Source organism: Furipterus horrens, unplaced genomic scaffold, assembly GCF_987537825.1.
Source record: "Furipterus horrens unplaced genomic scaffold, mFurHor1.1.pri manual_scaffold_3, whole genome shotgun sequence".
NCBI lineage: Eukaryota > Metazoa > Chordata > Mammalia > Chiroptera > Furipteridae > Furipterus > Furipterus horrens.
In genome coordinates, this window is record NW_028327173.1 from 1,806,479 (window position 1) to 1,940,771 (window position 134,293).

A 134,293-nucleotide genomic window follows, 5' to 3' on the forward strand; every position below is an offset into this window, starting at 1 on the left:
ACTCTCGAAGCATTCACCTGGCAGGGTGGGGCCGCCAGCCGTCAGCGGTGAGCGATGCTGGGCGTTTCTTTGTTTCATTGGGCTGAGTGCTTGGCTCTTTACCGGAGAGCTGGTCTGTGGCAGCCACTTCCACGGGCATCGGGCAGTCGCCAATGTGTCCCCAAGACTCTGCTCAGCCCTGCGCCTCTCCCAGCAGAGGCCCTCATAGCCCCCTCAGCCCCTGAAGGTTTCTTTAACCCTCGTTTCCTTCCAGAAGGGCATGAAGCTCACATGGGCTCTAAGCCAACTGTTGGGTTGAAACAGAAACCGCTGGGCAACTTCAGAGATTAGACAGGACTCACCCTGAGGCCAGATGGGCTGCCTGCCTGCCCAGGCCTGGCTGTGACGTTGGTCCCCTTCTGGAGGCAGAGCCCGGGGTGAGAGGCTGGGGCTGGGGTCAGAGGCGGGGCCCCAGGGTGAGAGGCGGGGCCTCAGGATGAGAGGCTGGGGCCGGGGTCAGAGGCGGGGGCCCAAGTGAGAGACTGGATTCTGGGGTGAGAGGCAGCCGGGTGAGTAGCAGCTGGCCTGCGGGGTCCCTGCAGCTGCTCCAGGTGCCCCCACTCCGATGGGCCCGGGCCCAGGAGGGAGAGAGGGCAGCTTAATTGGGCGCCCGCAGCTGTTTTCACATCCACAGTGGCACCCTGCCGCAGGGCGGGGAGGCTAAATTTGTCCCTCGTCGCCAGCGCTCGGTCCCCCGGGAGCAGGGCACAGGGGCTCGGGGTGCCATCTCAGGGTGCCGGGCAGCCTCGGCCGCACGCAGGCCCCAGTCTCGTCCCAGGAGGCGCAGGGTGCTGTTGTGGCCGCCCTGGCCCAGCGTCTGGCCCCCACCCTGCCCTTCCCCGCCCTACCCAGCTGGCGGGAACGAGGCCGCCCAGCCCTCCAGTGGCCACGTGGCTGTGCACAGGCAGGAGGGGAACTTCCCTCCCCTTCCCCCTGAGGAAGGAGGCTGCCCGCCTTTGCCGTTGTCCCTGGCCGGGCCCCACCCCACGGGCAAGAGCCACCCCCTGCGCCGGGGGCCAGAGCAGCAGGGTCCCCTCAGCAGCGAGGCCCCGAGGCTCGGCTCTGGGCGTCCTGACGGCACTGGGCTGGGCACCATCCCCGAAAGGTGGCCACTGTGCAGGGTGGCCACCCAACCTGCCCACCCAGGTAGGGGACATTCTGCAGCCCCCTCAAGACAGGGCCACAGGGGTGACAGGAAGGAGCCCAGGAAGGCCATGGGGTCCCCTGTTCTGATGGTCCGGTTTACTTGCCACCTCAGCTTTCAGACCCCCTGGGTTTCACTGAAACAAAAGCCAAGTGAAGGGTGGGCCAGGGTGTGGGCATGATGGTCACATGGCTCAGAACCACCCCGATGGGTGGTTGGGGGTGGGGGGCCAGGGTGGATGTCTTTGGGTCTTTCCTCTGCTGAACTGAGCAGAGCTGCCCCTCCCCGGAAACAGACACCCGATGACCAGGGTGGAGGGGTGCGCCCCCACCATGTCCCTCCGTGTGCTCAGGCCGCACATCTACCCTCTGTCTCAGGGTTCACGGGAGGAGCCGCTGCGACCAAGGTCAGAGGACTGCTCGGGCAGAGCAGGGGCGAGGGGTCGTCCGCCTGGATGGGGTGTCTCTTTGGAGCCCTGGGCAGGGACCGACGCAGGGGACAGGGAAACAGGGGGGCCCGCAATCCCACCCTGTGGGTCACATAGCTGAAGGGGTGTCAGTGATGGGAGCAGCACAGGACACCCTCATTCTGAGTCAGGAAGCACAGGGCATCCTAGAGGAGGCTGAGTCCTGGCCTGGCCTGGAAGGATGAGGGTGAGGCCGTCCCCAGCTGAGGAGCATGGACAGGCAGGGGAGCCACATGGGACAGGTGAGGACAGAGAGGCTACATGGGGACAGGGCAGAGGTACGGTGAGGGGACATGTGGGGACAGGGTCGGGGTTCCCAGGAGGTGGTGGCTCTGGCGGGGAAACTGTGTAGGACAGACTCAGAGGGCTGGGCAGAGCTGGGAAGGAAGGCCCTCAGGTCCGCTAGGCCTCCGGCTCCCACCCGGAGCCTCTAGGGTCCCTTGGGGGTGAGTGGAGGGGTGAGTAGCATCCCCTCCCCCACCCAGTGGTTGAAATGGAAGGTGACTGTCAGACAACTGTTGGGCTGGGACTTCCTCTCAGAGACACCATGAGTCTGTGACCGGAGAGATGAGTGGCGTGTGAAGCCGCCTGCCCCAGCTCGCTGGGGCTACGGCTTTGGGCAGCCCCATCCGTGTACCCTGAGCCCCACCCACGCATCCCCCCCCCCCCCCCCCGCCGGGCAGCCCGGCACACCCCAGCCCTGCCGGAGCTCCGTGGGTCCTGGGTCAGGGCAGCAGCTGGGCAGGGAGGACCCCCGGGCTGCTGGCCCCAGGACTCTCCCCAGCTCACAGCGTTCCTGAAGGCACCAGCCCACAAGCCTTGGGGACAGGCTGGGCAGGGTCAGAGCTGCAGTGACTCCGGAGGCCCATGAGTCCTGAGCTTGGGGACGGACTTGGGGGCAGAAGCCACGGGATCTGTGGACGCAGTCTGGTGACTGCAGACCACCCCCTCCTCCCCACGCTCCCCAAAGCCCCAGGGACCCGGTGTCACGTCAGTGCCTGCTCCGGGCACCGCTCTGTCTGCCCTCCCCTGCTTCCCCGGCCTGGGCACCTGCAGGTGTCCCCCACCCCAAGCTTGGAGTGTGGAAGGTGGACATGCTGGTGTGTCTGCAGCCAGGGCTCCCACGTGCGCCCTCCTGGGGCCCTGGTGGGGGTGGGGGGCGCGGCTGCAGCGTGAGAGTGGGCAGGGGCCCAGGTCCCGCCGATGTCCCAGAGCTGGTGGCAGAGGCAGCTGAGAGCTCAGGCAGGGCCGGGGACACGCAGGCATGGAATTACCTTAAGCTGGCTGAGGAAGTGCCCCGGGAATGCGCTCTGCCACTGAGGCTCCCCCGACGCTCTCCCAGGCTCTTTTCTCTTTAATATTTTTCTTGAGGTAAAAGTCACATAACATAAAATTGGCCCTTCTCAGGTGACCAATGCGGTGGTGCCAGCAACACCTCTGTCCAGTTCCAGAACATTCTCACCGCCCCAAAGGAGGCCCCACACCCATGAGCAGTCCCTCCCCTGCCCCCTGCCCTCTGGCCACCATCAGTCTGCTCCTTGTTTCTGTGACTCTGGTCCTATTTTGTTGTTCCTTAGTCTCCTGTATCAGGTGAGATCACATGGTATTTGTCTTTCGCTGCCTGGCTTACTTCGCTAAGCATAATTCTCTCCGGTTCCGTCCATGTTGTTGCAAATGGCAGGAGTTCCTTCTTTCTCTCTGCTGCGTAGCGCTCCACCGTGTAAACGGACCCCAGGTTCTGATCCACTCACCGCTGACGGGCACTGAGCCTGTTTCGGGCACGTGGCTGTTGTAAACAGGGCTGCTATGAACACAGGGGTGCAGAGGTTCCTCTGAATCGGGGTTTCGGGATTCTTAGAGTATAGTCCCAGCAGTGGAATCACTGGTCCAAAAGGCAGTTAGTTCCATTTTTTGTGTTTTGAGGAATTTCCACACTGTTTTCCACAGCGGCTGCACAGTCTGCATTCCCACCAGCAGGGCACTGGGGTTCCCGTTTCTCCGCATCCTCACCAGCACGTGGTGTTTGTTGATGTGTTGATGATGGCTGTTCTGACCGGTGTGAGGTGGTGTCTCGTTGTGGTTTTTATTTGCATCTCTCTGATGGCTAGTGATGCTGCGCATCCTTTCGTGTGCCTACGGGTCCTCTGTGTGTCCTCCGTGGAGAAGGGTCTGTTCAGGCCCTTTGCCCATTTTTTAACTGGATTGCCTGTCTTCTTGGTGTTGAGACGTGTAAGTTCTTTATATATTTTGGAGCTCAATCCCTTGTTTGAGGTGTCATTGGCAAATACGTTTCCCCATAAGGTTGGTTCCCTTCTCATTTTGCTGATGTTTTCTTCTGCTGAGCAGAAACTCTTCAGGGTGATGTAGCCCCATTTGTTTATTCTTTCCTTTATGTCCCTTGTCCTAGGAGATGTATTGGCAAAAATATTGCTGTGTGGGATGTCTGAGATTTTCCTGCCCGTTTCCTCTAGGACTTTATGGTGCCACGGCTTACATTTAAGTCTGTGATCCATCTTGAGTTGAGTCCGGTGTGTGGTGTAAGTGGGTGGTCTGGTTTCAGGTTTTTGCACATCCCTGTCCAGTTGTTTGGCATCCCTGGGATTGGATGGTCCATCGGCAAGATACAGAGGCAGGCCACACGGCCCAGGCCAGGGTGCCCACCCCGGGAGGCTGTCCTCACCAACGCCTGCTCCCCCCGGAGGGCCAGCCCGCTTCCCTGCCTCCCAGGTCCACGCCACTGTGGATTGCCCGGCGGCCTGCTCACTGCCCCACACTCAGCTCCACGGGTTCTGGGCAGCTCAGCCTAGCATGGGGGTGACCGCCCGGCGAAGGCGTGCCTGTCAGTGCTGACCAGCCCCTGGGGAAGCCTGGGCAGGGGGCAGGTGCTGCGGGGTGATTGGTGTGGGGGGGAGACATGATTACATTCATTTCCAACTCCAAGAACACTGCTTGGCTGTTTCTGTACTTGCTGTGGCTCTGCCGTGTGGCCTCAGCAGGTCATCCACCTCTCCGAGACTGCAGGAGAGTGGGTTTGTGCCCGCCCCGTCCAAGCCGCGGTCCCGGGCCTCCTCGCACGGCCCTGAGTCAGTCCTGGGGCCTCCCCTCACCTGTGCCCGCCTGGTCCCCGTGGTGACCCTCAGGGCTCACACCACGGCTCCAGGGACTGGCCGCCCAGCACATGGAGGCCCCGGGGGCAAGCCACAGGCCTCCATCAGTACCGTGAGGACAAAGTGACGGGTCGTGGGGGCCCTCCCCCTCTCCCAGTGGCCATGGGCAGGTCTGGGCCTGCCCGCTTGGGCACTGCGAGGCTGCGGCGGGACGTATTCCCATGGCCCTGCACCAAGGACCTGGAGACGTCACTTCAGCCTGGGTGGGGGGGGGTGGTCTCCTGCCCCCACCCCACCTCCGGGGCAAGGGGCCCCAGCTGAGCCCAGCCTGGTCCCTGGGTGGCAGAAACAACTTCGAGGTGGGAATAGGCATGGACGATCCCAGGAGAGGCCCCCGTGGGGACAGATGAGAGCAGGGCCCCAGGTCAGGGCCCAGCCCCTGGTGCCCCCTGGGACGGGCACCACCGTGGGCTCTGGCCTTGGCCTTGGCCTTCTTGGGGACCGGCGCTGCTTTTGTGTCTGGGATGCAGGGTGCACCCTCCTCAGAGGGGAAAGGCCACCTGTAATAGGGAACAGCAAGGCTCAATGCTGTCCCCAGAGAGGGTGATGCTCGATCTGAGCCATCCCCACATCCTGGGGCATTGGGGGCCCCCAAGCCTGGCTCAAGACCTGGGCTAAACCTGGGCGCAAGTTCCCAGTGGCAGTGACCACATGTCTCCAAGTGTTCGTGATGACTGGGCACCAGCCAGGCAGAGGGCCCCTCCGCAGCCCCACACGGGGGTGCCGTTGTCACCTCACCTCATAGGTGGCGCTCTGAGAAGCCTCTGCCACCCTGGGTACCCCGGCTGCCTCTGAAGCCTGGCCTGCCCTCTGCAAGGCTGAGCTCCCGCCCACTTGCCCGAAACAGGGACGGGGGGCAGGGGGGGGGTGAGTGCAGGGCTCGAATAGTGTCCTCGAGTGTCACCCGTGACCCTGCCTGCCCGCCCCTGAGGATGCTGGGAGAGGAGCACACAGGGCGCTCACTGTCCCCTTTCTGCCCCCAGAGCCAGCAGCTCTCGCGGCCAGGTGTGGGGAAGATGTCCCGGTCCGCCGCCACCGACGACGGAGCCACGTTTGAGAACCTCTGGAGCTCCCTGTGAGTGCTTCTTCCCAGTGGCCTCTGGCTGGCTCGGGGCAGGGCTGGGCCAGGGGGCAGGCGGGGCAGCTGCGCCTTGGGCCTTCTTCTGGGGACACAGGGTCACACTGCCCTGGAGAGGCGGGCACAGGAGGGGAAGAGACGGGGCTGGAGAGCTGAGGCTGCCAAGGGCATGGACTGAAGACTCCCTGGGGGCAGGCTCCCCACAGAGGCCTGAGACTGGTCCCGAGCTCCCGCCGGTCGGGGGCTGACAGCTCTGGTCTCTCTTCCAGGGAGCCTGACAGCACCTACTTTGAGCTTCCCCAGTCGAGCCGGGGGAGCCATGAGGAGGTGGGCGGCGTGGAGGCCGGCATGGATGTGTTCCACATGCAGGGCATGACCACCTCGTCTGTCATGGTGAGTGGGGTGCCCTCTGTGGAGGATTCAGGGTGGGGGCAGTAAACGTGGACTGTCCTGTCCTGGGGCCCCGTGGAACCAGGAACCAGGCTCTCGGTGTACAGCTTCCTCTGCAGGTTTGTCAGGGCACTTCAGCTGCGAAGGAGAAAATGCATCAGCTCATGAACTGTCAGCCCAGTGGTAGGAAGGGATTCAGGCATGGCTGGATCCAGGTGTTTGAATAGCTGCCTCTCTTGCCCTGCCTCCCCCATGGTGGCTTTGCCCTAAGGCAGCCTCCTCTCCTGGTGAAGGGTACAGACTCCTCCAGCACCCCCTCCCCATGGGGGAGGACCCCTCTTGGCCTTTTAGCCAGCAGACCTGCCTCTCTTTGGTCTGAACATGGTCATGTGCCCATCTCTGAGCACCCCTGTGTCTCTGATGGGCCTGGGGCCCCTGGAAGGGGTCCGAATGGAATGGTGTGGCATGGGCTGCTCCCACCATGGGGACTGAGTTTGGGGATGAGGAAGGGAGCAGGTGGGGGCTGCAGGGGCACGAGACCCCACACCCTGCTGGCCCCGCAGAGGTTCAGGCCCCACCGTGCTGGCCTGTCCTCTTCATGACACGCCAGAGCCGTGGCGATGTGGTTATGGCCTCCTCTCTGCCTCTGTTCCCGGCCACCCACTGCCCGGAGGTGGGAAGATGAGACTCATGGACGTGGTGTGAAGACCCCTGGCCCCAGGGAGGCCCTGTGATGCCGGCTGTCCCCAGGGTCCCCTGAGGCTGCTTTTGGAGGACAGCTCAGTCCTGCTCAGGAGGCGTGGCTCTGCGGCTTCCTCAGGGATTGTCGAGGGAACATCACTAAGTACACGAGGAAACCCGCAGGACCCAGGAGCACCTGGCCCTGGGCGGCAGCTGTCCTGGCCTCTGGCCTCCCGTGGCCGAGCGTGTCTGTCTCGGGGCACTGGCAGCAGACCAAGGGCTGGGGCGCAGGAGGGCGGCGGTGCTGGGAACTTGGGCCAGGAGGACACTGAGCCAGGCTCCCCTCCGTAAAGCCCCCCTTCCAGAATTGGAGCCCCTCCTGCAACACACACCCTTCCGATGCACCTTGGGCATCTGGTGACCAGTGGGGGCCATGGCGGCTCCAGTCGTGGGACGAGCCGGGGTGGAGCAGCGCTGGGAGGAGGCAGGAGGGGCTGTGTCCTCCGTCTGTGTGTCTGTCTCAAGAAGGGGTACCAGCAGAGGGCTGCTGCAGGGGCTGGCAGGCCCAGGCTGGCGTGGGGTCTGGTGGGCAGCGAGCCCCACGGTGTCCGCTCTGACCACCTGGCCCAGCGCCGTGGAAGGAGCTCGTCAGAGCAGAGCTCCCGCTGCCTTTGCGCTTTACAGCCGAGGCAGCTGAGGCAGACGCCGGGCAAAGGCAGGCCTCGTGTCTCCTAGAGCAGGCTGAGAAGGCGGAAGTGGCGTCCTCTCCCTTGGGGACATTCTCTGCACCCATGACTGCTTCCCAGCAGCCCAGGGTCCCCAGGCTCCCTGCCCGCTTCCTGCACATCAGTGTCCCCGGTGCTCTGCTGGCCTCAGCCTGCTGGTAGTGACGCTGTCGGCTGCAGACCGTGCGCAGACCTCCCCCGTTCTGAGCCGGGGTGGCTGCTGGGCCTGCCCCTGGGGTCTTATCATGTCGCCGTGAAACCGCCAGCAAACTCAGAAGAACAAGGTTCATTCCTTGCAGGACCTGAAGGGGTTCAGGGGTTCGCTCTGTTCTGACTTGTCTGACACATAAGGCCTGGAGGGGACAAGCAGGGCCACCCAAGTGGTCAGGCCTCTCGGTGGCCCAGGGTGTCTGGAAAGGGGACCCTGTGGAAGGCGTGGCCTGGCTGTCTCCTTGTGTAGCCAGCAATGTGTTTACTGGGGACGGAGGCCTTTGAAATGGGCGCCTGGCAGTCACGGGCTTAAAGTTGGGCACTTCCGTTATAATCAAAAGAGCAAATTGTCAGACACTCACATGGTGTCCCCTCTATGGTGTCCCCTTTACAGGACAGTCTATGGGACAGGAGCTGCCACGGAGTTCTGGGGAGGGGGGACCCCCGAGTGCAGCCACCTGCGAGGTCTGTCTCCAGGGTTGTGGAAGCTGCTCCCACCCAGCTGGCCGGCCCACAGCCTGGTGGGCCGAGGGATGGGGGTGACCCGGAGCCAGGAGGGGCCCTGCGTCTGGGGAGGCAGACAGCCCAGTTCCAGGGCCCAGGGGGTGGGATGTGCTCCCCCAGGAGGGGGAGCCAGAGGGAGGCCACACCTCTCCTCAGCCTGGGGGGGGGGGCACGCTGGTCACCCCCTGAGCTTGCTACCCTCACCCCATGTGGCCCCACATGTCAAGCCAGAGGCTCGCCCAGCATGGGCAGCTGGGGGCAGCAGCCCGGGACCCGGCTGCTCTGCTCAAGGGCCTGTGTCCAGGGTGGGGGTGGGCAGGGCTTAGGCAGACTTAGTCCCGCGTGGGGGACATCGGGCCTCTGGGGCGGTGCCTGCCCCAGTCTGGGGAGCCACGGGCTCCTTCCTGGCTCTGTGGCTGCACGGGCCCCGGAGCCGCAGGTGCTGGGCGAGGCTCCCCCAGCCTCAGGGCTCCCTGCCCCGCCCACTCCTCACGAGTCCCCTGCCTCCTGGGCCCCTTCCCGCCACTCCTGGCGCCTTCCTCTGGCGACAGCTGGTGTGGGCAGGTGGGCCGCTCTGGGGGCGGGGCTGCAGCCAGCAGGGGCTGTCCCCACCGCTCCTCAGGTGCCAACTGCAAGCTGCTGCCAGAGAACAGTCCTTTGGGACTCGGAGACGCCAGCAGTGGGTCACCCAGGGCGGCCTTTCTGGCTAAGGTGGGGGCATTTCTGGGCCAGCCCCCAGCAGGAGACAGGGGGCAGAGGGAAGGAAAGGACTCCCTCTTCAAGCAGAGTCAGCTGGCGAGCAAGGGTGCTGCGCCCTCTGCAGTTCAGCCAGGACCCCCGCCCCCGCCCCCCTGCAGTGAGCCCTTCCTTCAACAGGCTTTTGTGGAAAAGGCCTCAGGGTTCACAGAGCAGAGTCCCAGGCAGCCGCCTGGTCACAGCCACCTGCCTGCGGTTGGCCACGGGGCACCCATGGGTGCTGAGGAAGTGGGTAGTGCCGCCACTGGCGAGTCCCTGGTGAGAAAGAACAAGAACCGCAGGTGTCTGGGGCCAAGCGGGTGGCCGGCAGGAGGAAGCAGCGGGAGGAGGCCAGTCCCTGGGAGCAGAGGCCCCCATTCTGCATCGCTGTCCCCAGGGCGCCAGGACTTTGGCGTGCACGGGAGGTGGGTGCTGCCCTGGGTGCTGCCCTGGTGGAGCTGGACACGTGCTCAGTGACCTTGGGATCCCAGCCTGGCCTGGGCTCTCTGTGGGGACAGTGCTGGTGCTCGGGTCCTGGTGACCCAGCCCTGTCCCCTCTGCTGTGCGGGTGGCTGCAGCCCCTCTGCTCTCCCCAGGAGAGGCCTTTCCAGCCCAACACCACCTCCCGCCAGGCGGCCGGCCAGTCCAGCTCCTCCTGGGACCCAGCCTCGGCCCCTGTCCCCAGCAGGCCTGAGCCCCAGAGCACAAGGAGGCTCCCTCTGCCCAGGGTCTGGCCTGACTGCTCACTGTCCCAGTGTATGAGTCAGCTATTGCTGCGTAACAAGTCGCCACGTGAAACAGCGCCGTCGATGAGCTCAGTCTCATGCAGTCAGACATCCTCTGTGGGGGTCCCTGCTCAGGGTCTCACCAGGCTGCCGTCAAAGTGTCGGCCAGGACGGCTCCCATCTTCTCTGAGCCTGGCAGACCTCTGCCAGGCTGGCTGTTGGCAGAATTCAGGTCCTTGCGGCTGGAGAAAGGAGGTCCCTGCTCTCTTGCTGGCTGCGGAGTGAGGGCTACCATTCTCAGCTGTTAGAGGTTGCCCGCTGTCCCTGGCCGTGAGGACCCTTCACAACCTGCCCATTTGTTCCTCGAGGCCACCAGGGGGTGTCTGCTGGCCCTTTTGAGGGGCTCACCTGATTAGGCCTGGCCCACCTGCTGACTTCATTTTTTATCAGCTCCACATTGATGGGTCTGTGACCTAAGCAGAGGTGACATCATCACCTTCGCAGTCCCCGGCGGTTGCAGCCGTGGGGGCGGGGCTTGTGGGCGAGTAGCTGGGCAGAATCTCGGAGGCCACCTTGGGATTTACCCCTCACCGGGGTCTCCCCTGTACCACCGGCCCCCATTCCTGGTGTCTTTCACCTTGAATTCTCCTTCCTTAGGTTGTCCCCCTTCCGCCATTGATAACACCTGCTTGGTTAGGAGAGCTTTGCCCGCCCTCCCAGCTGCCCCCATGCATAGAGCCCACACAGAGTCTCTTTTCCAGTCCCGTGTTCCACTGTCAGGCAATGACACCAGCTCTGAAGTGTCTGGGAATTTGCCCAACTTTGCATAATGCCCTCTGGGGGGCATGGGCCCAGGGCCCCTCCTGCTCTCCTGCCTGGATATGTGTTCGCCCCCCCAACCTGTCTACGCGGCACTGTCCCACAAGGACCTCAGTGAAGGACAGGCCCCCCGCCCAGGGCTATTCGAGGAGATCCCCACCCTCGGCTTTCCCGTCTGTGAACATCTGGGAGTCCCCACCTGGGCCCCGCTGCAGACGACTTCCCGAACCCCTGTCTACCACACAGACCTCTATTCTCCCCGAATGTCGTGTGGCTGGCAGACACCTGAGTGTCGGGAGCTGACAGCCATGGCCACACGGGCAGGGCATCAGTGCCTGGGGGCTTGTCCCCTGCCCAGCTCTCTCTCTCGTTGGCCCAGCCTGGGCATGACAGGTGGTCAGGGGCGTGGCAAGGACAGGCCTGAGGACAAGGGCCTCGATCTATCTTTCCAGCTAGTTTTTAAGCTCTTGTTGGGGACGGGGCAGAAGCGGCTGTGCTTTGGGGCCTGGAGCCCCGAGGCTGGCAGTCCACTTCCCGGTCATCTGTGGTGTCTAACTGACGCCCTGTCTGACCCCAGCGAGGACCCTGGCCCCTGCGCCAAGGGCCACCTTGTGCCAACGATGGTTCATTACAATGGAAATGGACACTCTCCACGAAGGGCGTGGTGGTGACCCCCTAGAAGTGCCCACTAGGCGGGCCACCATTGTGGGATGCCTTGTCCATGCTGAGGGTCACACATTTGTCTCACTGCCATGGGCAGGGCTGCAGGGGACACCCTGCTGGGCCTCCCGCCTCTGTTTCAGGGCTTGGCATCCGCAGGGACCAGGCCAGAGGCAGCCGGCAGCCTGCAGTGCATAAGCTCCGGGTTCTCTTGTTCATCCTGCTCGTGCCTTCACCGGGCTCCCTGGGGCTCCCAGGCGGGGTGCACCGTCTCCCTGAGTGTCTCTCCTCTCCCTCCAGCCCTCAGGGGGGCCCCAGCGGACCACCCCATTCCCTGGGTAGGCGGGAGATGGCTCTGCCCAGGGCGCCCAGGCCAGGGCACCTTGTCCTCCCTTAGGGGTGGCCCCGTCTGGCCTACCGAGTCTCCAGGGCCCGGGCTGGCTCCCCGGTGCTCAAGGGCGGAGGCCCCCGGCCCCCGGCACCTCCGGGGGGCAGCACCTCAGAGGGAGCGGACGTGGCTTCAGTGTGGAGCCGGCCGCGGGCCCGCCTGCGCCCCCGCCCCGGCTGCCTTCTTGGTGCGGTCCAGCGCCAGTGGGCAAGCTGGGGCTTGCCTGGGCTCGGATGAATAGTCATGAGGAGTGGGGGGTGGGCACCCGTCTTGTTGTTGGATGCAGTGAGTTGACAGAACTCAGGGAGCTGGAGAGACGGAAGATGCCCACCAGCTGCCCACATGCCCCGCGCCCCGGGCTCCTGCCCCCGTAGCCCCGGAGCCTCAGTGCCAGGCCCAGCCTGCTGGGCGGCCGCCACTCCGCCCCTGGCCCTCTGGCCCCGCAGACCCATGCCCCGCCCAGCCGCGCGCCAGCTCCCCGGCGTGTGCGGACCCCCTCGCGCCCACCATGCTGTGCGTCAGTGACTCTGTGCAGCAGCTGGTCACGGTAGGTGTGCCGCGTGCGCCCACAGATCTGTGCGGAGACCCCGTCTCCATCCTTCTCGGGGGGTCATGGGGTTTCCGCCAAGGTAGGGGGCTCAGAGGGGTGTTCTCTTTCTGTGCTCTGCCCGGCACCTGCTGCTAGGTGGGTGCCACTCTCCAGGGTGAGCAGAGGCTGGTGGGAGGTGCTGAGGGGCTGGGCAGGCCCTCGGCATGGAGGCAGATACCTGCCCACCCTGGGGACCAACGCACACGGGCGGGGCAGGACCAGCCTCCAGGGAGGAGGGGTCTGGTCAGGGCTGGGCAGCTGCCTCCTGGTGCAGGGGGTTCCCCACCCTCCGCAGCTCGGGGCGGCCGCTCTGTCCCAGGCTGAAGGTCTGGGAGCCGCCCTGCCCAGCGTCCCCAGTTGCCTGTTGCTCACCGTCCTCTGAAGCCCTGGAGGTCATCGTCTTCCCAGGGCGTGGGCTGGAGGCTGCCACGCCTGTCCCCCGGCCCAGAGCATCCTCCCCGGGGAATCTGCTCCCCTAACCGCCCAGGCAGCAGAGCCCTCGCTGGCCGAGGGCTGGCGAGGTGGGGGTCCAAGCTCCAGGCCACGGCCCTGCAGCAAGCTGGCGTCACGGAGGGAGAGGAAGGGACTGCGGCTTGCCTGGGGCCGCTGGGGCCCAATGTGGCTTGAGCTCATTTCCAGACTTGCCAGGTCCCTGGGGCCAGGCAGGCACCGGCTGCTAATTGAGCAGGTGGAGGGCAGGGACCGGCTGCTCCACTGGGGCCGGTTTCCCCACCAGGGAGGTGGGTAGAGTGGGGGCCGCAGGTTCCGAGGCCGTGGGGGCACGGACTCTGGTGTAACCTTTCCCCCCAGTGAAGTGGTCGTCACGGTGCAAGCCAGGCGGTGCCTCCTGGGCGGGGGTGGGAGGCAGGGACCTGGGCTCTGGGTCTTGGAGCATCGCCTCCTGCAGGAGCCGCGGGCCGCAGAGAGCTGCTGGAGTCCACCCTGCCGCCGCCGCCCATGTTTGGGGACCAGCAATGGCCCCGGAGCATCATGAGTCTTCCCTGTAGATTGGGGTTCCCTGATCATTCATTCCCCCTGCAAGTATCGGTGGAGCCCAGGTGGGGGCGGGGCGGGGGGCTGCGCCAGGCTGGCCTGATCGGAGCAGGTGCCCCCTTTCCTGTTTCTGTCCCAGATGGGGTGTGACCCTTCCCTAGTGAACATCTGCCCCAGGGAGGAAGCGGTATCTGGCCCCAAACACCTTAAGCCCCAAGTAAAGAAAGAGGCTGGACTTGAGACATTTCTCCATCACCCTTGTCACCGAGAGTCCGCAGGGCCAGCGGGCAGGAAGGAGGCAGGGAGCTGCAAGGTTCTGCTGCAGCCCCGCGGGGTTCCCGGTCCCTCCTCGCCTCATCCCCTCGTCCCCTTGGCTGGGGCAGTGGGAGGGGCAGGCGGGGAGGGCACCGCACTTTGCTCCCTGTGCAGGGTGGAGCGGGTCACCCTCTGCGCCCACAGATGGGTCTGACAGGTGCACAGCCCCGGCAGCGGCGCCTCAGGTGGGAAAGCCAGGGAACATTTACCAAGTGCCTCCTGCATCCAGGGCATCATCCAGGGGCAGCAGGGACAGCCCCGCTCGGCCCTAGCAGGACCCTCTGCTGCAGTGCTGAGAGCTGACCACAGGGGGGCAGGGCGGAGGCCGGGAGCGCAGGAGGGACGCTGCGGCACCTGGGACCAGGTGGGGGCGCGGGGGTGAGAGCCGACGCCTCTAGAGGGGCTGGCGAGGGTCAGGGTGACCGAGGTTTCGACCTAAGTGACCAGGCAAAGGGAGTCGACAGTTACTCAGATGAGAAGCTGCAGGGGGGGTTTGGGAGTAAAAGTAAGCATCCAGGATCAGCCGCGCCAGGGGTACAAAGAACAGCCCACGAAGGAGGGAGGACGAGGAGGAGAAGGGAGGGTGCGTCTGCAGCTGCTGCCCTGCAGGGCGACACAGACCTCAGGGCCTGGGGTGGGGGTGGGGGGGTGCTGCGGCCGAAGGAAGCAGGGAGCTTGGAGACCACATTCAGGTGGCGGGCGGAGAGGAATCAGGGGAACGTGGAGGCTTCTCGTCCGGAGCCTTGCAGGGCGGGGCAGGAGCTGGACGTGGGCAGCAGGTGTCTGCCTGGCAGGAGGGCTGGCCGAGGTCACCAGCCGGAGTCCCAGCATGGGGGGCGCTTACTGCCAGGGCTGGGAGGGGGCTGCCCGGAGGGAGAGACCAGAGAGAAGGGCAGCAAGCAGAGGAAGAGACCCCACAAAGGAGCCCCGAGAGGGGCAGGCGGGGCTGACCAGGAGGTCGCCGCTGGGGGGGGGGGCGTGGCAAGGCGAGGACAGCAAAGGGATGGGGCCTCTTGGGACCCTGCAGGAGTCCGTGCCAGGATGGGACAAAGCTGAGCTGGAGGCATCAGGGGGGCTGCGGGCTGAGGAGCGAGGCACAGCCATGGGGACATGAGGCTCTTGGGGGGCCGGAGAGGGCTTGACTGTTTTGGGAGAGAGAACCAGAGCCGATTCGGAGGGACGGAAGGTCGCCCCCCTTTTCGTTCTTTCTTCTCTGGGCCGAACTCTGGTGCTGTTCTTGACACCTGGTTCCTGAGCACCCGACCTCCAGTTCATTAGGAGCCTGTCAGTGTAGCCTCAGTGGGTGCAGGCCCCCACGTGGCCCCCGCATGACTCGCAAGTCCCCCACGGCTGCCCTCGGCACCGCCGCCAGCCTGAGGAGTCCTTGCATGAGCCACGCCACCCGCTCGGCACCCTGGCCTGTCCCAGCAGGGAGGGTGACCCTCTGCCAGTGCCCGCACTTGACCCTTCCCCTCAGCCCTCTCTCCAGCCACAGGCCCTCCAGCCTGGAATCTTCCCGGGGCCCATTCGGTACCCACGGCAGTACCCCTCACCTCAGGTGGGTCTCTGATGTCACCTTGAGAGCCCACTGCCCTGGGCGCCCTGCCCTGCCCTGGGCACCCACTGCCTTTGTCTCCCACTTGATCTGAAGTCCCTGCCCCTGCCCGCACGCTTGCTGGCCTCCTGCCTCAGAGGGTGGGCGCCGCTGCGTCTGTGTGTCCGGCCAGGTGGGAGGGGCTGGGGGGCCTGTCTGTCCACCCCAGAGCCCTGAATCGGGGGGGAAATGAGCAAAGCAGGGACTCAGCGCTCACTGGGGGCAGGGCCACCTCTCCAGCCACTGCCCTCGCGGCCTCTGCCTGCCGGCCACCCCCAGCTCTGAGCTGCTCCTCGGGTCCCACTCCCTTGCCCCCTCGGCACAGGGCCGTCGGCAGGGGCCGCCCATGACCCCCACCTCTCCCTCCTCATGCCCCCCACCCGCTTGCCACCACCCAGCTGCTCACTCGTTCTGTCCCCCAGTGAGAGGCACCACCCAGACCGCCGGGCCCCTCGGTGTCCTGATTCACGTGTGCAGGATGGACAGACTGAGGGACAGAGGGATGGACGGACGGAGGACGTCGGGCGGGCCCGGGGTCGGCTCTGGGGCGGCAGGTGGCTGACTGCGCGGGAGCTGGGCCCCTCTCCGTGGCGCGTCCCAGGGCGCCTACCTTCCTTCCTCTGCACCCTGAGGGGCAGGGCCTGGCCGGGGCCCATTGCCTGGTGGTGAAATCACATCTGTGCCTCCCGTGGGCCACGCCCGCTCACGGGCACCCGGAGCCTCCACCAGGACCCTGGGTGCTCTGGGTCCTCGCCGTCTCCGCGGCGCCGCCTGCAGGTGCAGGCGGGCAGAGCGGCTGTGGTTCAGCCTTGGCGTCCTGCAGACGCACGCCGGGGGCGGCCGGGGCACGGCTCTCCGGGGCGAGGTGTGGAAAGTTCCACGTGGCCCTGGCACGGGGTTGGGCAAGGCCCGCCGCAGCCCCGGGTGAGACGGGAGCGTGTGTGCGCATACCTTCCGGAGGAGAGGGTGCCTTCCCCCGGCGCAGGTCGAAGCTTGTCGGCATTTCCATCCGTTTAATCACAGACTCGGAGATGCTGGGGAAATACCGGCGGGACGGAGGTCCTGCTCCGAGTGGGATGGGTTATCTCCGCGCCGGGCCGGCTGCACGCCCGTCACTCACCTCTGGGTGGGGTCGAACCCAAGCCCAGACAGGCCTGCGGGAGAGGATCAGGGGGTTTGAAGTTTCTCTCTCTGTTTTGAAAAGTCTGGTCTTGGTGTTCTGCTGGGGGCGTGGGGGGCTGGGGGGTCAGAGCAACACCCGGGGAGGCCCTGGCTGACCCTCGCCGGGAGGCTCGGGCAAGCCCCTCGGATCAGACCCCTGGTACGCGCCCCAGGTGCACGTAGCCAACAGGGTGATGAGACAGACATGTGTCTGCCCCACTCAGAGCTCCTGCCCCGGCACGGGGAGCGGGGTGATGGGGAACACTTGGGGTGCGGAGCGCTGGGCTGGGGCCTCCCCACAGGAGCCCCCGCCAGAGCACCTAGCAGGAGGCATCCAGGCTTCCAGGGGCCATGCCACCCGAGGCCACTGTCCTCAGCCCCCTCCCCTTCGGAGCCACACTGATCCCCCAAGGGGGCCACGGCCGTCGCTCTTCACTGTGGTCTCCACAGAGAGTGGGAGGGACCACACGGCCAGGCCACGGCGCGGCGGGGGCCCGGACCCCATCTCCCGGCCTGTGGTTTATGGCGCAGGCTCACCTCCAGCCCTTGGCCCGGCCCCGAGGGGCCAGGCCGCGGAGGAGGCTCCCCCACCCGATCAGGGCCTGGATGGAGGCTGGGGGTAGAGCCCGGCGCAGGGAGTGAGGAGGGGCCGGGAAGCGCGGGGGCAGCAATGGCGAGGTTGGTGGGAGCAGAGCCAGGAGAGGCCTTAGCTGGGCCCCAAGGGGCAGCTCAAATGCGGGGTGCAGAGGGGCTGACCTCTGACCTTCGGCGGGAGCTGGGAGGACTGTCCATTCAGACTGTTGTCCCTCAGGGCTGCAATGGGGGTGTGATGGCAAGGTCCCCAAGGTCCCCAAGCAGCACTGGACACCCTTGGGTGCTGCAAGCTGGTGGAGCAGGGGACGGGGCAGGTGGCCCGCGGGGCCTGGCGCCAGGACCCGGCGGGGTTAGGAGGGGTTGGGGGAGCCTGCGACCGCCGGGTGGTGGGTCACTGGGGGGGTCAGGGCGGGTTTTGCTGGGCGTTGCCTGGGGGCCTCTTGGTTGTCTTTGCACTGGCTTTGAAGGCCCTCAGTCCGCTTTGTGGCTCTTTGGGGGAGCGCGGGGTCCTGGGGGTTCCCTGTGTAGCCCTCTGAGCCCGGCGGAGGCCCCAAAGCAAGAGGAGCCTGGCAGGAGCCCCGGGCCCTCACCTGCTGGTCGCAGAGCCTCGTGCCTCTGACACCAGAGATCCGCGGGGCCTGGAGTCGGGGCTGTGAAACCGCGTTCACTCCTCACCCGTGCAGGCGTCCCTCCCCCCACCCGCCCCCAGGATGCGGTTCTGGAATCCCGTGTCTGTCCTGGGTCCCCGGCCACGTGCTTGCCCGCTGCCTGCGTGGCCACAGGACAGGCTCCTGGCTGCTTGTTAGGGTTGGTTTCCCTCGTCTGTTCCGTACTGAGGCCCTTCCCGTCCTTTGTCCTTTGGGTGTGCAGGGGAGGCCACCGAGCGAGACCCACTAGAACATTCTCTGCGGAACTCAAGTAACCTTGCCGAGGGGTGGGGGGCCCCGCACACCCAGGTGCCAGCAGAGGTCAAGGTTCTCGTGGAGGGGAAGCTGCTGGACACCCGCTCAGAGCTGGCCGGGCCTTGGTGGGGTGTGTATGTGGCAGCGGCCTCTTCCACCCGCCTCTGGCCGATGACGCAGCCCCGGGGCTGTGGCCGCTGGGCTTGCACCCACCGGGGGTGGGGAGGGGAGTGGGAGCCAGCACCAGCCATGGCAGACGGGCTCTGCACGTGCGAGCTCGTGATGCTCTCCGCCCCTGAGCGGACTCACTGGACCCTCACAGAAGCCCCAGGCGCGGGCGTGGGCCCACAGAGGCTTGTGTGACAACAGTCACTGCTCCCCCCAGAGTGGCGGGAGCGGAAGCCCAGGAACTCGGGGATGGGTGGAGGGAGCCTGGGGGCTTCTAGGAGGAGGTGAGGAAGCACCAGCACGAGCCAGGGCCCTGTGGACCGGTAGTGCCCACGGGAGGCGAGGACTGGGGGCTCCCTGGGGGCCGTGATCATGGCCCAAAGGTGCAGGACTTCTGTCTCTGAACGTTTGCTCCTTGGGGCAGGACCACTCCAGGGCCTGAGCCCTGGGGTCCCCGCTGCTCCTGCTCTCTCCCCAAAAGTACCCTCCCGGGCGAGTCAACCTGAAAAGCCGAGCCTCTGGGGACATAACCAGAGTTGTGTTAAACTTCATGGGCAGGTGTTTCTGTGACCGTCACACACTGTTCCGCACCGAAGGGCCTGGGGCTTGTCCCTGAGCGGGTCCCCTGGGAGGTTGGACCCCAGAAGGACCTTGCCTTTTGCCAGCAGCTTGACCTGCTGGGGCCCACTAGAAATAGATTCTGCTGTGAGGGCGCCGTGGGGGGCACCCGAATAGACACGCGCTTTGTCACCGGCGGCGTGGTCAGAGCCCGTCTGCACGTCCACTGTCTGCCATTCGGGAGTTGCTGGCGGCGACGGTGGGTGCAGGGAAGCGGGGAGCGGGAGGGAGCCGGGGCGCAGATGTGAAATAATTACTTCTCCACCCAAATCCCTGGGGAGGAGTTACACATGTGAAACAGCCTCGCAGTAAAGGCAGACTTCCAGCACGCAGCTCACCGTGGAAGGACCGGCCTGGGGCGCAGGGAGGCCGTGTCCCCGAGAGCCCGCTGGTGGCTAGGACGGGGCAGCAGAGGGTGCAGGGAGGCGCCTGGTCCTCACAGGGAGGTGGCCTGCCCCTGGGGTGCCCAGAGCGGGAGTGGGCGTGGTGGGTCCTCATGACTTTTGGGGTCTGTTTCTTCAACCCCAAGTTTCTGAGCATCCAGTAGGGTGCTAACTGCAACGAGACAGGAAGGAAGTGACCGCCCTGGGGCTCGGGGGTCTCCCGCTCTCCCCATCCCTGTGCTTGGTGCAGAGCAGCCGTCCTCAGAGGGAGTGACTGGGGGTCTGGGTCTCCAACCTGCCCCTCTGCGTGGCCGGCCCAGCCTCAGTTTCCTCACCTGCCACCCTCATCAAGTTGGGGTGGGATGGGAGCTCGGATGGGTTCCCCAGGGTGGCACCCTTGGGTCTACCCCCACCCCCGCTGCTCTTAGGGCAGCTTCCTCATTTCCCTGGGACGGCATCCTTGCCAGAGGCCAGATCCCCCGCTTCCTAGAGATGGGGGCTCCCAGACATCCCTGCAGGGGCTGGTGCCTGTGCACCCTCCCATCCAGCAGCCTCCTCTCTCCAGCCCCATCCTGTCTGTGTCCTGCCCCACATGTGAGCATACATGTGCACGTGGCTCGGTCCTGCATGTGCCCTGCCCCATGTGTGAGCACATGTGTGCGCATGGCTCCATCCTGTGTGTGTCCTGCCCCGCGTGAGTGCACGTGTGCACGTGGCCACATCCTACGTGTGCCCTGCCCCATGTGTGAGCATGTGTGCATGTGGTTCCATCCTGTGTGTGTCCTGACCCATCTGTGAGCACATGCATGCACATGCCCCATCCTGTGTGTGTCCCGCCCCACGTGTGAGTACATGTGTGCATGTAGCCCCATCCTGTGTGTCCTGCCCATGTGTGAGCACACATGTACACACAGCCCCATCCTGTGTGTGTCCTTCCCAAGTGTGAGCACACGTGTACACATGCCTCTACCCTGTGTGTGTCCTGCCCCATGTGTGAGCACATGTGTGCGCATGGCCCCATCCTGTGTGTGTCCTGCCCCGCGTGTGAGTGCACGTGTGCACGTGGCCACATCCTACGTGTGCCCTGCCCGCGTGTGAGCATGTGTGCATGCCGCTCTGGGGAGAGGGCAGTGAGTGCCCTTGGCTGCTATGGACAGATGCGGGCCACCCTGGGATTTGGTTGAGAAGCTCTGACCCCGGCACAGGCCCGGGTGCCCTTCAGACCCCGTGCTCAGGCTGCCCACGCAGAGGGCAGGTCTGACCCCCTTTGCCCCCACCCGGTGTGATGCTCCTGGGTGGCACAGGGGACTGGGACGCAGGTCTGTGGAGCCGATGGGTGGGGCGGCTTGGAGGGGCCGCCTGGTCCTGAGGCAGGAGGTCTGGGCACCGTGCTGCTCTGGGGACACAGCGGGGACCTGCCTGGCCTGGCCCCTCCCAGGCGTCTGGCCTCGGAGGCGGGCCTGGTGCAGACCCTCTGCCCGGTCCCCGGGCGCTCACGGCCCTCCTGGGGCCGGCCCAGGAGCCCTGCACGCGCAAGCAGGCACATGTGGGTGCTGCCGGCCGGGCGTGTCCCGATTAGCCCACTCTCTTGGGAATTCTTATTGAAAACAAAACAAACCAGAAAAGTCCTGGTTTTGCCTGGGTTCCTGCCTCCTGCCAAGTGGGCATCGCCCGGGCTCCTGGGGCCTCTGATGCTGCAGGGCGCCCCCGTCTCACCCAGGCTCTCGTGCCACCGCGCTGGGCCTGCACCTGGGGTCCCGGCCCCCGGCTTCAGTCCTTGGTCCCCATCAGGGCTGGCCCGGCAAGGCCCCCCAGCCGCTAGGAAGAACGTGCAGGAAGCTCCCTGTGGACTGGGGAAGAAGGGCCTTTCAGGAGCCACGCGGGGCCGACACGCTTCCTAATAGGTGGGTTCCCTGCTGTGCTCAGAGCCTCAGCCACCGGGAGCAAACAGGACAGAACTCTGTGCCCCCTCGGGGGTGCGGGCAGAGGCGTCCCCCGGGGAGCAGGGCCCACAGAGGCAGCATGGTCCACCCGGATGGTACTCTCAGGGTGCTGTCACCTGGCTCCCTCCCAGGCACCAGAACCACAGGATGCCACTGGGTCTGCCACGCGGAAGGCCACGGCGGAGAGCCACCGGGAGGAGGGCCTACAGGGGAGTGCACGGAGGGGACCGAGGGCAGTGGGCTCCAGTGTGTGCGCAGAGCGGCTCTGCCCACCGCGCCAGGCCTGCCTGCTTCGGGCCGCTGGGCGCAGCGATCCTATCAGCCCCAGGTTTGGTGACTAATTCCCTGGCAGCCGACTCAGATCGTAAAGAATGTGGACAAGTTAAAATCTGAACAGTGTTGTCGTGGGGCTGCCTCCTGGTTTATTCTGAACAGAACGGCGGGGGCAGGGGCGCAGACCTGGAGTCCCTGCTGGGGTGTCCCCAGCCAGGGACACGTCTGAGGTTGGGATATAGGAAGGCTACCTGCAGCTCTCGGGCCACCCAGGGCCCGCCAAGCAGGGTCTCAGCTGTCACCTGGAGGAGAGACTCCACGGGGGATGAGGTGTAGCGCGTTTCTCATGAGAAACTGCAAGCGGACGGGGAGGGAGGGAGGAGGGAGGCAGGAGATGGGCGAGGACAGGACAGCTCCCTCCGTGTGCAGTCTCCCAGGACTGAGGGTCGAGGGTCGGATGGATGCTGGCTCCGCCCACTTGGACGAACCCGAGAGCCTGGTGGGTGCTGGGGTGCGGGGGGGGGGGTCCCAGCCTGCCTCTCCGGGAGGGGCGCATGGTCCCTGTCGCAGTGGCCGGGTCAGGAGAGGCAGGACCGTCCCTCCACGCTGTGTGGCACAGCGTCACTGAGTTCCAGTTCATGTCCTGCACCTATTTCAGGTGCACAGCTCAGTGGCTTTTAGTTCATTCACGGACCTGGGTGCCCATCCCGGCAGCTCAGCACCCCTAAAGGAAACCCTGCACCCCCTCAGCCACCAGCCCCAGCCCCGCCCAGCCTGTGGCCACCAGCACTGTGCGTCCGTCTGCGGGGACCTGCCCGCCCTGGACGCGGGGACTTCACAGGGCGTGACGGGCTCCTCGTGCCCTCAGGTTCAGCACATGCAGCTGTTCGTTTCGTTTCCATGGTGAAGGCGGAAGGCCCCACGGACACGCCGTCATAGTTTGTCCATCCGTCTGCCTGTTGGCGGGTGTGGGGCCTCCCTGTTTGACAGGTGAAGGCACGGGAAGCTGGGAGGGCTGTGGGGGCCGCCAGACCGAGGTCCCCCATCCCATTGCTAGATGGGTCCCCGGGTGTATGACACCAGGCCAAGATCAATGCCGGGGGGCAGCTGGCCCTCCGGGGAGCTGGGTCCTCAGGGGGCAACACCTGCCTGGCCTCCAGGAGGATGAGGTGGTGGCCTTGGGGAGAGGCTGTCACCTGTCACCTGTCACGTCCCTCCCCCTTGGTCATCCCCCGAGTTTCCTTCAGGCTGGGAAGACTCTGATGGAGCAATTCCCTTCCTGCCGGTCTCCCTCCCCGGCCAGCAGTGCGTGTGGGGGCTGCCTGGTGGACCCTTGGCAGGGACGCACGGGATGTGTGCCCCCGGGTGTGCTGGGCTGCACGGGGCTCGGGGTACGGAGCGCAGCCCCCCTTGGATGGAGACAAGGACTGGGGTGCAGAGGGCTGAGCCTGGCGGGAAGAGACTGGGGAAGGCTCCCCTGGGTTCTGCACTTGGAGGGGAGAGTGCCACCCGCCCTGCAGAGGGGGGCAGGTGCCACCCAGTCTGCCGCTGCTCCTGCCGCAGGGACCCCAGACCCTCTGCCTGCCTGACAATCGCCCCCCACTTCGCCGTCTCCATGGGCCCCCATGGTTCCGGCCCGCTGCCCCATGGACGGCTGGCTGGCCTCCCGTGCTGTCGACCAGGGCCACCACATCGCCCCGGGAAAGTCACTGCCATCGTGTGCCCCAGGGGCCTCATTTTTAAGACAGAGACATGGGCAGTGCCCACCCAGGCCTGGGGGCCGTGCAGGCACAGACAAGGAGCTATGGGAGCTGACGTGTCCCCAGTCCCTGGACCCCACAGAGGGTGACCCCGGGGACACACCCGCCTGGTGCAGCTCCTGTTCCTTCGGTGTGTGGCCTGGGGCAGGAGCTGGCACCAGTGTCGGGCCGGGCAGAGGGTGTGGTTAGACCACCAAGGACCTCGCGGCCGGAGAAACGGCCACAGAAGGAGGCAGCCCACCTGACAGATGCCCCTGAGCGTCAGCCCCCAGCCCGGCCCCACCCCCTGTGTGGCTGGACCTAGGAGCCAGGTCTGGTCCCCCAGAGCCGGGTGCATCTGCCCCGCATGGTTGGGGTGCCTTCTGCCCCCCACCCCGTGGCTCCCCCACCTGAGCTGTCACGGAGGGGCCGGAGGGGAGGATGCTGGGCAGGTGCTGCCCCCGGACAGTCCAGCCGGAGCCAGGAGGGTGCCCCCCGGTGCGCTCTGGGAGCCCCGGGCACCCTGGCCCCGGGAGGCTGATGGAGGGAGGGCGAGGTGAATATGTCAGTTCATCCCCACACAAGTAGTGACCTGTCGGGGGGGGGGTGCTGAGGAAGTATTTGGGATGACGGAGTGGCTGGCCCTTTAAGGCTCCTGTAACAGGACACCTGCCTGACAGCACAGGCCGGGGCCGGGCCTGGCTCCACGCTCCCCTCTGACGGTGGGCCTGGCGCCCCTCCCTCCTCCCACTTCCCGCCAGGCCCAGCTCCATCTGCTGAGCGGCACCATGGACCAGGTGAGCAGCCGGGCGGCCCCAGCCAGCCCCTACACCCCGGAGCACCCCGCCAGCGCGCTCACCCACTCGCCCTACGCGCAGCCCAGCTCCACCTTCGAGGCCATGTCACCCGCGCCGGTCATCCCCTCCAACGCCGACTACCCCGGCCCCCACCACTTCGATGTCACCTTCCAGCAGTCCAGCACCGCCAAATCGGCCACTTGGACGGTGAGTGGGGGCCCGCCCGCCGTTCCCACGGGCCCCTCTGCAGGGTGCAGGGCCGTGGGGAGCGGCGTCCTGGGCTGGAGGGAGGCCGGGTGCACCCGGCCGTCCGGCTGTCCACGCAGGGCTCCACCTGACCCGTGCCGCCCGCCAGGAGGAGCGTCAGGCAGGGGCGTGTCTTGGGGTTGGGCGGCCTGGGCGTGCCCACCCTCGGACATGTGGCTGGAGCTGGCCCGCCTCCCGCAGGGCCCCAGAGGGGATGGACTGGGCTCCCCAGCGAGGTCCGCGGGGCAGAGGCTCACCGCCCGCACCAACGTCATGGGGTCAGCACTTCCGCACGCGCGTGGGGGCTCTGGTGTGAATCCTACCTGGGCCGGGTGGGGGGCATGTGGCTCAGCCCCCTGGGAGCCCTCTGAGGCCAGGTCAGCGGAGGCCGGCAAGGAGCATCTGGAGGCTGGTGGGTGTGGGCTTTGCCCTCACGCGTGATCTCTGGGGTGTCATCTCACGCACAGGGTGAGGCAGGGAAGTCAGGGAGGACCGCAGCGCTGTGGGGTCGGGATCTGGCCCCGTGGGGCTCGTGCCGACTCGGATAGCACCCTGCCCTGGCTCCCATACTGTGGACACCGGCGGTCCCATGGGGCAGCGCCACCTCCTCCAGGAAGCAGCCCATGCTTACCCCCACTTGGAAAGGGGACCCTGAACAGAACACTCCACGTGGGATGATTGTGTCCCGCCCCCACGGGAGCAGTGAGAGGGTGGCCCCGATGCTCTGCCATTCTAAGAACCCACTGCCCTGCTGCCTGGGGGTGAGGCTTTCCCCACGTTCCCGGGAGGTGGGGAGATGGTGGAGGGGGTGGGGCCACAGGTGCCCTGGGTCAGGCTCTGCGGGGGGCCCATCCAGGGACTGGGCACCAGACCGTGGCCTCCCTGTGGCTGTTTCTGGTCCCCGCTTGGGCTGTAGCCTCCCCCAGGTGCTGGCCGCTGGCTCAGTTAGGGCTGCAGGGGGCAGGGACCCCTGCGGCCCCTGTCAGTGTCCCACCTTCCCTGTCTCCTTACGGGAGTGGCAGAAGGGCTTAAAGGAGATGGGGCTGTGCAGCACCCAGTGTGGGGGGGCATCATGCAGTCACACCAGAGCAGCCTTTGTCTCTTCCCTTGCCCAGGGGGCTGGTGATGGGGACCTCCCTAGGAAGCCTGGTCCTCCTGGGCCTGCCAGAGGGTTGGCTCGGTTCCCTATTGCCTGCGGGGTCCCGGTCCTCACACCCCAGCTCTGAGGTCTGGCTGGGTGATGGGTAGCCAGATCAGGAGGCCCTGCGGCACCCCCGCAGTTGCACACCTCTGGCAACAGCAGGCTCACTACCGCTCCGATTCCACATTCAGAGTTGTTCCCTAAGCCTTTCTCGCTCCCCTGTGAGGGGAAGGGTCGTGGCCCCTCCCGCACTGAGTTCTGTCACCGGGGAGGGTCCCGGCCCCCTTCCTGGCCTCTGCTTGGGGGTGCTGGTGGGGTCTCTGCAGTGTCTGGACAGCTCAGAGGGCCTTGGGTGGTCCGAGCTGCACCCCGGAGCATCAGGAGCTCCTCTCCGCAGGCTGCTCTGCCATCTGGGGCCCTCTGCCCTGGGGCTGGCGGGGACCACGGCTTGGTCACCGTTCTCATGGCCGTAAGTGTCCTCACAGGGGGGTCTGCCCAGAATGGGGGCAGCCCAGCCAGCCATGCCAGGGGCAGGGAGGCTCACCTGTGCCCATGGGTGCTGCCTCCAGGCATCACCCTGGCCCGACCCTGAGCAGGGACCACCGCCATCCCCCCACCGGGGCCCTGAGAGGCTCTGAGCCGCAGCAGCTGAGCTGCGGAGGAGGCTGCACCCCTGGGGCCACGGAGCCCCCCCAGCCCTCATCTGTGCAAGGGGGGGGGGGACAAACATCGATAATGAGAGTTTTGGCACCTTGGCTGCCAGGGAGTAGACCCCCCAGGAGGGGTGGGCAGACCCGCGTGCAGGACGGCAGTGCCAGGCCGCCGCCTGCTCACAGCTTTGGGGGCCTGGCTGCGCGGACGCTGCCCAGACTTGCTGCCCGGGCCTCCGCGCCATGCCAGCCGGCTGGTAACTGATAGGTAATTCATATTTTTCTCAAGTACAATTCCAAATCGACTGCTGCCTTCACTCCTCTTCCCGCTCAGGAAAAACACCCGCCCCGGTCCCCAGGGGACCGCAGCTGTTAATGGGGTCTTTGGCCTCCGCCCGGCCCGGGTCCCTGGGGGCTGCCCCCGCTGGGTGGTGCATCTGCCCTGAGCAGCTCCCTCAGACCGCACGCCTCACGCCTGTGTTTCTGGGCGCCCAAGATCTGGTGCCCTCGATCCACAGGCATGTGCATGTGTGCATATGTGCATGCACCACACACCACACAGAGACACACAGGGGCTCATGCATATGCATACACTGGCACCACCACCCAGTGCATGCACACACGTACACATGCACGCACACAGAGGTGCACAGCATGCACACATCTGTGCACACATGCAAACACGCACCGCCCACAGTACACCCATGCACACACGCCGACACGCATGTGCACACACGAGTGCACCCATGCAGACACATACACCTACACGCACGCGCGCGCACACCCGTGCAGGCCTCTGCAGGTCGCTGCCCAGCATTCTGACGCCGCCCCCAGAGGCAGAAGGAGGCGGGTCTCAGGCCACAGCAGCTGAGAAGGGGCCTGTGCTCCGGCTCAAGGGGACACTGACCAGGGCGAGGGCCAGCTCGGAGTTGGCGTCGAGGTGGCTGCACAGTGGGGAGGGCGTGGTGCACCCTGCGGTGAGCTGTCCTGGCTGTGGCTGGCCTGTTTTGGGGCTCACCTGGGCTTAGGGGGGACAGACCCGTGGAAGACTGTGGTTTCAGGTGAAGCCCTTGGGCACTGGTGTTTCCTAGACCCATGGACGGTGGAGCCAGGTGTCTCTGTCCCTGTTCCACACTCTCCCTGGGACCCCCCATGGTTGGCAGTGATGGGGACAACTGGTGATAGGGGTCCGAGGAGCAGAGAAGGAGCAGCACCCTTGACGGGCATCTGGATGCTGTCCAGCCCAGCTCAGCCTCCCCCTGCTCCCAGGGCTGAGCTTGCTGTTTGGGAGGTTTGGGGACAGGTGTCCGAGGTCAGGCAGGACGGCTTGGTGCGGTTGGAGTCCTAGCCCAGCCTTGGGGCACCTCTGGGGGCCCGAGTGGCTCTGTAAGGGCAGTCAGCCATGGGCACATGGCAAGGCTGTGCCCAGTACGATGGCCCAGCCTGGACATAGTCCCTGAGTGACCTCCAGCTGTCCCCAGGCCCCGCATGTGTACACACGTGTGCGCGTGCGTGGAGGGTGGCAGGACAGAGCGGCCGCGCGGGATTCCTGGGTGGAAGGTGGCTGAGTCAACCCTGATGGATCCAGGAGAGAACTTTCCAGCCGCTCGGAGGCTCGTGGGCAGGAGGCCCGTGGAGGTGTCCCAACATGACCATGGTGTCAGTTGTGTGACCCTGAAAGTTTAAGGAGCGCATCGGTGGAACAGATGCCGCTCACTGGCACCAGGAGCCGTTAGGGCAGCGTCCTCCTGGGGCTCATTGTGGAGACGAAACGTGCGTTACTGGGGGACGTGAACAGTCCTGGAGAAACTGCCGAAATCGCTTGCATTGTGCGAAGCTCTGGGGGCGGGACGAGCTTCCTGCGGGCGGGCCCCGGCTGGGATCTGGGCCCTGAGGTTCCTTGTGGCCTGAGCTTGGGGTCACCCCTTCTCTCTCCACCCTCTCCAACAGCTGGGGGAGCCCCTGGGCCTGGAAGTCACAGAACTTGGCCTTGGAGCCCTGAGTGGGGCCGGGAGGACCACACCTCAGTCCCAGGTGGGAGGCCCCACATTGCACCCCCAGTTCTTGTGGGGGACACAAGAGACAGGCCCTGGGAGGCAGGAGTCGATTCCACAGGCTTGGGGCTGTGGGCGGGGCGCCACCTATTCGCTGGCTCTTGTTTCTGAAGTGGAGCCGGCCCGCGGAGCCTGGATATGTGATCAGTAGCGCTGACGTCAGCACTGCAGAGGCCCTCCCCGGGCCCCCCCAGCGCAGACCACGCCCTAAGCACCCCGGGCGGGAGCTGTAGGCAGGTGAGTTCGCCTCCCTTTATGGAGGAGGAAACCGAGGTTCATAGAGGTCAAGTCCTTGCACAAGGTCACCCGTCGGCAGTGGTGGGGTCTGTAACCGGGTCCTGAACTGGGGACTTACCTGCAGCCTCCGTGGCAGGAAGGTCAGAAGCAGGAGAGGCCCCTGCCCAGGTGTCCCCTTGGGAGCCAACACGACAGCCTTCCAGAGAGACCCCCTGCGCATCTGCCGCCGCTGGCACCGTGGCCGGCCTCCCTCCCTCGTCTCCCCCAGATGCCATTTGCCAGTCCAGCGCCATCCCTGGCACTGCAGTGGCCGCCTGCGCTGGACCAGCGGCCGCGTCCCGGGCAGAGTGCCGCAGCCAGAGGCTCCCGGGGCTGTCCTTCGAGCAGAGGGTCCCACGGACCCCGGCCCCCTGCCCAGATGGGCTGGCCCCTGCTTTCACCATGGCAGACAAGGCCGGGCCAGCTCAGAGGACACGGGTGAGGTGCAGTGAGGGCTGCGGAGCGCAGAGCCTGGCTGGCCGCCAGCCCCGTGCGGGGCAGCTCCGCAGCCTGGCCCGCAGTCCAGCCTGCTGGGTTCTCACCAGAGCCCTTTCCCCACGACGCCTGCCGTCTCCAGGAGAGCCTGTGGGTCTCCGGCTGGCAAGGTCCAAAAAGCCGCGCGTGGGCCGAGTGACCCGCACGAGCACCTGGCTGAGGCTCAGGGACGCGCCACCATTTCTGCCCTTGGAGTGGCAGGGTGGCTGCTGGCAGGAGTTCTGGGGCTTCCTGCAAACCCAGCGCTGTCCCCAAGGACCCAGAACACATCCTGCTCTCCCCTCCACCCCCCTCGGGGCCCCGGGAAAGCCGGGTGACGGGCCTGGGTTACAGAGGCGTGGCTGGAGGCCCAGACCCCGCTGACCCACAGGGCCTCCGGCTTCCCGCCCCAGCCCGGGCCCTGCCCGCTCTCCCGGGCCAGGCTGTGCCCCACCGCCGAGGCTTCTGGAGTGGGCTTCGGCCTCACCCACGGTGTCCTAGGCCTTTGCCGGCTCCGTGGACTTGGGGCCCGTGAGCTCTCCCTGGGGCAGCTGGGTGCACACCTGCTTCCCCCCCCAGATCTGAGGCCAGGACGAAACCCCAGCAGGTGTCCTCTGTTGGCTGCAGCCCCGGGGCATGAGCAGGCCAAGGCCAGGAGCTGCAGGCCGTGGGGGTCCCTGTGGCTCTTACCTGTTTCGGGCCTGGCTGGAGGGACTCTTGGGGTGGGCTGCCTGGCTCCTAAGGGTGTCCCCCACCAGCCTCAGGCCTGCCTCTCCCCAGTGGGCAGCTCCTTGTCCATCGCCTCTGGGGACTCCCCTGGACAGTGGTCACAGTCACTCAGCCTCTGTTTCTGCTTTGTGTTCATTCTCCTCTGGGCTCTGGTCAGGGGACCCCCCAACCCTCAGCCTGTGTGGGGGTGTCAGCAGGTACACCCATCCTCTGCCCTAGTTAGGTGCTCCCGAGGAGTCATGGTGGCCTCTCGGGTCCTGCACGTCCGTTGTTGGGCCAGGCACCGTCTCGACAGGCATCCAGGGGGTCGCTGCAGCCCCCAGCCTTCGGGCCTGTGGCCGGTGTGGGGTGCTGCCTGTGGCCCTCTCGTGCGTGCTGTGAAGCAGGCTGTGGGGGGTTGTTGCTGGCGCCCCCACCTCCTCCCCAGGCTGTGATCCTGTCCTGGCCTCCCTGACACCTGACAGAACCCACCCATGTCCCCAGAAGCTCCTCACGGTGGGGGCGCATGATGTGGGGCACTGAGCATGGGCAGTGCAGAGCGGGAGCCCCCAGGAGGGGCTAGATTGAGCGGCTCATGGTGTATGTCACCTCGAGACCCCTCCTGACTGGGAAGGTGGAGAGGGTCCCTTCCCTGGGGGAACCGTGTGAGGGGCTGGCTTCTGGGCTCCGGGGGTCGTGGGTGGCTCTGTGAGCTCATGGAGTCTGTAGCCAGGGGTCCCGTAAGGCAGCCGTGGGGCTGCCTGGGACGAGAGGGTCCGTGGCCTCTGGGAGGTCCTCCAAGGGGCCTTGACCCGAAAGAGAGGAGAGCAACGTGGCTCTGAACACGCATGCACACGCACACACACACAAAAAGCAGATGAAAGTTGGCTCTCAAAAAAATCATTTAAAAATAAGCGCCCCCACCGCAGCCCCGTCTTCCAGAAGCTGTTGTGACAGATTCGCCCAAGCTGGTTAACGGTATTTGCGGTTTGCAAGATGCTACACGTCCCTAGAAAATGACAGACACGTTATTATCACCTCTCCTCTCTCCTCCTGCCCAAACCTGCCTGCACCACGCACCCAGCTGCTGAGCAGTGAGTGGGCGCGGGGAAATTAACAGCCACCGCGCCTCCCGCCACCCTCTCGCCCACAGCCCCCGCCAGCCCCACCAGACCCGGGGCTCCCAGCCAGGCCGGGCCCATCGTGAACCAGGAGGGTCGGGGGAGGGAAGGGGGCGGGCGAGGGCAGGGTGGGCATACCCCGGTGTGCGGCGGGGCAGGCAAGTCGAGACGGCTCTGTGTCAACAGCCGAAGATAAATAAGATTTTATCGGCTCAGAATCTGTTGAAACACATCCATCTAGCGGTTCCGGGGAAGGAGAGGCAGGATGGAGGGAGGGGGAGGGGGTGGCTCCACGTGACCTTTTCTCCAGAACAGGCGAGGACCCGGGAGTCCTTCCTGGCTGGCTTCTTCAGCACCCAGCCCAAGGCCCAGGAGCTCTGGGAGGGGGGCCCCTGGCGTGTGGGTGCGGTGCAGACCTGCCTCTCCTGGCTCCTACAGCTCACTCCCTGCCCCTACTCCGGGTTTGGAGCAGGCGGCCGGGGCAGCACCGGCCTGGGGACCCCCTGCGGGGAGCGAGCCAGGCCCGAGGCTGGCGGTGGCCTCACCCAGGATGCAGAGGGAGGGGTGCTGACCAGCAGTCACCCAGCGGCCTGTCCTCCTCGCAGCCCCACGCTTTCTGCGCTCAGACTCCTGTCGGCCGTGCAGGACCACGGACAGCTCCCCGCAGCTCCTCCCCGCATGGGGCCACCAGAGCGTGCCCCACTCCCCTGGGCCACCTGCGCTGCATGTCCTGCGTGTTCCCAGGACCTCGGGCGGGGAGTCCAGACCCCACAAGCACCGCTGGGGTCCCCCCCCCACCTGGGCTCAGCTGGGAGCTGCCCTGAGTCCCATCCTCGCCCTCCTCCCGTGTGTCTGTCTGCTGTTTCTGGGAAAGTGGGTCCCAGGCTTCTGAGGAGGCACCCGGCGGGCAAGAGGGGCTTCGCGGTGCTGCCCCCACTGTTCAGACCCCGGGGTCCATCGGGGAGCTGAGAGAAGGGACTCTGCTGCACCGGGCCCCTGCTCCATCCCTGTAGGAACTGGCAGATGAGGGAGGCGGCCTCCTGCTCTGGGCCGCCCTGCGAGCTGTTGGGCTGCCCCGGAAGGTGGCCGGCCAGGACGCCTGTCCCTCCCAGCCCGCCCACCCCAGCTCACCCGGGACCTGCCTTGATGGGCTTAGTGACCCCATCTCAGATCCACTCCCCCACACGGCGACAGGACCGATGGGAACCTGTGGGTAGTCGGCGAGAGGGGACTGCAGGCCCACGTGCCCTGGGGACCCACTAGGCTCCTGCCCCTCACTCTCAGCCAGGGTCCTCTGCCTGTCCCTTTCCCCGCGGAGGGGACCTCACTCACCGGACACCTTCCCAGGGGCAAGTCCCAAGGGCATCCAATGGATGGGGCATGTTTGGGTGCGATGGGGCTCGTCCTCAGCAGGGTCCCAGTTTCCCAAGGATGGGGAGACCCCAGCCCACTTGTCCCTAATCCCCATTGGACACCACCCCAGAGACAGGGCGGTATTTCCGGCGGGGAGAGACAACTCACGCTGCTCGGGCCCGAGGACAGTGCAGGCCTCGGGACCCCGTGCTCCCAGCTCAAGGTTGGCTCTGTCTCCCCGTGTCTCCCCGTGTCTCCCCAGCCCTTGCTTTCCCCGCACTTGGACGTGTAGAGGCTGAGGCCCTGCGGGTCCATTGTGTCTCCCGATGGCCAGAGAAGCAGCTCTGGAGGCCAGTGGGAGCCTGATGTCTCGGGGTCAGGGTGTCAGACCCCCAGCTTCCAAGCCACAGCCCATGGCCCTTCGGCCTCTGTGCTCCGGGCCTCCCTCTCAACGCTCAAGTGGGCAAGACCCCTGGTTTCTCTAAGAGTGACCTGTTTCCTCCTCAGTGCTGAGGCCACAGAAGCCTGACTCTGGGCTTTTTTTACCGAGACTCCACCCTGCAAGTCTCTGCGGTTGGGAGGAGTGGGGGTGCGGGCTGAGGTGCACAGCGAGGGGGGAAGCCAGACCTGGGCGGGCCTGGCTCCCAGCCCCTTCCCGGCCCCCGCCCTCCAACAGTGACTCCTTATTTCCCCGGCCTTTTGTGTCCTTGCCCAAAAGAGGGACGTAATGGTACCTCCGTCTCCACTGTGAGACCCACACAGAAAGCGTCCAGGCCTGGCTGCGGCGGGCACCCCGATGGTGGCTGTCACTGCGCGCAAACCAGCCAGCGGCTGCCCCCGACGGAGAGGTGCCTCGAGGGGCAGGCCCACGGGCGGCTTGGGGGAGGGCCCTCGGGCCGCATGGGCAGCCGGGGCCTCGCGAGGCTGCGGAGCTGGGCCTGCGCCTCATCCCCGCTCCCTCCCGTCCAGTACTCCCCGCTGCTGAAGAAGCTGTACTGCCAGATCGCCAAGACGTGCCCCATCCAGATCAAGGTGTCCGCCCCGCCGCCCCCGGGCACTGCCATCCGCGCGATGCCGGTCTACAAGAAGGCGGAGCACGTGACGGAGGTCGTGAAGCGCTGTCCCAACCACGAGCTTGGGCGGGACTTCAACGAGGGTGAGGCTCCCCAGCCTGGGCGCCAGCAGGGGCCGTGGGAGGGGCTGGCGGTGGGCTCAGCATCCCCCCGTCTCCCCCCAGCGTGGTCAGGGCCTCAAGTGCAGGTGTCCCAGCAGAGCCTCCGTCCAGCCTCGAGGAGGGGGGTGGGACAGCCTGCAGTCTCGAGGCCCCTGCCAGGCCCCGGCTCAGCGCGGCTCTGAGGCGCTGTCCCTCCCGGCAGGACAGTCGGCCCCGGCCAGCCACCTCATCCGCGTGGAGGGCAACAGCCTCTCGCAGTACGTGGACGACCCCGTCACCGGCAGGCAGAGCGTCATGGTGCCCTACGAGCCCCCACAGGTAGGCCTGGCCTGGGGGGCAGAGACCCCCGTGTCACCTGTCCAGTCCCCGGTTAAATCCTCCCTCACCCTCAAGGTCCCGCCCCGCCTCGCCCTTGCCCCCTGTCTGGGCACAGGCCCCCCATCTGCGGTGGGAGGGGGCTGACGACCTCTGAGCTCAGCGCTCATCTGTCCTCTCTCCCCGCCTGTCTGCTCCCGCTCATGAGATTCAAGAGGGGAGGGGTGGAGGCCTGGAGTTTGTGGGGTGCAGCGGGAGGTGAGGGGGGGGAGAGGCCGACGATCAGGGGATGCATGCGTAGAGCCTGGGGGCGAGGGGTGACTGACGGAATGGGGGGCTGCAAGAGGTGGGCGGGGTGGAGAAACCCTGGAGGTCAGACCTGGACCTGAGGCAGCACAGGTCTGGGAGACGTGGGGGCCCAGCTGGCTGAAAAGCTGGGGTGGAGAGAAGCAGGGGAGGGGCCAAGGCGTGATGGTGTCATGGGGCCAGGACAGGAGGGCCCCCGTGAGCCCTTGCCTCTCCTCTGCCTCGTTCTGAAACCACCCCCTAGACGCCCCCGAGCTGGGCCTGGCTCCCCAAGGTCTCCCCGGCCTAAGAGCAGCCTGATCTCGTGGGCCCGAGCCCAGGGTGGGGTGGGCCCGCCTGCCCTCTCCCCGCTTCACGCCCTCACCCGCGGGGACAGCCAAGAGAGCGGGGCCCTCCCGCCCCCTGCTGGCCGCTCTGTGCAAGGCTGGGTTTTCCGAGGCTCGTGACTGTCTAAATCCTGACTTGGGGAGTCCACGACAATCGCCCATTCTGCAGTCCCACATGGTCAGAAGTCCTCTACACACTCCCTGGGAAGCGGGGGGGCTGTGCTGGGGCTGGGGGTCCACTTGGACCGCTCTGGTCCCTCCCTCTGCCAGAGCAGTGCAGGGCACCCTTCTGCCCAGGAGAGCCCCCCCCGTGCACACACGCCTGTGCCCACTCACACCCGGCCTCCAGGATTTGCCCTCCAACCTGGGTTGGGGGAGATGGCCCAGGCAGCCAGACCACAGCACTCCGTGCCTCCCGGGAGCGCAGGCCAGGTCTGAGCTCGCTCCGCACCCCGAGCCAGCACACGGCTCAACATTCAGTGTGGACAGGTGCATGGGTGGGTGGGTGGACGGATACACAGATGGATGGACAGATGAATATATGGGTGGGTAAGTGGGTGAGCAGATAGCTGGTTGGGTAGATGGTTAGATAATGAATGGATGGATGGATGATGGGTGGATGATGGGTGGATGGAAGGATGGATGGATGGATGGATGATGGGTGGATGATGGGTGGATGGATGGGTGGGTGGATGGATAGTGGGTGTGTCAATGACAAAGGACCGCAGAGTGTGGCCCCACCCCCCAGGCCTACCCAGAAGCAGGACCGGATGTAAGGGACAGGTGCTTCGAAGGTCAGGAGCCCCCGCCTTAGTGGGCTGGGGCCCGCCGCGGTTCCCACAGCCCCCGACCCACGCCCCTGCGCAGGTGGGGACGGAGTTCACCACCATCCTGTACAACTTCATGTGCAACAGCAGCTGCGTGGGCGGCATGAACCGCCGGCCCATCCTCATCATCATCACCCTGGAGACCCGGGAGTGAGTCTGCGGCACGTGGGTGGGCGTGGGGACTCGGGGCCCCCGCTGCCAGCGGCACGGAGTGGGGCAGCCTGGGGAGTGGGGCGGGGCCTGCCGGTGTGCGGATAGAGGGCGGGGCCTGGTGCCCAGAGCAGCGGCCCTGGTCCCGACCGCTCAGCCCATCACAGCCCGCGGTGGGCGGGAGCAGGAGGGTGGGCAGGGCTGGGGCTGAAGCGCACCTTCCCGGACAGCGGCCAGGTGCTGGGCCGCCGGTCCTTCGAGGGCCGCATCTGTGCCTGTCCCGGCCGAGACCGCAAAGCCGACGAGGACCACTACCGCGAGCAGCAGGTCCTGAGCGACAGCACTGCCAAGAACGGGGCCGCCAGCAAGCGCGGTGAGCAGGGCTGCAGCCAGGGCGCGGCGTGGAGGGGCACCCCAGAGGGTTAGCGCCGGCCGCCCCTCAGGACGGAGCCTGCCCTGCCTCGGGGACTTGGGTGAAGTGCTGGCAGGGTGCATCGCCAGCCTCTGTCCAGGGTAGTGAGCCACCCCCGGGTCCAGCCCCATCCGGCATGGGTGACAGCCAGGTCTCGTGGGCTCACGTGGTGTGGCGGGTGTCCTGTTGGCTGTGTCTGCCTCGTCCCACTCCCTCCCTGCCGCTCACGCAGCCTTTCCCGCCTGGCCTTCCAGCCTTCAAGCAGAGCCCCCCTGCCGTCCCCGCCCTGGGCACCAACGTGAAGAAGAGACGACACGGGGACGAGGACATGTACTACATGCACGTGAGCGTCCCGGGTCTGCAGCGCCCAGGCCGGAACTGATGGGGGCGGGCAGCAGTCTCCTGTCACAGCCTGACCCCAGAGACCCCGGGCTCTGCAGGGGGCAGGTCCACAAAGGGGGAGCCGGGCCCTGCGGCAGGGGGGCCGGGGACTCTGCCCGAGGCAGCTTCGAGTGAATGCAGCGTGTTGGAGGCTGGGGATCCTGGGGCGGGGCACGGGGTGGGCATTGGGAACCCTACATTCTGGAGTCTGACAGGCCACATTACTGTCGCCCAAGCTGACACCACTGTCATGTGATGTGACCACTCCAGTCGGTGGATCAAACCACCGCATGCTTGGCTAGGACTGGTCTTCCATTATGTGAGCTTTTTATTTTTGAGTCAAGAAATGAGTCTTGTTCTAAAATCCCCTATTTGTTGAGTTTCTTGCCTCTGAACCCCGAGTGTGCTGAGTGCTGGGGAGGGGAGAGGGGAAGGTGGGTGGGGTTCAGGGGCAGGAAGGAGTGGGCGTGATTATACGGGCAGAGAACACCTGCCCACCCACAATGGGGAAGGAGGAAAGCAGGGGCCGGTGGGGTGCCAGGGAGCCCACGAAGCTACGAGCCCAGGGCCGGGGCTCTGGGGTTGAGAGGGGACCCACGTGCCCCTGGGCAGAGGTCTGCCTCCCTGTGTGCAGGTGCGGGGCCGCGAGAACTTTGAGATCCTGATGAAGGTCAAGGAGAGCCTGGAGCTGATGGAGCTGGTGCCCCAGCAGGTGGTCGACTCCTACCGGCAGCAGCAGCAGCAGCAGCTTCTCCAGAGGCCGTGAGTGCAGCCCCCATCCCTATTGGACAGGCGGTGAGGCCCCATGGGGCGTCCCCTCCTCCAGGAAGCCCTCCTTAACTGCAGTGGTCACAACCATTGTTATGATTTTCTCTCCCACCAAGGGGTCCCCTAAATGTCTACTGAGTGGAGGGCAAGGAGGGGGTGGTCAGAGCAACACCAACCCACCAGTACCGAGGGCGACAGCAGTGGCCCTAGTGCCCCCACCGCCCTCTCCAGTGGCCACGGCCTGGGCAGGGCGGCTGGGTGAGGAGGGCGGCGCTTCTGACACCTCAGCGGGGGGTCAGGGTCCCCACCGTTGCGGCACGGGCATCCATGCAGGTGACACACTCTCAACCTCACGCTGTCGCTGTCTGGGCAGGGGTCCCCTGCAGCCTCCGTCCTACGGGCCCGTCCTCTCGCCCATGAGCAAGGGGCACAGCGGTGTCAGCAAGCTGCCCTCGGTCAACCAGCTGGTGGGCCAGCCTCCCCCGCACAGCTCGGCGGCCGGGCCCAACCTGGGGCCCATCGGTGAGTTGCAGCGGTGGCCGGTGTGGGTGGCGAGGCCCGACGTCAGGCCTGGCTTGGCTCCAGGCGCACACGTGGGGCTCTTGCCCACTGCCTCCCCCTAGGTGGCACGGCCAGGGAGGGCCCCTCTGCCTCTGACTGTCCCCCCTGACTCTTGCCAGGCCCCGGGATACTGGCCAACCATGGCCACAGCCTGCCAGCCAACGGTGAGATGAACGGCAGCCACAGCTCCCAGCCCATGGTTGCGGGGTCGCACTGCACGCCCCCGCCCCCCTACCACGCCGACCCCAGCCTGGTCAGGTAGGTGGGCTGCTGCCGGGCCCTGCCCCTGACCCCTGACCTCCGCTGGCCCGAGCCTGGGCGCTGTCTCTGCAAGCTGCCTGCCCGCCCTGTGTCTCTGTCACTCACTCTGCTGCCACCCGGGGAACTAAGAGAGGCAAAGAGCATGGGGAGTGGGTGTCCACCCGGTGCTGGAAGGTGGGGGACACAAAAAGCCAGGGGCTCCTTGGAGGCTGCACCCGGTGAGCCCCTCCGTGACGCTGTGGCCACATGGGCAGGGGTGGCCAGGGGTCGCCCTTCAGGATGAAGCACCCGCCCAGCCAGGCCGCACGGCTGTTTTTTAGAAGTGAACGCTGTCATTTCGTGAATTCTCTCTGCAGCTTTTTAACAGGACTGGGGTGTCCCAACTGCATTGAGCATTTCACCTCCCAAGGGTTGCAGAGCATTTACCACCTGCAGAACCTGACAATGGAGGTACCGTTCCCACCCCGACCCTGCCCACCTGCTCCCAGCCTGCAAGGCAGAGCGCTCTCCCCTCTTGCTGGGGGGGTGCCCTAGCTGGTTCCTGTTCTCAGAGTTTGAGGAGGGGGCTGTGAAATACGGGAAACCCTTCTTCCTGAGCCCACTCCCGATCCTCACCTCTGGCTTCTGTCCTGAAGTCCCCTCCTGAACGCAGGCAAGTCCAGCTGTGCAGGCGGTGGGCTGGGTGGGGTGCTGCCCTGGCTGCAGGCCGCAGGACTGGCCCCATGCTCTGTGGCCCCAGTGGCCCGGCTGTCTTTGATTTGGGGGGACGGGCTGGCTCTAAGGCACACAGAGCTTCGGAAGGCAGGGGCCAGAGGGCCTTGGAGCTGGTCTAGTTCAGCGCCGCTCACACACCAGCTCCGGAAGGGCAGGGGACTGAAGGCCGCGGGTGTGAGCGTCCTGGCGCCAGCGCGGGCGAGGCTGCGTGAGGGCTGGACCTGCTCAGGGGCGTCCGGCGCCAGAAGGTGCTGTCAGCCTGAGGTGGCACAGGCAGGCGGAGGGCCCAGGGGACACGTCTGCAGCCCGGGTCCCGGCGGGGGTCTGGCTTGGGGGCACGGAGCCCCCCGCAGTGCCTGCTCCCAGCCCAGAGCCACAGGCCGGACTTGAAGGTTGTCAGAGGCAACGGGGCCATTTGCTCGGAGGGTGGCCGGTCAGTGTCTGTGTGTCCGCTAACGTCCCTGTGACCACCACTGGGCTCGCCTCAGCAGCGTGGTGTGCGCGCCTGGGGTGTGTCGGGGACGGGGCATGGGGATAGGACCCGGGTGGGTCATCAGCTCCGGCCTCAAAGGGCTGGGAGGCAGGCGGTCCCCCAGAGCTGGGTGTGAAGGGGCTCCACCGGTCGCCGTGACTGTGGACGGGTCCCGGGAGTGACCGCACACACACAGGTCACTTCTTAGCCTCTGTCAGTGCCACCAAAGCGGCTGTGCCCAGAGCCTCTGCTCAGGGTGGGTGCAGACTCTCCACCCCATAGGCCTCTCCAGTGCTCTACTTACTGCCCCCGCCATTAAGGTCCAGGACGGACCGTGGCCCCGCACACCAGGGGTCGCTGGCGTCCTTACTAGTCCTGGGGGCTCCGCGGGGGGCGGAGGCGGGGGGGGGGGGGGGCGGGGTCCCCGGGCGGAGGCCCGCGGTGGGGGGTAGGGGCGGGGCCTGCGGCTCCGCCTCTAACGCGGCTGGCGCCCCGCCCCCCGCAGGACCTCGGGGCCCTGAAGATCCCGGACCAGTACCGCATGACCATCTGGCGGGGCCTGCAGGACCTGAAGCAGGGCCACGACTGCGGCGCGCAGCAGCTGATCCGCTCCAGCAGCAACGCGGCCACCATCTCCATCGGCAGCTCGGGGGAGCTGCAGCGGCAGCGCGTCATGGAGGCCGTGCACTTCCGCGTGCGCCACACCATCACCATCCCCAACCGCGGCGGCCCCGGCGGCGCGGGCGCGGGCCCCGACGAGTGGGCGGACTTCGGCTTCGACCTGCCGGACTGCAAGTCCCGGAGACAGTCCATCAAGGAGGAGTTCTCGGAGGGGGAGGCCAACTGACGGCGGGAGGGCGCACGGACCGAGCGCTGCGCGCGGGCACCTGCGGGCTGGAGCCGAGGAGCCCGGCTGCGCCTCTTCCTTCTGGTCAGAAACAGCCCCGGGGCCGCTCCCGGGGCGAGGCCAAGTCCCACCTGGCGCCCGGGGAGGCCGCGCGGACGGTGCGCGCACGGCCAGCGCGCGGTGACCAGCCGGGCTCCCCCCTCCGTGCCCCATCTTCCCTGAGGACGCGCTGCTCCCAGGCGGGGGCCTGGGAAATACAAGGACGGCCTGGCCTCGCTGGTGGCCTGCCAAATAGTGTTCTCCGACGTCTTCTGATCTGGGTGGCAGCGGGCGGCCTGGGGACTGGTCTGGAACATTTCTTTTTCGGTCAGTGCTCCCGCCTGGCTGCGTCCACGGCTGGTCCCTGGGCTGGACTTGAGGGCCGGCCCATCCCTCGCACCCTTGACTGCTAGGTCAAACCCCAGGGCAGCTGCCCCCCAGCTCCTGGACTTGGAGGAGACTGGGAGGAGGGTATTGCCAAGTTCCCAGTCCCTCCTGGGGGCCTTCTGGGCAGTGGCCACCAGCCAAGGCCCCTGCCAGCACCACCGGCCGGTCGCCCCTCCGCGGTGACCGTCTCAGCAGACAGGGAAGGCGCGCTCCTCAAACTACAGGAAATTGTCCATATTTGATAAAATGATACCCTTTTCTACATGGTGGGTCAGCTTTTTTTTTTTTTTAAACATTCCCTTCAGGATTCAACCTAGGGGGTGCCCCAGGTCTACGGTAACCAGCTGGGCTAAGAAAGCTGAGGGGCAACCAGGTGGGGTGCTGGTGTGGCAGGGTGGGGGTGAAACCCCCAGGCCATCGTGGGAGGGCTCTGGGTTGGGCTGGGGAAACCCTCCTGTCCCCTTGGTGACCCTTGTAAGTTGGGGGCAGGAGCCACGGGAGAGCCCCTCCCGGTGGAGGGACCCATGGGCAGGAAGGCCCACTCCTGGGCCTCGGAGCGGGGCTCTGCGCTGGGAGAGGCCCTCCATCCCCACAGGGCTGCACTGAGGCGGGGGAGGGCTCTGGTCCTCTATGAGCAGCTGGCAGGGACAGCTGCTCGCCTGCCTGGTGGGCCATCGGGAGCCAGCTGCAGGCAGGAAACAAGACCACAGAGAGCTGGGTGTGGGGATGAAGGCAACCCCCCCTCCCCACCCCGTTCTAGGGACCCTGACCAGTGCACACACTGAGACGCCGCCCTGGGACGGGCCACCTGGTGCTTTCCAATCAGCCCGACTGTCCCTTTGCTGGTGCCCCTGTGTATTGATTCTTCTCTGTCACCCCAGAAGCAGGGAAGGCCCCCAGGCCAGGGAAGGTTGACAAAGGGCCCGGAGCACCCTTGGGGTTTGTCCTTTGCAGTAAACCCCCCAGCCCCCAGCCGTGGCCCTTGTTTGGAGCTGGGGGGGCGGGGCGGGAGCTTCAGGTGAGCTCGGGACGCAGCAGGTGGGCGCATGCGCTGAGCCCCAGCTGCCCCCTGTTGAAGGGAGAGTGGATGTTCCGCCAATCTGTTAGATTTCCGGGCTCTTGGGAAGGCTGCTGTGGGGGATACGAGGGGTTGATGGGGGAAGGGAGACCTCCAGGGCTCAAAACTGTCCTGACTGGAGTGACCTGGGCCAGAGCTACCTCTGTCAGGGTCGCCTGCAGACCGGGACTCCATCACAGGAAGTCGGGACCGCCAATGTCCCCACCTGCTTGTTTAAAAGCAGCGTCCTTGTGCGGCCGCTGGGGGCTGGGGCCTGAGCCCAGGGCTGCCAGAGCTCGGAGCGCCTCAGGGTAGTCGCAAGTGCCCAGCGGGGTGTGTGTGTGTGTGTGTGTGTGTGTGTGTGTGTGTGTGTGTGTGCTGTCTCCCCACACCTGAAGGTCATGGTCCCAACTGAAGACTCAGGCTCCAGGCTCCTGTGGTCTGGGTGCAGCATCTCCCCCCCTCGCACTCAGGGCCCAGGGCACCTGTTTCTGCCCTTTCACACGTGAGGACACTGAGGCACAGGAGGCTTCCCGGCTGCGGAGAGGCGGGAGGGACATGGCTCACTGGGCTGCGAGAGCGCCTGCCCGCTGACAGCCAGTCAAACACATGTCCTGGCCCACGCCACGAAGGTTTCTGTCACCGACCCAATTCTTGAGGCCCCCTCCCCCGCCGCTCATGATGGGCTTCGACTGGGTCCCAACTCGGCCCGGGGCTGCGCTGCTGAGAAGCCATCACTCCCATCAGCCACCCAGGTCCCCAGCAGGCACGGGTCCGGGCCCTCGTGAACCTCGTCTTAGAACATGTCACGCAAACACCTGCTTCCCTGTGAGCTGGTTAAGGCCCTTCAATGCTTCAAGGTTGGAGAAAACACACGTGTCACTGATGTGCTTCTTCAGGCCGCGTTACGGGGTGTCTACCAGCTATCGGGTAACGTCCTCTTGGGGAAACGTGGTATTTCTTAGCTGTGTTTTGGTGGGGATTTTCGTTCTTGTAACGTAATAAAGCACGTGTCCCAGTGACTGTCCCCTCTGAGTCAATCAGACACGAAGGCGGCTTTGGCCCCTAATAGGTGAGGGAGGCCGCAGCCCCCACCGGCCTGGGTCACCCCACTTGTGCTCCCATCTTCAGTGATGCGATGAACCCCGACACCCCCTCCCCTGCAGTGGGCGAGGGTCGCCCTGTCCAAGCAAAGCCGGCTGACCTCCCGGGACTGACCTTGGCCTTGGTGAGGCCATCCAGGCCTCTTGGGGTTCAGGCCCATGACCCTTCCAAGCCCACCAGGCCCCCTAGGAAGGCCCCGCGCGGCCTCTGTGGAGAGTGCAAAGCCCACGCCACTCAGGAAAGCTGGCGGGGGCGGGGAGCGCGTGCCTGCCCGGCTCGGGGGTGGGGCCCGGCGGCTCCCGCAGCTTCTCTCCGTCTCCCATTCCTGGCCTGCGGCGCTGTGCGTAAGGACGGGCCGTGCCCCAGCAAACACTGGGCTCTCAAAGTCCGTTTAAGTGCAGGGGGCCGGGGCTTTTTAGTCTCAGACCGAAGCTGAGCCCACGTCCCTTGGGTACTGGCTGAGGCGGGGAGCGCTGGGCGGGGCCCCAGCCTCCATCACTCACACTCTCCTCCATGCCAAACCTGCGCTCGCCCGTCCCCAGAGCTGCCACCTGTCCCTGGAACCCACCTCAGAGGGCTGAGCCAGACGTGCCCCCGTCACGGTGACAGGAACCCACATCACAAACGTGCCAACACCTCAGAACGGGGCAGAAGTCAAGGACATGGATGTTGAGCTAGAAAGACACCTCCATGTCCAGTCCAAAAACAGGGACCCTAAGAACACTGGCTGGGTGGCTCAGTGGATTGAGCGCCGGCCTGCGAAGCAAAGGGTCACCGGTTCGATTCCCAGTCAGGGCGCAGGCCTGGGCGGCAGGTCTGGTCCCCGGTTGGGGGCATGCAAGAGGCAACCACACATGGATGTTTCTCTCCCTCTCTTTCTTTCTCCCTTCCCGCATCTCTAAAAATGAATAAATAAAATCTTAAAAAAAGAAAAATGCCTCTAAATTGTGGGTTTTCACCGAGGACATCTAATTTCCCTATCAGAGCCACTGACCCAGGGTCAGGTTTTAGAGAAGGTGAAATACTGATGGTGGGGAAAAAAGAGAAAAAAGCCAGGAGAATGGCCAGCACTGCCTCGGGCCCCGTCTCTGTGCTGGGACCTTCCTGAGTCCCATGGAAGCAGCTTCTGGGGCCCCTGCCCCGTAGAAAACTAAGACAAGTCTCAGGAAATCAAGATGGACGTCCTGCTGTGTTTCCATGGAGACCTCTGTGATGCCGTCCACAGCTCCCAGCACCCCTAGGATGCGGAGCTTGGGAAGCGGTCTGATCCTGGCCTGGGCCCCCACTGAGGCCACGTCCCCTCCACGCCCGCAGGCGCCGTCTGCTAAGCTGTCACTTAAGTGGCAAAGCTGTTCCTCTGTCCCAGCTCCTGATACTGCCTCTGGGGGCCAGCGGGCCCCACGGGCCGCGTTTCCTGCCCTACTTGATGGAGAAGGGACTGATGGTCCTCCGGAGCATGGGTGGCCGGGACTGCCCAGTGCCCGAAAGGGAGCTTCGTCCAAACCAGCGCGCCCTCAGCACGTCGGCTCAGGCCGTCAGCTGGCACCACAGGAGGAAGGTACGGGGTGGGGGGAATTGGAGAGGACCTGCTCCCCCCAGCCGAGAAAGGCCCGGCGGAGGGGCACCGGGGGAGCCCCCCAAGTAAGTCTCGGTGGTGGAGAGGAGATGCAGTGTTTGCCTGAGCCTTCCTTAGGGGGGTCTTGAAAAGGGGTGAAGTGGGGAAGAGGGTGTGGGAGGGGAGCGCCCAGTGCCCGTGCATCTGCAGTGTGCTGGGGGAGACTGGGGAGCCCCGGGGGCTCTCTAAATGGAAGGCCACCCTGGGCTCGGCCGCTGAGGTTCTAGAGCTGGGTCCGGGCCGCATGGCTGTCCGCGAGCTTGCCGTCTGCGGGGGAGGGGCCCGACCTCTGCCATGGGCACAGGCGACCAGGCCCTGGCTGCGCCCCGTCTTTTCTCTCCGTGACTGTCTTCTTTCTCCCGCGGCTCCAGAGTGTGTCCACGCAGGACGGCAGCCGCGAGGACAGGAGCTTCGTGTCAGGAGCGGAGGAGCTGTGGAGGTTGTTTCTCGGGCGTCCCGGCGGCCCCCAGTTCTGCTCCCGGGCCACGTCCATGTCCATTTGTGGTGAGAGCGCCAGCCCGGCCCCCCAGAAAACCACCTCCCGCCCTATGGGGGGTGGGGCCTTCCTGGAAGTCAGCCTGCTTCTGGGATCACTGCATCCATCACTGCGCGTGGAACAGAGGGGGTGGGGGTGGGGGGGGCGCCTGTCCCCCTCTACTAACCATGCCTCTTGCTTCATGGTGTCTCCTTTCCCTGGGACTCAGTAGGGTTGGGGGTGGGAGAGAGGTGGAAGGTTCTGGAAGCTTCAGGAAGGCGGTCCATAGGGTCGAAGATAGCTCATTACGAGCCAACCCTTGTGAAATGCACCGCTGAGGGATCGGGACTGCAGGTGGCCTTGCCAGGAGCCACGAGCTCTGAGCCTCGTGGAGGGCAGTCGGGCAGAGACACGCAGTGTGGCCAGAGCACTGGTCAGGCCAGGCGCCACCCCGGACCCCGGGCCCCATTGCCCACACACGACACTCTCCTGAGGGATGGCGATGAAAACGGCGGCAGCCTCAGGCGGCACCGGGGTCCTGTGTGCGTGTCTCAGCCAGGACCCCCCGCCCCGCCCCCAGGCTCGGAGCTGGGCCCTGAGGACCAGGCCTCAGAGAGCGGCCAGCTCTCCAGCATCATGGCTGTGGGCAGGTCTCTGGGAGGGGCTGAGGGGCCGCGTCCTGGACGTCAGGTCTGTGCCCTCAAAGGCTCCCGGGGCTCAGCCCCTGCGCTCGGGGCTGCTCTGAAGCTTTGAGGAGGAGCCGTTTCTACAGAAGGGAACCCGGGGTGTGTCCTTCCCCGGTGGGCATGCGTTGATTGCAGAAGTTAAATTGCACCCAGTGTGTTTCGGGGGTCACGCTAGTGGGCGGTAATGGTCCCGGCCACCTATGCGTTGACTCCCGGGCTCCGTCCCCTGTGGCCACTGCGGAAGTCCTACCTGATGTTTGAAAATGGGGACAGGAATGAAAACACCTGCCCCGGAGGGCTTGGGAAGGCACAGCCCGTCTTCCACCGGCATCGCTAACCTCCTGCAGGCTCAGCGTCCACTGCCGCTTTGCCCGAGGGGCTGGGCCTGGGCTCCGAGGCCTGGAAGACCACCAAGGATGCCCTCTCCAGCCAGCAGGGCTCCGACGTGCGGGTGGATGGTGAGCGCAGTGCCCGCCACCCACTGGGGTCCCCTCCTTGGCACCCAAGCGCCGAGGGCCTCTGCCTGCACCTGCCAGGGCCCCTGCCCACAGGGCTACTTGCTCCTGCTCCACGGAACCCCCTTCCCGGGACTACCTGCCTGGCCCCGCGTCTGTTATGCATGGGCCCTGGGGTGCACCCCTCCCTGAGCCGAGAGACCCAAAGGCACCGCTCCTGCAGATAATGCACTGACCCGTGACCCAGGGCCACCCCAGCAGGACCAGGGCCACCTGTGCACGGGGCTCGGAGGCAGCTGGGCCTGGTGGGGGTGGGGTGCACAGCGGGGTGTGGCCTGGAGACCTGGGGGAGCCAGCTGGGTGAGGGAGGGTTTTTGAGGGGCTCTTGAAGGGAGGGGGGTATCAGGAAGATGCCAGGGCTGCTCAGCCAGGAAGAACTGATGCCCTTGCCTCTGGACAGGGCCCCTCCTTCCCTTCAGTAAGAGTGCCTGCGAGTTCCAGCACTTGCGGAAAAGGAGCGGGTCCCAGTCCCTGACCCCGGCCGCCGGCAGCCTCGTCCTGGGGCTGAGCCACCTGAGAAAGCGGATACCTTGGTACATCTCGGTCATCCACGAGAAGGTACCGCCGAGCGCAGGTCCTGGGTACAGACCCCGCCCTGACGCCCCAGCTCTGCCCCTACAGGAGGGGCAGCCCTTCCCCCGCCTGAGACTCTGTTCTAGAACCCCGTTATCAGGGCTCACAGGATGCCCACACGTGGTCTAAACTGACCTCCAGGCCCCTCCTTTGGCGTCTGCGAATCAGATGCTTTACAACCTCCTGTCCCTGTCCATCCTCAGCCCAGAGGCTGGCACCTGAAGCCTCAGTAGATGTCAAAACTTGTACGCAGCTCCCCAGCATGATCATGACCTTCAGCTGTCTGTACGACTTTGGGCCCAGTCATTCCACTTGGAAGAAGGTTTTGGTAGAAACAGTAGTGATCGGCTTGAAAGGCAACGCTTGACCCACGGGCCACTTCCTCGTGGCGCCACGTTTTCTCCTGGGTTTATGAGGGAGACCGGCCCCCTCACCGTCTGTCCTGGAGTCCCTGTGTTTGAGTTAAAGAGTCACAGTTACTCTGACCTGTAACCAAAAGAAGGCGGGATGCATGTCCCTCTTTTCTCTTCTGTCTCTCTGAAAGAGTTTGCATAGGGTTGGAGTTATTTCTTTGTTCAATTCTGAAGAATTCATCTTTGAAGCAATTCGTGTCTGGAGGTACCTTACAGGGTTGGATTTTACAACAGCAAATGTGATTCTTTTTAAGATACTCAGATTTCCTCTTTCCTTTTGCTGCAGTTTGGGCGAGCTACGTTTTTCTAGGAATGTGTCCATTTCATGTCACTTTTCAGATGCCTTAGCCTACGCCTGTGCCTAACAGGCTCTTATTAACCTCCCCACGCCTGCAGGAGGCCCTGCGGGAGCTGTCTCTCCTGCTGGCTGTGTTGCTAACTCACACCTCTCTTCCATCAGTTTCCCTAGAAGTTTGTCGCTATTCAAAGCCCTTTCTTAGGATCGGCTTCTGTTTTGGTTTTCTAAGGCAGTGAAGATTTAAGGACAATGACAAATGGTGGGTGGCAGGGGGCGGGGGGGTCCACAGTGCGCACTGACCAGGCCCGACAGTGTGGGTCTGCGAGCACCCATTTTACGTGGGTCCCCTAAACTCTGCCTCTCCATGTTACGACGGGCTGCATAATTTCCAAAGTGTGGCCACCCTTTGACTAAACACTCCCACTTGGGGACATACCCTGACGATGTAATTAGGGAGAGCCACACAGGTACAGTGAAAGGATGCTCTTTGCAGTCCTGTATTAATCCAAACAGCGAGAACGAAATTCTCAGCTCACACAGGTGAGCCCGCTAGGGGAAGGGCTGCAGGCGCGGCTGCCTCTAGGCGCTCAGACGGCAGCCGGGCGCTCTCCTTCCCCAGCTCTGCCTTCCTCTGGGCTGTCATAGGCAAGCATGTCTCCTCTGGCGGCAGACGGCCGCCTGCAGCAAGCTCAGCAGCTCCGGCAGGAATGAGCGCCTTTTCGTAGCCATCCCTGTCTGGTTCGGGACACACATGTATGTCCAAGTCACCATAGCCAGGTGAAGTCACATGATGACGGCATGATCATCTTTCTCTCTAACTGAATAGTACAAGTAATTCCACATACCCTTCAGGTTCTCCACATGCTAAAATGTTGCCAGATGGGCTGTATCCTCTCCTCCCCCTGTGACCCTCACTATGGCATTCACTCATGCCCTTATCTGGACTATTCTCTTCCCTCTTTGTCCTTTAAGTTTCATTTGCGGTCTTTTTCTGAATTCTAGAGGTGGGTACTTACATAATTGCTTTTCATTGTTTTCTCTTATAGATGCACTCTAAGGCTATGAATCTGTCCTTAGTCACAGCATTAGCTGCACCCTGCAAGTCTTAACATGTCCAATGGTTCATTATATTTCAGTTTAAAATATTCTCTAACTTCCTTTGTGATTTCTTCTTTGACTCATGGGTTGTGTCGAAGCTTATCACTTAATTTCCAAACATTGGAGGATTTTTTAGTTACCTTTCTTTCCAGAATTCTGTCTGGGACCATCTGCCTTCTGCCTGAAGAATTCTCTAGTTTCTCTAAGTTCAAATCTGCCAGGGACACAGCCTTTCTGTTCCCTGTGTGTCCAAAAAAAAATCCTGTCTGTATTGTGTCTCTAGTTTTGAAGAATCCAGGGCATTGAGATGTTGAGCGTGGAAGGCTGAGGGGCAAAAGGCCCCTGGGACAGCCCTCGTTGGGAGTCACTGTTAGGTGTGGGGGTGCACAGAAGACTGGGATCCTCAGTCAGAGCGCACAGCTGGCCTGCGGCTGGGCTGAAGGGGAGGCTGCTGGGAATCTCCCTGGACAAGGATTTCGGACCTGCCCTAAGTAGAATGTGGCTTAAGAAGCACCCGTCTTGGGCTCGGGACTTCAGGGTCCCTGGAGAGCGGGTCAGCTCCTCCTGGGCCCAGAGCTGCTGCCCTGCGGGTGGCAGGGGGTGAGGACGCATGTGGCTGTGTGGCACACGGGGCTGCCCCGCTTTCTGCCCAGGATCACTGCCTGTCCACACTGGGGGGGGAAGTGAAGCGCCTCTCCAAGCTGGAGGAGCAGGTTCGGGAGAAAGACAAGGAGATCTTGGCGCTGCAGGAGGAGAGAGAGGCCCTGAGGAAGCAGCTGAGAGACCTCCTCAGAGACAAAGCCCCCGAGACACCCGTGTTCCTGGGCACAAAGGTGAGCCAAGCGTGGGAGCAGCGGCCAGGGTGGCAAAAACGCAGACTCAGCTTGCAGAGCGTCTGCAGTTCCCGGTGACCCTCGGGACCCGAGCACCACCCCTCCCCCCACACCATCCCGGCCATCCTGGAAGGCTGCCAGGCCAGTGCAGGAGCTCGGGCTGGGTCCCAGGGTTTTGAGCAGCAGGTCAGGATCTGAAGAGGGCAGCTGGGCACACGATACAAGAAAAGAACGCAGCCCTGGCCCTGGCTGGGTAGAGTGTCGTCCTGCTATGCCAAGGTTGTGGGTTCGATCCCCGGTCACATACAAGAATCAACCCACAAATGCATAAATAAGTGGACTGACAAAGCGATCTCTCTCTCCCAAATCAGTACATAAAATTTTTCTGAAGAAGAGCCATGAACCGGGCAGCTAGTCCTGAGCTCTGCCGCCGGCTTGCTCGCTGCCCGGGACGGGCTGAGGCACTCTCTGGACTCAGTTTCCTTACCTATAAGAGGAGGGCCAGCTCCTCCGTCCCTGGAGGGAAGGCCTCTGCAGGTGGAGTCCCCAGACCCGGTATGGCTGTGTCCCGAGGGCAGCGGCGACTTGGGTCAGCCTGACCTGTTCTGTGGGATGTGGGACATCAGTGTCCTCGCCTGTCAGACGGGCTTGGCGGGGCTGCATCTCCCCAGGTGTGGTGTGGGCGGAGGGCTGAACCAGGCAGGTCCGGAGGGGCCCCGGGAAGCAGCCCCTGGTCTTTCTAAGACCCGAGTTCTTCATGCCTGAGGCTACAGCCCCTGATTTTACGCTGGGGACGCCCAGGAGTGTCGGGGGACAGTGCTTCAGACCATCGCTGAATCCCACGGATGTCTCTGAAGAAAAGTGCCCAGACGCCAGTGGTGGGGTGTCCAGCGGGCGGGGCAGCAGGTGTGGGAGCCCCGGCAGCGGTGTCCAGCCTCCGAGGGCTGCGAGTTAGCTGCGCATGGACGGAGAGCGGGGTGTGTGTGCGTGTGTGTGTGTGTGCATGCGTGCGTGCGTGTGTGATGTTCACGCCGGGTGGGTGCGTCCAGGGCTGGGCCCTCGACTCCTCCGAATGACCTTGCTTAGAGCTGCAAGGTCTCTGCTCCCGGGGCTGCCGCCTGCGGTCACTGACCCCACCTCCTGACACAGAGAGGCTGCTGTCCTCCTGGGGGACAGGTCGTGGAGGTGAATCTCCTGGGGGGCCGAGGGAGCAGCATGAAACCCGGAGGCCCGCGCGGGCTCTTCCAGGAGCAGCCCTCTGAGTCTGCGCTGAAGCCGCCGGGCAGACTGAGGTTCCTGAGACTCTGCGGCAGGCGGGGGTGGGGGTGGGGGTGGGGGGTGGGGGAGGCGGGAGCTGCAGCGCTGGAGGCAGGTGTGGGCGGGCCCCTCCCCTCCGGGGGCATGGGGTCCCACCTGCAGCCCTAACCTGGTGGGGCTCCCAGGTGCAGCCCGCAGCCCCCCTGTGAGGGAACAAGTGAAGGTGGTGGGGCAGCCCCCCCCCAAGAGAAGCAACTCCAACTGCCACCCTGGGGTGCTGGCCGCTAGCAGTGCCCCCAGACTGAGCTTCAGGGTCTGGGCAAGCAGCCAGCGTGCCCCCTGACCCCTCACTGCCCCGGCAGCACAGCCCAGTGTCCCCTCCCATCCCCAGATGCAGGAGGAATATGTCACGAGGGACAGAGCCAGGGACCTGCAGGCCGGTGGCGAGGAGGAAGGGGGCCTGGAAGGGGAGCCGGAGAGGGCTGCGGACGGCGGAGCCACGGAGGCTGTGCGTGCGGGGGGAGCTGAGGAGGAGGAGGAGCAGGCGGAGCTGGAACTGGACGAGGAAAGGGAGGCGCGGGAGGCCTGGGAGGGCAGCAGGCGGAGGACCTGCTCCCTGGATGAGGACTTCGAGGACGAGCTGATGGCCCAGCTGCAGGAGTACGAGCAGGTGATCCAGGAGCTCCAGTTCGAGCTCGAGGTGGCCAGGACCAGGCTGTCCCTGGCAGCAGGTAGGGCGCTGCAGGGCGCGGAGGCGGGGCCAGCCCTGCCCCAGGCTGGGCCGTGGGCGGCCAGGGCCACCCTGCTCCTCGGGAGCCCCCCGGGAGGGGCAGGGGTGCCGACAGAGCCGGAGGGCGGCTGGGGCAGGAGCCAGAGCCCTCTAGCTGGGCGGTGACCCGGCCGCTCCGGGCTTCGTCACCCCTGCGCCCTTCCCGCTGCTCACGCAGGAGCCTGCGTGTCTTTACAACAACAAGTGAACCACCAGGAGTCCCAGCTGCGGAAGGTCAACGCGGAGAACGAGCTGCTGCAACAGGATCTTCGAGGGCGGAAGCATCAGTTACAGGCCATGAGCGACAAGGTGGCCGCCCGCACTCACGCGGGCCCCGGCAGCTCCGCCGCTGGAGACGCTGAGCGCAGGGCGCAGAGGGGGCTCTCCCAGGGCCACACAGCGGGTGGGGGCGGTGTGGCCCGCACAGCACTCACCCTGCCCCCTGGGCCTCGTGGCTTCCGGCCACTGCTCAAGCCCCTCTTGGGCCCCGAGTCCCACGCATGCTCAGAGAGGTCGCCGCCCGGCCGAGCCCACTCCTTGTTAAGCATTTTAGTTCACATTTTTATAGGAGTTTTTTACCGCCACAGCTTAGAGACCAGAGGTCCACGGTCTCGTCATGCAAGCAGGAGTGTCCTCCCCGCCTCCTTCCCGTTGTCCCTTCCCAAGACAACCGCTGTCATTAGGGGTCACGCTTCCCTCTGTGCCCCCGCCCCTCCCAACACCAGCCCGTCCATGTCAGTGAGCTGACTCTGCATCTTCGCCCTGGGGACAGTATTGGTAGCACATGTGGAACTGACACATGTCTGTGAGACAGTGTCACCACTCCTAAACCACATGTTAAAACTGCTGTGTCCTCTTCGTCTCTCTTGATTTACACATATTTTCTCTGGAGCACATCCTGAAGTGGTTTTTGAGAAAGGACGGGTGGGGGTGAGTTTGGGGGCATGCCGCGTCTCCAGTCTTTCTTCCGTGCATTAGCAGTTTGGATGGATGCAGAACTCCAGTTTGGAAAGCCTTCCCTCTGCAGGGGGACGTCCCTGCTCCTGGGTCCCAGGGTCTGGGGTTGCTGGCGGGAAGCCCACAGTCACCCTTATTCCTGTGCATTCCTGTGATTTCTCGGTGGGGTGGCCTCTTCCTCCCCGGGAAGGTGTGAGATCCTGTCCTTGTCCCAGGCGTTCTGAAACCTCACAAAGTTGTGCCCTCACCGTCCTGGGTCCTTGGAGGCCACCTGGAAACGGTGTCCATCTGCTCGTCCTGGAATTTCCCCTGCTTACGCGGCCTCTTTCCCTCCTCGCTCCTCTCTGGCCCCTCGGCTGGCGCTCCCGTCATGGGCCAGCGGACCTCCTGCTCCGCTCCTCTTTTTTCCTCCCTGGGTCTCCCCCCTACTGTTCACGTCTTCATCTCTTTGCCCCCTTTTCAGGAGACCCCCTTGACTGACCCACAGCCCTCCTCCCAAGTTTGGATTTTGCAGTAACACGTGTGATGGCCGAGGTCTCTGTCTGTCCTCTGAACATCCCCCCACGGAAGCCCACTTTCTGCTCCCACTGCAGTCTCTTCCTTTACCCGAGAATGTTCGCGACCATCCCTGGTTTTAGCTTCTCGCATTGTTGCTATTTCCTGCAAGTTCTTGTTGCCAGTTTGTTTTGGTCTCTGTCCTTCACGGGGGAACTTGGCTCCCATGTCAGGGCACCTGGTGACCATTCTGTGCCTAGTGGCATGGCAACCAAGAGTTCAAAGGTAGAATTTGTGGGTCTTTCCTCTCGGTTGGGTCCGATTCCCCCGGAACCTGGGCAACTGGAAGAATTTCTTGCCTGGACGTGAAGGCCTCACTGCCTGTGATCTGGGCCCCCAGTAGGGGAGGAGGGTGTGGCTTTCACCTCCAGCACCTGTATCCCCCGTCTGAGATCTGGGGTCTCCACCCTCAACCAAGTCTGCATCTCCCAGGCCAGACACCCCCATGAGCCCCCCGACCTCCAGGCCCGGGCGGGTGGGAAAGGGGTGGGCTTCCGGCAGTGCAAGCTGGGGATGTGCCTGAGCCTTCACCCCTCTGAGCTTCTCCTGTGGGCCTCCAGGCCCAAGTCTGAGGCTTCAGGGGCTGCAGAGTGGGAAGGGCTTGTTCTCAGCTCCTCACTGCCACTGTAGGGACCTGAGCCCCGCTTTCCAGCGCCCCGGTGTTTGGCACTCCTTCTCCTCCTCCATCCTCGTCAGAAACACTGCTCAGGGCAGGAGGGGGCAGACGCTGCATCCCATCTGTGCCCGTGCCCCATCTGTGACCTTGCCTGGGGTCCCCTGAGCCACCCCCGTGCCTCTGCCTTTCAGTTCTCCAACCTCCGGGAAGAAAAGAAGCGGGAAGAGATGATGGGTCTCATCGAGAAGGACAACCTCCTCCTCCGACAGGTGACCGTGGGGGCAGTTAGCCGGAAGCTGGCCAACACCTCAGGGCAGGGTAGGGGGCCACTCACTTTAGGCAGCACCCTGTTTGACCAGCTCGGGGGAGCGAGGCCTCACCAAGGCCCTGTGCTGTCGCCGCTGGGTTCCGATTTGACTTGAGGAGCTCGGAGGGGGTTGGCCGTCTTCGGGGCGGGGAGAGGTGGGGTGGGGACAGGTCGGCCTACTCCCCTGTGGCCCCCGCTCCGCCCCCAGCAAGTGTGGGAGCTGGAGCGCGAACTCAGGGAGCGGGAACACACCCTCTCCGAGTCCAACGCCAAGGTCAGCCAGCTGCAGGCCGAGGTGAACCAGGGCCAGAACCACCTGCAGCGGTGGAAGCGGCTGTGGGAAGAGACGCAGAGCAAGATGGAGGCGGTGCAGCAGGCGGAGCAGCAGGCGCTCGTGGCCCTGGAGGAAGCACAGGCCCGGGTTCGCGCCTCCCCCGAGGGCCCCGGCCGGCCAGCAGCGGGCAGCCCCGAGCTCCGGAGCCCCTGCCCACCCCGAGTCCAGCCCAGACCACCAGGGGTTTCCTTAACCGCCCAGAGCGGGGGCTGGTGGAGCGGGCAGGGCACCAGCTGGGTCAGGGAGGGTCTCCCTGGGGTCAGGAGACAGCGCCCAAAGCTCCTTGGGGGAACAGAGGGTGGCCTGGGGGTTGCTTTGAGATTTTATGTTTATTTTTTATATTTTAAAAAAGATTTTATTCATTTATTTCTAGAGAGAGGGGAAGGGAGGGAGAAAGAGAGGGAGAGAAACATCCATGTGTGGTTGCCTCTTGTGCCCCCAACTGGGGACCTGGCCTGCAGCCCAGGCATGTGCCCTGACCGGGAATCGAACTGGCGACCCTTTGCTTTGCAGGCCGGCGCTCAGTCCACTGAGCCACAGCAGCCGGGGCTGTTTATTTTTTAAAACCACGTTCAAGTCTTACCTTTTCACTTTAAAAAGTTGCTGAGGTAGAGAGTCCACGGCGTTAGGCGCCCACACCCCGACCCTGGTCTGGGTTTTGAAGTGGCCCCTTCTAGCTCGCAGCCAGGTGGGGACCCTCTGCCGTCCCTCCCTGGTTCCCAAAGCCGGGAGGTGAGGAGGAGGCCTCTTCCCACCTCCTGTGAGCCCGGGGCCAGGCGCTGGGGACCCCTCCACAGCCAGGGGACGCGGCGGCCTGCCTCCCTCCCACCCCCCGGGCCAGCGCAGCCTTCCCTGTTTACTCGCAGCTGGAAAGACTGAGGGGCAAGATCCTCCAGGCCGCCTTTAGCACCTCAGGGATCAAGTCCTTGGCCACCGAGATCTCTGACAGTGACATCCTGGAAGCCTTGCAGGTGTGGCCGGCACTCGCTGCCTCCGGTCCCCAGGTCCTTGGGCCACACACACCTCTGCAGCCTGGGGCAGGCGGCGAGGCCTGGGTGGAGCTGGGGATGTCCCTGCGGGTCCTGGCAGTGTCCCTGTGCGGTGACCCCCGGACTGTCCTTTCTGTGCTGAGGCAGAAGGGGATCAGATCTCCCAAGGGGGGTGGTGTCACGGGCTGCAGGGGCCAGGCTGCTGGGCCCTGAGTGACTGGTGGGAGCAAACCCTCGGGGGGTGTTGGGGAGGGGGGTTCTCAGACAGCGTCTTGAGACTGGAGCCTGTCCCCAGCCGTGCCCACCTCAGCCCCCTGTGGGTGCCTCTCAGCACCTGCTGGGCCCAGATCCTGGCACGGAACCCCTTCCGAGGCCCCGGCCCACGCCAGCTCCTCACTGACCCCAAGCAGAGGACTCAGGGGCAGGAGTGGGGCCAGCGGTGGTCACTGCCACCTGGCCTTTGGCGAGAAGCCATGGGGAGGACCCGAGAGACAGACCCGAGGCCCCAGAGGCCTCACAGTCACTGCGGACTTAGCACCGGCTTCAGGGCTCAGCTGCTGCCCGCAGAGGCGTTCTCAGCACAGCATCGGCAAACGCTACAGACCAGAGCCCCCCACCCCCCAACACACACACTCAGCGTTCCCCACAGAGCGAGGCTGCGGGGGCCACCCATCCCGGGGAGCGCGGGGTCCCGGGGGCGGTGCGCCCTGGGCAGCGGCCGCCTTCCTTTCCAGAGGGTTATCGCGGAGAGGACGGACTTCTACAACCAGCTGAAGCAGAAGGGGGTCAAAGTGCCCCCCCTGCAGCAGTCGGAGTTCTTCACCTCCCCCAGCAAGTCCAGGAGGCTGGTCGCCCCCAAGTAGGCCCCGCCCAGCGCGGCCAGGACGCCCGGAAACAGCCGGCCCTGCGTTCTGGTTCAGAATTAAACCCTGTTGTCGGCCACACTGTCCCCGTCTCCTCCCCGGGGACTCCCATGCGGTGGGGGCGGGAAGGCCTGGGCTACAGTGACTTCCGCCCGCACCGCTGGCTCCATCCTGGGGGGACCCCCTCTTCCCCGCCCCGAGCAGGGTCCCCTCCCGCGGCCCCGGGGTTAGGAGGCCCACCCGCGGGTCCTCGCGCCCCTGCGACATGCCTTCGGAGGACGGTGGGCGGGGACGGCCACGGCAGTCCCACGGGGCTCCCGCGACGAAACCCGGAGGGGGGGGGCGGGCACGCCTGGGTGGTGCCCCGAGGGCCGGGCACAGGAGCACGTGCCGCGCGCGGGAGGCCGGCGGGCGCCTTTCTCTGCTCCGCGCCCCCGCCCACCAGCAGCCCCGGCGCAGCGCCCGGCCTTTCCGTTCACACCCAGGCGCCTCCGAGGCTCCCAGAGCCCCTCTCTGAGCTCGTACTCTTCCCGGCCGGGTCGGGAAGGCCGGGCGCCCGCGCGTGGCCGCAACAGTGGGGAGGGGTCGCCGAAGATCCTGCCGCGTCTGAGTCCTGGGGAGCAGCGCCCGCACCCCCGCGCGCCCCGCCCCCGCTCCGCCCCCGGGCACGGCCCTGCCCCCAGGGCCCTGCCCAGCCTGGATCTCCGCCACCGGCTCCCCACTCCAGACCGGCCCCGGCCCTCCCCAGTCCCGTTCTCACTTCGGAAGCCTCGAGCCGCCCACGCTGCGGGCGCCCCGCCGCGACCCGGACAGGTCAGCGCCAGGTGAGACGCGGGACGGCGTTCGGCCTCCTCCTGGACCCGAGGGCTGGGGGCGCGGGGGCGGGTAGGAGTGGCCTCGGCTGCGGCCGCCCCCGGCCCTCCAAGGCTGCAGCCTCCCTGGCCTGCCAGCCGCCTGCCTGGGCCCCTGGGGTTGGCAAGGTGGGGGTCTGGGCCGGGGACAGTGGGCTGTCCCCGTCCTACGGATCCCCGGGCCTGACCCGCAAGGGGTGACCAGGTGCGAGCCGTTTGGAGACACCTTAGGGGCCCGTTTCTTTCCCGACTCCCAGCGGGGCCGCTTCTCTTCCTTCACCTTTTCTTTCTTTTCTGCTTTTTCAAGGTCGGACCATCGGGGGCACCCAGAGGCCAGCCTGCAGGCTGGGAGGAGGCGAGGCCCGCCAGCCGGGTTCTGACCATCTGCTGGGGCCCCCGAGGCTTCGACAGCCCAGTCCCCCGGCCTGGATTCTCCCATTGTAAGTTGTGGGCTCCTCAGAGGTGCTTTGGGGGTGAAGGAGTCCAAGGTCTGTGGAGCCCCTGACCTCAAGGCTCCCAGGAAGTGGTGGCACCCTGAGGCTCCCAGGGCCTGGCAGGTGTCCCTGCTGGGCAGCACAGCCCCAGGCTTCTGGGACACAGGGCGACCACCGTGTCGGGGTGGACAGAGGGTGAGTGAGCCGGTGAGGCCGCAGGAGCCCAGCTCCAGGCACGTCCCCACGTGCTGGTGGCTTTGTCCAACCAGGGTGACGTGGAGCATGTTCCCCTGCAAATGACAAGAAGCCACTGCCCCAGGCCTGAAAGGTTGGGGCTGGCCCTTCTCACCCCGAGAAGCCCGCGGGTGGGCAGTGGGTGTGCATGCAGGGACGGCGCCGTCGGGGCTGGTGTCGCAGGGTGCTCTGGACCCAGGGCCGCTGCTGCAGCTCTGGCCGTTGCATCAAGGCAGGAAGGAGGGGGCTGCTGTTTCCCCGCTGCACCCCGACGTGTCCCCCAGCACCCTGCCCACATCTGGGTGGCAGGAAAGCAGGGACCAGGGCGTTAGGCTTGTCTCAGCCCGTGGCTATCACTTGGGGCTGGCGCGTTGCTGCCTGGAATGAGATAAGACTCTGCCCATGGGACGGAAGGGGTGACTGTGAGGGAGGGGGCCAGCAGGGTTGGCCTGGGTCCCCTTTCCTGGACACACCCTGCGGAAGAGGGGCCCACACGCCACCAACGCTCGGCCTCCCTCAGGCCCGAGAACGTTCTGAGCGGCCGCCAGGGAGCAAGGGCCCCCGCTGGAACGGCAGGCTTTGTGGCCTGGAGGCAGGCTCCCGTCCTTCTCCCCTACCGCGCTGCCCCGGGACCGGGAAAGGGCGCCCTGGGAGGCATGGCAGGGGCCGAGGGCGGCCCGGGTTGCGACTTGTGACTTCCTGGGCTGGCTTCCTGCAGCTCAGTGGCCCTTTGTGCGTTTAAGCCTCTGTGTCCAAGACGCCCTGGGATCGAGGCCAGCGTTTCCCAGGCTGGCGGGGTGTGAGCCAAAGGAGGGGCCTGCTGCCGCCTGCCTCCCCGGCCCCAGACCCCCAGCAAGCTCAGCTGCGCCCCAAGCCCTGGTTCCTTCTGCAGGCGGCAGTGGGACAGGGACTGCGGTGCTACAGACCAGAGGACACAGCGGCTGGGGGCCGGCCAGACCGCTTCCCCCAACTAGAGAGACCCCACCGGCCCCCAGCACCCCATGCAGCCCATCCCTTTCCTTCTCAGCCTCCCAAGCCCAAGCCAGCCCTGGGGCCTTGCCTGTCAGGAGTGGACAGAGGGAGGGACATACCCGGCCTGCCGCCCGCCTGCTGGGAGGCACCGCGGCCGGGTGGACACGCACCCCCTCACGTCACATTCCTGAGCAGGGCTCTTGGACTTTCAGCCTCCCTGGGTTGGAATGTCCACTTTGGCCCCTCCCATGGGGCTCCGGGCAAGTGGCTTAACCGCTCTAGTGCGGTCACCTGTCAGGCTCCTTACTGCCTCTCTGGCCCCTCCTGAAAGCACCCCTCCCCCATCGCTGCCCTGCTAGGGCCCTGCCACCGTGCCGTCTGAGCCCAGCGGAGGCCCCCGGCACCCGGGCATGCAGCCCCAGGACGTCAGTGTGCAGTACAGCAGGTGGGAGGAAGTCAGCGTCGGGGCCGCGTCCCGCACGGAAGAGGCCTCGGGCTTGGAGGGGTGAGCAGCCGCTCAGGCCCCCTGCGGCCCTGCCTGTCCCTCCTGCTGGCCTCTGCTCCCTGTCGACAGGGTGCCAGCCCACCCAGCAGTCTGAGCAAACGGGGCCTCCACCTCTGCAAGGTCTTCTCCGCTCAGCTCCCTCCTGGCTCCCAAGTCCAGCGGAGCGCCCCTCCCCTCCCCTCCTTCCAGGCCCACCTGCCCCAGGCGGTGCCTCCTGCACCCCACTGCGCTCAGGGCCCTTGAGTCCAGCAGAGCGCCCCCCCCCCCCGCCCCCCCGCCACTGCTCTCCTCCCGAGCCTGCCTGCCCCACCACACCTCCTGCTCCTGCTGCGCTCAGGGCCTTCCTGGGGCTCAAGCGCTGGCCCTCCCCACCCTAGGCTCTCCAGGAAGCTGTGCTCCGGCAAGCTGGGTGTCGCCATGAAGGTGCTGGGAGGAGTGGCCCTCTTCTGGGTCGTCTTCATCCTGGGCTACATCACCGGCTACTTCATACACAAGTGCAAATAAGTGCTGGCCGCATGCCAGCGGGGGCACGGGGGGGGGGGGCACGGGGGCATGAGCCCCTTTGTACACAGACCCCCCCCATATACACAGCCCCTCCCCAGTCACAGACCCCAGGGGCACACCCCGCCTGCAGGGCACACTCAGACATCACCGTGCGCCTCCACAGGACACGTGCATGCAAGGACACGCACCCACGGCCGGCACGGGCACACCGAGCTGGGGCACAGGTGGCCGGAGACCCGGGGCTGCCCACGCTGGGCTGCAGGCCAGGGCCTCTGGGATGAGTGGCTGCCCCGGGGTGGGGTCCTCTCTGGGTGGGTGGGGTGCAGAGCCGTGTGGCCCCGGGAAGGCTCCTGCCCTCTCTGGGCCTCGTGACCCCTGTGTACAAGGATGGCTGTGAGGGGCGCTCAGTGTGTCCCTCTGCCCTCCCCTCAGGGCCCGAGACCTGTCCTGGAAGATGTTTCCCAGGCAGAGTGGGGAGCGGGGCCTCGTCCTTGTGCTGGGTCCACCCCAGGTCCTTCCCCCCTGGGCTGGGCACCTCAGGGCTGTGCCCAGCAGGAGACTTGAAGCAGCCATTAAACATGTTGAACGAATATGAATGACAGCCTCTCCCACGGGTCCCCAGACCAGGCGTGACCCTTTGTGAGGCCAGCTGGAGGGCACTGGACAGCTGCCAGGCCTGTGGCAAGGGCCTGTCCCTCTCCTTGGCCTTGGAATGGCACCCCCTGGCGGGCGTGACGGCCAGGATGTGGCCCGACCTGTTCCTGCCTCATCTGCCTGAGCAGACAGGGGACTGGGCCTGCAGTCCCTCCCCGCTGCCCGTCCAGCCTCCCCCGGCAGCCCCAGCTGGAGTCCCTCGCAGCCACCACAGGACAGGCCACAGGGTGGCTGTGGGGAGCTGGGCAGGGGCCACATGACTTCCACAGGCTCTTAGTCAGCAGCTTGCTCCAGAGCTGCTGGGGCCAGGCCTTGCCTGGGCCAGGAGCTGGGAAGGGTTCAGGCCGAAGGGAGGAGGGGCCCTGGCCACCCCTGGCCACTGCTGCTCCCTGGCTTCCCAGCTGCCCCGCAGGCTCCAAGGCCCTGATTCCCGAGCAGCTGCTGGGCTGCTGGGCTGCTGGGATCGGCTGGACGACGCAAGGTCAGATGCGGCTGGCCTGTGGGGGTAGGTGGGGCGGGAGGGGTGGTGAGCAGCTGTGGTCCTTGGGGGAGGCCCCTGCTGGGAGCCCGAGGAGGGCGCGAGCCCGTGGCCTGCGCAGCTCAGTCCGGTGTGGCCTCCTCCCTGGGGCTCCAGCAGGCGTCAGGGGTCAAACTGTCTCAAGCTGGAGCTGGCCAGGTGTGCCCTGTGCGCCCCACACGCTCTCCCCCTTCCCATGGGCTGTCTGACCCCTGCCCAGTCTGCAGGGGGAGCTGCAGGCAGAGGCCCAAGAGGCACACGTGGCCTCCATGAGCCACAGTCCCCGGGGCCCCAGCTGCACCCAAGGGACCATGCTCCCATGGTCCTCAGGGCTCTGAGGGTCGGCCTCTCCTGATGTAGAAGATTCAGGAATGATCTGCTGGAGGGACAGAACCGGAAGGAGGGGCTGTTGGCAGGTCCTGAGCAGGTGCTGGGCTGCTCCCTCCCAGAGGCCCCACAGGGCAGCGGTGGCGGAAGGAGGGGGGACTCAACTGTTCACTGGAGCGTGGGACAGGCAGGGAGGAGGCTGTCCCAAGGGGCCTGCGGCACGTGGGCTCCACCTCCAACCCTGCCGCATCAAGCTGGCGGCTTCACCAACATCGAGGTCACAGACGTGGCCACCTCTAAGGCCCAGAAGCCCTGAGGGCAGCTCGGCCATCTCCCCGCCCCACCGTCCCAGCACCCAGCACCCAGCAGGGCTCCGTGACGACATGCAGGCCCCGCACCAGCCACGGCCTCAGCAGCACTGACCGAGGTCCCGGGAGTGACCCTGACACGTGGATGTGGGTGGGCTTTGCCTCCGTCAGCCTGGTGACGACAACAGGAAGGCTTGGTGGTGACAGAGGAGCCAGGCTGGGGTCTTGCCCCCCCCCCCCCCCCCCCAGTGGCTGGCTGGGCTCGGGGACCATGGGGCTTTGCTCGTGCACCCCCGCCCGGAGTCCCGGGCCTGGCGCACATCTGGTTCTGAGGGCTAAACACTCCCCTCAAATCGACAAAACACAGAAACTGTCCTTTGCGGGTTAAAGACCCCTGAATAAATGGTGTCACTAAACAACGAGAAGCTGGAGTTAGTTCCTCATATTCCAGCCAGGTCGCACCCAGCAAGGTCAGCACAAAGCACCAGCTCCAGCCGGCCAGCTCCCTGGCCCAGAGAACTTTCTTGCTCTGGGGAGGTGCTCACGTGCGTGGGCACACACACAACACATGCAGATACAGGGGGTCTACAGCCCAGAAACCCCTGCAGTGTGGCCTGCAGCATGCCCATCACCTGGGCCACCCGCCTCGTCCCCTGCCACCCCCGGCCCTTCACAGACTAGCCGTTGGAGCATATGCTGCACGAAAACCTCTCCGCCCCCCTCCAGGCGGGTCCTGGGGCTTCTCGGCACCCCTGGCAGGGGCCTGCTGGGGCTTAGGCGACCGGTGGCTGCCGGGAGGCTCTACGCAGCTCCACCCTGAGTGGCCAAGAGAAACACGAGGAAACTTATGGAGAGAAACAAGTTCTTTATGAAAGGACTGATTCCCTGTGGGCTGCAGACCACGCGGCTGCGCACTGGGCTGCGCTCTGCAGTGGGGCCGTGGGCGACGCGACACCGCATGTGGCTCTGCGGCTTAGCCTGGCGCCGGGCAGCAAACCCACTCGTGTCTTTTCCCGCAAGCTTCTGGCTGTGTCCACGATTTCAGAGATCTGAACGAACTGTGACTCCCGCTGCTATAAAGAACACTCCATCGAAAGCCTTAGTCTAAAGCTGGAGCGGCAGGAGAATTTAAGCCCGTGACAACATGGCCCGCCTTTACGGCAGAATCTCCTGGAGACTGGACAAAGAATGCGGAGGGCTTACACAAAGCTGAAGGACAAGTGCACCGAATTGCCACCACCACACACGTAAGCCCTGCAGAAGGGGCCGAGCGGGCGGGCGCCTCAGCGGATCACCGTCACGTGGGAGGCGGGGATGTCCAGGTCCGTCTTGGACGGGTACACCACCTTCAGGTGCCCTTCCTCGTCCACCACCCGGACCTGCTCCACCACCAGCGGGGCGTTCCTGTCTTTCTCGGCGCTGGGCTCCGTCCCAGGACCAGACAGAGGCCCAGAGGCGGCATCCATTTCAGTATCTGAGACAGATCCCTCCTCTTTATTCTCTAAAGTGTATTTGTTGATTTCTGCCATTTTCTGCAAATGAAAAGTATCTTTTCAACCTAGAAATCAGCGGTGACCTGGGGAAGACGCTGCGGGCGGGCACGTGTGTGGGGCAGAGGGGACACGGGGCCCACGCTGTCCCCTGTGCCCAGTCTCCTGGAACGGATTGGGGGGGGAGGGCTACTCACGAGAACCAGGGTGTCCATGACGTCTTTGCAGATCTGCAGGCTTGTGGCACTTGTTACTTCCAGAAACAAATCGGAAGTTGTTTTCTTAATCTTAAAAAGAAATCAGCAAGATTTCAGAAAAGAACGAAGTCATCAATGCAGACACCAGCACCTGCAACACTGAATCCGGGAAGACCCCAGAGAGCCGCGTCACTCACGCCCAGACACGGCCCCCGCCCCCACCGTGGACGGACGCCGCCCACCTTCGTCTTCTCACTGTTGGTTATGGGCGGGAAGGAAATGACGTCGCCGTCGGCGTCCACAAGGCAAGGGTAGCGGTCCTTTCCGTCCAGCAGGTGGAGGTACCTGTGCGGGAAACCCCAGTGACAGACGCTGTAACCACGCCCTACAGGTGAGACCCAATCAGCCCCTCCCACCAGGTGGACGGGGCCCAGGAGGCGGGGCCCAGGGCCTTCAGGCGCGGTTTCCCCCGGCGAGAGCTGCGTACGGAGCCGGGGTTCGGAGGTGCCCTTCCCGGGGCTCGCAGTGACGCAGTTCCCTGCCCCGGGGCTGCTGCCCGCCCCGCTCCCCGGGAAGTGGTGTCAGCCACCCCCCCCCCGCCCCCACGCCCATGAGTCCTGCCTCCTGGCTCACACAGGGGCCCCAACAGCAGCGTGTGAACCCCGGGAGGCCCCTGGGTGGCGGCTAAGGAAACCGAGCCCGCCCACCTGTGCAGGCCCGAGACCGTCTGCCTCTTCCTCTGCTTCCGGTGCTCCTCGGCCTCCAGCTGCAGCTGCCGAACCAGGTCCTTGGCCTTGACTTCTTTGCGCCCCAGGGGCACGATCTTCGGAACAAAAGCCTCGGTCAGCTCACAGGGAACCAGGGGCCGCCAGCACACGCCCCGCGCCCGCCCGCACACGCCCCGCGCCCGCCCTTCCACTCCCGGTGGCGCCGGCACCAGGGATGCCGCCGACTCCCTCCCCCTTGCCCTCCACGAAGGAGAGGTGACCCCTGTCCGGCAGTTGACAACTCTCCTACTGCCCACGTCACGGGGGTCACAGCAGCCTCCAGAGGTCGCTTGGGAACCCAAATGCCCAAAACACTCCAGCACTTGGGAAACAGCTTCACCCTGAACCCGCCCAGCACAACCGCATTTCCAAGGCCACGGGCGCCGGGGGTGGAGGGGAGCCGGGGCCGGGGCGCAGCCGCCGGGCACGCGCACGGGGGTGCCCCGCCCCTCCACCGCCCCGACTTCGGCTCTGCCCGGAGGTGAGCCGCTCACCAAGTCAGACCCAGTTGGGGGTTTCGCAGGCGGGACGCAAACTGTACGCTTTTGGTTCAAAGGCAGGGAGCAAATGAAGACGACCACTTGGGAGCCGCGGCCTGCCCTGCGGCTGCGAGCCCCGCCGGCGGCTTTCCTGGGGTGCGGGTCCGGTTCACGCCGGCCCAGCAGGCGCCCCACACCCCCTCTGGCGCCCGTCCCTCAGATCTCTAACGCAGTGGGGCGCACTTCACCTTGAGGTCCTGCGGCGGGCGCGCGGTGTACAGCAGGGGCCCCCGGACGGCTTGGAGCTCGTGGGTCGCGATGGTGGCTGCTGTCCTCTTGTCGCAGACGTCCTCGTGCAGCTTGGTCTGCAACGCGAGACGGGCGGGTGGGCGCGGCGCTCAGCCCGCAGCCCCTGGCCACGCGCCCCCCCCCCCCCCCCCCAGACCGCCCTCGGAGGACATTTCCGTCCGCTCCCCGGCAGAGCTGCGGCTTCCCCTAACGCGAGGCCTCGCAGAGCCCACCCTGAGCTAACTGCGCGGCCGGGTTACAGGAGCGGGACTCGGAGAAAAGCAACTCCGCTACGCTCTCTCCCCAAACACCCGGCTCCGCGCCGCGGTCCTGGAAGGGCCACACTCGGGGCTGTCCCACGGCAAACGTGTACCTTTTATTTGGAAAGCTGGGCCCACTGCACAGAAAAACAAAGTCTGTCCAACTAAAACCTAAACAGAAAGTAAACAACCCACACGAGATCGTGCTGGTGTGAGCTGATTTTCTTAAATCCTCACTTTTGGACGTGCTTATTGATCTTACAGAGAAGGGGAGGGAGAGAAACATTGATGTGAAAAACACCCATTGGTTGCCTCTCACACCGACCAGGGAACAAACCCGCAACCCAGACAGGTGCCCTGAAGGCATGGACCCTGTGACCTCTCAGTCTGTAGGACGATGCCCAACCCGCGGAGCCACGTGGCTGGAGGAACACGATTTCCCTTGGGCAGCAAATCCATCTTCAGAAAGACGGCTCCACCATGAGAGCCGAGTATGAGGAGCAGGAGGAAGGACCCACCCACCCGGCACGGTCCGGGAACACGGGCGCTGTCTGTGCAAGGCACCTGCGACATGCCTGGCACACTCGGCTGCCCGATAGCCACGGAGACTGAGGCCAAGGTCCGTCTTGCTCACGGCACACACGTGCCTGAATCCTGCCCACCAACAGCCACAGCCAGGGCCTGGGCGTTCCCATTTCCAGCCCGCAAAAGTGACAGGCCAAGGTCACCAGCTCCGTGGCCTCTACTCGCCCAGGATCCCTGCAGGCTGCACCCACCGCCCGCACCCCACGCCCTCACCCCGCCCGTCTGCACCTACCTGGGAGGTGAGGAAGCGCTTGAGCGCGTTCCCGGTCTGCAGGTCCATGCCCCGCACGACGGCCCCAACCATGTACGGCCGGACGTCCCTGACCTCGGGGCTGACCGTGACCGTCAGCGGGGCGGGGTTCTCGGAGACATGCAGCACCCTGAGCAGCAGCCGGCTGGCCTCGTCCACCTCCTCCTCCTCGCCCTCGCCGCCCTCCCTCTTCCTTCTCTCCTTCCTCTTCCTCCGGCTCTCCTCCTTCTCCGGGTCGGCCTTGCCCTTGGCCCTGCAGCCGCCCCGGCCTCCGGCGCGCAGGTACTCCAGGATGGACTTGGTCTGGCAGCTGCCGACCATCTTCTCCAGGCGCCTGTCCTTCAGCTTGTTCCCGCGCAAGTTGATCTCCTTGAGCCGGGGGCAGTCGGCCAGCTCGGCCGGGACTTCGCTCAGCTGGTTGTTGGACAGGTCCAGCGTCTGCAAGGGAGACGGCACGTCAGGCTCCCGGGCTCTGCCCGGCTCCGGGCGGTCACAGGGCCCCGCACACGCCAGCTGGCACCTGCCCCAGCCCCAGCCACGGAGGCGGCTTCTCGGGGGGCTGGAGCTGGTGATGCTGCCGGGGTCTCCGTTAAGCATCTGCCCTGACCCTCGGCTTCTTCGGGTCACAAGTACAGCGACACTCAGAAACAGTGAGGCCAGAGGAAGGGAAGGTGGCAAGGGGCAAGGGGAGCGAGCAAGCGGGCCACGAGCTAATGAGTGCTTCAGGTGACAAACGGGCGCCCACAGAACAAAGCGGGGTGCGGCGGGGGGCGGGGCGGGCGCGCCGCTCACCTTGAGCGAGGCCAGGTGCGCGATGGCGGGGCTCAGCTCCCGCAGGCAGTTGTCGGCGGCCGCCAGCTCGCTAAGCAGGGGCAGCGCGCCGGGCCGGAAGAGCTCGGCCGGGAACGCGTCCAGGCGGTTGCCGGTGAGGTTGAGCGTCTGCAGGCGCGGCGCGCAGCGCGCCAGGTCGGCGGGCAGCTCGCGCAGCCGGTTGCCGCTGAGGTTGAGGCTCTGCAGCTGCGGCAGCCCCGGCGGCTCGGCGGGCCCGAGGCCCCGGCCCGGCGGCAGCGCCTCCAGCGCGTTCCCCGACAGGTCGAGCACGCGCAGCGCGGGCAGCGGGCCGAGCTCGGGGCTCAGGCCGGGCCCCAGCGCGTTGCGCCGCAGCACCAGGCTCTGCAGCTGCGGGAGGCCCTGCGCCAGGCCCGGGCCCGGCTCGCGCAGGCTCCCGCAGCCGCTCACCTCCAGGTAGTGCAGCAGCGACAGCGTGAAGAGCCGCGGCGGCAGCCGCCCGCCCGCTGCGCGCACCCGCTCCTCCAGCGCGGGCCCCGTGAGCAGCAGCTCCCGCCGCCGCTGCCGCTCCGCCTGCTCCAGCTCGGGCCAGGCCTCGGACGCCGCCACCACCTCTGCCGCCGCCGCCATCGCGCCGCCCTGCCGCCCGGCTGCGCTTCCGGGGCGCGGAGCGTCACTTCCGGCGCGGCGTGAGGACGTGCCTGGCCCCGCCCCAGCCCCGCGAGGGTCCCGCCCCCCGCCCCCCCCCCCCGCCCCGCCCCGCCCCGCCCAGTCCCGAGAGGGCCCTGCTGCCTCTGCTCCGCGAGTCCAGCCCGGCCGGCCCGCGGCCCCCTGCTGTGGGTCTCGCTTGCCAGGGGCCTCCGGAGCGGACTTTCGGTGCGAGTCCAACAGTTCAGGCTACTCTGGGCCACGCGGCCAGGCTGTAAGGCCAGGAACGTGTTACAGCCCAGGTCCACCATCAGCTGAGCGGACAGACGAGTAAGTGGCCAGACGGTCGTTGACACGGACACGCACCCGGGGACGAGCGCTGCGCGCCCTCGCAGCGGGCACGGCGGCCCCGATCGCAGGAACAGCACAGCACACGCGAAGGCTTCTGGCGGTCCCACTTGCACGGCTCCTGTCTGCCCGGCTCCGGGTCCTGTGCCCGCGGGGCTGGTCCTTATGTCAGTCCGAGAAGACGAGCGCAGGTGGGTCCCTGACGCCTGCAAAGCCAAGCCAAGTTCACCATCTTGCAAAGCGAGTGGGATTCGTTTTCCTGGAGCCCAGCTAATGCTCAGGCCACGCTGTGACGCAGCGCGGGGCCAGCTTCTGTAGCGGTGATGCCGGCTCACAAGCAACTGCCGGCTCCCGGCTCCCGGCTCCCGGCTCCCGGCTCCAGGTGGCTTGAATGACACAGCCCTGCTGTCCGGGGGCCGGCCCGGCCGCAGTCGGGTCCTGCGTCTGATCGTGGGTCCTCCACTGGGGCCCTGGTTGCAGGACCCGCCCTGCCCGGTGCCAGCTGTGCTCTGGCAGTGGAGGGCCAGGATGGATGGACAGAGGGGAAGCCCTCGGAGCAGGAGGCTGATGCTGCCGGTGGCATAGGTCAGTTCCACCTGCTCGGGGAACATGCCGAGGGGGACACGCGCACCCAGGCGGGGCGTGTTCTGCCTCCAGGACATGGGGGCAAGGAGGAAGCAGTGGTGAACCTGTAGCAGAAGCTTCTGTGGAACTGAGGGAATAGTTTTTAGGATCAAAATCTTCAGGCTGGAAAGAACCTCACACGTGAACCCTCTAGTCTGCTTCCCTGGTGAGGGGCATCTCGGCTCCTTCCAGAGCCAGCTCTTCCCACCCTGGCTTAGCTCTGCAGGTAACAGTCCCACCCCAGTGAGGGGCGGGCAGGGTGGCAGTGCACGGACGCAGGTGACTCTGGGTGCTGCCTTGCCCGGCCCCATGCCTACCAGGGAGGATGACGCAGCCTGCCCAGCAGGGGCCCCTTAAGGAGTCCCACGGAGGGGTCAGAGGGAACACAGCAGGGTCCCCACTGCACAACCTGAGCACTGCCTTCCTCTCCAGGAGCCAGCTGGTCCACACTGCAGATCCAGGCGGTGGGCCGGCCTGGGCCGGGGCTTCCCTGACCCTGGTGGGTGGGTGCAGCCCTGGTGGTGGTGGGGGCTGCTGCAGCACACGGGCCCCAGGGTCACATGACTAGGAGTGCAGTACTGGAGCAGGCTCTTGCTCCTGTAACTTGTTTTTAAGAGCAAACGAGCAACGGCTCAAATGAACAGCTCGCTCAAAGCAGCTCACTTAGGAGACGTCGCTGGGTGTCTGCCAACCCCGACTCCAGCAGACGCACCGGCACACGCCGCCTGACAATGGGACGCATTCTGAGAAATGGGGTCTTTAGGCAGCTTCGTCCTCGTGGGGGCACCCGTGTGCTCGCACAGAAAACTGCACGGCACAGCCCACTGCCCACCAGGCTCGTGGGAGAGCCTGCGGCCCCCAGGGGACACGCTCACTGCGTCCCTGCCCCAAACCCCGTCACTGCGCTCAATGCTGCTGACTGCGACACAGTGGTTAGCACTTGTGTATTTAAACATTGACGGACATAGAAAAGGCACATAAGCGCGGGGCAGAGACAGGAAACAGGGCAGCTGCGCAGGGCACTGACCGTAGCTCTGGCGGACACGACTGAGCACGGTTCAGACTGCAGACGCTGTGCGCCTGGGCCGCACTGATCTGTAAGACCACGAGAGCAGACCACGCGCACGAGAGGGCGATGCCGTCCGAGACGCGGGAGACGGGAAGGTGGGCGAGGGGGCTGCTGTTTGGGCCCTTGAGGCAAGTTCTGCGCACACTGAAGAGGTGACAGAAGGTACAGCGGGCGCACACACCAGGAGCCAGTCCTTGATGGGGGTGCACAGGGCACGCGACTCCGTACCCTCTGCAGCACCCCTTCTCGCACCCCCACCCCCCGCCTGCCCACCCTTGAAGCTGTGGGCCTGCAGCACCCGCACGGTTGCCGAGGGAAAGGTGACCTACACTTTGCTCTTTCGTTATAACCTCGAAACAAGAGTGACAAGTATTCAGTGACCTTTTTATTATGTTAATATGCTCAAGGGGAGTTAAGTCCCGAAACAGCAACAAAAATATATTACTCATATTTTATAACTCTGCTCCCTGACCTGAAATAAAGACAAATAGAAAACTGTTAAAATTTCAGACAGTTGCAAATTTCCATCAAGAGGATTTACATTTGTGTTGATGTCCCTTTATAGATACAATTCTTTTAAAATTAGAATTTCTGAACTATGAAATTGAAATAAATGTTATCCACAACATTCATGAATAAAAATTCAATGATCAATTCCTGTTCCCAGTTCGGATGCTGCTGTATGAACAGCGACAGACCTGCGGGTCCTTCACACGTGTACCCTCTGTTCTCGGCTCCTTAACCGTCTACGACTCTGTGCAGCTCTTGGATCATTTCACCGTACACACGCGGTTCTTTGGTAACCAGCAAGACTGACCTGTCGTAAATGCACCCAACTTTGTCAATCACTAGAAACTAAATATTTTTAAGTTAAAATCTATGGAAAACATATATGTATTTCTTAAAAGTTTTGATTGGAGAGGAAAGAATAATTTCTTGGTTAACTTTTCTCATTATTCCTTTTAAAAAGTGTGTCTGTCTTCAAAAGTGGGTTAGAAAACGCCCACCCTGGTCCTGAAGCCCAGACGGGCTCTTCTGTAACTGTCCTGGCACCTGTGCTTCCCTTGGTCTAGTAGTTTTACGTTATTTCTCCTTGGACTGACTGACTTCAGTAAGTTTTTTTAAAGGCAATTCTGTTGGTCATTCTTGCTCAGTACTTCTAATGAACTGTAAGAGGGTATAAATTTACCAAAAATGGCGATTGATTAGTGCAGATTCATGGCTTCTAACAGTTGGGAGGACCCTGCTCAAATAGGTATTAGTTCATAGAGGCTCCTGTTTCAGAGTTGAGTTACAAATAGAGCTTCCCTAGCTGTGTGGCACAAAGTTCATCTACCGCGGGCACTTGCCGCTGGCGCCCTGACAGTCTGCCCTGGGACGCTCGGGAGGTGGGGGACAGTGGCCGCCGGGCCGCAGGGCGGGATGCGCAGGCCCAGCTAGCTCTGGTCTCGAGTGGACTGGGCACCCGGGGAGCACAGGCCTGGCCGGGAGGGTGCTGGCTGTGGCCCAGCAGGTTTCCGACAGAAACCGGCTTCCCCATGCCACCTGGACGGGAGGCAAGTTGAACCCCTTCTGTGGGGTAGGGGTTGGTCAGGGGCTGGCAGGAGACTGGGTTTGAGGTTTGGTCTCATTGTTCTGAGCAATGTTTTGGTTTTAAGGGTTACATGGAGTGTCTGAGAGGTGACTTTCCAGTTCCAGTTCCAACGTGGCTGGGAGGGCTGGAGGAGAGGCTGGAGCCAGACCTGAGTGCTGGAGGGCGACCAGTTCTGGGAACTACTGTCTTTTCTTTGTAACCTTTATTTCTCGCTACTGAGGAAGACAGAGGCTGTGCACACACTGCCGGGGAGAAGCCCGAGCTCACGCTCGCTCCCGTCCCGTCACCCTGCCGGACCTTCCCCCGCGGGAGGTGGCCGAGCGCAATGGCTTACAGTGCAGTCTGCATGGACATCGGGCACACCCGCACACGCCAGTCCAACCACCGGCACCTGCTTCCGGTGAGCTTCTGGTGTCGGGCGCCCTCCCGGCAGCATGTCGCTCCCGATGGCTTCCCAGGCTGAGGACGTCAGAGAGCTGGCAGCTTGTAACACGGAGGTCAGGCCCCAACTCGGGAGGCCGCTTCCCTGGTCAGCCCCATGCGGTGCCAGGTGGGCGACAGCAGGGCAGAGCACGGGCCGCCCACTGAAGATGGCTTCTAGGAGAACTGTTCACGGGGGACGCTGCTCAGTCCTCATGGAGACCAAGGCCACGGAGGTCTGTCACGTCATCGCTTCGTGAGGGTCCTGCCGGAGCTTTTACTCAGGCCCCCCTTTGGGGTGGGGATCTTGCTTCCAGCCTTTGGCCCCGAGCTCCGGGCCTTGGCTGCGGCCGGGCCTCTACCTGGGGGGGCACACGGACACAGAGCACAGGCACCGCTTTAGGAGGGAGACAGACACACGGATCGGCGCGCAGGGCCAGGGTGACAGGGTTGGTGGCCAGGCATCAGCAGACGGGGGGTGGGTGGGGGTGGGGCCTGCCGAGCACGACCCTTGTCTGCAGGAGTCAGCCGGCGGGGCGGGGGCGGCAGTGGACAGCGGTCACCCAGCCCTCAGGTGGCAGCTGCAGACACACGTGACGGTGGGAGAGGAAGAACCAGGAGCTCAGAGAAGGGCCAGCTAAGGCTCAGAGGGAAGAGACCCGAACCGTTTACCTGCTCTTAGCGTCAAAGGTTTGCTCCAGAAACGGAGAGAATGAGCAGCCCACTGTTGCCTGGCTGGGGGACCTTGGGCTGCAGCCCCCGCTGTTCCGGGGCCCGCCCTCTGCTCACGGCCCTTGCCTTTCTCAGACGCGGAAGCAGGGCCCACTGGGCCCCCTGGTCAGAAGTTTCCGTATGGAAACTACCCTTTTCTCATACAGCACCCGAAGTCTGCCACGAGTCACTGCTTGGGGCCCAGGTGCACCAGCTGGTGGCCGTGGGGGGCCCGCCCCCCGGAGTCCTCACCCTGCGGCGGAGGCGGGGCCTGGTGCAGCACGTGCGTCCGGCGCAGGTTCATCCTGCAGCCCGCGGGGCCCGTCAGGTGGGCCTTCCACGCCTGCAACGGGAGGCGGCGGCGGGTCAGCCTCCCCGCGGCCCCAGACTGGGCCCCCCACGGCCCTCCCCACAGACTGCGCCGTGGCTGTCGTCCCCTTGGGCACAGCAGGGGCTGCTCACACGAGGCTGTGCACGGGGGTCACAGGGTAATACAGTTCCAGGAGCACATGGCGGGTGGGGACTGCGGTGGCCTCTAGGAGCCGAGGGCGGCCCCAGGGACTCAGTCCTAGGCCTGCCAGCCCCAGGAGGACGCTCGGAGCCCACAGGGGAGCACGCGGGCTGGTGCGCAGAGCAGGGACAGCGGTGCTGCATGGTCCCTGAGGCCGCCTCCTTCCGCGGTGCTGGGACCAGCCCTGCACTGCCCCTCACTAGGGAACTTCACTTTACAGAGCACCGAGCGTTGGGCAGGAAAGGAAACAAATGAACCCAAGTGTGTTCTGAGTTGGTGGCAGTGAGAGCAGAATGGCCATGTGGCTCTGTGTCACCGGGGGAACGTGGGAGGAGAGAGCACAAGGCGGTGGGACACGCAGCCCGTCTCTGAGTGCGGGGAGCACACGCTCCCACCCCCGAGGCCACGGCCCACGCACACGAGGTGATGTGCTGTCTGGGAGGGAGCGCAGGGTGGGGGTGCCCCGTGTTCAGGAGGTGTGATGGGACGTGGGGGGCCCGCGGTCCTTTGCTCTGCTGTGTCCTCTGTCACGCATTGGCCGTTTCCTGAGAGGATGAGCCCAGACACAGGGGAGGCAAAGGGCAGACAGAGCGGCTGGGGCAGCCTGGCCCCGCTGGGTCTGCGCGCTTCCTGTGGTTACGAGGAAGCTGTGGGCAGGGCTGGTCCCCAGTCCTGCTGGCACCCTGTCCTGAGGCTGGGACAGGAGAGCTGAGCAGCAGGGGGTGAGGTGGGGGGGTGGCTGACCGGGGTGGAGAGGACGACGCTGAGCCAGAAGAAGGTCCTGCATCCGCTGCCAGACACACAGAGGGCAGCCCTGATGCCCTCCAGACCCCCTCCCCGCCCCGCCAAACCCCCAACCCCAGAGGAGCAGGCGTGGGGTTGGGCAGGAGGAGGGGGGATGGAAGGCCCTGCGCCACACCTTGGTCACACGGGGGGGAGGGGGGGAGGAGAGCATGGACCCGACAGGAAGGAGGCCTCCCAAACGGGCCTGGGCTCTTTCATTCATCAAAGGGACCCGAGTGCTGCGGGGTCCGGCCCACCATGCGGAAGAAAGCAGAGTGGAAAAACGGATTCCCGCTGCGCCTGTCACAGAGGGCCGCGGCTCCTCCCAGCCACGACCGCCACGCGTGCTGTGGGGGGACACGCAGGCTGGCAGCAAAGGAGCACTGTGGGACCCCGTCACCCAGGCGCTCACCTCCTCTCCAGGCTCGAAGTTCTCGTGGCACAGAGGGCACCGGCTGGCCAGATTCTCCGGTTTGGCAGCTGAAAGGGTGTCAGCGAGACGAGGCTGAGCTGCCCGCATGGAGCCGGGGCGAGGGGCCCAGTGATGCCCGCGGGCCCTTGGCCCGTCTGCCCCTGCAGCAGCGCGGCCCCCCCGGGGCGGCACTCACGGTGACAGTCCTTCATCTGGACGTGCCTGGGCAGCTCTGCCTTCAGAATGGCCTCGCTGCAGCGGCAGCACTTTCCAAACGCGTCCTTCTTGTCGCACTCGGTCAGCAGGTGCTCCGTCAGGCTGGACACCTCCACCACCTGGCGCCAAACACAGCACAAGGCAGGCTGCTGGGACCCCGGCACCGTCTGCGCACCTGTCCCTGTGCCCGTGCCCGTCCCTGTCTTGGTCCCTGTCATTCAGGGTGAGGGCCGACACGCACGTCTGCTCCCTCTGGTACCTCCCCTACTCCTCAAGCTCCTGGGGTCACTTACTTACTTCACCAAAGACCCCACGTCCTTCCTAGTGTCCCCAGAGCTAGGCAGGCTAAGGCCCCTGCCTCAGAGAAGGGGCCACGGCGGGGTGGGGGACATTGCTCAAACAGAACGCGGAGAGCGCGATCAGGGAAGAGATGGCGAGGCGGGCAGCGTGCAGACGGAAAGCTCTGCTCACCAGACACACAGGGGGGCGGACGGGGCCCAGCAAGGCTCCCAGCAGGGATATAAAAAGTGGCGACAAATCCGTAAAAGATCAGCCACCGACTTAAAAATGGGCAAGAGGCCAGGGGGGTGCCTCACGGAAGAGGCAACCAGGCGGCCCCCAGGTAGCTGGACGGGAGCCCAGCCCCCCACCGCCAGGGACATGCGTCCCAGACCTGACGCGGTGGCCCTGAGCACTGCTGCTCTGATGGCCGGTGAGGACAGCCCCACACCCTGGTGACCCTCACAGCACGGGTGTGCGTGCGCCGCAGCCCAGCACGGCTCGCCCGGCAGTTCCACGCCTCGGCGTGCAGCCATGGCTGTGTCCCACACCCGGCACACGTGTGCGACAGAGTCGGGAGCAGCGTCATCCAGTCTGCAACTGCACACGACCCGCGTCCCCAGAACAGGGGTGTGGAGGGATAAACCGTCATAAAGCAAGAAACCAAATGACACAAAACAATTCCACAGCGTATGGTTCCATTTACACAAAACTCAAGAAACACTAACGCGTGTCAGAAATCAAGCCCGCGTGACTTTGGACTTCAAGGGCTACTTGGCCTGGGTGGCAGACACACAGGTGTCTGTTCTGCGATGGCTCTTGGAGCCGTGACACTGGTGATGTGAGCGCGCTGACAGAGGGGGACACTTCAATAAGGACGCAGGAGCAATCAGCCCTGAAGGGACGGGGTGACGGCCCGTCCGTCCCTGCTCCCACCACCTCCCCCCTGAAAGCGCGGAGGCCCGGGGCCCCAGCAGCCCGCGCCCAGGCCAGCGCCTGACCTGTCCGCAGTGGTCACATCGCGTCAGCATGAGGCAGTGCTTCCAGTAGTGTAGGTCCAGGCCCTCCGCCGTGAACGCCTCGCTCCTCTCCCCGCAGAAGATGCACAGGCTGGAACGGCAGGACCCAGGGCGTGACGCACGGCTGCCCTGGGGGGCCGGCCGCCTGAGCGCGCAGCTGGCCCGGGAGGCCGCGGCCCGGCCGCCACAGTTTCACAGGTCTGTCCCCATCATCACATCAGGGCGAGGACACGTCTACTCACTTATCTAGGTAGTGACTCTCGGGAACTTCGGGAGCACTGACTGGTGCGGCTCCGCTTCCGTGGGCGTCTGCGCACATTAAAGAGAAAGCAACTTGAATAACTTCCAGTGAAAACCCACTGCCACGTTTTAATAACCAGCTGTCTTTTCTAAGGAAGGGGGAAGTGTTTACAATCTGCCCTCAGGTCTGCAGTGCAGCAGGTGAGCAACACCGGCCAATGAGCAGAAGTGTTTTGCGCGCACTCTCGGGGTGCCCTTCACGTACCTGGGGTCTCCGCCTTCGCAGCCTCGCTTTCTTTCTCCTAAGACACAGAACGAGAAAGGTCAGGCCATGTGGCTGCAGAGGGTGAGCCTAGCCCGAGCACAGTCTGACCCGCAGGCGCTCTGAGGGCGCCTCCCGAGTTCCCTACGACCAAGAAAGAGCGTCCCTCTGGGGGGCATCGGCGCTAAGTGCCTGCAGGCTCCCCGCTCCTGGCACTTGTCCAGGACCCCACAGTGGCCCTCTTGGTCAAGGACCCCACCCTCTGAGCCGCTCGGCCACGGCCAGTGCCCACCCTCCCTGGGCTCCAGGCAGCACAACTCTGCAGCCTTCTCCCTGGCTCCGGGCAGCTGCCGCCTCTGCGCTCTGGCCCCAGCGCGCTCCCTCCCTGCTGCAAGCTCAGAGCTGCCTCTGTGCCAGGAGCCCCGCGCGAACCTGCAGCCTGGCTGCTGCTCACTCAGTGTCTCTCTGCAGGTCTCTAGGCCACCGTCAGCCCTGCTTCACCAGACGGCGCCCCTGATCCCAACGCCTGTCCCCAGTGGGCTCTGGTGTGGCGCCAGCGTCCTCCGCTGCCCAGTCCCGCAGCCTCAGACTCCGGCAGGCGGGGCTTCTCTCTGCACCCTGGCCCACGGAGCCTCCCTCAGACACACCACATGCCCCTCAGGCCCTGTCACCCTTCGCTCCTGCTGCCCCTCCTGCCCCATGCCCCCCAGGCCCTGGCAAGCGTGCCAGCTGATTTCGTATCCTCCTGGGCGCGCGCCACCCTGTCACATTGCCTCCTTGTTACTGTGAGTGGTGAAGGTCAGCGAGGACGGCGATTCCCGTCTGATCACTGGTGTGTCCCCAGTGCCCGGCACACAATCACTTGTGGCTGCGTAAACAATTCTGGTGTCACAGTCCTGCACGGCAAGGCGGGCTCCAGCCTCCTGCCCTCCCACGCGCAGCTGTGCCTAGAACACAGGTGTGTCGCACAGAAGAGCTCAGCCACCAGCAGCAGTTGCACCAGCTGGCTGACGGGCTGTGCTGCCACGGACGTGGCTGGACAGGTGGCCCTGGGGGCTCTGCCTTCCTGCTGCAGCTCGGCAGCCTCCCTGGCTCCTGCTGTCTCTACCCTCAAACCCCTGCCACTTGGCCATAGTCTCTGCAAAAGCTGAGCACGTGCTAAGCGGGCCCCGCCCGGGTGACTGACCAGGGTGGCTGGGGGCTGAGGGGCTCCTGGGACTTTGAGTTTCATGGGGGAGCAGGGACGGCAGCTCTCCTCTTAATGAGATGGATTTATTTCGTAGGGAGACAGAAGTTGCATTTTAGTTCTAAAGATTACCTTCTCTGTATCTTGAACAGCTGAGAAAAATGGTCATTTTTAAATCCCTTTTTCTAAAACCCCGGAGCATACAATGTGAAAATGCCATCGCCTGAGCGGCTTTGGAGATGCACGTCGTGATGGCTGCATGACAAGGGCGTGAATTTTAACAGCACAGGACTGCGCACTTGCGGTAGGTTTTATGCTACGTCTGTCTCACCACAATGAAAAACAAAACCGTCCTCCTCCGTGTGATGCCTGCAAGGACCACGCGGGGACAGCAGGCAGTGCCCAGGCGCTACCCGTGCTCACCATCCCGCTGGCAGGGGGGCAGCCACCCTGCGCGCAGGACGGTGCTGGCCGGAGCAGGTGCTCAGCGCACGGAAGCATGGGAGGCGGGGCTCGGGCCTGAGGACGGTGTGGGTGAGGGCCTGGGGCTGTCACCAGGGACCTCTGTGGGGACACAGGGTCCCCGAGGCCGGGCGGCTCTGCTCAGCGGGAGCGAGGAAGGGCTTCGGCAGCAGAGGTGAGCCCTGGCCAGCTCATGAGCTGGGGTGAGTCCCTTCGTTTCCCGAGTTTGCTTCTTCACTCGTAGACGGTTAGGGACAATGACTAGCACCCACCGGGCCTGCTGGGAGACCTGTCAGCCCCTGAAAGCCTCACTGTCCTGAAATTTACGGCGTGGGTGGACCCACTGTCCCCACTGTCCCAGGTCTCCCTCCTGTTCCCATCCCCGAAGGGGCGCGTCCCCCTCGCCTCAGTCACCCCGCCACTGCAGCACCTAGCGGATGTGTTATGTGACTCGGCCCTTACGCGTCCTCAGTCAGGTTTTCGTTCTTGTCCTTCGCCCCCTCGTGGCCATACAGGCGCACAGCGCGGCGGCGCCTCCAGGCTTGGCAGACTGCCTCGCAGCGCCGCGCACTCCCGCTTCCTTTCTCCTTAAAGGAAATTTTCTTCCTCCTTGGGGAGCTGACTCACGGACGTCAGTGGGAGGAAGCTACTTTTAGTCCCGGGAGCCGGGCAGCTCGGCCCCAGCACGCATGTGCCTCCTGCCGCTGTGGGCCCTCCACCCGCCTGTCACCCCCGCACCCGGAGTCTGCTCTCAGCGCTCACGGCAGCTCAGCCCACCCCCCGGAACGCAAGAGCAGGCAGACAAGGGGGGTTCCTTCCACGTAAAGATGGACAAGAAAGGTAACTCTGTGCATATTGCTGTGAAAACAGAACACACCGTGCCAGGCGTCCACACACTGAACCGCATGGTCACAGGAGTCCAACCCAAACCCCAGGGTGGTCCCACATCAACGTGGCCCCTGGCCCCCCATGAAAGTGGCCCACCTGGATGCAGGCCCCACCTGAACGCGGCCCACCTGGACTTGGGCCCCACGTGAACCCGGCCCACCTGGATGCAGGCCCCACGTGAACCCGGCCCACCTGGACTTGGGCCCCACGTGAACCCGGCCCACCTGGACTCGGGCCCCACCTGAACCCGGCCCACCTGGACTCGGGCCCCACCTGAACCCGGCCCACCTGGATGCAGGCCCCACGTGAACCCGGCCCACCTGGACTCGGGCCCCACCTGAACCCGGCCCACCTGGACTCGGGCCCCACCTGAACCCGGCCCACCTGGATGCAGGCCCCACGTGAACCCGGCCCACCTGGACTCGGGCTCCACGTGAACCCGGCCCACCTGGACTCGGGCCCCACCTGAACCCGGCCCACCTGGATGCAGGCCCCACGTGAACCCGGCCCACCTGGACTCAGGCTCCACGTGAACCCGGCCCACCTGGACTCGGGCCCCACCTGAACCCGGCCCACCTGGACTTGGGCCCCACGTGACCCTGCCCACCTGGCCCCACCTGCACCTAGCCCACCTGGACTTCAGCCTGCATTTCTTTCAGCGCTGCCAACTGCTCTTGTAAAACTTGAATTTCTTCTTTCTTTTGCTTTTCTGCTTCTTCTGTAGCAGCTTTTTTCTGTGCCTGGTATGAAAATTATCTTTCCATTAGAATAACTTTTGAAGGTAGTCTCAGAAATTGGAAAACAAATTATACAAATAAATTGTGTTTCTTACGCATTATAATAGTCACTAAGACTAATCGTATAATGAGGGTTAAATGTAAGCCCCAAGATTAATTTAAGAAATGTGTTCTGACAAATAAGACTGAAAACATCCTCCTGCTATCACCTGTACTCAGGTGGGAACCCAGAGTGTGGCAGGCACAGGGGACACGCCAGGCTCTGAGCCCAGGGCCCGATGACCTCGGCCTGCTCTCTCCTGGCACAGCGGTCAGACCACTTCGTCAGCACAGGACCAGACTGTGATTTCATGAGTGTGAACATACCCTGATTTCAGCTTCCGTAGGTCTGCCGTCTATTTTAGCGAATCCCTCAAAAATGGTTTTGTAGAGAACGTTCTTGCGCGTGGTGCTGTCGTCCGGAGGGAGGTACTCCAGGATGGGAGCCCCGTGCTCCCTGTACATGTCCAGGAGCACTCGGACTGCCGCCTCCCGGACCTCGTACACCCGGTGCTCCAGGGCGCGCACTGCGAACTGCACACAGCGGGGGAAGGAAGCCTGCTGTTACTGATTCTTGAAATAACAGTGATTCTTTCCAGCATAAAAGAAACAGGTACGTTATGCAAATTCGGAAACTAAAGAGCATCCCCAGACTTCCAGCTATTGGGACGCAGAGTCCTGCTCACTCCGATGCCCTTACGTGCACCCATGGGTGAAGCCAGGTGGGATACAGAGGGTGTGCTTTGCCTTTTCCCGCGCACTGTACCCGTGATCATTTCAGGCTCTATCCTCCCACACACTTAAGTGTTAGGAACTATTTAAACACAAGGAGGAAATGGAATCAACTCCGGCGTCGACCATCTGCATTAACCAGCGTCACAACCTGCCACTTTTGTTTTGGTTCTTTCTGTTTTTAGCAACAAAACACTGGCCGCCCCGCTGACCCCCACGTCTGTCAGAGCAGCAGGAGGCGGGGGTGGGGGGCTCTCCTGGAGCTGGCCAGCATGCCCCCACGCCCCGCCGCCCCGTCTTTATCACGCAGTGTGCACACGCCATGCTTATCAGTCCAGAATGTCCTTCTGTCCTCGATGGGACATTTTCAATCTCTGTCACGACCCATTTTGTTCATTTTAACGGCTCCGTGGCACTCCATCCCACAGACGTGTCCCAGTGTCTGTGTGCCATCTCAGACGGTCACCACGCATGGGAAGGGGCCTCTGGGCTCCGGCCTCTCTGCTCCTGGGCTTCCTCACTCCCCAAGGCCTGTCACACCTCCAGGAGCACTGACCTCCGACCCCACCGAGGCTGCCGCCTCCGGCCACCCTTGCAGCCCGGTCTGACGACTCCTCGGGCCTGTCCCGCCCCCGCTGCGTCTGCCCACCTGTCCTCGCCCTCCATCCTCTCTGCCCTGCGTGTCCCGCCTGAGAGTGCGGTCAGTCCACCAGGCGCAAGGTGGCGTCCCCGCAGCCTCAAGCCCTGGGACCCGGGTCCTCTGTGTTCGCCAGGCGAAGGGGACCATGGTGGCACACTTAGGAATCACACTGGCCGGGCCCACGCAGGCCTGAGAGCCCCACACGTCTGCCCTCGGTGCTGCAGGGCTCGGGCATCCTGCGGGTGGTTCCCGCCCCTTCTGGGGCTCCACCACGGCCGGTCCCTGCCGCCCAGCGCCGGCTCCGGTGGGCTCTGCGGCGCGCTCACCTTCATCACGCTGTCCACGCTGAAGCCCGCGCTGTCGGTGCCCAGGTCGCGCAGCAGCCGGGCCAGGAGGCCCATCTGACTCATGGCCAGGTGCGCCGAGGCGTTGGCTCTGAGCGGCTGCACCAGGTACGACGGGATCATCTGCAGAGACTTCACCTCCTTGAACAGGGCCATTTCCTGAAAACCAGCACCCTTCAGCCGCGTGCATGGGAAAATGCCAGCAGCAGCTCAGCACAACTTACACGCCCCTCCAAGTCAATACTGAAGGGAAAAGTCGGGCATAAAGGTCACAGTGACAAATGGGAGTAAAATCTCTGGTCCCTAAGTGCACATTTCTATTGAAGACGAAGCAACCAGTAAAAACGTACAAAAACAAAGCTGTGATCCCCAAGAGGGTCACGGAAGCACCAGAAGAAACAGGACTGAGGACTCAGGTTCCCCAACCTCAAGGAAGCGGTTTTCTAACCACTGGGAAAGCAACCTGCCTTTGAATCCAAGTTCACGTCTAAGACAAAACGAGGCTTTCAGAGCCCTAGGCGAGCCCGGAACAGGCCCGCGGAGGAGTGGGCGCCCCTGGCGGACCCAGCCCTGCGGCGCCTGCAGCCGCCCGACCGGGACCTCCTACCTGAATGAAATTTGAAGCCACCACCCGGAGCCGAGCCGAGGAGTCCCCAGTTCTCGTGAGCAGCACGGGGATGGTCCTTTCCACACAGTGAGACGTCTCCAGTCTGCTCAGCCTGTGCTTAGGGATGTACTGCGTAATCATCATCTTCAGCAGCCTCAGCGAGGCCTGGAACACCTAGGGGAGCGACGAGGACAGACGGGCTGCCCCGACTGCAGCTGCCACACGCGAGCGCGGGGCCTGCGCTGGCCATAACGAAGCTCCCACCGACGACCACGTGCTGCCCGCGGGGCCCAGAGCAGCCAACGCAGCCCCGAGCTCGAAGGGCGGTTCCTCGGGGTGGAAGACGCGCCCAGGTCCCTGGCACGTGCTCCCGACAGGCCCCGCCTCTGCAGGCACCCACCGGGCACCAGAGGGGGCGCTCACCCCGCAGCCCTGCCCCGGCGCAGGAGACTCCAGTGACTCCGGGCGCCTCAGGCCCCACGAGAAGGACGGACGTGAGTGGACGTGTGGGCGGGAGTCACGGCCAACAGGCCTCGCGCCCTGAGCCTGGCTCTGAAGAGCATGAAGAGGCGGAGGCTGTGCAGGGCCAGCGAGAGGCACCGAGCAGACAGGTGTCCGGACCCTTGGCCTTAACTCCCAGGACAGTGCACAGGGATCCGACCACGACTCCGGTGCCCAGGCGGCCTCCCAGCCCTCTGGCTCCCAGGGAGCGTCACGGGTCGCACCGGGACCCCGGGCACTGCAGGCGGGGGACTAACCGGGGTCACGAGGTCTCGGATGGCTCTTCTGACGAGGAAGACAGCCGCCCGCAGCGTCCTCTTGAGGTCTTCCTTCGGGGTTCCCACCGGCGTGCCCGCCAGCTGCTGGTACAGGGTGAGCAGCGCGTCTTCCCGGTGTGACCACGACTTGGAATAGGCCCCGGCCACCTGCAGACCGGAGTCCCGCTTACTCCGTGGTGGTCAGCGACGTCACCGCCACCCCGAGCACTGTGCCCCCGTGGAAGAAGGTTTCCCAATGCCAGCACCTCTACAGAATAGGCACGCGCACTTGGAGGAATCACCTGTCTAACCTGCAACTCTGAGACTGTGTTAAACTGCTGCGGGGCTGGGGGTTGGGGGCTGGGGGCAGGGCTCGAGGTGGGGCCGGGGGCTGGGGCCCTGCCCTGGGCTCCCTGAGATGGAGAAGCTTCCGTCTCCTGCCGTTTTACCATCGTTGCCCCTGGAATTAGCTGGTGTTCACAGGGGCAGCTCCGTCAACACCAGGAAGACAGAGTCTTAAACAAACACTCACTCGTGAAATCTTCAACTCGAGCCTCTGTTTCACAGAGTGAGTAACGCGCAGAAGACTTTCCAGTTGGATCATGAGGACCACGGAAAGCCACCATCACACACAGGGGCTCTTCCCCTCGGCCCCTCCCTCCCAGCCACGGAGGAATGGGGACAGGGCACCCAGAGCCTGTTGCAGGCTTGCCCTACGGGTGCACCCAGTAGAGATGGAGGCTGAGACCTTCCCACCCTCAGATCGCAGTTACTGTGCACGGATGTGGGACTGCTAGGGACACAAGGGACTCATGGGAAACGTCGGGTTGGGGGGGGCTCTGAGGAGACCTTGGACCCAAGACGGACAGACAAGCGGGTCCTGCAGCCAGTGAAGCCTGGAGCATCGCTGGGGACAGAAAGACAAAGCTGAAGCTGCCCTACTTTGGGCGCATCGTGAGAAGATCAGGTCCTTTGAAAAAGATGGTAATGCTGGGAAAAGAGAGAAGGCAGCAGGAAAAGGGGGACCCCAAATATGAGCCGGACGGCGCCCATGACAAGGCCACAGGCAGGAGACTGCTGGCACTGGGCAGGGCCGAGAGGACAGGGCCCTGGGCCACCGCTCAGTCATGGGGTTGCGGGAGCCGGAGCCAGAGCAGCGGCCGTGACACACACACACACGTGCACACACGCGCACAGCTGTGACGTTGTCCCTTTACCAAGGTCTCCCCCAGCACGTCGATGGCGGAGCTGGCTTCCCTCAGGGCCTTCTCCGTCAGGGGCTCCGGCTCGCCCAACGCTCCTGCTCCAGGCGCCTCGCCGATGTCCCCGTCACTCCGGTCTGGCTCCCCAGCGGCCGCCGCTCCCGGCAGCTTGCAGACGGCAGGAAGGGGCCGCTCGTCGTAGGGCAGCGGCTGGAGCTGCAGGGGAGGAGGGGCTGCGAGCTGCGTGCGGATCCCCCGCCCCCGAAACCACGCTCCCCTGCGGCTCCCCGCCCTGAATGAGGTGTCTGCTGCTGCCATCAGGTTAGAGGGACTTTGCCGCAGCGGGATGCGGTGACAGCAGGAGGGCGGGACACCTGTCGCAGCCTCAGAAAGCAGCGGCCGAGAGGCAGCCCAGCTGCTGCTCCCCGCCTGCGTTCCCAGCTCAGTGGCCGAGCACGCTACTGAAGTAAGAGCTGGTACGTGTTCTCTGGCAAGACCTCTGCTGTTTTCTCAGTTTATGGCTTAGACACGCGTGTCAGGCCGGATTTCAAACATGCTCATTGCCCAGCAGCGCACACAGCTCCCCAGCAGCCCTGCTCTGCAGAGGCGGCCGTCTCTCCGACCCTAGACGCCGCCTGAGCCCCCAGCCCCACCCGGCTCCAGTCTGGTGGCCCACGGGGAGCCACGGGCAGGAGGGACCCATCCTCCCGGCTGATGACAGAGCCACACAGACAAGGAAATGTGAGGATGATGTTCAGGTCACGAAGCGGCGACCGAAGGGAAGCCTGGTCCCTGGGGCCCCCCCTGAGGCAGGCATTGCAGGGGCCCCGGGCAGGTCAGGGCACCGTCTCCCCGCACTCGCTACTTCTGGAGCTACCAGAGCGCGCAGGTGAGCGGAGTACCCAACACGGGCGCTGAGACGGAACACACCGCCACAGAGCAACTGAGGGGGGGACAGAGCTCCGCTCAACTAAGGGGTCAGACCTGACTGACGGCAAAGCTAGGACAAGACGTGGCCCGTGGGGACAACGGGGACACTCAGGGCCGTGCGCTGGGTCCTCCCACCTCCCCAGGGCTGAGGCTGCACCACCCCCTGCCCGACCACCGGCCATCCCCCCCCACCCCCCACCCTGAGCCCACAGCCATGCAGCCACGGGGGCCAACAGAAGCTCCAGGAGGGAGATCCGAACCAGCCAACTGCACAGTTTCCTCTGGTCCCTGTCATCGCTTCAGAGGCTGGCACATGACAGAGGCCAACGTCATCAGGGGAAGGTGGGGATTTCTGATTAGAAGGAGGACATGCTCTCCCCTCAGGTGGCCGCGGCTGAGCCCATGTGACCAAAGTCGAGGGGCAGGAAGAAAGCCGGCTTCTGAGGCCCCTGCGGAGCACCTGACCCCAGACCACGGGCCCTCAGGCTCCTGTTACCAAGGGCGGCTGACCCTGGCCGCCCCGGGGTCTCCGTCAGCACCGCCCAGGCCGTCCCAACAGGCGCAGGAGCGACACCGGCTCACGAAGACACTGTGTGCACGCGGCCTCCCTCTTCCTGCGTCGGCCCCCTAAGCAGATGTCTGCACGTCTTTGCGGGGAGACCAGCAGAGGCCCTGAAGGAGGCTGTGTGTCCCAGACCGGGACGGGGCAGAGCAGGTGGCGGCCCAGCCCCTGGGGAGGGGTGGCCGGGTGTGCTCGCTTCCGTCACCACGTCCGGCCTCAGCATGAACCCGCCTCTCCCGGAAGGCAGGGCAGGCGGGGTTGGCTGTTTTGTATCCTGACGACCCGCTGTCCCGGGACAGCACCCAGCACCACGCAGGCCCTCACGCACGTCTGCTGAACAGCCCGCACACGACCGACCAGAGCTACCTACGTGGGTCTTGAGGCGAGGGTGCGCGGCGGGCAGCGGGAGGTCCCCAGGGCAGTGCTGGGGAGAGACGTCCAGGGAATGCGCCGGGGGCTTTTCCGGAGGGAACAGTTCCGCAAGCCGGTTTTCTGTCATTCTCTCCTCTTGTGGAGGCGGTGGCAGCGTGGGGAGGTGGCGAGGACTGCTGGAACGCACGAGGGGCTGCAGCGGCAAGTCAAAAGGCCGCCGCATCTGGAGAAAAAGGGATATGTCCTTCCCAAGGTCACTACATCGCAGACTCAACGGAGCGCTCGTTTAGGGAGAAATCGTGGCCACCTGCATGGAGGAGGTCACGTCCCGCCGCATCGCTCACTGGCCTGCGTGGCCACTGCAGACAGCACACAGTGACACATACGCTGAGCCCCAGGGTGACCATGTGCGCTCATAAGGGGGCCACCGCAGCAGGGAGAACACCTTGTGACGAGCCACCTGCGCTGGACCCGAGCACTGTGCTGTGTGCCATGTCATCGTGACAAGCGCTATGCATGGGGCGTGGTGGTCAGTGCTGGAGACATGATCCCCTTAGTGCCCTCCACTGCCCCCGGGGAGTGTGACGGGGAAACTGAGGCACAGCTAGGGCGGGGTGGCTCCGGTCTGCGGCTCGGCTCAGGCCCCCAGCTCTGTGGTGCGGGCGCACACTGTTGCCCATGGGGTCTGGGGTCAGGGCAGCGCCGCCCGCGGACTGTGTGCACAGCCCGTCCAGGCCCGGGTGCCTCTCCCACGGCTCCCTGCGGGCATGCGGGGCAGGGCTGAGGGCAACTCATTCTCATGAACGAGGAAACACTGGTGCGCGAGGTCCCTGGCCCTGCCTCACCCCTCCTGCTCTGCTGGGAGTCCTGCAAGAGCCCGGCAAGGCTGAAACGGCCTGGGACTGGCACACAGCAGGGGCGTCCCCGGGCACCGCACAGGCCGGTAGGGTTTGCAGAACAGAGGCCAGGGCTGCAGACAGCATGGCAGGCTGTCTCCGGGTGCCCGCGCCCCCCGCCGGCCCAAGTGCGCCTACCAGCTCGGCGTCCACGAGGCTGTGCAGCTCGAGCTGCGCGTACGCCTGGCTGCGGTACTGCTCCATCTGCCGCTTCTTGTGCTTGGCCAGGTCGTAGTCCTCCTTCTCCACGGCACAGCGCTTCTCCACCTCGTACCGCCCCAGCCGCTCCCCGACCTGCAGCACAACAGCCCGCGGTTGCTCACGCGGCTCAGCTCGCCTCCTGCGCAGAGACAGCTGCTCCAGTCACGCCTGCCCCACGGGGCGCTGAGCGGTTGCGTGTCCTGTGGCGACGGGGGAGCCGCAGGGCAGCAGAAGGCACGGACCACACCGCCTGCAAAGCACGTGCTGCCTGTGGCTGCACCAGCGTCTAAGAAACGCCGTGAGTTCACGTTCACCCCAGTGACGCTTTTCTACCCTACACCCGGTGACGTCTGCAGCGGGCCACACGCGCACTACCAGGTTCACGCAGGCGCTCACCGGGCCACGACCGTTTTGCTCAGGTCACTGGAGCACCTGAGTTCTACAAGGGCGTGACCGCTCGTCGTTTTAACATAACGACGCAGGTACTGTCGCGGGGCGCGGGGGGGGGGGCAGCATTCTTGGAGGCACACCTTCTGCAGGTCAGCGATGGCCTGTTTCAGCGTCTTCGCGAGGTCGTAGCGTTCCTGCTGCACGGCTTCCCGTTTCCTTTCATCCAACCTGCGTATGATCTGCGCCACCTCTGGGTCTTGGTACATATCAAACGCGAGGTCATCCAGCGGGGAAATGCAGTCCGACTTCCTACAGGAGAATCGAGCCTGTGAGCACTGGTGTTCATCCGCGGGAGGCTGCGGGGCTGACAACGCGGGTGGGCAAAGGTCCCCTCTCCGCACCTGCTCCTGGGGTTCCCTGCCTCAGGCCTCAGCGTGGCTGCAGGGCACACGCAGCTCGGGGGCGGCCTGCCCACACAGCTTCCGCTCTGGCCCTTACGCAGCAGCGCTGTGCCGGGCTCTGCTTCAGGCCCAGGGGCCGGGGCAGTGCCCGGGAGTCGGTAGTGCCCGGGAGAACACCGACCCGGAGCCCACACTGACCAGGCCCCAGCCCTGAGCCGTGAGCCTGGGAGGCCCAGGGAGCCAGGCATCGGCTTTACACCAGCACCACAGGGACGGACGGATGGACATCAGCAATGGGCTCGCTGCTGCAGGGCTTCTGCCTAAAGCGTCAATATCGCCACCGGCCGTCAGGCTCCACCGGAGGTCCGAAGCCGGCTCCCAGGAACCCACGGTCCCTCTGGTTTCCCCACCAGCCCACTGCTGACTGTCACTCTCGCCCTTCTTCCGTCTGGTCTGACGTTTGTGGCAGCAATGCCAGTCTAACGACTCAGCAGAACGTGAGCAGAGGACAGGTTTCGACATCTCTCGTCTGCTCTGTTGGCCACCAGAAGCACGCTGCCGCCAGCTTTGACTCAGGTGTCTTTACCGACAGGTCAAGTTTAATTAAGATGTTACTTGGCATGAGAAGTTGGTTGGTAAATCTGCATAGTGATGAATTCCCACAGCACACGGACGGTGTCCTCCTCCCCCACCTCCCTCTCCTGGAGCCCAGGCCCTTGGCAGCTCTGAACAGTGTCAGCTGGCCCCAGGGATGACGAAGCGGTGACACGCTGTGGCTACAAGGCCACTGTGCTGCTTTTACCCAAACACAGACCACACTCTAAAGTCTACGTCGCTCTGCCTTGAGGTCCTAGAGGTGAAAGCAAAGACCACGCTGCACGGCCCGCGAGGGACAACGGTGACAATGGCACAGGTGCAGAGCCGCCCATCTCTCCGCCTCCTGCAGAAGGTGCCCTCGTGGCAGGCAGAGGGCCCACGCCCAGCACCACGCACCCGCAGCCCCCACAGGGCCTTCCGACAGGCTGCAGGAGGAGGTAGGGCCGGCAAATGCTGCCGGATGCGCCGCTGGGCTCACGTGCAAAGAACCGATGTGAACAGAAACCAAGCTACTCCAAGAACTTTCCTCGGAGGCACTAGAGCCAGTGGGTGAAGCTGGCTGTCCCTGTCCTCCTGGCTGGGGCTCAGCAGGGCAGGCGGGGCTGTCGCAGTGAGGACACTGGCGGGCTGGAGAGATCCTGCCCAAGCGCCAACCCTCCCCCCACCCCGGGTTTTCTAGTCCTCGCCCTGGGAGGGCCGGGGCTGGGGCTGGGGGACTGGCCGGGGTACCGGGGTAGACACTGAGGAGCTGTGGGGGTGACAGAAGCCACCTTGTGCCTGTCTGATGGTGGCCCCCGCCCCCTCGCTCAGGCTGGGGTCCTCATGAAGACCGGCCTGCGGGGAGCGAGGCTCAGGGTCCACATCCTGGGTGAAGCCGTGGCTCGTGAGTGACCGGAGTCTGCCCCACACTGTGTGCCAACAGAAGAGGCCGACCTGAGTGTGGATGACTGTCACAGCTCTGACCCTGCCCGTGAACGCGACTGTCCCCAGGAGCTGCGCACAGGCTTGACGTGGGGACCCGTCCCTGCTGGCAGGCTGCTGTCAGAGGGGCTGGGTGTGGTCCTGAGTTTCCTCTCATTGGAATGGCCCCTTTCTGGGTCTCCTTGCTGCAGTGACAGCAGACAGGCGCCGGGGGTGCTGAAGGTGCCCCAGAAGCAGAGACAGAGCAGAGGGACGGGCCGAGGGTCCCCTGGGCGCCTGTCTCTCTGGCCTCCTGAGTTTACTGCTACAACAAGGGGCAGCGTACAAGCAAGCACGCGGCTGTGAGTGTGACGGCCGTGGAGAGGAGTCGGTAACCCGGCACTTTTATACAATCGACATGGCGTTGCGTCCCTCACTTCCTTAGAGAACGCCGCCCGCCGCCAGGCGGGGCTCTTACCCTGAGCAGGTGCCTTCCAGAGCTGGGTCCTCTGCGCTGCGCCCCAGGTAGTGGTCGATCAGCTTCTCTCTAGAGGCCTCGGGAGCAACAGGCTGTGCTTAGTATCTCGGAGGGAAAAGAGGAGCAGCAGAGCCCCAGCCGAGGGCGGTCTGACGCACAGGTGTCACCAAGCGCCCTGGGCCCTGGTCTCGTGGAGGAACAGCTACAATTCTCGAGTAAAAGAAAGTTTAGCCCTGGCTGGTGTGGCTCAGCGGATGGAGCGCTGGCCTGCGAATCTAAAGGTCGCTGGTTCAATTCCCGGTCAGGGCACAGGCCTGGGCTGCGGGCCAGGTCCCCAGTTGGGAGCTTGAGAGAGGCAGCCACACATGGATGTTTCTCTCTGTCTCTTTCTCCCTCCCTTCCCCTCTCTCTAAAATAAGTAAATAAAATCTTTAAAAAATTTTTAAGAAGTTTAATAATTCCTCTTCAGCCAATTTCACAAAGATGTTAAGACACCTTCTGTGACAGAAATAAAGGCTTCCGCCCTGGCAGAAATAAGTTCCCTCCCTTAGAAGGGACACTTCCCAGACTTACGAGGTTGCTTTCGTCACCAAAGTCCGCAGGGTCTCCGATGATGTTTATCGCAACCAGCGCGACCTACGAGAGTCCAACCGGCAGCAATTAGGTTCAGGAGGTCTCCAACAACATGAACCCTTTGTAACAGCCTGCCATCCAGAGCGCTAACTGAAATGTGCTCATGTGCAGAGTTATTAATAAGGGCTGCTATAAATTATACACAGTGATAATTCTAATGTTGAAGCAAGTGGTTATGTGTAACAGCTAAAAAGCTCCCAGTTTTTTAAAAATTCCCACCCAAGGACATGCTTATTGATTTTAGAAAGAGTGGACGGGGGAGGCGGGGACAGAGAGAGACAGCAACAGGCTGCCTCTCATGTGTGGCCCAGCCAGGGACTGAACCCGTGGCCTTTTGCTTTGTGGGGCATTCCCACAAGACGAGCCACACCGGCCAGGGCAAAACCTCTTTCCACACGGCCTCCTGGAACCATCCGCTAGAGGTCAAGCATGGGTCACACCGGCATGACCACAGCTCGGTCTAAGAAGATTCTCTCCTGAGGAGGAGGGGCCCCCTTCTACGCCTGTAGCTGAACCAGGAACCACCCGGGATGTGACTGGTGGGAACACGCGGGGAGAGGCGTGTGCAGGAAGTGCAGGGTGGGGAGCCGCCCCCCAGCTCTCAGAGAGCCAGCCTGCCCTGGGCTCCTCCGTCTCCCTGGGCGGGATTAGCCAGGCCACTGCTGGGTGGGCTGCTGCCCCCAGAGGAACGTGCCATCCCTCCACGAGAGACGTCACCTTGAGGAAGGTGTGAAAAGACACAGGACACAGGGCCCCACAAAGAGCTGGGAGTCGTCCACGGGGAAGGCGAGGGTCTCACCTGGTTGTAGATGTTGTACTTGTTGGCGTGGTTTTCGTGGAAAATCAGTTTCAGAAACTGTCCCACTGCGTCCACGTACACCGACTTCAGCTCCCGGGCTTTGCAGCCCGTCTTCTCGTTGTCGCAGAGAGACACGTAGCTGAGGGGGACGCAACCCAGACACACGCTGACAGGCATGGGTGCCCCTGTCCTTGCGCAACGCGCTGGACGGACATGAACGCGAGGCCTCGGGGGCCCAGGGCAAGGCGGGGGCCCAGGCGCTGAACCCCGCAGGCTCCGCTCCACGCGGTGGGCGAAGCTGCCGGCTCACAGCACTCCGGGGGGCCGGGGGCCGAGGGGAAGGGCTCCCGGAGGCCGGGGTTCGCTCCGCCCCTCCTTACCCGAGCCTGCGGAACCGCTCGGCCTGGTGCGGGGCGAGGTACTCGGGCAGGCTCTCGCTGATGAAGAACTCGACCTTGCTGGGGATCATGTACTGGTGGGCCAGCAGCTGCAGCTTCCTCACGCGGCATCTCTCCACCATCTGCACCACGATCTCTTGCGGGAACTGGCAAAACCTGCAAGCAGATGCGCCTCTGGTTTTCCGCACGACGCCGGGCGCCCGCTCTCCCCTGGGGCGCGCACTCCCCCAGCGCCCTCGCAGCCCCGGTCCTCAGGGACAGGACCTCAGGGGACCAGGACACCTCTTGCCCTCCCCACTCCTCATGGGGGACCGCAAGCTTGGAGTCAGGACTGGGCCTGACCTGCCCGCCACACAGTGCGCGGCACCGGGGCAGCCGGGACGGGTTTGCTGTGAAGCCTGCAGTGCGTCACGGGACACACACATGCAGCGTGAGAGGCTGTACAGGAGGCGAGGTGCAGCCCAGGACGCCCACAGCAACCCCCACACCGCGGGGAGCCCCGGCTCACGGGACCCTGCTATGCGCCAGCAGTAGCTGGCAGTGTGCACTGCACCCGCCGCGGGCTCCGCACACGGGGGACCCGCCGTCTTCCATGCGGGGCCCACAGCCACGGCCGTGGCCACACCCTTGGGCCTGAGCTCTGCCGCTTCTCGTTTGGGGCTCACTGTGCCGCGTCACTGCCCAGAGAGCTGGAAGCACCGCATGGACGGCGCAGCCCACCCCGGGCTTCTGCAGGATGAGCAGGCCTCCGCCCCCCACGGCCCCTGGCCAGCTGCCCTCAGGGGACAGCAGGGGGGGTGGCACTGAATGGACGTGAATCTGGGGCACCTCTACAGTTATGGGGAGCACGGAACCTGTAGGGTCTGTGTTTCCCCCGTACCCACACACCTGGGATGAAATGTGCTTACACATCAGGCCCAGGAGGAGAACAGTCACCAGGACAAGACGGAACAGTTTCAACAACCCATTTTGATGAAGTGACGTCACTGGGGCCCCTGCTGAAGTCCTCACAGAGCGAAGTGCTTTCCGGGAAGCATGCGCTGTCCGCCGGGACACGCTCTCTGCTCCGTCCCCCACCCGCGCGCCTACTGCTTCTGCCACCCTAACTGCGCTCTGGTCACGCGCCGTGGCCGGACTCCTGCGGCCCGACACGGGACAGCAAAGCAGCCGGGTGTCTTCCGTCTCCGCAATTTCACGGACAGAAGGTGCGCTCTTACTGAGGGTCTTAGCAACCCCAGCACGGGGCTGTTGTCCTTCTTAAGTGGAGAACTTTCTCCTCTCACTCGCGGGATGCCCGCCACGGCTCCTCTCGGCGCGTCCGACCGGCCAGCATGGGGATGTTCGGGGACGGCCAGGGTGACTGGACACGGCGCTGAGATGCCGTGGCAGGGCCTCTGGTCACCGAGGTGGCTGCTGAGTGACTGATGGGTGGGGAGTGTCTACAGCATGGGGATGCTGGACAGAAGGATGATGCACATCCAGGCGGGACAGCTTGAGGTTTCATCACACGACTCAGAATCACATAGAATTTAAAACGTGTAAACCGCTTACTTCTGGGATTTTCCATGTAAATAGTTCTGTCCTATGGTTGAACCGTGGGTCACTGAAAGCGCCTCCAAGGGGAGCTACTGTGTGTAACTGTGAGGGACAAGGGCATGGGCCGGTCAGGCGAGAACACGGGGCTGGTGGCCACGGGCGGATCGGAAGGACGGACGCGGATCCTGTGGGTGCCCCGCCCGGCCTTTCCTGACCGAGCGCCCAGAGCACAAGGTTGTAAGAGGCACGTGCGGGAAGGAGGGCAGCCAGTGGGCACGGGGCCCGAGCCACCTGGGACACACACGCTCTGCCCCTCCTGTCAGTCAAGCGCCGCCATGGACGCTGAAGACACTCACTGTCTCGACTGCAGGGCACACTGTGTGGTGAGGTCACTCCACACACAGGGACTCTCAGTCATCTGCGGTGAAAGGAACCTTTGTCATAACGAACAAACAAAACAAACCTCCAAGACTGTTTAAAGAAAACAAAGACAACTAGCAAAAATTTGAAATTGTGTAATTTAAAAAATGCTTTTAAAAACTCTATGATTTAGCTGTTCAAATGCAGGTCACACAGCTTACGGATGAAGCGAAACTACCCTCCCCGCCGGCTGTGAAACGAAACAGACACCCACCCTCCGAGAGGAGCTGACACTCGGGACTTCTGAGTAAGGATTCGGCGAACAGAGGTTCGTGCCCGGGCTCTCGCTGCAGCGAGGACTTGCTGCGGCCTCAGAGAAGCCCCTGGCCCTCTGCAGACGCCAGGCTCTTCAGTTCCCAGGTGGCACTGGAGGGACTGCCCTGTGCCCAGGCAGGACCCGAGCTGCCCTCCCCCAAGGGCGGTATCTCTGGGAGCCCAAGCACCGCCCCATAACCTGGGCTAACGGAGCCCGACTCTCCCGTGGGGCCGGGCAGCGCTGGGCCTGACCTCAGGGACCGCTCTGGGCCTGCGTGGCGTCCCTGCTCCTGGGCTGAGGTCCGAAAGCTCATGGCTCAGACGAGGGCGGGCTGGGCCCTGAAATAAATGCCACCACACTAGTGCACAGAACCGCCTTAGTCACACACACACGCACACACACACACGACCGAGCCAGGCCTTGTCTGTGGGCTGGAGTGCCCATAAACCAGAGACACCGGCCCAGCGCGATGAGCGTGGAGGGCCTCTGCGGAGGGAGCTGCGGGGCGGGGGTGGCGTGGAGGTGCGTTTGCCGGGCTCGTGGCCCAGGAGGCAGGACTGGGCTGACCGGTTGTGGGGGCACTGCCAGCATGGTGGGCCCCCCCTGCTCCCCTGGCCCGCTGCCCCGGGGAGGCTGGCTGGGAGGCAGGTGAGCGGCGAGGGCCGTGGCGGCTCAGTCCTGCGATACTTCCGCGCTGCAGCCAAAGCCCTGGCTGCCCAGGATCAGCCTCACCAGCAGCAAAGGGGCTGCTCCGTCCCCACTGGCTTTCCTCCCGTTTCATTTCTCAGCTCTTCCCAAACCCAGGCAGGGAACGGGAGTCGGCCTGGCTGGGTTCCCGCAAAAAATGCCCACAGAAAAACACTTCTTCATTTTAAACAGGATCTATATTCAACTCCTCGGCAGTAGAAGTGGGTAAAAACAAGTCACAGGTGTGTAATGGAATCTAGACTGATACACAGTCACGAGGAGCAGGGGCACTGAGGGGGTGCCGGGTTTTTCGGGGGGGGGGGCGTGGCCTCGGGGACCAACCGACCACAGCCAGCAGCGCATGGGCCCGACCGGCACACGGGCTGCTCAGCACGACGGCCCCACCTCCGTCGAACAATGAAGACCTCCCGGGGGGACTCACTGTGCAGAAACATCCTGACTAGGACTGCATCGCTCCGGCCACGGGCCTTCCGGAACGGTGCACAGGAGGCATTCAAGACAAGCCCAGCGCCATGTAAGAACCGTGAGCTGCAACGCCTGAGCCCAGGAGCGCGGCCGTGACACCGAGCCGCCTGCACACACGGATCTGCATGGACACCAGACGCCGAGCAAGCCCCGGAGGACGGAGGGGACACGGCTCAACACGGGGGCGGGTGGGGGGGACTGTCTCCCTTCTCCTCTTTTCTATTGGCACGTTTCTTAACTGAGCACGGGCTAATGTTATGAGGGAAAAAGGCCCACCAATTTTCTTTAAACACAGAAGCAGAAGGAAGAAAACGCGTCACGGAACCAGACGGGGAAGCTGCAGCCGTGGCCAAGGACAGAGCGAGAACAGAAGGCCCCGCCCGCCCCCCCAGGCCCCGCGTCCGCCCACCTGGGTGACCTCCAGCCGCTGACGGTGGGCGCGTGGACCATGAGCTCCCGGGCGCTGAAGCCGTCCTCCTGCCCAGACGAGCTGACGACGACGAACCCGATCTTGTGGGGCATCGTGTGCGCTGGGGCTGCTGGGAAGAGCAGGAGACACGCCTTCAAGGTCAAGGACTGAGCACCACGACAGCGCTCTCCCACCAGGACCTGGCTCCGCGCCTCGCTCACACACAGAGGGGGCCGCAACGCTCGCAGGTTTTCCGTGGCGCCGAAAGACCTCGTTTTGTTGTCAAGCACTTCTTTACAGGAGCTTATGCTTCTACTTACCGTGTCACTTAAGCTGTTTTAACTTCTCCCAAATACGCGTCTAAAAAGCCTGAACCAGTGTAGGGGGCTGAGCTGTGTCCCCCCCAAAACCTGAGGTCCTCCTGTGAGTGTGATCTGATTTAGAAACAGGACATATGTAGATGCGATAGAAGTTAAAATGAGGACCTACTGGAGCAGGGCAGCCCCACTCCCAGATGACTGGGTCCCCGTAAGAAGACACACGGGCCCGCTCTCACTGAGAGGCAGCCCTGTGACAGCAGCAGAGCCCCTGGGGCGGTGCACCTCCCCGTCAAGGAGCACCAGCGGGGGCCGCAGAGCACTGGAGCTGGCAGGGGCGGGGGGAAGGGGCACCCTCCCTGGCGCCTTTGGAGAGCACAGCCCTGCTGACACCTGGATTCGGGACTTGTAGCCTTGGGAATACGTTGTTCTAAGCCATCCAGTTTTGGTGCTTCGTTCTGACAGACATGCTTTTGGATAAGATACAAAGTTGTTTTGTTTTCTTTTTTACATTACAGTAGTTAAGAAACTAACACAACCTGTATGTCAATAAGTCGTACAAAAATCAGGGAGAAAGGGGACCCTTTAAGCAACAGCAGAACGGCTAAATGCAAACGCACGGCCGGGGGCGGCAGAGCGGGCCACAGACGGACCCGCGGGGCCTGGCTGGGGGACCGACCCCGCGGTGACACTCAGGGGTACACAGGCTGAACGCACTTTCTACGCCCTGACTCTTCCCCTTAATCTCGCCCAAGGGCACGCTAGTGATTCTGGGGGGGGGGGGGGGAGGGGGGCCGAGAGGGAGAGACCGCGACGGCTGCCTCTCCCACGCGCCCTGACCGGGGACCGAACCCTGGCCGGGGCTCTGCCGTGATTCCTACCGCGCTGGACTTTGCCCGCAGTTATGTGGTGTCACGTGGCGTCGTCCGTCCTGTCTGGCTTCAAAAGCAGCTTCTCCACCACAGCTCGCGTCCGTGGGGGACCCGGGGGGCTGAGCACCCACGCGGCACCCCTCGGCTCTCAGCCTGCGGTGGCCACTTGGCCCGGGCTCGGTCAGTCCACGGGCTCCACCCCCCCCCTCGGGAACGGGTCCCGGGACAGGGCCAGGACAGCAGGACCCGCAGAGGGCCAACGCCACGCAATCGCAGGACTTTGCTGGGGCTACCGGGAAAGAGAAGGTTCCTTCCTGCTGTGACTGGGGCTGCTGGCGGCCACCAGCGGGCAGGTCCTGCCACGGAGCAGGCCGCCTTGGGAGCCTCAGACCAGCCGCACTTAAAGCCCCAACCACGCAGGGACGTCGGGATGCTTGAGCCACTAAGCCCCTCAGATTCCCCCTCACTGGGCCAAGCTGAGTCAGAGTCAGGTACCCGCAAATAAAACAGTCCTCGTTCAAACAGGGGACTGAGAATTCTCCAGGGCCCTGGCAGGCGGGGCTCAGTGGGTTGGGCGTTCTTCCGTGGACTGAAAGGTCGCCGTTTCGACTCCCTGTCAGGGCACAGGCCTGGGTTCCGAGCTTGGTCCCTGGTTGGGGGCGTGTGAGAGGCAGCTAATCAATGTTTCCCTCTCATGTCGATGTTTCTCTCTCTCTCCCTCCCTTCCCTTTTCTCAAAAAAATAAAATAAAGTTTAAAACAAATTCTGCAGAAAGTTCTCTGGGGTTGGGCACACTATTACGTGAAATTGTCAGTAGGAGGGGGCACGTAAACGTATCCCCACGGGATCGCTTATTTTAACACGCGGGACGCACGCTCCTGATCTTAACTTGCACGAGACCCGGAAGAGGACCACGTCGACAAACCAATTACTGCCTGGCACCTGCTGATGCTTCTTGGAAGGCATGAACAAAGCCTTAAACACAGAACAACGAACCACTGTTAAAGACCCCAGGTATGATGGTTTGCACGCAGAGCTCACTGCACACCGCCACAATGCGGTACAGAGAGGGAGACTAAGCCAGCCCAGAAAACAATGAAAAGCAGCCACCAAAAAGGGACATGCGTGATCTGACCACTGCAGGGGGCACAGCTCCGCCCGTGTTCCAGGAACGGAACTGGTCCTCGCAGAGCCTGCAGCGGCCCCCACGTGCTCAGGTGGTCAGCCGGCCTCCTTTCCCTTGACCTCCCCTCCCCGCCTGCCGGGTGCCCAGAGGCGGGCACCTCCCCCCTTCTCGGTCCCACTGTCCTTCCTGGACACCAACTGCCAGGTCCCCCTGCCAGGAGCCCCGCCCCGCCCACTGCTCCCGTGCTGCCACCCCACGAACCCCGCTCAAGCCTGGAGGGTCCTCGCCATCCCTGTCCTAACTCAGAACCCCCAAGGGGCCCTTTGTCCAGGGTGGCAGGGCCAACTGTGCTGACCTGACAAGCTGCCCCAGCCCTCACTCTGTCACAAGGGCTGAAGCCCTGCCTGAGAGCAAAGCCACTTTCCTCTGCTCTGAAAGCCCACGCCCTTCCACCGTCTCCACGAGCAGCACCTGCGACCTCCCAGCCCATCCTGAAAACAGCAGGCAGCTGCCGAAGTCCCAGCTGAGCCGGACCGCAGACCGGGTGTGGCTGACCTGAGATGCGTCCCAGCTGAGCGGGACCGCAGATCCCGGGTGTGGCTGACCTGAGATCCGTCCCAGCTGAGCGGGACCGCAGATCCCGCGTGTGGCTGACCTGAGATCCGTCCCAGCTGAGCGGGACCGCAGATCCCGGGTGTGGCTGACCTGAGATCCGTCCCAGCTGAGCGGGACCGCAGATCCCGGGTGTGGCTGACCTGAGATCCGTCCCAGCTGAGCGGGACCGCAGATCCCGGGTGTGGCTGACCTGAGATCCGTCCCAGCTGAGCCGGACCGCAGATCCCGGGTGTGGCTGACCTGAGATCCGTCCCAGCTGAGCGGGACCGCAGACCCGGGTGTGGCTGATCTGAGATCCGTCCCAGCTGAGCGGGACCGCAGATCCCGGGTGTGGCTGACCTGAGATCCTGCGCCCACTGCCCCACGCGTGTGCACTCACTCGTACGGCCGGCACGCGTGACTGCTGCGGGCACGGCTGAGTGCACTCAGTGTGCCGGCGGCTGGCCTCACACCGGACACAAAGTCACACCCTCCTGACAATGGGCACAGGTCCAGCTGCCCCCCAGTTTACAGACCAGGAAGCCGAGGCACAGCGAGGCCCATGCCCAGGGTCACCCCGCTAGCCAGCCCGCGGCAGGGTGCGTCCCTAGTGGGTCAGGCGGTCGGGCTCCAACACCCCCTGCGACGGCGCTGGGACCGAACAAGGGGACCTTTCACTCCCACAGAGGACGGGCCGGTGCGCCAGTAAATTCCACGCGAAATGCGCCGCCCGGGACCGGGGAGGAGAAGCGTCACGCACAGCGGACGCGACCTCAGCGCGGGGTCGGGAAGGAACTCGGCTCTGGCCACCCCCTTCCCAAGCCCTTCCGCCCTGTACGCCGGGGTCCCCTCGTGGACACCTTCAAGAGGAACAGGAGATATTGGGGTGCCGCTGCGAAGCTCCGTAAAAGTCGCCACTGCATTTTGGGGAGGAACAAAGCCCGCGGGGTGCCCACCGGCGCCGGGCCTCAGGTGTCCCCAAGGGCGCGCATTGCGCGGGCTGCCGCCGCCGCGGGGAAATGCGGCCCCCGGACGGGTTCCTTCCCCGAAGCCGGCTCTTCGCTGCGTATCGGGGCTACTGGCTTCCACGCGTGAGGCTGAAACATTCCGGCAGCCCCTGAGCCCCTCGTGACCAGACTGGGCGGGGAGACTCGTTCCCACTTTCCTCTGAGAAAACGCAGCCGTGACACAACCGACGGGGTCGGGCCGAGGGCTCCGAGGGGCTGCGCGTGCCTCTGAGGACCCCTGGGGCTGGAGGCGCGACGTGACCACGGGGCGGAGTGGCCTGCCTGACGCGCGCTGGCCACCCACGCGGTCCCGGCCACCCGCGGCCGTGCGTCCAGCCTCGCGGTCGGGACCCAAGGCTCCCAGCGCAGGCGCCCCGCGCCGGTGCGCCGTCCCACGCCCCGCGAGCCCGGCTAGCGGCCCGCCCGCTCACCCCGCGGCCCAGGTCCGCCCCCAGCCCCGCAAGCCCGGGCTGGAAGCCCGCTCGGCCTCCGTGCCCCCGGCCAGTCCGGGTACCTGTCAGGAGGGCAGGCCGCCGGACCTCGGCTCCCGCACGTCCCCCGGGGCCTTCCGCTCACGCCCGCAGCGCCGTGCCTCCGGCGGGACTCAGGGAGCGCCGCCTGCGCAGCCCCGGGCCCGCCCGCACCCCGGAGCCGCAGCGGCGGAGGCCGCGGAGGAGCAGCCCCAGCCGCCTATGCCCAGCGCTCGGGCCGCGGCCGCCGCTCTCATGACAACCAGACCGCGCCGGACCCCGCCTCCGCGCCTGCGCGACCCCGCCCCGCCGCGCCGCGCCTGCGCACGAGCCGGGACCGCGCCTGCGCTTCCCGGGCCTTCTGGGTAACGGAGTCTCCGGGGCCCGGCGCACGCGCACGGGGCGGGGCCGCGCCTCCCCGTCCCCGGCCTTCTGGGTAGTGTAGTTCCGGGGGCGGCGCGCGGCCTTCTCCTCCTCCGCCGAGTCCACGCGCACGCGGCCCTGCCGCCCGGGTGAGGACGCGCCAGCTGGTGCTGCCCGTGGGGCCGGAGCCCTGAGGATGTCGTCTGTGTCCCGGAAGCCCAAGACGTTCAAGTTGCGAGCCCTGCACAGCCGGCAGAAGTTCGGGGTAGCGGGGAGGAGCTGCCAGGAGGTGCTGCGGAAGGGGTGCTTCCACTTCCAGGTGAGGCGGGATCGGGGGGTCGGGGGCCTCCTCTTCCAGGTGCGGCGGGATCGGGGGGTCGGGGGCCTCCACTTCCAGGTGCGGCGGGATCGGGGGATCGGGGGCCTCCTCTTCCAGGTGCGGCGGGATCGGGGGATCAGGGCGCAGAGGCCGGGGGTCAGGGGCCCGGTGCCTCCGCTTCCGGGTGCGGCAAGATCGGGGGATCAGGTGCCCCCACTTCCAGGTGCGGCGGGATCCAGTTGTCAGAGGCCTCCACTTCCAGGCGCGGCGGGATCGGGGGGTCGGAGGCCTCCACTTCCAGGCGCGGCGGGATCGGGGGATCAGGGCGCAGAGGCCGGGGGTCAGGGGCCCGGTGCCTCCGCTTCCGGGTGCGGCAAGATCGGGGGATCAGGTGCCCCCACTTCCAGGCGCGGCGGGATCGGGGGGTCGGAGGCCTCCACTTCCAGGCGCGGCGGGATCCAGGGGCCGGGGCCCCCACTTCCAGGCGCGGCGTTGTCGGGCCCGGCAGCCTCCACTCGCAGGTCCCGGGCAGGGGCGAGGGTAGCCGCGGGAGCTCGCTGGGAGTCTCTGGGTGGGATGGGACAGTCTGAGCCGTCATCTGTCACCATCAGCCCAGTCCCCGAGTCCTGACAGGTGCCCCGTGAGGCGGGGACTGCCCACATCCGTCCCAGGGCGGAGAAGCTGGGCCGCCCCGCTTGGGCTCCCCACGTGGGCTGTCACAGGGCCCACGACAAAACCCCGGGAGTCGGGTGCGAACGGCTTCGTTTCAGGGACAGGAGGGCGTGCAGGGTGCTGCAGAGCTGGCGGAACTTGGGTCCTGGGCTCGGGGCCCCTGGGGCTCGCGGAGGTGCCGGTCTCCGCAGGCAGCGGTAGCGGAGGCTTTGCTGGGCTCAGGAGAACTTGGGGAGAACAGCGGGGGCTGCCTTCCAAGGTGCGAGTGTGGGAGGTGGGGGGGCACTCTAGGGACCGCCGTTTCCTCACCATTAGCCCCTGGAGACCCCTGGAGCTGGCAACTTCTTCCTCCAGCCCCTCCGCCCGGGGAAGAGCGCAGGGCGCAGGGCGCTTGTGAGGGGGATGCAGCCACTGTGGCTTGACATTCGGGGACCCTGTTTCCTGTGCACGGCACAGCCGCTTGGCCTCCCCGGGACTCAGTTTCCCCTTGTGCGGAATGAAGGGCTCCGAGTGTTGTAGTTCTCTCACCCGTTTTCCTTACTCTTAGAGGATGTGTTTCCGTGGCTGGGCCTAGACCGGCGCTGGGTGTGTAACACCGCGGGGCGGGGCTGGGACAGGCATGGCCATAAAAATTCACAAAACTCACCGACGTGGAGCAACAGGGAGCCAAACCTCCACATGTGAGCAGTCCCGTGTGCTGGTCACTTGTACAGAGGCCATGCATGCGCCATTTTCAGTAAGATGTTCTCCCTAATTAACCAACGCCCGGGAGACGAGAAGCACGTGGAGCCCGTGGGTCCCGTCACCTGTCAGGCAACGTGCCCTCATCAGTGGGGTGCGTTGGAAACAGAACCCCTGGGCGGCCCCGATTGAAACAGAAGCCATGCGCTGCTCAGTGATGAGGGGCCCGACTGCCCGCCGCCAGGAGCATAACCCTTAGCACTGCAGTCTGGTGAAAAGAAAAGGAATTGTTTATCTAAAGGTGATACAGATTGAGATCAATGGCAGGTTTCTGCCGTGAAGTCTTATCTTCTTTAAGACGCCCGCAAACACTAGTTCTCCCGCCCCGGCCAAACCAGGCTGGCTGTAGAGAAGTCAGAGGTGCTGGTTCCCTGCTTCCCAGACGCAGTCAGCTTTCCCGGCAGCTCCCGATCGCTGCGGGGCCTCGGCGGGGAGGGTCCGCCCCCGTCGCGCTGCGGTGGTCTCCAGCTCTCCATGCAGAACCGCGCGGTTCTCTTCCAACCCGCGAGGAGTTCCCAGCCTCCGTGCAGACCGCGTGGCCTGCCCCTGCTCATGGCTGCCGCCTTCTTTGTAAATGCCTGACTGCGGCCTGTGATGCAGGCCCCGTACGCTTGTCACCATTCTGTGGTCAAAGCCCCTGCCATCTCCTTGGGGACCTGCGCTGTCGCATGTTTACCAGTCTGGTGGCAGCAGTCACACGTCCTTTCTGGAAACAGGCTCGGATTCTCAGTGCCCTGGGGAGCCGCGGGATAGGGCCCGCGTCCTGCACCCCACAAAGCGGTGGCCGCTGTGTGTGCCTTGGCGTGACTTCATGCTTTAGAACAACCCGTGGTGGGCGCCCTCGTTCCAGCCCGATTCTTCACACGTGCTGTCCCTGCTGCCTGTTCTGCTGTAGAGCAGGTGGCCGGTTGAGCGTGATTCTTTGAAACACAGTTTGTCCTTGTTCTTCGTGAGGGCTGCGCGTGGAGGCCTGCTGCTGCCTCTCTGGGGCGGGTAAGTGAGCGCCCTACCCTCTCTCTGTCCCCTCCCCAGCTGCCTGTGCCCGGCTCCCGCCTGTGCCTCTACGAAGATGGCACGGAGCTGACTGGAGGTTACTTCTGGAGTGTGCCCGACAACTCGGAGCTCGTGCTGCTTGCGGAGGGCCAGACCTGGCTGGGCTGTAAGTGGTCGGGCCCTGGGGGAGGGACGGGGACCCGGCGGGCCTGGGGTGCCGAGGGACAGGGCCTGTAGCCATCCCTCCCCGGAGGACACTCAGATGGTCACCAAGCACGCCAACGGGGACTCCACAGCATTAGCCCTCGGGGCCACGCAGGTGACACCCACGGAGAGACTGCACCTTGCACCACTGGGAGGACGGAGAAAGGGAGCCCCTTCCCTGCCGGTGGGACCTAAGACAGTGCCGCCGCCGCGGGTGGGTCTGTGGGTGCCGGAAGCTAGGGGCCACTCTCCAGGTGGCTTGGCAGTTTGCCCCCAGGGGTGAGTCCGGGAGAGGTGACCGCGCTCAGCCACTCAGGGTGTGCACAGCAGCCCGGAGGTGGCAGGAACCCGAGCTCACCGATGGACAGGAGGGGCCTTCAGCGGGGTGACAACACGGCTGGTCCTGGAAGTGTCACGCTAAGAAGCCCGTCACGAAGGCCCGCAGGGCTACGATTCTGCCCCCGTGGAGGGTCCGGAGCAGGGACGTCTGCAGACAGAAGAGCGATCCGTGCTTGTTTGGGGAGGGAGGGGGTGATGGCTACACGGATGGCCTTCTCTTCTAGGGGAGGAAAACGTTCTGAGGTTGAGTGTGGAGGGGGTCACACAACGGTGTGACTGACTGAAGCCCCCTGAGCTGTGCGCCGTGTCTGGGGGACGGGTGGGGAACGGAGAGCCGGTCTCGGCACAGCTGCTACAGAAAAGCCAAGGGACGACCACACTGTCCCAGGCAGCCGCTCAGGTCCCGCTCCCGCTGGGTGCCGCTGGCTGCGCCACCCTGAGGGGCGTGTGCTGGTGACGCTGTGTCCTAGTCTGCATTTCCCCGGGGGCTGCTGGCGTGGCCCCCTTTCCTTGTGACGGTCCCTTGCCGCTGCCCACAGGCAGTCTCAGAAGGGTGTCATTGCATGGTTTGTCGCTGTGCGAACGTCACGGAGCGCATGCACACGACCGGGACGCCGCGGCCCCCTGCACGCCTCGGCTGCGGTCCCCGCGTTGCCTGCGCGGTTGTTAGTGCCTGACTGTGTCCTCTTTGGTGGCACGTCTCTTTGTGTCTTTCGTCCGTTTTCTGATTGCTTTTTATTTCCTAACTTCGGATTTTGAGTTTTTTCCTAAAACGGCGTGGATATGACCCTCGTGTCAGATAGTTTGTCCTCTCGCTCCCTCTCGGAGAGGGAGGGCCTTCCGCTGAGCCAGAGCCCTTCGTTGTGATGAAGGCCTCGCTGCCCCTTTTTTATCCTCCTACTTCGGGTGTGAAGTCTGAGAAGCTCCCCGGCCGCTGCAGGCGCCCAAGACTGTCACCTCCTTCCACACCGGCTGCTGGGACCACGGGGCTCCTCTCTCTCCTGTTAGGGCAGGTCCCAGGGGCGGCTCTCAAGCGCAGAGCGGCCTTGAGGTCCCGACGCCCCTCTGGGTGCAGGCTCTCGCCTCCTGGATGCTGGGCTGTTCGTAGGCGGTCACGAGGGCCTCGGCAGGCCGGAGAGCCTGCCCGGGGGCTTGCTGCTTTGGGCCCATGTGGAAAGGCTGCAGGAGGGGGAGGGGGAGACTCGGGGATCCTGGGAGTGAGGCCTCCTGGGGGGTCCAAAGACAAGGGGGTTTTCCTTCGGACAAGGGGACAGGGGAAGGGCAACAGTGTGCTTGGTGGCGTCCCTTCTCCGAAGGTGTCCCCATGTCTCCTCGCCGGTCCTCACCCCACCCGAGGCGTGGGCACTGGGCCCAGGACAGCGCCGAGGCCGGCAGCTTCCGACCCAGCAGGGCTGGACGCGGGGGGTGCTGTGCCTTCCCGAGGCGGCGCCCCGAGGACTGACGGCTCCCCTTTGTCCCCCGTGCCGGCAGACGTGAGCGACATCAGTCGCTTCCTCAGCGTGTTCCACAGGCCGCACGCGGGGGTTGTGCGGGCCGCCCGGCAGCTGCTGTCGGACGAGCAGGCCCCGCTGCGGCAGAGGCTGCTGGCCGACCTCCTGCTCACCATCAGCCAGAACATCGCCGCCGAGACGCGCGCCGAGGACCCGCCCTGGTTCGAAGGTGCCTGTGGGGTCGGGGCCGGGGGGCGTCCCCAGAGTCGGACACCGGGGACAGGCCGGTTCCCTGTCAGTCCCCTAGGGACCTGCCTGCCCCTCTGCTCGGCGGCGGCCCTAGGCAGCCAGGCCTGTGGCAGAGGACACGGAACATGCAGCTGACCGTCCTGCCCCCGTCCAGGGCACAGCTCGGGGGCTCAGGCACATTCCCACTGCGGGGCAGCCTCCACCACCGTCCTCTCCGGAACGTCCATCTTCCTGCACTGCACCTCGGTCCCCATGAAATGCTAACCGGCCCCTGCACACCGTCCACTCTGTCTCTGCGGGGCTGACTCCTCCAGGGGCCTCACAGAAGGACAGTCGTTATTTATCTTTTTGCGACTGGCTGACGTCATGGAGCTTAGTGTCTTCAGGCCCCCCCCCCCCCCCCCCGGGTGCTGTGGTGGGTGTCGGTCTGCTTCCTCTTCAAAGCTGAGCGTCCCACGGCTTCTGTGTCCACGCGTCCGTCGGTGGGCGCCTGGCTGGCTTCCACCTTTGGGACCGACCCGCTAAGTCAGCTGGAAGCAGTCCTGGGGGAGCATCCGTCTTGAAAAGGTGGCCCCAGGCAGGAGCCCCTGGGAGGCGCCTGAGAGCCTCCTGGTGGTCCAGAGTCCCCCTCCCTCAGCCCCCACGGAGCGTTTCCCCGAGGCAGCCCAGTGCCGCTGCCCAGCCCCCGCTGCTGCCCCCACCCCCACCCCCCCAGGACGGCCGTGGAGTGAGGGTCTGTCCTGGCCTCTGCCTGCAGGGCTGGAGTCCCGGTTTAAGAACAAGTCCAGCTACCTGAGGTTCAGCTGTGAGAGCAGGATCCGGAGCTACCTGAGGGAGGTAGGCCGCCTTCACGTGCGGGTGCGGCGCGGGTGGGCCTCGGCTCCGCTGTCGCGGTGGGGCCGCCTCGGCTGGCCCTGCAGATGGGGCTTCCCGAGCTCCTCTGCACGGTCAGCGTGGGACTTGGGCCCCACAGGGCACGGGGCTCCTGCGTGCGTGGGATGCTCCCTGCGAGTTTTGCGTGGGGCCGGCTTCCCGATGTTCATCAGGCCGTCCAGTTTGGACGTGAGCCCGCCTGTTCCTGGCCCACCGTCTGCGGATGGACGCCACGCGGTGGCAGAGGCCAGCCTCGCCCCACGCAGTCCTTTTCCTCTGTCGGGGCCAAGCGCAGTCGTCTGACCCCTGGAAGCAGGGGATGCTCTGAGTGTCCCTCTGGGGGACGTGTGACGCTGCCTGGGGCAGACGTGAGGCTTCAGCGCGCCCAGGGGATCCCAGCCTCGCGCCCGAGCTCCGTGTGGTCTCTGCTCTTCCTTTTGTCAAAGCGGCGCCAGGCAGGGAGCTGGGAGGGGAGCGCAGGTGCCTGCGGAGAGGGGCTCGCCCCTGCCTGGAGGATGGCGGCGTGCTGGCCCTTTGGCACGGGGGTCTGTGCACCCCTGCCATCTACGGAAGGACACGTGGGCAGGCTGGCTTTGGGGCTCCTCAGGAAGGGGCTTCTGGTGCTCGGCATGACCCGGGTCACCCATGGGTGCCAGTCTCCTGTGCCTGAGTGGGTGGTAAGGGAGGCGGGCGGTGATGCTCTGTGGGTGCTCCTTGCCCGCCCTCCTCTGTCTCTTGAGCAGCCGCCGCCAGGGCCATGGAGAGGGGGGCAGGGCTCCGGAGGCTGAGCTTGTCGGGGCCCCACTGTGGGAAAGCTCCGTCTGCAGAGAAACTTCGGGGGCTGCAGAGCCACGGCCCGTGTGGCTCCGCTCCCGCCCGGGGCTGCGCGGGGTGCCGGCTCCCAGGGGCCGTGGCCTGGGCTGGCCGGGAGCCGCACTGCGGCGCAGGGCACCACGCACCCGCCCTCAGCGGAGCCCTTGTTGTCGTCCAGGTGAGCTCGCACACGCCCGCGGTGAGCGTGGAGGCTCGGGACGCGTTCGTGCGGGTCGTGGACGCCATGGGCCAGAAGCTCCGGGCGGCGCAGTACAACGGCTGCTACTTCGACAGGGGCGCCACGGCCGGCAGCCGGCTCTGCACGCCCGAAGGCTGGTTCTCCTGCCAGGTGAGCTGCGTGCCCGGTCCCCGGGCCTCCGGGCTCTGCTGCGCTGCCCTCCCACAGGGGGGGGGGGGGCTCCCGCCCTCGGCCTCGGGCTCCGCTCCCGGTCGTGGGCAGCACATCGGGCCCCGGGGCTGCGGGAGGGCTGCTGGGCCGCCCAGAGCTTGTGCTCCAGCCGCAGGGCCCGGGAGCCCGCATTCCCGCCACGTTCCCGGGCGCACGCCGGCCGCTGTGGGTGGGAGGGCATAGGTGCCTGAGCGAGGGCGTACCTTGGCTCCGGGGGTCAGGGCAGGAAGGTGTCCCTGTGGCTGGGCTGGTAAGAGAAGGGGCGCTCAGGAGCCCCTGGAAAGCGAGCGTTTCGTCCCCCTGGGTTAGCTCTGTAGGTGACAGAGAGCTCGGGGATTCTAGGGTTTGTGGCCGCTGTGACATGCTGGGTGCCAGCTAAGCGTGACTCATGGTGGATGGCAGTGGCTGTGTGGGTGGACACTGAAGGCTTGTCCTGGACACCTGAGTGACTCTCGGGAGCACCACCTCCCCAGGTGCCTCCTCTGGCCTCCGCCTCAGTGCCTGTCAGGTGTGGTCCCGCCTGGAGTGCCGATGGCACCTGGGGCTCTGGCAAGCACAGCCCTGCGGAGCTGGGGGAGATAACGCGTGACGGAGGCGGCCCAAGACTCCCGGGGAAGAGGCCCGCTTCGCGGCGTCACCTGTCCTCTTGGTGCAGGGTCCTTTCGACATGGCTGGCTGTGCGTCCAGACACTCCATCAACCCCTACGGCAACAGGGAGAGCCGGGTCCTCTTCAGCACCTGGAACCTGGACCACGTGTGAGTCCCCGGCGTCGGGAGGGCCTGTCCTGGGGACCCCCCACCTGCTGCCGCGGGCTTCATGCGCGGACCTTGCACGGTCTGCACCCAAAAGAGTGACTGGCATTGGGTGGAAGGGGCTGCGGGGCGCGCACTGTGCTTCTGCCGCTGGCATGTGCGTGCGTGTCCTTTGCCACGGGGCCTCACCCAGTGGCCTCGCGTGTGTCCCTCACCTGCTCCCCTCCAGGCGTGGGGTCCGTGGTCAGTGCGCCTGCTCCCGGGGCCGGGCGCCTGCCTCGACCCGCATGAGCACAGGCCTCGTTTTCAGGTCAGCAGCTCGTCCTCACAAGGGCAGACACGGAACGCGGCGTTGCTCTAAGGGGACCCTCGCCTGGGGTGCGGTTCCCCCTGCCCCTGCCCTGCAATGACAGACCTCCAGGCGCCCGTCAAATGGCTCACTCCCTTCCCACAATCAGGCGTTTTTCAGAGTAGCCGAGGCATCCTGGTCACGGCCGGGGTCCCCTTCCTCCAGTCCCGGGCGCCCCGGGCTGCAGCGGCAGGTGGAGCGAGGGGTCTGCAGGCCGCTGGTGCCCGCGTCCCGCGCTCACTCTCCGCGTGCCTCCTGGACACGAGCTGCGTGCCCTGGCCCGTCCGCGGAAGCGCCCCTGCAGAGACGGCCCCGGGCGTGCAGTGGCGCTGGGACAGCTGCCTGTTAGTTTCTCGCCCACGGGCCTGCGCGAGAGGTCAGCTGAGGGTCCTGAATTTCCAGGTGACTGTGCGAGAGGGTCACACCTGTGACACCCGGTGAGCCTCCCCTCCCGGCGTCCTCGCCCTGTGTCCCTGTCCCCACGCTGATGCAGCTTGGCCGTGGGCCTCCAGCAGGCAGGACGCCTGATAGCGCTTGCACGCAGGGGCTTGTCTTCTCTGGACACTGCCGCCCCCCTCGAGGGAGCTGGCCTGGCCTCCTGGCGGAGCAGCGGCGGTGGGGAAGGGCCAGCTCCAGCCCCGCCAGCAGAGCACAGCTGCATGAGCGCCAGACCACCCACAGAAAGTACTGAGTTTTGGGGGGCTGGTTATACTGGTAATTGGCCTGTGGTTTTTCCTTCCTCCTCCCCAAAGCCCTGGACCTCGCCCCCAGCTTCTCTAGTCCCCCCGTGGTGGCTGCAGTGGGGTGTCAGCCCGTGCTCTGCGGGACCCGGGGACCTGCGTGAGTGTCGCTGGTCTGGTCCCTGTGGACCAAAGCTGGGTTTGTTTCTGGCAGTTGAGGCCTCTTTCTTTTGATCTCAACTATTTAATTTATTTTTGTAAAAGATGGGACCTTTTATTTCACCTTTTGAGGTGTCGTAGGGGAGAGGAACGTGTCTGTGCCAGGCTGGTGCACTGCGTGGCCAGCAGCCCGGGCCTGGCGTGACCTTTCCACGCACCGCGCCGTTGGCAAACTGTTGCCTGTGGTTGCACGGGCTTCGTGCTGTGTGTGAGAGTGTGACGTTTCCACGGAGCGGCAGCAGGACCATGGAAGTGGCCACACGCACACACGTGTGCGGGCGGGTCTGAGGTCAGGACTGGAGGGACAAACATCAAACCCTTAACAGTGGTCATCTCTGGGGGGACGAGGGGACGAGGCCCACGTGGTCCTCAGAGGTGACCGGGCTTATTGGTAAGGTTCTCCTTTAAAAATGTTTGCGTGTGATCGTGTGATTGTTTGGTAAATGGACACACAGATAAGAGCGTGGAGGCAAGTAGGCCAGGTTGCTGGCGACTGTGAGGATGAGGGTTGACTCCCGTTTTTTCCTGTGTGCTTTTCACTGTTTAAAGGACACTCCCCACCCAGGTGTCCAAGCGACACAGGCCAGGTGGCTTGCCCCAGGCCGCTGCAGACGGGCCTGCAGGACAGTCCCCGAGCGCTCTTCCCCCAGCAGCACCTGAGTCTTTTCCTGTCCTGCCACCTGCTCCTGGGTTGTTGCCAAGTGTGGTTTCTTTGGAAGCCTTAAGTTTCCCACTTGCTTTTCCTGTAAGCGGCCGGTCACCGTTCCATGTTGTCGCTACGACCGAGCAGCAGCTGTGTGTGCCCCGCGTCTGGGGTTCAGCAGGCCCGGGCCTCCGGGGTGGCAGCGTTGGGGAACGGCCATCTCTCCCCTCATTTCGCAGAATAGAAAAGAAGCGCACCATCATCCCCACCCTGGCGGAGGCGACAGAGGGACAGAACGGACGGCAAATAGACTGGGAGTACTTCTACAGCCTGCTCTTCACCTCTGAGAACCTGAAGCTGGTGCATGTCGCCTGCCACAAGAAAACCACCCACGGGCTCAGCTGTGACCCTCGCAGGGTCTACAGGCCGCAGAGGAAGCCCAGGAGGAAGCGGGCGGCTCGCAAGCGCCCGTGATTTGGGCACGCGCCCTCCATGTTGTCCCCGGCCTGGGGACGGGTGGAATTTTAACAGGTGCTATTTTTTTATTTGCCACTGCACTAGCTTCTGAAAAAAGCTTTTACAAAATCTCCCTCCAGGTTTCTGATCTCAGTGCATTTCCGCATCTGTTTTCTGCACCCCTGGGAGCCCGCGGCTGAGACAGGATGTGGGACCTGACAGGACATTGGGGCGCTGGTGTCCAGCCAGCGGGGACCAGAGACCTGTCTTCGCTGACTTTGTCCACTTTGTCCACTTGTGCGGCATAGTCTCCGTGCCAAAGCTGAGGGACAAGATGCTTTCCTGTCGGCTGTGCTGGGTCTCCGCTCCCCAGGCAGGTGGGAAGCTCCATCCTCCGGACCGTTCTGCATGAAGTGTTCACACGCCATCAGAACACAGGCTGTTCACCCCGGACTGTTTCTGATGGCAGCAAGGGGGCCTCAGACGGCCCGTGAGCGGGGGAAGGGCAGTTGTGGCTTCTGTCCAGCCACACGGAACTGCTGTTTTTGTAGGCCAGACAGCCAGGTGTCGCTCCTGTCCCGATTCACCCAGCGCACGGGCGCAGTGCAAGACTGTGGAGCAGTTGTCAGTGTTTAACAGAAACGGGAAGCTGCCTGTTCAATGCCCAAGGCAAGCGGCTGAATCTGCAGCGTGTGACCGGTTGTTCATGAAAGGCCACGAGGACACACATGTGCTAGTGTGTGCAGACACGTCTGTGCACAGGGTGGCTGCGACTGGATTCCCAAGGATGAATTCTCTAAATCATGCGTTTTATATCACAGTCGGCCCCCCGTATCCGCGGGCTGTGCGCCCGCGGCTCGGACGCAGAGGACCGACGGCGTGCGCGGTTCTCCACCATCTACATCAGGGACTTGAGCATCTTCGGGTTCTGGTCTGGGGGGTGGGGTTCCTGGAACCAGTCTCCTGCGGGTACCGATGTGCGACTATACTTGAAGTTTTTGAAATGAGCATTTATTTCATAATTTTTAATAAAAATTTATTTTTTACATTTTGTACCATCTGAATTTTCACATTTACTGTAGAATCAAAAACTGCAATAAAGGTTTTTTATAAATAGATTAAAAAGTCTGCATTCACTGGAAGTGATGGAAATGTGGATCAAAATAAGGGGCCAGTGAGCTTGCGGAAGCTGACCCGGGTGGTTCCGGTCTCCCCCGAAACCCAGGATGGCCTCGGGCTGAGCCACCTGTGTGTGGACCGTGAGGAAGCTCCCCTCACACGCGGACAGGGACGCCTGCTCGTCTCCCCAGGCCCCGTTCACCGAAGGGCCGCCAAGGTCCTTCTGCTCCGTGACGGCGGGTTTGGGGGATGGCGGTTCCGTGTTCTGTCCCAGAAGTGCAGCTCCTCACGGGGCTTGGCCGCACGCTTTCTTGGTGGCAATGGTCTTAGGGGAGTTAAGATGGACTGTTCCTCTCCACCACAGTGTCAGTGGCCTCGCCGCCCGCCTTGTGACTGCACACGCAGGGCCGCTGTCCCTCCCCCTCTGGGCTCCATGTATGACTGCGTGTCACTTTGCAAAGACCGCCCTTAGAGTGTCTATCCACTGGCAAGAACGCACCACACGGGGCTCCTTGACACCAGGGGACTGGGAGGTGTAGTCTGCCGGGGGTGCTGTGCCCGGTGACACTCAGCACCGTGGAGACAGCTCAGCCCTGGCTGCGTGGCCCTCACTACACATCCCGCCTCCGCAGGGAAACGCATCCTGGCGTACTGTCAACGGTCAGACTCAGCCCCACGGGGCAGGTGGGCAGGGCAGGCATGGCCTGCGTTCGCCAGCCCAAAAGGAGCTGTCCTGCCCTCCAGGGTCTCACTGTGGCTTCATTACAGTCGCCTCTGCCTATGCCCTTGGCCATTGGCCACTGTTTCAGCCTCTAGCCCTCCCCCACCGCAGGGGTCCAGGGGAGGGTCTGAGTGTTCCAACCCTGGAACCCCAGGGCTGGTTCTCCGGGCAGCCAGCCCCCCGAGCCTAGGGTCCCAAAGCCACCTCATCAACATGACAACACTCAAACTCCAGGAGTTTGCAGAGCTGTGAGCGGGAAACTGGGCAGAGATCTCATGAACCACAAGAGGGCCCCTGCCTAGCACACAGGGTGGGGACTGTGCTGGACACGGGAGTCCCGGCGCAGCTCCATCCACAGGAGGGCGGCCGTCCCGCAGGTCCCGGCCGGGGCCCGGCTCTGGGCTGCACTGAAGGCCTGGCCACAGCCTGCTGGGGGGCGCACGGGCTGGCCTGGCCTCGGGGAGGAGGTGTTGCAGGAAGACAGATCTCTGGGTCGGGGCATTCTCGTGCCCCACCACCCAGGTGGCATCCCGTGACTCAGGAGACGATGAGCAGCTCTCGTCTCCGCCTTCAGCTTTAGGCTGTCGAGGCCACTGAGTCTGGAATCCTGGGTAAAACAGGTTCTGTTGTGTACTCCGTCTGCTTCCTTGTTAATGAAGTCTTGAAATGGAGCTGGCCTTGAGGATTAGTGTGTCTGCCTTGCTTCCTTGATAGGGGCTAGCGAAACCAGGAGTTACCCTGGCTGTATTTTACATATTAATGCTACTGTAAGAATTCTTTCACTTGTAAAATTCTCCTGTTGTTGGCTGGAATGTCACACCCCCTGTTCTGGTAGCTTTTGAAATCCTAATAAAAAGAGGATGAGGCTTCCCGCTCTCCGCTGATGGTCAGAGCTGCTGATGGTCAGAGGGAGCCACAGTCCTCCGTTCGTTACTGGCCAATAATCCTGCCGGCCGGATTTATCTCAGCGTCCGAGATCATAAGCAGCACTACAAGGAGGGCAGGGCTTGCTTTCTCCACGAAGCTGCGAAGCATTTTACTTTGTTTATAATTTCTTTTTAAATTGATTTTAGAGAAAGGGAGAGAGAGAAACATCAATTTGTGGTTCCACTTATTCATGAACTTGTTTGTTGATTCATGTTTATGTGCCCTGACTGGGGATCGAACCCGCGAGCTCGGTGTAGCAGGTCGATGCTCTGACCGGCTGAGCTAACGGGCCGGGGCGCTCCCAAACATTTCAGAAAGGAATAGTTTCGGAGACAGGAGACTTCTTAAAATACTTTCAAAATATATATTTTATTTTTTCCCATACATATCTTGCAAAACTTCCAAGATAAACATCAGCTCCGGGTACAGAACGACAGGGGTGCTCTTCACGAGTGGTCACTGAATGGGCCGCAAGGACGATCAGGCCCGGGGTGGAAAAGCAGCCCGGTGCCGTCACAGCTGAAGGGCCTACGCGAGGAGCCTCTTCCCAAACATGTCCTGTTGCAGGGCCTCCGGCTGCCTCCGCACCCCTCACGTCCGTGCAGACAGGAGACAGACGCCCTCGTGCAAACGCAGGAGCGGCTCCCGCCCCAGCCTGGCCCAGGGGTGGGACCTGCCCTGCAAAGCGTGATTGATTACGGACACGTCCTCCCGGGGACACATTTTATACGTCCCATAGTGTGCTGGGATGTCAGCTCTGAACTGCACTAAACATGCAGGGGCCGGCGTGCGCGTTTTACTCCCTACGTTTCTGCATCCTCCTCGTCGTCGTCGTCATCTTTGGCTCTGAAATGCATCTTCCTGAGCTCCCGTCTGCTCACTGGAGGACAAGATGGGGACGCAGGTGGGAGGTCCTTGGGGGGGGGAAGAGAACAGGCTGCTGTCAGCACCCAACGGCCCTGTCTCTGCGCCAGCCCCTGTGTCTGTCCGCAAGACGGGGGACTGGGTCACAGCGCTCACTGCTCTGCAGACGAGGACTAAGTCCGCCTGGAGGGAGAGAGGGAGACGAGCAGGCGCGGGGTGCTGCTCACACACGGACAGGGTTTCCCGGCCCTGCAGGGAGGTCCAGGGACCCAGCCCACGCGCACCCGCATGGAGGGTTGTGGCAGCAGGTCTGAGCGGGGCAGGGACGGGCGGGCATGTCCCACTGACCCACTGTGTCATGGTGTCCTCCCGGGTTAAAACAGTGCCTGGGCATTGACTCTGTGCCGAGGTGGTGCATGCTCGCGGTCGCTGGGAGCGCAGTTGGCTGGGGGCCCCCAGGCGGGGTGAAGGCGCCCCCGGACTTACCTGCATCAGCTCCACGTTGCCGAAGAAGCGGCTCAGCGGCATTGGCTGGTTGCTGTCGTCGTCCAGGAAGACGCTGCCGTCCATGTGGAGTGGTGGTGTCCGGGCCTGCTCCGTCTCCAGCGCTGACACACCCCCCGCGGTGGGGCTGCCGTTCGGTCCCATACCCGGAGGGGCCCCGGGTAGGCCATCTTCAGTCCTTGCCGGGCAAGCGTCACTCACGACTCTGCCGTGACCGAAGGGGAGGCCTGTGGTCTCCGGTGGGGCACAGACGCCGGCTTCTCCCCCGGGGGGCGGCGGGCCTTCGTCAGCCAGCTCCAGGGGCTCATTCTTACACGGGGTCTCTGGGGGCGCCCTGCGCAGAGCAGTGCTCTCGCCTTTGGGGACCAGTTTCTGTAATTCTGATTTCACAAGATGACCCTTGTCACACTTGAACTTCTTGGAAGTTCGCCTGTCCGTGGCTTTGTGCGACGAGGGAGTCTGTCGAGGAAGAACAGCGTCAGGGGGAAGCAGACCCGTCGAGGATTAGGAAGCTCACCTTCCTCACATCCGGAACCCTGGACGTGCCGGAGCCCAGCGTCTGCAGGAGGGTCGGGTCTGGGTCCGGTCACTGCGTGCCACCCAAGGGACAGCTGGGAAAGAACCTAGACACCCCTCCTGCCAACGCCACTCCCACAGCTGCCGTGTGCCCTAGGCTGTCGATTTCCTGCGGCAGGAAGCACGCACCGACAAACTACAAACTTGTCACAGGAGAACCCAGTGTCACTCATTTCTGTGTGAAGGCCGGGGCACAGTGCACGGCCAGCGTGTCACACTGACGCCGCCCCATGGGGCTACACTCGGGGGGTGGGACTCTGCTAGTTGCTGGTGTCAAACCACGCACCTGCCTCGCTGAGGCCGGCTGACCTGCCGCAGCTCGGGGACGGGGGTGGCTCCGCAGCCAGCTGCCCTGGGGGAAGGGGCCCGGGGCGGCGCTCCTGCCCACTCTGCCTTTCTCCCGAAGCCCTCAGGGGTGGGCAGACCCTCGGACGCAGAGCCGCAGGCCCGGGATGTGCCGGCATTCTCATCTCCGCCCCCTCCCGCTCAGATGACCGGTGTGAGGACGGGGACCCCGAGTCCAGATGCTGGCGTCTTTGGTGAGAGGCTCACCTGACATGCTGCCCTGGCGGATGAGGCGACCCCGGCTTCCTGGGCAGAGGCCACCCTGGCCAAGCAGCTCCGGGCTCTCAGGCGCGCCGAGCTCCGCACGTGCCCTGCGAGCTGGACCAGAGGCAACGGTGTGAGGCGCTGCTCCCCCAAATCTGGGAGCAGAGGCGGGACTTCCTTGCCAGGGAGGACCCCGGGGCCGGCCCCTCCCGCTGCCCGCGCTTCCACCGTCATCATGGAAGGACGCCTGCGGCCCAGGTGGGCAAGTCAAACAGAGCTCCGCGTTTTAGCTGCGAGACCTACTCTCCCCACTGTCTTGGGAGCGTGGCGTGACGCTTGCCCTTACTGCGCGTCTCTAGGCCCCCCCGCTCAAAAGGTAATGGTTCCGAGTGAGCGGCACACAGCCTTCCTCAGAAGGTCCTCACCCTTCCGTGTGACGTCCATGTTCCAGATGGGTAACGTGAATAAATAAGCCGGGCCACCGTCCCCTGCCCCGGAACTCCCTCCCTGAAACTACAGGTAGTCAGCCCAATTCCATTAAAGTCCCTGGCGTCTGTCTGATGACCTGTAATGGAGAAACTGGTCCACCTCCATTTTACTCTGAGGGCTAGGGAAAGCCTTCTAGTAACAAGAAAGGAGTTAATGAAGCTATAAAACTTAAGGTAGTTTTATTCAGGAATAACCGTGGGGTTTTGGACAAGGAGCTCGCGTGCAGGCTGCCCTCGGCTGTCCTGGTGTCGGACAACCAGGGGGCCCCCGTCCAGCCTGAGCAGCGGGCCCGGGACAACAGGCAGCGGAGCCGCAGACTGGACTGGAGTTTCTGCAGCTTCTTCTGCGAGTTTCTTTTTCCATTCCAGGGGGGGTGTCACACACATGCAGGAAAGAATAGCGGGCAGTAACAGAGAAGGGAGCAATAAAGGGACATTGTAGGGGACAGGCCCTGAACTGGGAACCCACAAGGGGACAGAGGAAGGCCACACGTGCCCAGGAAAAGGTCAGAAAGGAAGGAGGCAGCTTTAGGCACAGCTGGGGGGCCCTCGGGGGTCAGACACCATCAGAGGCAAAGGGGACTGGATTGATCTGTAGAGCACGTTATGCCTCAGGCCGTTGCTGGAAACAACTGGGCAACCAGCTGGCAATTAGTGGGGTTTCCCAGCTGGGGGTGGCCAGGGCGAGGGGGAGACGCTGTCCTCCCAGGGTGACTGTGGGCATACCCACCCTCCCGGTGGGAGGGGACCCAGACCCTAACAGAATGACCCACTGAGTCGCTGAACAAATAAACAGTGTATTAACAAGAACAAGCCCTGGGGTAGGCCTGCGAGACAACGTATTATCTAAAATGTCCAGTTTCAACAAAAACCCATGGCACATACAAGGAGACGCCAGGGCAGACCCCACGCTGGAGAAAAGCAGACAATACCGCCTGTGACAGTGCCCGGGTCTTGGGTTCATCAGAACAAGTGTGTACAGCAGCCCTTATAAACATGTAAAAACGAGATAACGCACTGATTCAAAAAGTAAGGCTGGATGACCATGATGTTGCATCAAACAGGAAATATCAACACAACAGTTACTATGAAACCAAGGCAAACGCAGGTCCGCAGGTGGAAAGGACGCCGGACACCACACCCACGGAGGAGGGCACGGAGCGGGCGTGGGGCGGCCGGAGCAGAGGCAGCGGACCAGGAGGCAGAGCCACGGCCGCGCAGCCCAAGAGCAGAGCTACGGGGTCAGAGCAGCGCTGCCCGGCCCCGAGCGAACGCGTCTGCGTGCACCGGGAGCTCCAGAACGAAGGGACAGAGGCGCCGAAACAACGGGGGAAAGCCCCCGATTCCCGGACCACCGCCCTGGCACAGCCCGGGATCTCCAAGCCCCGAGCTCCGGGTCCGGAAAAGTCGAGGCGCCCGGCGCACGCGCAGCGAGTCCAAGACGGGCAGAGGGTCTCGAAGGCGGAGAGGGGGCAAGGGCTCCTTACCCACGGGGGAGCGAGAAAGAAGCCGCCGACCGGCCAGCGGAGACCGCGGAGGCCCGACCACGGCGGGGCGCTCACGGATGCGCGAGGTTCTCAACCAACCAACACACACTCCACCCAGAGTCCTGCCGTCGGCAAAGCTGTCCTTCCGAAGTGGAGGCGCGGTGGCCACTCGGACAGGCAGGACCCGGGGACCAGCCCACGAGAAACACGACCGGAAGCCCCGGAGGCGGAACCCAGCGACCCGGCGGCAGGTCCCGCCCAACGGCAGAGCGCGCGCGCCGGGGAGTGGCGAGTGCGACGTGCGCGCACGGAAGGCGGCTACGCGGCACGGGACTCCTCCCCTTCATGACCCCAACAGCGGGCCGCAGGTCACACGGCCACCGCTTACCGAGTGCCGGGAGCTAGCTGGTGCGCCGCACCCTTGCCCTTCTGGGGGTACCCCGCATCACCCCACTTTGCCCGTGGCGTGGCCGGAGCCAGGCTGAGGTCGGCCGGAGAGACCTGTGACTGGGGGCGTGGCCTGAAGCCCCTTCCCGGGGCCAAGGTCTGGAAGCCTCAGTTCCGGAGGCGTGGCTCAAAGGCCCCCCCCATGGGCGTGGTCCGGGAGCAATCTTCCCGGAGGCGTGTTCTGAAAGACCCCCTTCCCGTGGGCGTGGCCTGGGAGCCCCCTCCAATGGGCGAGGCCTGATACCCTTTCCTGTGGGCGTGGCCTGGGAGCCCCCTCCAACGGGCGAGGCCTGATACCCTTTCCGTGGGCGTGGCCTGGGAGCCCCCTCCAAGGGGGAGGCCTGATACCCTTTCCTGTGGGCGTGGCCAGGGAGCCCCCCTCCAAGGGGCGTGGCCCAAGAGCTTACGGGGATATGGCCCTAGCAGAGGTTGCCCTTTGGCTCGAGGCGTCCCTCCTCAGCCCCCTAGGCAACCTGCGTCCAGAGTTCCCGCCTCTCCCCACCCTGCTCCCGCCTTGGCCCCCTCACCTTCCGGCTCCTCATGAGTGTAAGAGGCGCACTGCTGCCCCAAGCAACGACGCCAGGCCCCCTCTCGCTCGGGCCTAACGTTTCACAGCGTCGCCGCAAACCACTGGCTCCTAGCCCGCGCTACGGCGTCTGACGTCACCAGAGACTTGACCAATCACATCCGGAGTCTTCCGGCACGTGACCCAACGAAGCGCGCACTTTATGCGGCGGGCTGGCGGCGGCCATGTTTGTGAGGGGCACTTCGGTGGCTGCCGCTGCAGCAGCCACGTTTAAGAGGGGCGGGCGCCATGTTTGTGACGGCACGGCCGAGTGTCCGGAGGCGGGCGTGCGTTGGCGTGGTGGGCTCTCCGGCCTCCGCTTCGTGAGCGCTGTGCGCGGTGCTGGCAGCAGCCTGGCCATGTGGCGCAGCCGGAGCCGCCTTCCCTCGTAGGCGGGCGGGGGAGCCTGGCGTGGCTCTGCATCTCTTGCTGGTGGACCTCCGCCAGAGGGGCTCATCGCCCTGTGCCCTGGGCCGGGCTGCGCCCCACGCCGCGGGCAGCCGAGCTGTCGGTGGGCCCTGGCGGAGGACCCCCGCGTGGCTTTTCTTACCCGCTCGGCCCGGTTTAGCGTCCCCGAAGGTCTGAGGCATAGGCGTGCGAGGCCGCTTCTCGGAGTGGAAAGAGGCTCCGTTTATGTGACGCTTTACAGGACGGGGCCTGACCCCCTCCCCCTGCCTCCGCGACACCGGGTCACAGGGGGCCTCCCGGGCACCGGGCCGCCGCGCCTCAGCCTCGGACCCCGGGGCGCCGGCTCCCGGGCTCGAGGACGCGCCCCTGCGGGCCGAGGGACACCCCGCCCCGCGACCACAGGCAGGCAGGCCCGGGCGGCTGCGCTCCGGAACCAGCGCGCGCTTTGCACACCGATGAGCGCGGCGCCGCCTTTTCTCTGACTTCCGCGCGGGCGAGAACGTTTTCCACCCGGCGGCGGTGTCGGGGGCGTCGGGCCTCCGGTCCGCGCCGTGCGCCTCGGCCCCGTGGCGCGCCCAGGGGACCCTCCGCGCTCGTTCCGCGCGGCCGCGGTGGTGCGCCGTCTCCTTCGACGGCGCTGACGGTCTCTGCTGGTCCGGAGCCGCTCCCTCCACGACGCCTCTCTCTAGAGCGCGAGCAGCGAGGGCACTCGGTCTGCCGGCGCCTCTGCGCGCCACGCGGTCCCGGCCCTTCCGTGGGAGGCCGCGCGGGGCTGCCTTCGGCGCTGCGCGAGCAACGGTGCGGTGTGCGCACACACCCGCGCGGCCAGCCCGCCCTCCCGGGCCTGCGCCTCTCCCGCGTCGCCTCCCCTGGTGGCCGCGGCAGGAGCGCCATCCGAAAAGGAACCCATGCGCGGCCAGCCTGAAGGAGAAAAGCAAAGCCACGCCGCACTGAACGCCTGCCCCGGCCCGGGCTCGGGAAACCGCCGCCCTGATCAGCTGGGGGGGCGGGTTCAGCGGGGACCCTTCAGAGCCCCGCGTTCTCAGAGCCCGGCTGTCGGACCGCCACCAGGCAGCTGCGGGCTCGGCGGCCGTTCACGGCGGTGTCGCGGGACAGGAACGCCGCTGTCCTTGAGCGGACCTTCCCGGCCGCCCGGAGCCCGACATCCTGAGCGGTGCCTGGTCTCTGTTCACAAAGACGCGCTGCCCCCCGCTCACCCCGCTTCCCACCCCAGTGACGTGAGTGGTGTTTGCGGCCACCGAGGTCCGGCACCCAGGTCCACGCTGGATCTCTCCCCCCACCCCCCCATCCAATCAACAGCCATTGCTGCTGAGTCTCCTCTGGCTCGCGGTGTCCGTGGCAGCTGGGCGGGCACATCAGTGGTGGCCTGGCCCCTGCTGAAGCCCCCTGGGGATCACCACTGCCTCCAGGGGCAAGACCAGCCATTGCAGTACGACCTGTAAGGCCCAGCACGGTGCCTGACACGCAGCAGGTGCGCCATGAGAGTGCTGAATGAACACAGAGAAGTCCCCATGTGGTGGCCCCCCACCCCTGCCCCGCCACTGTGGGTTGATCACACGTGCTCACGTTTCAGCAAATTCACGATCGGCAGAAGGTTATTATCACGGTCAGACTCACAGGCTGCGGGGACGGTGGACAGTGGCCTGAGAGCATTATCCCGAGCTCACGGCTCCCCGTGGCCTCTTGGCCCCATCGCAGGTAACTCGGAGGGTGGCGCACTAGAAATTCTTGGTACTGTTTTTCCTTGTTTACTTGCCTTTCCGTCCTTGGCTTCTGCCTCTTATCTGCAGTGAATTGTGTGTGTTCTAAACATCTCGTCGTGCTTCCGCTTTTGCTGATGGCAGCTCACGGTCATTTTGGCAAAGCAGCCAGGGTGTGAGCGTGGACAGAGGAAAATCCTTAGCCGGCCTTCACATCTCACCGACACTGGACCGGTAGGAACACGCCAGGATTAGCCAGAAATTGTCTCCTGACTCCTCAGCACGTGGAAAATGTCATTGTCCTTTTGTTTATTCATCAAACATGTCTTGGATGGTCAGACGGTGCCCGAGAAGCGAGCACAGGCGCACTGCTGGGCAGCTGAACTTGGGGACGACCGTCATCTCAGTTCCCACATGAATGCCACCCCCTTGGGGGTATTGACAAGGCCACACTCAGCTGGAACGTCGAGGCCGTGAGCTCCACGTCACTCTGGCGCGGGATCCTGCCCCCCCCCAGCCTGTGGCTGCGTGGCGTGGACCCACTCATGGCTCACGCTGCGGGGCGACCATCCTTCCAAAGGCCTTTGACTAAGGAGCCTGGGATGCACAAAGCCTGGCAGAGGCTACATTTCCGGCTCAGGGGAGGACACGCTTCCTGAGCACCTCTGGGCAGGCAGGGGAGCCTCAGGGATGCAGGGCCCTGTTTTGAGAGCTCTTGGCCCTCCAGCAAGGGGGGAGGTGGCAGAAACGGGCTCACGGTCCCAGCAGACCAGGGGTGAGGTGTGACCTGAGGATCCGTCACTCAGAGCAGATTTATTTTGCCCCCCACTCCCGCCAGCGTCTGTGTGCTCTCCCCGCTTGTGGCTCATCCGGTTAAACACCAGTGGACACTTTAGGGACGGCAGCCAAAGCAATGAGTGTTACTCACCAACGTGATGATCGCTGACTGGTGGCTGTTTCCCCTCGTGGCCGTGGGATGGCATGGGCTCTGTGCGCAGAAACAGTATGTTACAGAAACGGGGGAGTCCAAAAATCCCCGGAGGTTGCGGCTGGGGATGGGGAGAAGGAAGCAGCTTTCAGGATGCCTCCACTGGTGTCTGTCATTACGCAGAATTGCTTGGATGCTTCCAAGGCCTCAGGTGGATGGGAGGAGTCTTGAACCAGGGGACGGTTTGGAAAGCACACAGAGCCTGCGTGGGGTTCTGTGAATGGTCAGAACTGTTGGCAACGCCCACTGCGTCAGAGGACGCAGTCAGGGATATATAGGCAGCTGCAAACATTTTAGGGGGACGGTGCGCTCTGGGGCTGTCTCCCTCGCTGGCGGGTGTTCGCAGGGGTGCTCTGGAGAAGGAGAGGAGATCCACGCGGTTTACGGAAAGAAGACAGTTTGCAAGGAGGCTGAGAATCCCGGCGGTTTTGTATTGAGAGCTGGAGGGCACCACAGCACAGAAAGGACCTCCCCAATCAGAACTGAGTGATTGGCAGCTGCTGGTAAAGCTGAGCTGTGCCTGGGAAGTAGGGAAACGGTGTTTCTGACCTTCCTGAGACTGGCCAGGTCTGGGAGGGGGAGGCAAGGATATGTGTAACTGTTAAATAAACAATTTTCTTTTCACTCAACTGAAGCATTAAGAGTTGTAGTTTTGGCGGCGGGCAATCGGACCCCTAAGTAAAGAGCCCGTGGGTTTGTGTCAAGTGGAGCAGCCCAGGGGTTCTGTAACAGCTGTTTCCCCTCGTGGCCGTGGGACGGCTCGGGCTCTGTGCGCAGAATCAGTACAGCCTGGGGACTGTCTGCGTTCAAGGCGCTGCCTTCGTCAGAACCCTGGACAGGGTAGGACCTGCCACCACTGGCGCCGGGGACGGCACAGTCATGGCCGTGCCACGTCGCACTGATGTCACTCAGGACCTACCCCCAGTGAGCACCTGGGACAGCCGACCTCAAGTCTCAGCCCACCTCCGCCTGTGGCCGCACAGAGTGGGATGTCATCGATTTTAAGTCAGAGTCCCACGCGGGCGGCGCAGGCGGTACATGGCGCCGGCATGCGCCCCGGCTGTCAGTCGGCGGGGAGGGCCCGTGAGGGCAGCTTAGGCAGCCGGCAGCGCCCACGGACCCACAGCGAGTTCCTCCCGGCAGCCTCGGCCACATGGAAGACGAGCCATTAAAACGCTCACCTTGGGGACGTGAGGCTAGAGAGACTGGCAGCAGTGGCGTTGGCTTTGGGGAAACGAGGTGCGGTCAGGGGAACCCCCATTTCAGAACCATGTGGCTGGCCTCAGGGCAGAGCGAGTGAGGGTATTCAAGGGGGCGGGTGATTAACGCACACACGTGTGAGTGACACGCGTCTGCAGGTCGGCGGGGGAGGGCTGCTCTAAGTGAACGGGGGTCATAAGGGGTGCTGGGGTCTGCCCTGCCCCGTGGGCACTGAGGGCAGCGTGGCCCAGGCGTGACCCCGCTCAGTCAGCTGGCTCGTTGGCACGGGATGTCCCCGACATTCTTGAGGGGCATCTGTCTGCTCAGGTCCCTGCGGCTGGCATCCCCATCACGCTATGTACTAAGAACGCAGCGCAGACTCAGGTTGAAGACGCTAAATGCTGGGAAAAAGGCACCGTGTGTAAATGCAAGTGGCCCACGCAGGATTACCTGGGTCCCTTCACAGCAGCTCACAGGTGGGAGCTAATTCCGGGAAAAGAACCTGGTTTCTAGGGGGTGCCTTTGCCGAGCCTGCTCGCTGCCCGTGCTCCCCCGGCTGCTGGGTGAGGTGCTCACCGTGGGTGTTTTGCTCCGGTGCCAGCGCCCGGCCGCCTTCTCTCCAAAGCCGGCGCTGCTATCTGTCTCCACACAGGGCCCTCGGTTCGTGGGGTGTGGCTCGGGGACAGCAGTGGCTGACAGCCTCGTTGAGGGTGTGTGATGGACCCGGCGGGAGTTCTGGACATTTCCAAGTTCACGCAGTCAGCATGAACTCAGAGGTGAAAGGTGAGACGCCATTTCCCCTTGGATATGTCCCAGACCCAGACTCAAACCTGATCAGGACGTTGGGGAGAGATTCGTGCTCAGTCTCCCCCACTCTCCCCCACTCTCTCCCCCTCTCCCCCCTCTCTCCCCCTCTCTCCTTCTCTCTCACCCCCTCTCTCTCTCACACACACACACGCACGCACGCACACACATGCAGTGAGAGTCCACAATAACTACAGAGCACACGGTCCGCACGAGACTTCTCTTCATGTGCAAGTTCAGGGCCTCCCAGGGCCACCCTCAGTTTGCGGACTCCCAGGAAGAACTCCCAGAGCCCGCCGGGAGCGGCCTCCTCGTGGGTCTGGCTTCTTGCAGGGCGAGGCTGCAGCGTCAACCAGCCAGAGGAAGAGGTGCAGGCGCAGTCCGGGAAAGGCGCCCAGCGCGGAGCCTCCGGGGCCCCTCCCCAGGGGCCAGCGCACGGTGCTCTCGGCGCCCGCCTGTGACAACATGGGAGGCGGACTGCTGACCAGAGCACCTCCTGAGCCTCAGTGCCCCAAGTTCTTGCTAGGCAGGGCTCCATTACAGAGGCATGTTGGGTGATTGATCGATTGATGGTTGATTGATTAGTGATCAATTGCCCGCACCGTTGAGCTCGGTCTCCAGGTGACTGATAGCCTTGACCCAGTGCCCCAGGCTGACTCACGAGGTCAGTCTTTCTGGCCTGGCCACCCCTCCCTCCGGCCGCAGGTGTGGCATCTCCCACCTGACAGCACATTCCTGGGCTCCGCAGGGTGACCCAAGGTGCCGGGACAACAAAGACACCCTACCAGGCAGGACATCTTAGAGGGGACAAAGGCCAGATGAAATTTTTGCAGCGCCCCTCCCCCACACAGAGAGGGTCTGGAGCCCCCACTTCCCGGGCTGGTTGGAATGTTCTCTCTTTTCCCTGCCGTTGAATTCCGTGGGGCTAATGTCTGCTGTGTGCACAAAAGCAAAAGCTTTACAGAACATTCTTCCTCTCAGGGAAAAAATAGGCGCCCTGCCTTTTTCTCAGTGAGACAGAAATGTTCTTTTGAATAATTTTTTAATTTGCTAACATTTTTTTTTGCTTCTATTGCTGTGAGGATGCAGTCTTCCAGGGAAGAGGCCGCGGATGACGATGTTTTAATATTTGCGCTGCTCAGAAGCGAGGCCGGAGATGGCCCAGGGCCCACCGTAGAGCGGGGGCTCGTCTCACCATGATGACGAAAACGGGTCCCCAGCCTTGTCCTTCCCCAGGACCACAGGGCCCCAGGCGAGGCTCCTCCCTCTGGCCTCACCCAGAATGAGCCCTGGCCACTTGTCCAGACCCGAGGCCAGCCTTGCCTGTCTAGTGAGAAATTAATGGTCTGTGACCCTGAAGAAGTGCTGCTGTTCTTAGTGTTCGTTTATTAGCTGGAGTTTTAAGGTATTTCAAGGCCGGTAAAGTTCCCATGGTTCCGGGCATGGCCGCCCCTGAATCGGGGCCGAGCGCTCCATCCAAATGGTGGTGTTTTCAGCTCCAGGGGCTCCGCGGGGCTTCCTCCAGCAATTGCTCTGTAAACCTTGCTGCCAGGATGCTGAGCGTCAGGTCCCTCAGACTTTGCTCCTGAGGTCCGGGGTCCATCTCCTCCCGAGCCCTCCCACCACCCTGGCTCTGATCTAAGCCTCTTCGGTGAGTCAGTCCATCTGATGATCACAACCGCCTCCCGAGACAGCTTTTCTCGCTGCCCCGTGCGCACCTGGGGAGGCGAGGCACGAGACGGACGGGCTCGCCCAAGGGGCTGGGAGCATTGGGACCTGGACCTAGTTGCCCTCACCTCACCACCACGTGGTCTCTGCCGGGCAGCGGCCCCTGCCCCCATGGAGGGGGCTTGGGTGCTGAGCACGGGCTGCGTGTGGGAGACCAGCTGGAAAGCCGGGCCCTCGGCCTCCTCAGCCAACAGTCTGGTGTCCCGGGTCCCTGACACCAGGGGGCAGGATGAGACAGGAAACGGCAGCCGGCAGCTGGGCAGTGTCCCCAAGGCCAGCGCAGGCGGGTCCTGCTCTCTGGGCAAGTGAGGGGCCGGGAAAGTGGCCCCTTTCCTGACGCCCTCGGGCATCCTCTGCTGGGAGGGGGTGGCAGGAGCAGCAGCCGTTTCTTTAGAATGTGGATTTTCAGCTTCCGGGGTCCCCAGCACCTTGGAGAGTGCCGGGAAATGACACTGGGGTGTTAACAAGGAGTCAGCCAGAGCCCTGGGAGCCCCACCAGTTCTTGCTGGGGGTTCCTGGTGAGGGGGGGCTGTGTTTCTGCTGCCCAGAGGCTCACCCCCCACCTTTGCTGGTCTCTTCCTGCCCAAGCTCCTCCCGGTGCAGTATCCCCTCTGGGAGTCCTTCAGGCAGCGCTCCTGGCGCAGACCATCCCGTGGGGTGGGGGTGGGGGGACAGCTGGGCTCCCAGGTCCACGGGCCTCTTGCTGCTGGGACCCAGGAGGCCCCGTGAGGACTTGGGACTCAGGTTAAGGTTCGCCTGACTTTCTGTCCCTCTCCTGAAAGCACACTTGCAGGGACTTATTCTAGAAAATACCTGTTCTTCTGGGAGGCCACCAGTGACTCCTGCCAGGGAGACAGGGGTCTGCTTGTCCCAACCCCTCACTCACGGGGGGAAGCAGAGGAGGCCCAGGTGAGCCAGGCCCTCACCAGGCCCGGAGTCCACTGCCTGGCTGGCCCCTGGGTGTGTCTGTGTGTCCGTCCGTCCGTCTCCCTGTGGGGGACGATGGTCTTCTTCTCCCCAACTTTCCCTTTCTCTCCTTTCAAACCTCATTCCTTCCTCTGCTTCTGTTGGGGCATCTGAGCCCCAGCCCAGCGGGAGGGAATCCCAGCCCAGATGTGTTGCTGTGTTGGCCCCTTGGGGGCCGGGGTGGGGCTAAGGGGCTCCCCGGAGAGGGCAGTCATGACTTAACAGGGACAGTCCCCGCAAAGGTCTGCCTTGAGTGCTGTGGGCACCCTCCTCGTGTGTGCCTGCAAAGTCCCTTCGACAGGTATGGCGACACATTCACAGGTGCCGGGCACTGGGACCAGGACCGCATTCAGCTGACCACAGCCGCTGCGGCCTCTGCTGAAGCAGTGCCCGTGGCCTTGGGGTGCAGAGAGTGGGGAGCGGGGAGGACCTGGGCTCTGGGCCACTGAGCAGACGTGGGGCCCGCCCTCCCCAGGCTGGGGCCCGCCCTCCGCAAACATGGTGCGTGGTTCAGCACTGTTCGCGGAGGGAGATGGAAATCGCGTGGGGTTCGAAAGCTTTTGCCCTCAGCGCCTGGCGGGGACAGATGGGCCGCCTTACAGAAGGCTCATTGAATGTGAATGTGATGCTGGTTTCCAGTTATTAAATATGTTCCCACCAGCAACGCTCTCTGGGTGCCTCCGGGAGGTCTCGGCCAGCACGCTGGGCGAAACCCACCTCCAGCCTCACCAACGACGTGCAGACAGCAGACGCCTGCCGGGCTCTCCGGTCATCCTCGGCCTGTGGACACCTCCATGTCCCAGGGCGGCCCTCCGTGGCTCCTGGCCCCTCGCAGGTGCTCACCGAGTGGAAGGGACAGAAACAGGGATTTTGCTTTGCTCCGTGGGGTCCCTGCCCAGACACTTGGAGCTAATTGTGAGGCCCTGCTCTGCGAAGCACCGGGCATTTACTGCCACCATTTCTCATCTCTTCTTTTCCTAGCTGGCCAGCCTTCCTCCTGCGTTCACGGGTGGCATGTCTCACTGAACTGTGTGTGTTTCAGGTGACGGGACACGGACTGTGGGGTGTGAGGTCCCGGCCTTGGATCCCCGTGGCAGCCGGCTGAGGCTCTCTGTTCTTCCCGGTCACACCACCTGCAGAACGCGGCGAGAGGCTGCATCAGGGGAAACGCGGGGACAGAGAGGAGAGGGCAAATGCATTGGAAAGGCCAGTGCGTCTCTCTGGCAAAGGCCTGAGGGAGGAAAGGAGAAGAGAGAGAGGGCGGATGCAGGGTGAACAGGTGTCAGGCAGAGTTTCTGGAACTTTCCCCATGAGAGGCTATGGGACAGATGGAGAAGCAAGAGGGTAGGGACGGGGAAGGAGGCCTCGCAAAGCCTGGCCACAGAGCGACTGTCCTCCTCCAGATGTCATTTCCTCCCGAGCTTGGACCCGGGGTCCCCCCGGATAGCTGGGTACCCTTGGAAAGTGGTAGAATCATTTGTGTAAGAGACAGAGGCGCGATATACAGAGACATTATACCAACCAGAGAAATGCATCTGGCTTGACAACACCATCGTATGGGGACCCCAGTCTGGGTTGTCCCTCCTCGCATGCAACATGGGCGCTTGGTGAAGAAACGTCACCCCCCACTCCCTGGGGAGTGACAGCAGATTTGACGGGGTGTCGGCTCAGAAGAAGCCAGGGCTGACTCTCAGCTCCCAGCCGCGCGGCACAGAGCCTGGGTGACTTCTCCGTCTCCGCCTTTGTCTCCTTTGTGGGGACAGATAATGAAGAGTTGGTGTAGCTCAGCCCCCGCAGGTAAACGCACCCCGTTTTTACGCATCTTTACTGTAAATTGCTGGAACCGCCATGGGACTCGGGCAGTCACAGCAGAGATAGCCAGCTCTCCGCAAAGCCCTCGCGCCTCCTTCCAGCTGGGCGCTGTGGCCGGGAGCCGGTTGCTCTGGGGGACTCCCCTCTTCTCCCCGGGCACCACCGCCTCCGTCAGCCCTGCCTGGTCCTTCTGCACGTCCTGTCCTTCAACAAGTGACCAGGCTGGCCGCGCTGATGGCTGGCATGGCCCCTGGGCCCCACGGGGACAGAGGTTTTGGGTCACCACGTCCAAGCACCGAGGGGCTGCTCAGGCGTGGCTGCTGGCCCGGGGCTGAGTCCCGGAACCCCCCTCACACCCAGTTGCTGACTTGGTCTTTCTGCTTATGACTTACGCCCGGAGCACCCACTCCCACGCCCACGGGCCTGAGTCCCAGCCGGGAGTCCCCCGAGGCGGCGGGGCTGCGTTGGGCCGGCCTGTGGAGATGCGGTTTCTCAAGCTTGGGGGAAAAGTCAGTCCTCGCTGGGGTGTGAGTGCCGTCCCCTCCCCTCCAGTCAAACGTTTGAAAATCCCCTCATTTGTTTGGACTAATGTAGGAAGAACGGACGCAGTAATTGCCCTGTGTTGCCGAGTCAAAGACCCATCAGCGTTCTAATTCCGAGAGGGATCTGTGTGGATTTCTCAGTTACAGACGATGCAGTTCTGTTTTCTAAATTCTTCCCCTAAATTAACACAGATGGCTAAAAATACCCTCCCGATTTAATTAATCTTCTGAGCAATCGTCTGACGAATACAAATGGGTCATTCTCCCCTTGCTCGGGTGGGGTTGGGGGAGCAAGGGGGGTCTGGCGGGGTCACGTCCCTGGCAGGTCACGGGGCCTCGCAGGCGTGGCAGGCGCTGGGCCTCGGTGAGATTCCGGGGTTTCATGCCTGGGAGTAGAAACCGGGGTCCGCAGCTGATGCCTCTCACTTTCTGCCTCTTTTTCTCTGTGCGAATACAGCCCCCCCCCCCCCCCCCCGTGGAAGTGCACAGCCATTTCCCACGTGTGGGGGAGCTCGGGCCCGTGAGCCCTGGTGCTGGCTGAGCTGAGCCTCGCCCTGGGACAACCAGCTTCGGGATGAGGGCGTCTCCCTGCCAGGCAAGTGCTGCTTCCTGCCCCGAAGGCCGGCTGGGCCTTCAATCGTGACTTCCGTCTTTCGGGGTGGGGCTGGGAGAGCCCAGGATGCGCTGTCCCAGGGTCCCGTCTGGTTGTGCGAAACAAGGACCGGGCAATCCCTGGGCCGGGAGGCCGCCCCGAGCTCCCAGGCAGCTCTCGGCACGGCTCCTCTGTTGGTGCGAATGGCTTCCTTTCTCATTATTCACCAGTGTCTCCGAGTTCACCGGCTTTGGCTTCCTGTGGTTGCCGTGGGCTGAGCTGTCCTCCAGACGGGTGCATCCAAGCCCTGTCTGAGTGCCTGCGGCTGGGGCCTTATGTGGAAATAGGATCTTTGCGGGTGTAAGTCAAGCTGAGACGCGGAGGAATTTTCAGAACGCACCGTGGAACGGCTCTCAGTAGGGGGCACGGGGGACACACGTACCTGCCGACTCCCGGTCCCCATCATTTGGGGGCTGTCCCTGTGTGTGGGGCATTCTGCCACTTTGGAGAAAGACTTAGGGCAGAAAAGCAGGGGGTCAGGGACACAGGCTTAAGGTAAGACCCCATCAGGGTGCCGGGAACTGCCCACAGGAGCAGGGCCGGAACCAGGCGGGGTGAGGGGAGCGGGGGGTGGGGGTGGGGTGCCACAGCCTGCCCCCAATTCGTCAGGTGGGCAGGTGCCTCCTTGACGCCCACGTGATCCCAGGAGGTTCTGGGGGTGGCTGGCTGGACTCTCAGGCCTGAGGAGTTTGTGAAACGCCGCTCAATTGGTGCTCTTGGGCCCTCAGGTCTGTCATCTCTGCCGCAGCCTGCGTGGGCGGTGATGGGTCTGGACACTAGTTATTGGTCTGCAGGTAAGGAGGTGGGGGTGGATCCGTCTTTGGGGCATCATTCGACGAAGCCTGGCCTTTTCATGGTCACCAATTTAGAGGAGTTCTCCTCTAGAAAAGGGCAGGAAGATTCTCCGTCCCTCCCACGGGGTTCAGAAGCTGAAGTCTTAGGCGCAGTCACTCAACTGTCTCATCCCTTGATCAGGGTTCCCCTCTTTCTCTGTCAGTCCTCGACATCAGCCTTGGAGACCTGCCAAGGCAAGGGACTCAGACTCTTAGTTTTCCACCCTTCAACTTAATTACAGTCCTGGTTCTCAGCACCATCTTCCCTCCGGCTGCAGGAGATGAGGCCGCTTGAAACGCTGCCACGGAGACCTCCTGGCCTTGTTAGCGTGTCCCGAGCTGGCAACTGGCTGACCCGAGCCCGTCACTCTCTTCCGTCCAGTATAAGGCAGCCGACAAAGCCAGCAGACTCTTCCGTCCCCGTCACCGCTGTGGGCCCCACACACTTCAGGGCCAGTGACCGCACCAGCCCAGGCTTCTCCCCACCTGCGCCTCCCCCCACACTCCGCAGCTGCCGTGATAGTGGTGAGGCTGCCCTGCCCCGGGGTCACCGGCGCTCTGCTCCCCTCCCGGGAACGTGGTCTTCGCAGCTGTCTTCCAAGCGAGCAACCTGGAGCCGGGGTCCCCGCTGGAGGCCAGCTTCCTAGCTGGGTGTGGAGTGTCCCCAGATGCAGAGCCCGAGTCAAGGGCACGGGTGCAGCCATTGTAATGGGAATGTGGTCCCAGGGAGGAGGAGCAGGGACAGGGCAGGAGGAAAGTCAAGGGACAGGATTTGCTGGGGGGATGATTGCTGTTGTTTTCGATGTCACTGCCAACCGGCCAGGGACCCGGTAAGAACATGGAGCGTGACTGTCATTTACCTTGAAGTGAGGCTGGGCCGTTTATCCACCAAATCCCATGGCCTATTTTTTAAAATCCTCACCCAAGGATATATTTATTGATTTTTAGAAGAAGGTGAGGAAGAGAGGGAGGGAGGGATGGGGAGAGAGAGAGAGAGATCAACTGATTTCCTCTTATACATGCCCTGAGCGGGGATCAAACCTGCAACCTTTTGGTGCACAGGATGACGCTCTAACCAACTGAGCCACCCGGCCAAGGCTGTGCCCTATTTTCTCAGGGTTGCATCTGGGGTCATTACCCTCCCCACCATGTGGACTGTTGGGATTCAAGGGCTGGCCTCGGTCATGTCAGAGAAGCTCAGATACACACCAAGCCCAGTGCGTGAGGCAGATTCCGGGGACCTGTCCGCCTCCGCGGTGCTGAATTCGGGTGGACCGCGGAGCTAAGGCATCCCATTACCATTGCGTCGCCTGCGCCCAGCAGGTGGGTTTGGACCCAGAATGTTTTCAGGGTGCTCAGGCACCTCACCAGCCTGAAACCTTGCCTGCTGTACCCTGTGGGTTTGCTTCAAAAATCTAATTTCCTTTCCTGAAGGTCCTGGCTCTTCTACCCCGCCTCCTCAATCCCTGTGGACTCACATTAACGGGGGGCACACAGCAACTGCCGGGGAACGGGGGGCAGCACAGCCGCTGGGGGCCTCTTTATAACTTGTGCGTCAGCTCCTGGTTGGGCAGGAAGAACCCGGACAACCGGCGGTTGCGTGTGCGTGGGGAAAACATCCCGTTGACTCCCGTTTCTGTCTTTTGGCCGAGTGTCGGCTGGGACCACGGGGTGGTCAGGACAGGACGCTGTCCTCTCTGGCCAGGATCAATAGCACCTGCCCCGTTTTTCCCCAAAAAGACCAGGGAGAGGAAAAGCTAGCAAGCGGGGGGCCCCTGGGGTCCCCTCACCAAGTGCAGGGGCAGCCAGTGGTGGCTTCTCTGCTCTCGAGCCCCCGGGACACCAGTGAGGACACGGGAGGGGGCTGCGGGGGTTGAGGGTGAAACTGATTCCCGGATTGTCTCTGCCTTTGCAGGGAGCTCAGGGCCCAGAGCTGTGTCCCCCGCGGGCGGGCGGAGAGAGGGTGTGTGCTCCCGAACCCTGGCGGCCCATTCGTCAGGCGGTGTGACCTTGGGCACATTATTAGGTTTCTCTGAGCTCCCGCTTCTTCAGCAGAACCGAGGGCATAACACTCTGCACCTCCAAAGGCTGTCACCGGGATTAACGAGGGGACTAGGCAGCGTGCTGGCCCCGTGCGGGGCTCACGGCGGAGGGCCCTTCTCCTGCTACCCGGCCGCAGGCAGAGTCAGGCTCCGGGGCTCTGCTGTGTGGGAGCCACGCAGTTTGGGGGCCGATGAACCAACGGTCGTCGCCGACCTCGGGCTCTCAGAAGAGCGATTAAAAGGAAGGCTGCCGACGCTGGAGCGCCGGGCCGGGCCTTGCATCTGCCGGCTGTAACGCTGCTGCCCCGCGGTGTCCTCGCGCGGTGCCCGGGAACCTCGGTTCTGCAGGCTTTCCTGCCGCCCTTTAAATAAAGACCAGGAACGAGCCAGCTCCTCGTGGGCCCCCCCTCCCCTGCTGGCCAGCGCGGCACAGGTTTGGGCTGAGGGTCCTCGGGACCGGTTCATGAGGGCTGAGAATACTAAACCCGGCTCCGGACTGGCTGGAAAACTCGGTCACCCGGTGCCTGATCCAGCCCTGGACCCGTCTCTTCCTGAGTTTGTGGAATAGTAGTTGCAAGATGCTTCTATGTGCCAAGCATGGTTTTAAATGCCTGCTGCACAAACCCACTTATTCCTCACACTGACCTAGAGGGTAGGTGGCACCATGGGGCTGAGGGGAGCCACACGCCTAGGGCCATGCAGGGGTAAGCGGCAGAGCTGGGGTTCAGGATCCAGAGACCAGGCAGGCCACCAGGGTCAGGGGGCCAGGTCTGCACCCCTCAGGGGTGGAAGGGGAGAGGAAGGTCCCCAGTGCTGGCCTTGAACTTTAAATGACTGCCACTTATTCCCACCCCTGAAATGGGTGCTCACTGGGACTCTTTTTTTTATCCTCACATGAGGACACTTTTTCATTATTTTTAGAGAGAGAAAAACGGAGAGACAGACAGACAGACACGTGAGAGAGAAACACGTATTGGCTGCCGCTTGTACAGCCCTTGGCCGAGGACCGAGGACGCCGCCCCGGCCAGGGCTCAGCGCGGCCTTTCTGTCGTGGTCTGATGTGCAGTCTTCCGCGCGGGAGCGAGGCCTGGCTGCCGCCCCCTCCCCATCGACCCGGCTGAAAACAGTGACCCGCTGGAGCCGCCGAGGGACTGGGAAAGACAGCAAGGAGCTGCTCCGGGAGACTTTCCATCAGAAAAACAAACCCACAGTGACGAAGCGCGGCCCCGGCATCGACCGCCCTTTCTGCTGACCGCGTGCTCATGTTTACGACAGTCCCCGCCACAGGGGGGCCGCCGTCCGAGCGTGTCCCTGCCCAGATGAACCCCGCGGCCCTGGGGGGACCCTCAACCTCCTCTCCTCCGATGCTCGTAAAACGCAAAGGCCCCAAACAAACAAACAAACAAACAAAGCCCCCTGAGGCCAGCGAGCACCTCGGCGCCTCACGGAGAGAGCGGCCAGACGCATCTGTCACCCTGTCATTTTAGCTTCAGGGCTGAAGATCCCGTCCTTCAGCTCCGAGTTTTACAGCCGCTCGTGCTGAAGGGCATTCTGCAAGGTCCACGGGCGCAGAGCGGCACAGCAGGCGGCGGGGCTTGCCGATGTGCCTTTGGCCGGAGGACGATCAGAATCAGGCCCCGAGAGCGTGGCGCCGGCCCGGCCGCGCAGGGCACAGGGAAGGCGGAGGAGGCGCGGCGTGGGCAGTGGGCGGGGGGTGGGGGGCGCAGGGCCAGGAGTCTCCCGTGCTTTCCTGCTGCGGATGGGTCCCTGGACGCACACCGTTTACTGAAACGGATGCTGTGTTTCTCCATCGCGAGTCTGGTTTTTATTCCAACTCTGAAGTTTATTTCTTGTGCGAGGTTAAGATGTACAAACACAGTTTACAAAGTGGTTCTGCCTTGAATCCTTTTTCAAACTGGGAGGAGGTACACGTCCTGAATTAAAAATGCTTAATTAAATTTTAAAGAGATGCCTCTGCCGTATCACGTTTTATCCTAACAGACTCACCCTCTGTGGCTCGGGGAACGGGGCGCAGGGGCCTCAGGCCCCCACGTTAGGTATCTGTGCTGCGTAACAACGCCCCGGATTCGTGTCTTACGTCAGCACCCGTCTGTTACCTCATTGTGTCCGTGGGTCGGGGATCTGGTCTGGGTCCTCTGTTGAGGGTCCCACTAGGCTGCCATCGGGGTGTCAGCCAGGCTGTCTCCCTTCTGGAACTCGGGGCCTTCAGAGCCCATTCACTGTTGGCGGAGTCTGGGTCCCGTGCTTGCAGGACCGAGGCCTTCTCTTCGTGGCTGGCCGCCGGCCACCGGCCCAGGTTGCTCTCGGCTGAGCGGCCGTTCCCTGCCACCTTCCCACCTGACAGCTCTTACCACAGCAGGGGTGTCCCTTTGTGACCCCTGTCTTCTAGATCTGCTTTAACATGCACCTGATTAGACCAGGCCCACAGGAACTCCGCTTTTGAGGAATGTGATTGATTAGGAGCCCCAATCACATCGTCAAACATCCCTTTTGTAACCTGACATCATCCCGGGAGCCACGCGCCCCCCCCCCCCCCCCCCCCGATCCTGGTCTCCGCCGTATAACCCACAAAGGAGAGCGTTACAGAGGGTGAGGGTCACTGGGAGGCTGTCTGAGCACTCTGTCACCAAAAGTCCTCTGGGGGGGCCTCAGGTGGGCTGGCAGTGGTGGGGGGCAGAGGCAGGGCCTAGAGTGGGTATCCGTGATGGGGGTGGGGCTTGCTGTAAGGGAGCCCAGAGCTCGCTGATGGCAGGACAGCTCCCCATAACCAGGGCCCCTCCAGACCCTGCCCCGGGCCCTGTGGGCTGCCAGCCCTCCGGCCGGGTGCAGGTCACACCCAGATCCAGGCCTGTAGTGCTGGGTCAGGGAGGCCCAGGCTTCCTTCTGTCTCCAAGCCTCCCCTCAGGAGCTCAGGGACCCTGGATGGAAAGTTCTCTGCCTCTGTGTCCTTAAGTCAGTTTGCCTGTCCCCTAAATTAGCTTTGCATCATGGGAGCTGGCAAACATGTCCACCCAAACAGCTTCATTCCCCTTGGCGTTGGGGGAAGAGGTGAGGTGTGGGAGGGACCCCCTCCTTGTCCTGAACCAGGGCTCCTGGTGTCCTTTCTGGGTTGGGGAGCTTCTCCTCAATGGTGGTTAAGAACAGAATGAAGTGCAGCGTAGTTGATGCAATGGTGGCCGTCACACGTGACAACATCTCTTGACCGACAGTGTCTGTCGTAGCTGATGGTGACGCAGAGCCTTGGGTTGTGGCCAGGTTATTCAGACAGGACCACGCTCACCCATCCAGCTCTGCCACTTCCCAGGGACCCAGACAACTGCTTCCCTCGTCTTCCCATGGGTAACAGCATGCCTGTGCCGGGCGCCGACGGCCTCTTGGCTGTGGGACCCTGAGCCCTGGCGGGAGATTCCAGGTGGGGAGGTGGGCTCCTCTTCTCACAGGGCCTCCTGGCCCAGGACTCGAAGGGGGTCCTCCAGGGCTGAGCCGGGCAGTGGCTTGGGCCTCCTGCGGGTGGCCCCCCCAGGACCAGGCCCTTTATTAGAGAGATCAAGAGCCAATCACTTTCCACATCCAGACTTGGACCCAGGACCCTCTGTCCTTAGAGCTTGTCAGCTTGGGGACAGAGGTGTGGGCAGGTGTGTTGAGAATGGAGGAGACAGACCATCGGACCGACACCTGGCAGGTGCATAGCTGGCAGGACTTGAGACAGGACAGGACCCGTGAGGGGACAGAACCCACGACGGCCTTGAGTGTTGGGCAAAAGAGCTTCCGGCAAAGCTTCTCTCTTTGGGTCTTACCATGAAGAAAAACTCCCTTGCCCTTCAAAGCAGCGTGCTTTCGCTCCTGG

At 64.1% G+C, this 134,293-nt stretch overlaps 7 protein-coding genes and 1 long non-coding RNA gene across 12 annotated transcripts; 5 read left to right on the forward strand and 3 right to left on the reverse strand.

The window, feature by feature from the left end:
• The first annotated feature begins 483 nt into the window (after positions 1-483).
• On the forward strand, positions 484-40,025 carry TP73 (tumor protein p73). Of its 5 annotated transcripts, XM_090268482.1 has the most exons (15): positions 485-548; positions 5,800-5,891; positions 6,164-6,287; positions 23,765-23,800; positions 23,882-24,007; positions 32,793-32,979; positions 33,200-33,315; positions 34,812-34,921; positions 35,152-35,294; positions 35,588-35,676; positions 36,349-36,476; positions 36,856-37,004; positions 37,163-37,301; positions 37,661-37,754; positions 38,996-40,025. In XM_090268482.1, exons 2-15 carry the CDS (start codon positions 5,833-5,835, stop codon positions 39,335-39,337), a joined length of 1,842 nt encoding a protein of 613 aa, XP_090124608.1. In that variant the 5' UTR covers positions 485-548; positions 5,800-5,832; the 3' UTR covers positions 39,338-40,025. The 5 variants fall into 5 exon arrangements, with proteins under 5 accessions (XP_090124607.1, XP_090124608.1, XP_090124610.1 ...); XM_090268481.1 differs by having other exon boundaries at positions 484-548; positions 23,765-24,007; XM_090268484.1 differs by lacking the exon at positions 485-548 and adding an exon at positions 1,139-1,185 and having other exon boundaries at positions 23,765-24,007.
• A 1,933-nt stretch (positions 40,026-41,958) lies between these two features.
• On the forward strand, positions 41,959-55,092 carry CCDC27 (coiled-coil domain containing 27). The gene is made up of 13 exons (XM_090271430.1): positions 41,959-42,048; positions 43,291-43,482; positions 43,911-44,043; positions 44,595-44,699; positions 45,048-45,158; positions 45,616-45,773; positions 48,251-48,430; positions 50,079-50,418; positions 50,635-50,765; positions 52,776-52,853; positions 53,100-53,312; positions 54,092-54,196; positions 54,949-55,092. Exons 1-13 carry the CDS (start codon positions 41,959-41,961, stop codon positions 55,075-55,077), a joined length of 1,965 nt encoding a protein of 654 aa, XP_090127556.1. The 3' UTR covers positions 55,078-55,092.
• Positions 55,093-57,852: 2,760 nt separating this feature from the next.
• On the forward strand, positions 57,853-58,608 carry SMIM1 (small integral membrane protein 1 (Vel blood group)). The gene is made up of 2 exons (XM_090268490.1): positions 57,853-58,073; positions 58,451-58,608. The coding sequence occupies exons 1-2, from the start codon at positions 57,979-57,981 to the stop codon at positions 58,575-58,577; spliced, it is 222 nt and encodes a 73-aa protein (XP_090124616.1). The 5' UTR covers positions 57,853-57,978; the 3' UTR covers positions 58,578-58,608.
• Positions 58,609-61,228: 2,620 nt separating this feature from the next.
• Positions 61,229-66,136, reverse strand: LRRC47 (leucine rich repeat containing 47). Its single transcript, XM_090268494.1, has 7 exons — positions 65,492-66,136; positions 64,682-65,137; positions 63,565-63,681; positions 62,778-62,893; positions 62,313-62,415; positions 62,071-62,160; positions 61,229-61,915 (listed from the first exon to the last, which is right to left on the reverse strand). The coding sequence occupies exons 1-7, from the start codon at positions 66,116-66,118 to the stop codon at positions 61,667-61,669; spliced, it is 1,758 nt and encodes a 585-aa protein (XP_090124620.1). The 5' UTR covers positions 66,119-66,136; the 3' UTR covers positions 61,229-61,666.
• A 3,822-nt stretch (positions 66,137-69,958) lies between these two features.
• CEP104 (centrosomal protein 104) lies at positions 69,959-98,230 on the reverse strand. Its single transcript, XM_090268493.1, has 22 exons — positions 98,001-98,230; positions 93,571-93,700; positions 89,759-89,932; positions 89,379-89,517; positions 88,520-88,582; positions 87,947-88,023; positions 85,711-85,879; positions 85,118-85,273; positions 84,082-84,306; positions 82,235-82,435; positions 81,018-81,185; positions 80,260-80,433; positions 79,635-79,811; positions 78,264-78,470; positions 77,793-77,900; positions 74,628-74,664; positions 74,365-74,431; positions 74,105-74,213; positions 72,805-72,943; positions 72,609-72,676; positions 71,155-71,245; positions 69,959-70,553 (listed from the first exon to the last, which is right to left on the reverse strand). The coding sequence occupies exons 2-22, from the start codon at positions 93,681-93,683 to the stop codon at positions 70,438-70,440; spliced, it is 2,778 nt and encodes a 925-aa protein (XP_090124619.1). The 5' UTR covers positions 93,684-93,700; positions 98,001-98,230; the 3' UTR covers positions 69,959-70,437.
• Positions 98,231-98,401: 171 nt separating this feature from the next.
• On the forward strand, positions 98,402-108,503 carry DFFB (DNA fragmentation factor subunit beta). The gene is made up of 9 exons (XM_090268495.1): positions 98,402-98,638; positions 101,084-101,217; positions 101,617-101,633; positions 102,876-102,888; positions 103,044-103,267; positions 104,045-104,124; positions 105,152-105,322; positions 106,038-106,138; positions 108,266-108,503. The coding sequence occupies exons 1-9, from the start codon at positions 98,516-98,518 to the stop codon at positions 108,498-108,500; spliced, it is 1,098 nt and encodes a 365-aa protein (XP_090124621.1). The 5' UTR covers positions 98,402-98,515; the 3' UTR covers positions 108,501-108,503.
• Positions 108,504-108,509: 6 nt separating this feature from the next.
• Positions 108,510-109,535, forward strand: LOC150014092 (uncharacterized). Its single transcript, XR_016509615.1, has 2 exons — positions 108,510-108,859; positions 109,034-109,535. It is a non-coding gene; the product is annotated as an uncharacterized LOC150014092 (long non-coding RNA).
• A 2,073-nt stretch (positions 109,536-111,608) lies between these two features.
• Positions 111,609-116,837, reverse strand: CUNH1orf174 (chromosome unknown C1orf174 homolog). Its single transcript, XM_090268489.1, has 4 exons — positions 116,692-116,837; positions 113,746-113,856; positions 112,600-113,076; positions 111,609-112,163 (listed from the first exon to the last, which is right to left on the reverse strand). Exons 1-4 carry the CDS (start codon positions 116,704-116,706, stop codon positions 112,053-112,055), a joined length of 714 nt encoding a protein of 237 aa, XP_090124615.1. The 5' UTR covers positions 116,707-116,837; the 3' UTR covers positions 111,609-112,052.
• Positions 116,838-134,293: the final 17,456 nt, after the last annotated feature.

Coding starts and splice junctions, on each gene's coding strand:
- LRRC47 (XM_090268494.1), bottom strand. CDS start 66,118: ATGGCGGCGGCGGCAGAGGTGGTGGCGGCGTCCGAGGCCTGGCCCGAG. Junction 62,894..63,564: donor GCCCGCCGCAGGACCTCAAG/GTGAAGTGCGCC, acceptor TTTGTTCCGAAG/ATCGTGCCCCTGGGGCGCAA. Junction 62,161..62,312: donor CCAACAGTGAGAAGACGAAG/GTGGGCGGCGTC, acceptor TTTCTTTTTAAG/ATTAAGAAAACAACTTCCGA.
- CUNH1orf174 (XM_090268489.1), bottom strand. Junction 113,077..113,745: donor CCGCCAGGGCAGCATGTCAG/GTGAGCCTCTCA, acceptor CTTCCTCGACAG/ACTCCCTCGTCGCACAAAGC. Junction 112,164..112,599: donor GCAACGTGGAGCTGATGCAG/GTAAGTCCGGGG, acceptor CCCCCCCCCAAG/GACCTCCCACCTGCGTCCCC.
- CEP104 (XM_090268493.1), bottom strand. CDS start 93,683: ATGCCCCACAAGATCGGGTTCGTCGTCGTCAGCTCGTCTGGGCAGGAG. Junction 88,583..89,378: donor AGTACAACATCTACAACCAG/GTGAGACCCTCG, acceptor GGACTCTCGTAG/GTCGCGCTGGTTGCGATAAA. Junction 80,434..81,017: donor TCCGAGACCTCGTGACCCCG/GTTAGTCCCCCG, acceptor TCGCTCCCCTAG/GTGTTCCAGGCCTCGCTGAG.
- DFFB (XM_090268495.1), top strand. CDS start 98,516: ATGTCGTCTGTGTCCCGGAAGCCCAAGACGTTCAAGTTGCGAGCCCTG. Junction 98,639..101,083: donor AGGGGTGCTTCCACTTCCAG/GTGAGGCGGGAT, acceptor TCCCCTCCCCAG/CTGCCTGTGCCCGGCTCCCG. Junction 106,139..108,265: donor ACCTGGAACCTGGACCACGT/GTGAGTCCCCGG, acceptor CTCATTTCGCAG/AATAGAAAAGAAGCGCACCA.
- TP73 (XM_090268481.1), top strand. CDS start 5,833: ATGTCCCGGTCCGCCGCCACCGACGACGGAGCCACGTTTGAGAACCTC. Junction 34,922..35,151: donor ATCACCCTGGAGACCCGGGA/GTGAGTCTGCGG, acceptor CTTCCCGGACAG/CGGCCAGGTGCTGGGCCGCC. Junction 35,295..35,587: donor CGGGGCCGCCAGCAAGCGCG/GTGAGCAGGGCT, acceptor CTGGCCTTCCAG/CCTTCAAGCAGAGCCCCCCT.
- SMIM1 (XM_090268490.1), top strand. CDS start 57,979: ATGCAGCCCCAGGACGTCAGTGTGCAGTACAGCAGGTGGGAGGAAGTC. Junction 58,074..58,450: donor GAGGCCTCGGGCTTGGAGGG/GTGAGCAGCCGC, acceptor TCCCCACCCTAG/GCTCTCCAGGAAGCTGTGCT.
- CCDC27 (XM_090271430.1), top strand. CDS start 41,959: ATGAACCCCGACACCCCCTCCCCTGCAGTGGGCGAGGGTCGCCCTGTC. Junction 45,159..45,615: donor CTCCGACGTGCGGGTGGATG/GTGAGCGCAGTG, acceptor GCCTCTGGACAG/GGCCCCTCCTTCCCTTCAGT. Junction 48,431..50,078: donor CCGTGTTCCTGGGCACAAAG/GTGAGCCAAGCG, acceptor TCCCATCCCCAG/ATGCAGGAGGAATATGTCAC.